Below are 142,068 nucleotides of genomic sequence, written 5' to 3'. Positions count from 1 at the left end.
GGAGATTACGATACCATTATTCTTCTTCTTCTTTTTCACTTTTAAAAATATATATATATATATCTCATCCACCCTGCTTTTTAGAGTTTCCTAACTGCTCCATTATTTTTAACATGTTAAAATTGTTATGATCATAGGTTTTTAAAATTTATGTACAGACTTATCAAAGTTAAATTTACGTATAATGATCTTTATTTAAAAATATGGAATAATATTCATCTGGATTTGAATTTGAGAATAAATTTTATATTTGACAAGCTAATGTAAAAAATATAGTTATGGAATAATCGTCGTGTTATAAGTATGCTAAAGTAAGTTATTTTACGTAAAAATTACAAGAAAAAAGGTGTTTATCATGAATAATAGTAATGTAATATAATTACTATAATTACTAACTTTCACGTAATTATTAGAGTATTAGTATTTTTAATTTAATTATAACTAACATATGATGAAGGGTAGAAAAAGGGGGATCAAATTGAGTGCATTTAATTAAATGCATGAGGGATCTCAAAGAAAAAAAGTTGTAATTACAGTACATGTTATCATTTTGATTAATACAAACAAAGTTCACTAATCTTCACCTATAATTATCAAAAACTATAAATGGCCGTCATAATAGATAAATATCCAAAAAGGACCCACAATAATGCTTTATAATATGGAAAATGAGCTAACTTTTACATCTTTATTTGACCAATCAAGTCATGTTTATGAGGAAATGATTATTGCTCATCTTGTGACTCATTATATTGCTGAAAAATCTCCTATTTGAAGAATAATAAATCCTTTATTGAGCAATTTTCTCTTTAATTGTCCTTATGCAACGCATTTCAAATTAGCCTATCCCCAATGCGATAAAAATCAAAAAAAGAAAAATAGAAAAAAAAACCATTCTTTAAAATCGCCACTATTGTATTTGGACGAGCGAATCAATGTTTTACTACGATAAATTTTATATTGAACATAAAATTTATATAGAAAATTTTGATCACATAGTCCTAATAATCTTTTTCAGGTAACAAAAATTCAATATCTTTTCACGAATTATTATGACAATAATTATAACTTAATAAAATATTTCTGATGGGTTTACAGTACCTTAGCTTTATGTTTTGATGATCCAACAAACTTACTGTCAAAGAACCAGATAAGGAACCTAATACACTTGGTACACAACTCAATCAACGGACTCAAGCTAATGTGAGTTGCTACGACTTCAGAAGATAAAGAATCAACACAGGGACCTGATTCCCGTGGGTTCTCCTGACAACAGTACGGAATCAACTCTCTACAGCTGGAAAGTGACTGCCTGCACTTTACCAGCAAACAGTTCAACACAGTACATCAGTCACTTCTCATTGACCAACCAAGTGATTACATCATTCAAGTGATGTCATTGTATTAACAATAAATATTACAACAAAACATCACTTGAACACTTAGAGAATTCATTCAAGCATTCAATTCTCAAGTGCACCAAGAACAAAGTACAACACTACTACAGACCACTTCCTACAACAAGTCTCTTGTATGTCCTTAGTTGAGTTATAACTTTATAATTATTCTTCATTGAAATTCCTACTTTGCTTATGTAGAAGCTTCATATAGGAACACTTTAAAAATCATAAACCTTTAGTGTTTGTGTCGTGACTAGAGTTAGTCGTGAGTTGAAGTCTTTGTAATAAGTGTATTGCAAAGTGGCTTGTAATAGGTGTATTATAAGTTAATGAGGGATTAATAGTTTAATTCCTAGATTGCATAGGTTGTAATCTAAAGATTGCTCATAGTGAAGTTGAAATCCTACCAGTATAGGTCGTGGTTTTTTATCCCCTTGAGCAAGAACTTTTCCACATAAAAGTTCCCTGTTCCATTTACTTGCTGTTGCATTAGCGTTATTTGTGGAAACCTATATAGGATAGGGTCTTTATATAGTTTGGTGGACTCATATATTCTATCAATTGGTATCAGAGCGGATTCTTTCTATCAGGTTAACACCTAGAAAGGATCCTCATGACTGCTCCACCAAACTTCGAAGATGGTCAGTCTACTTACAGACCACCCAGGTTCAATGGCCAATACTATAGGTGATGGAAGACAAGGATGCATGACATTATCATGGCTGAAGATTTCGAGCTGTGAGATGTTATATGTGATGGTCCTTATGTCCCTACAGAGAAGGTAGGAGATCCTGCTGTGACAATGCCTAAGACAAGGAAAGAATACAACGATGCTGACATGAAAGCTGCGGAGAAAAAGTTTTATGACAAGAAAATTTTGGTGTGTGGTATAGGTCCTGATGAATATAAAAGGATTTCAGCTTGCCAATCTGCCAAAGAGATATGGGAATCTCTACAAACAGCACATGAAGGAACTACTCAAGTAAAGCAATCTAAGATTTACATGCTCATCACTGAGTATGATCTCTTCAGAATGAAGGACGATGAATCCATTCAAGACATACACACTCGATTCACTTCCATTATAAATGAGCTACACTCGCGTGGAGAAATCATTCCTAGGAACAAGCTTGTGACGAAAATTCTCAGTGTTTTGCCCAGTTCCTGGGAGAGTAAAGTGAATGCCATTACTGAAGCAAAGGATTTGCAGGCGCTGACTATAAATGAGCTGGTTAGAAATCTGAAAACCTATGAGATGAAGAAGAAGAATGACAGTGAAAGAAGAGAACCAAAGAAGGAAAAGAACCTGGTACTCAAGGCAAAAATCAATGACTCAAGTGGCGAGGATAATGACATGGCTTACGTAACCAGAAGGTTTCAGAAAATGGTTCGACGGAATGGAGGTATACCAAAGAGAGGCAGTTCTAGCAAATCGAAGAATTATAACCTCTATCATAAGTGTGGAAAGCCAGGGCATTTCATCAAAGATTGTCCTCTCCTTAAACAAGAACACTTTAAACACAACTTCGACAAAGCAGCCAAAAGGAATCCGGTTCCTGATAAACGCTTCAAAAGAAAGAACGTCGCTGACAATGTTGTGACCAAGCTCTTGTAGCATGGGGAGATTCTTCCAGCGAATCTGAAGAAGAAGATGATGCAGGCGACAACTCAATGATGGCACTTGAAAGTGAAGAAAATGAGTATGACTCAATATTTGCTTTGATGGCTCAATCAGATGATGACAATGATAAGGTAAATTTTCGGGATGTTCAGAGAAATCTGAAGTCATACTCTCCTAAAAAACTCATGTCATTAGCTAATATGTTAATTGATACTTACTATAATCTTTTAAATGATAAGGATACCTTAACTATGAAGTTAGGAGATGCTGAGCAAACTAGAGATGACTTGGTAGTTTGTGTGGTTGATTTGAAGGAAACTATAGATAATCTGGAAAAAAAAGAAGAAAAGGAGGTTCTAACTGAGAAAATCACTAGTGAAGAACACGAAAGAGATGATCTGATGGTAGTAATAGTTGACCTAACAAAAACCATTGAGAATTTCAGTAAAGAAAAAAATGCCTTAGTGGAGAAAGTGGTTGTTATTGAGCAGGAAAGAGATGACCTTTTATATTGTAGACTTAAAGGAACCAATAGAGGAACTCAAAGCTGAATGTAGGCCTGGAAATTCTAAAAAAGGAAAAGAAGTGGCTAGTGAGGCACATATTAAACTTGAAAACGAGTTAAAAGCTGTAAAAACTAGTTTGTGTGCTGAACTTGAGAAAAATAGACAGCTTCAAGCAGAATTGGAATGAGTAAAAAGTGATCTTGAGAAGTCTCTTGACCTTGTCCTCGGATGCTATTACTGCCATATACGCTAACAATGGTGGAAACAGGTAGGGAATAGAGTTTCAAAGGGAGAAAACTCCTTATAACCCTCATAGCAAGTACGCCACTGTGCCTGATAATTGGCTGTGTACCTGCTGCGGGAACAATGGGCATTTCAAAGAAAATTGCCAAGCTAGGGTTCAGTCTCTTCAGAAAAACAAAGTTTTTGCTGAAAGAGAAACTGCTGGAAGAGGACCAGGTGCCACACATAAAAAGCGTATGTTACCTGCATGGACTAGAAGAGCACTTATTCATCCCTTTCCTTACTACAAGGGACCCAAACTTGTTTGGGTTCCTAAATCTAACTCTTGATTTCCTTGTGCAAGGAACAGTGAAAGGAAGCAGTCAACAATGGTTCATGGACAGTAGATGTTCAAAGCACATGACTGGGAATATCATGAACTTTTTTTCACTAAAAGCCCTGCAAGGAAAGAGTGTTTCCTTTGGAAATGAAAAAAAGGGGTACATTCTTGGAGTTGGAAAAATTGGGAAATCACTCACTCACTCAATTGAGAATGTGTACTATGTCAATGGTCTTAAGTACAGTCTCTTGAGTGTTTGTCAAATATGTGATAAAAGAAACAAGGTGGAGTTCTTGTCAAAGATTTGCACAATTACAAATCTAGTAAGTGGTGAAGTGGTACTTGTGGCCGAAAGATACAAGAACATCTACGTTGCTGATTTCGAGTCCTTACAAAGTGGTGATCTAAGCTCCTTGAAAGCAGTTGATGATGATGCTAAATTGTGGCATAGAAGGCTGGGGCATGCAAGCTTTTCTCTACTGAATAAGTTGGTTCAGAAGGACCTGGTTCGTGGTCTTCCCAAGTCAAATTTCAAGGAGCACAAAGTCTATGATACCTGCGATAGAGGAAAGCATGTGAAATCCTTATTCAAGCCAATGAAGAATGTCAGCACCTCAAAACCACTTGATCTTCTTCATATGGATCTATGTGGCCCTATAAGAGTGCCAAGTATGGGAGGAAAAAGATATATTTTTGTGATAGTGGATGACTATTCTAGATTCACTTGGACTCTGTTCCTTAGAACAAAAGATGAGACCTTTGAAGTTTTTGTAGCATTTGTGAAGAAAATTCAAGTGAAGATGGAATCAAAAGTAGCATGAATTAGATCAGATCATGGAACAGAATTTGACAATACTAAGTTTAATGAATTTTGCAACGAGAATGGCATCACCCACAACTTCTCAGCCCCACGAACTCCACAGCAAAATGAAGTTGTGGAAAGGAAGAACAGAATCCTTGAAGAAATGCCAAGGACAATGTTGATCGATAGTGGGGTTGCGAAGAACTTCTGGGCTGAAGCTATCAACACTACCTGCTATTTGGTGAACAGGTGCATGATCAGGTCTCTTAGCTGACTACACTTAAGAACATTTGGGTGTAAATGTTATGTTCTCAACAATGGAAATGATCAGCTTGGAAAATTTGATGCCAAAAGTGATAAAGGAATTTTTCTCGGGTACTCTTCTCAAAGTAAAGCCTACAAGGTATACAACAAGCGGACTTATTGTGTCGAGGAGAGTATACATGTAATATTTTACGAGTCTTATCTCTCTTGCGAGAAGAACAAGAAGGATGATCAAGATGGAGAGCCTTTGCCGGTTCCAGGAGAAGTCATTGATATGGCAAATGGAAAGACAAATATGATGAGTCAAGTAAAGGAGACAGGTGAAGATAATGCAATCTTTTCCTCATTAGCCCGAGAGGAACCAAGTACTACAATCACAACTACTGAAGCTGAAGAAAGAGTGGTTGATGCAGTTCAAAGCACTCCATAAGTAGTAGAAAAAAGGATACAAGAGAACCAGTCAGGCTTACCCAGCTCCTCTACAAATGAAATTCAAGTGCCCAACTAGAAACACAAAAGCTCTCATCCTCTCGACAACATAATCATTCCGCTTGATTCAGGAGTCCAAACCAGATCAAAAGCCAAAAATTCACTTGCCTTCTTAGCTTTTCTTTCCAAATAGAGCCCAAACAAAATTAAGGAAGCCTTAAATGATGCAGACTGGATCACATCTATACAAGATGAGTTGCATCAATTCGAAAGGAACAAAGTGTGGCACCTGGTACCTAGACTCTCAGATTGTACCATCATATGAACCATGTGGGTATTCAGGAACAAGCTTGATGAACATGGGAACACTACAAAGAACAAGGCAGGGTTAGTTGTCCAGGGTTACAATCAGGAGGAATAAATTGATTATGACGAGACTTTTGCTCCAGTTGCTCGTATGGAAGCTATCATAATCCTCATTGCCTTTGCATCACATATGGAATTCATTCTGTTCTAAATGGATGTCAAAAGTGCATTTCTGAATGGTTTTCTCAAGAAAGAAGTCTATGTAAAGCAACCTCCAAGCTTTGAATATCATGGACATCCTGAATATGTGTTCAAATTGGATAAGGAACTGTCTGGATTGAAGCAGGCTCCTCGAGCTTGGTATGAAAGGTTGTCAAAATTTTTCTTAGAAAATAGCTTTGCAAGAGGAAAAATTGACAACACTCTGTTTCTGAAGAAACGAGGAAGGAACCTGCTCATTGTTCAGATATATGTTGATGATATCATTTTTGGGGCAACAACTGACTCACTTTGTGAGGAATTTGCAAAACTCATGGGAAATGAGTTTGAGATAAGCATGATGAGGGAGTTGAATTTCTTCTTGAGTCTTCAAGTGAAGTAATCCACAAATGGAACATTCATCAGTCAGCAGAAATATATCAAGGAGCTTCTGAAGAGGTTTGACATGGAAGCACCAAAAGTGATTGACACTTCCATTGTCACTGCTACTCGACTGGACATGGATGAATCTGGATCTCCTGTGAATCAAACAATGTATAGAGGCATTATTGGGTCTCTCCTCTATCTCACTGCAAACATGCCAGATATTGTTTTCAGTGTGGGACTATGTGCAAGGTTTTAGTTAAATCCCAAGGAATCTCATTTGAAGGCTGCCAAAAGAATTCTGAGATATCTTAAGGGAACACAGGACCTGGTTCTGTACTACCCTTGACAATTTTAATATCATTGGGTATGTTGATGCTGATTATGCAGGTTATCTTGTGGACATGAAAATCACATTTGGAATGGATCACTTCCTAGGATCATGTCTTATTTCATGGGGCACAAGGAAGAAAAATGCAATAGCTCTTTCAACAGCTGGAGCAGAATATGTTGCTGCAACTTCCTGTTGTGCTCAACTCCTATGGATCAAATAGCAATTGGAAGATTTTGGTGTGTACACTAACTGTGTGCCTCTTCTATGTGACAACACCAATGCACTCAACATGGCCAAGAACTCGGTCCAGCATAAAAGAACCAAGCACATTGATGTGAGACATCATTTTCTCAGAGACAATGTAGAGAAGGGGCTTATCTGCATGAAGTTCTGCAGTATAGAAGACCAAATTGCAGATATCTTCATCAAAGCCCTGAGCAGAGAACATTTTGATAGAAATAGGATGGCACTGGGGCTAATGAAGCCTAACTGAGAACCTGATTTCTTCCATATGGCTATGAAAGTTACATTCAGGTGAAATTAGCTAAGGTGTTTTCTGGCCAAGTCTAACTCACTTCTATACCGTTGCAAGTAGACACGCACGATGATTATAGAAGCTGCAGAAACAATGCATGAGCAGTAAAAGAGGATTGAGAACCTTTTAAAGACCGGTCAAGAACCTGGTTCATGTACCACATGTTGGCAGTCTTGTGTTTTTCTCATACATATCTCAAAAGAAACAAAAATTGAGTGCCCTCATTAAAACCCTCTCATTTCCAAACCTTGAGCGATCACCTCTCTCTTTCTCAGCCTCTCCGGAACTTTCAAACTAATCATCTACCATGGCTGAAGATCAAACAATCCTTCCCACCATTGAAGAGAAAACCTTCGACTCCTCTGTTCCTAAAGAAACACCTCTCAACATTCCCCCTTCCACCACTGTTGAAACTGAAACATCTAAACCTGATTCTCTTTCACCCTCCATCTCCCTCACCACTCCCTCAGACCACACTCTTCCTCTAAGTGTTGAGAACTCAAAAATCCCTAAAATCAACAGTATCTCTTCTCTGTCGCCTAAGATTCTCAAAGAACAGAGAAAATATGAAGAAAAGAGTGAGACTCCACAAGAATAAAAGGTCTTGAGATGGTCGAATTTCCAAAGTGGGGATATCTGTTCAAAGTGGATGTGCCTAAGGTTAATGAGGATGAGGTCCAAAGTATCTATGGTGACCTCTTCACTGTTGAATTCGACCATATTTGTGCTCTAGTAAATGGCGTATCCATTGTTATGGACTCATATATTCTATCAGTATCAGTCAAATGTCCGCAGATGCTCAGATTGATCTCGTTCTCAACACTCTTGTTGCCGCTTCTAAGCCCTCTTCCTCTAGTGTCCCCTAGGCTAATCCTCCAGTGACCAGTTTCCAGTTTATCTCTTTTGTTTTGATGACTTTGTGGTAGTTTTTTTGTGTGGTATGGATGGAATTCACTTGTACTGCTCCCGCTTTTAACATTCCAAGTCTACTTTTGATGTAACGGCAAAGGCTTATGTTTTATAAAATTAATGGCGACTGTCCTCTTTTACTGTAAATGCTTATGTTTCTCTGCTTCTCTTTTCTATCATGTTGTGTGCACATAAGTGACATGAATTAACTAGGCTAGACTTCTTTATGCTATTTGTTTGTTTGTGTGTTTTTTATGATGCCAAAAGGGGGAAATATGGCTAAAATTGAAGGAGCTAAGAAGGGTTTGAGCAGGGGAAACTTGTGAAGTTCCTGTTACTTCATCTGGTTTTTGTTGCTCTAAACATGATTATCAATTTCTAAGTTTGTCATCATCAAAAAGGGGAAAATTAATGGGTTTACAGTATCTTAGCTTTATATTTTGATGATCTAACAAACTTACTGTCAAAGAACCAGATAAGGAACCTGATACACTTGGTACACAACTCAATCAACGGACTCAAGCTAATGTGAGTTGCTACGACTTCAGAAGATAAAGAATCAACACAGGGACCTGATCCCCTTGGGTTCCCCTGACAGCAGTACGAAGTCAACTGTCTACATCTGGAAAGTGACTGCTTGCACTGTACACACAAACAGTGCAGCACAGTACATCAGTCACTTCTCATTGACCAACCAAGTGATTACATCATTCAAATGGTGTCATCCATGTTGTATTAATAATAAACATTACAACAAAACATCACTTGAACACTTAGAGAATTTATTCAAGCATATGACAATCAAGCATTCAATTCTCAAGTGCACCAAGAACAAAGTACAACACTACTATGGACTAGTTCCTACAACAAGTCTCTTGTATGTTCTTAATTGAGTTGTAACTTTGTAATTGTTCTTCATTATATTTTCTACTTTGCTTATCTAGAAGCTTCATATAGGAACACATTGAAAATTATAAACCTTTAGTGTTTATGTCGTGACTAGAGTTAGTCATGAGTTGAAGTCTTTGTAATAGGTGTATTGCAAAGTGGCTTGTAGTAGGTGTATTACAAGTTAGTGAGGGATTAAGAGTTTAATTCCTAGATCGCATAGGTTGTAATCTAAAGATTGCTCATAGTGAAGTTGAAATCCTACCAGTGTAGGTCGTATTTTTTTTATCCCCTTGAGCAAGAATTTTTCCACGTAAAAGTTCCCTGTTCCATTTACTTGTTGTTGCATTAACGTTATCTGTGTAAACCTATATAGGACCGGGTCTCTTATAGTTTGGTGGACTCATGTATTCTATCAGTTTCGATCATAAGTTTTTCTTTATCATTTAACTTCCATTAAATGAGTCATCTACGATATTTGAAGTAATCCATATTCCATACCAAAAGATGATATGAATATACCACCAAAAGACATGGTGCAGTAGATGGGGCTGCTTCTCTCTTAACTAGAGGTCTTGAGTTCGAGCTCTGGGTATGGAAAAATCCTTGGTAGAGAGCGCTATCCTCCAAATAGGGCCCTACCCGACGCGAATCCAGATATAATCGGGCTCCAATACGGGCATCGAATACCGAATGGGAAACAAAAAAAAAGATGATATGAATATGGCCTAGATGGCCATGCTATGATGGCCAATAATTTAATACTCAATATAAGGTAGTTAATTATCAAACATTGAAGCAAATATCAGTTCAAAATTCTCACATTTAATTCACCATAAAAGAAACCTTCAAATTTCAAATCTTTTTGAAAGAATAGAGAAGAACAATAAATCCTCATTATGTTTAATATTCACTTCGTAACCACCCAAAATTCAGTTAATGGAAGATGGCCAATTATAAACCAGGGGAAGCTAGCCATTTTAATATTAGTTTAAGTTATATGTACTATCAGTATTAATTTTTTTTACAACTATCAAGTAATCGAAAGAATATTTATATATAAGCCTTCCTAAAATGTGATTCCTACTATTAAAAATAAAATAAATTATCTGCTACGACAGATAAAGATAATCTGCTAATGTAAAAATTTGTCAACTGATAATGTATATAACCTAAATTTTTTTTAATATTGCTTGTTGAAGGGACTTTGGTATTTTTGGTTGTGAAGAGACCTTTTCTTGGTGATTATAGGTAGAGGCATTAATTATAGATGAAGGCAAGTCTTTTCCAAATTATTGTTATTACATTTACTTGAACTCTTTATATAGTTAGCAACAACTAACGGTTTGCCAAACTAGATATCATTTAATAATAATAAAAAATCTACAACAACGAAAATAATTTTTACTTAAATTTAGCTTTCAATGTAGCGAGAGGGAAAATCGTTTAATTTGAAGTTCTAAAAGAATACCAAGGGCAAATCTATAAACAAAACAAAAAAAATATGGTAAAAATTACCAGAGCAAACATGTTATGGAAATAAAAACCACGCCATAATCTCAAATTAGATGAGAAAAAATAATCCAATCTCGTCTATTAATGAAAAATATTTGTTTGAGTCATGTTTAAAAAATATCAAATAATTTGAATTTAGCCGTTAAATATTAAAGTTTATATATTATTTAAACTTGAATAAGTAATAAATGTATGTATAAAAATCACATGTCTTTTAATATTTAATATTAATTTAGTATAAACTTCGAGCGCGAGTAAATTCTTAGCATAATCAAATTTATAGTTGATGTTTTTAGTTAATTTTTTGAGATTGAATTGATAAACTATAACCTCTACTACATTTTGAACCTCCAACGATCTAATTAGTAGTATTAAAATTTGAAAAGAACATTTATTTTAAAAAAATATTACTAACAAGCATGAAAACAAAGTCATCAGGCAGAAAACTTTAAACAAATGAAAATTCAGTAGACAAAAATTTCTTTCAACTAATTTTTTTTAATAAGAATTTCTATATCTTCTTTCAACCCAATTACTCAACATCAAAATTTCCAACTCTTTCTCCTTTTCTTTAAAATCTCATATAAATTCCACCTTCACGCAACAGTAAAAATTATCATTCTATGATTATGAGTTCAAGTTATGAAAGCAACATTTTATAGGAATATAAAGTACGATTGCATACGTCAAATTACACGTGGTCCGTCCTTTTTTAGACATTGCATGCAACGAGAGCTTAGTGCACGAGGTGATGCTCTGGTTTCCATCCAAATAAAATCTTATACGTACTAGTCTGGTGCTGACATTTTCTATATATATATTTTTAATATAACAAACCCCAACCCCAAACCAAAATCACCCCCTCCCTCCTCCTTTAACCAAAACCCCTTCTCTCTTTCACACACAAAGACAGAGAGAACAGTTTGGGTTTGACCCAATTAATTAATGCCAGCATTAAAAAAATCTGGTAAAGTTTCTTGTCCTGTGACTAAAAACAGAAAAAATTAAATTTCTCAGATTAGAGAAAAAAGATTAGTATTAATTATCAAATCTGCAAAAAAGATTTTCTTTAATTTTTTCAAGTAGGTGAAAGGCAATAGTCCTGGTCTATTTAGAGAAAGAAAAAAAGAGAGAGAATGCTTATCACAGTTTTGAAGTTGCTGTAGTTCTAACTTCCAAACACTGTCTTTTGTTTTTATTTTTTTGTTTCTTTTTATTGCATTTTAAAAAGGGGTATAAAGTGAAAAAAGGGTATTCCAAAGCTCTTCTTTGGGCTTTTAGCTCTCTTGATCTGATTCTTCTAAGGGGTGAATGAAATTTTGAATCTTTTTGTGCATGAAATTTTCATTACAGAAATGGACCAAACAATTGAAAGGTCTCCAAATGCACATAGGGGTTTTCGAGTTCAACCTCCACTGGTGAGTCTTCATAATCTTTTTGACTTTTTTTCTTTTTTCTTCTGTTAATTTGTTTGATTAATGCCTTTTCTTGAAATACCCTGATGATAATTCCTGGTAAAGGTGCTATCTTTACAAGAATTTTTGGTATTTAGCTTGTTTCTTGAGGTACCCTGATGATAATTCCTGGTAAAAGAGCTATCTTTGCAAGAATTTTTGGTATTTAGCTTGTTTTTTTAAGGTACCCTAATGAAAATTCCTGGTAAAGGAGCTACCTTGGCAAGAATTTTTGGTATTTAGCTTGTTTCTTGAGGTACCCTGATGATAATTCCAGGTAAAGGAGCTACCTTGAGAAGAATTTTTGGTATTTAGCTTGTTTCTTGAGGAACCCTGATGATAATTCTTGATAAAAGAGCTACCTTGGCAAGAATTTTTGGTATTTAGCTTGTTTCTTGAGGTACCCTGATGAAAATTCCTGGTAGAGGAGCTACCTTTGGAAGAAATTTTGGTATTTTAGCTTTTTTCTTGAGATACCCTGATGAAGATTTTTGTTGAAGTTTTAATTTTGTAGGATTTTTGGTACTTAGCTTGTGTTGTTTTTGGGTCTTGTCTTAATTTGGCCTTTTGAGCTTGGATTGGTATAAAATTGGGAGGTGCTCAAGTGAAAATCTTGCTAAATGTGCAGCTTTTTAAGGGTTCTTTGAGTTTTTGCCCATGTTATTGTTTTCAGCGCGCTTCTGGGGTTCACCTCTTCCTGAATTTGAAGCTTCATCTTTGCAGCATTATAGATTGAGAAACAACTATATGTCGTTGTGGTCATGTTTCTGAAGATGGCCCTCTTTGATCTCTTTGTTTTCCATTTGCTGCAGCTTTTATGAAATTCGTTAATTTGCAAAGGTGTTCTTTAACAATCATATTAGTTCACTCTTTAACAACTTTGTTAATTCAGTTTAGCAACTAGAAAAAGATGATTGAATGTTGAGTTGACTTGAGTCCTTGAGCTGTTTCGAGATTATAGTTGCCATTCTGGAATCTCCCATCACAGGCTCACGGTTAAGATTGACTGAAGTCAATTGTTTGTGATAAGTGAATAAAGTTATAATTACGTTGCATCTTATTCAACTGAATCTGTGTGTTGTATAAGAACTAGAAGTTTCTACTATGATGTGAGTCTCTATATTTCTTTTATCAGAGTAGATTGTGATTGCCAAGGAAGACTTAACTTTGGATCTGCATGTGGTTATCTTGATTTTTTATTCCATTCATTCGTTAGGAATAATGGGGACATTTATGATTGTCTATGAGATTGACATGGAGCTATAATATTAGTGTTGTCTTTCCATTTCCATTTTACAAGGGATTCTCTTCAATTGTTTGAAACATGAGTACCTGGATTTATGATGAACTTATAGGTGCTGTGCTGTTCTACTTTACTGCGATCAAGGTTGGAAAGAGTCCCTCTCTTACTGGGTGTAATCTAGTTTGTCTTTTGCGTGAACTAGATGTACCAATTCTGCACTCAATTTTCATTTGAATTCAACTCTGCAAGCAAGAGGTGGTCTGAAATTGTACTATTTTATACTTCCTTTTGTCATCGCTTGAATAGAAGTATGACGAGATGGAGCATTATACTGGACTAATATCGATGTTGAAAATATTAATGTAGACCTTTCAAAATTTTGATAAGGTTTGTACTAAATGAATAGGTTTGCACAATCTGAGCCGAGGGTCTCCCGGAAACAACCTCTCTACCCCTCCGGGGTAGGGGCAAGGTCTGCATACACTCTACCCTCCCCAGACCCCACTAGTGTGATTCTACAGGGTTGTTGTTGTTGTTGAATAGGTTTGTACAATCCACTGAAAAATAAGGTCCTGCTTTATGAGGACCAATCTCATAAACTTAGAACGTCAAAATTACGTTACATTGCTGTAAAGCACAATGGGGTAGGTGCCCGTCTTATGCTCTTTTGATAGATTTATGAGGACTAATGGCTGACGAGACTTAACTCAAAGAATTTATAGATATATGATCATTAAAGTGGTGATATATTTTCCAGTAGGCTAATATGTGGGCTCTTAGCTAGTAAATTCTGCTATTCAGTATGCACCACGTTATTTAGACCATGGTGTTTATACCTTGTCCAGGCATTTTCCTTTCTCAAATTCAGTCATGCATATCCTCATCTTTTCTTTTCTCAATTTTGGTGTAAATAGTGCACAATGATTTGTCTATATTTCAGTTTTCCTACTAGTTTAGAGAAGACATTCTCCTTTTGCTATATTTGTCTTCTGTAGAATACACCTGCATATTCTAATTGGTAAAGATTTGCAGGTTGACTCCGTGTCATGCTATTGCAAGGTTGACTCGGGATTAAAGACAGTTGTCGGGGCAAGAAAATTTGTCCCAGGATCGAAAATTTGTATCCAGCCAGACATTAACCCTCGCGCACACAAGACTAAAAACTCTCGCAGGGAGAGGTCAAGAGTGCAGCCACCCCTTCTACCTGGCCTACCAGATGATCTTGCAATTGCTTGTCTAATACGTGTTCCCCGTGTTGAACACAACAAGCTCCGTCTAGTCTGCAAAAGGTGGTATCGGCTTCTTGCTGGAAACTTCTTTTACTCTCTCAGGAAGAGTCTTGGAATGGCAGAGGAGTGGGTATATGTGATGAAGAGGGATCGTGATGGAAGGATTTCGTGGCATGCATTTGATTCAACCTATCAACTGTGGCAGCCACTTCCACCTGTTCCGGGGGAATACAGTGAAGCCCTTGGATTTGGTTGTGCTGTTCTTAGCGGTTGCCATCTGTACCTGTTTGGTGGAAAAGATCCAATTAAGGGGTCTATGCGACGGGTAATCTTTTATAGTGCTCGAACAAATAAATGGCACAGGGCACCAGACATGCTTCGTAGACGTCATTTCTTTGGTTCTTGTGTAATCAACAATTGTCTCTATGTCGCTGGCGGAGAATGTGAAGGAATCCAGAGGACTCTCCGTTCAGCTGAAGTTTATGACCCCAATAGGAACCGCTGGAGCTTTATTGCTGATATGAGCACAGCTATGGTGCCCTTTATTGGGGTTGTTTATGATGGGAAGTGGTTTTTAAAAGGATTGGGATCTCACAGAGAAGTTTTGAGTGAATCCTATAACCCAGAGATGAATGCATGGAGCCCTGTCAATAACGGGATGGTTGCTGGTTGGCGCAATCCAAGCATCTCCATGGATGGTCGCCTTTATGCTTTGGACTGTCGTGATGGGTGTAAACTTAGAGTATATGATGAAGCCACACATTCGTGGAATAGATTTATTGACAGCAAGCTCCATCTTGGTAGTTCTCGTGCTTTAGAGGCTGCAGCTCTGGTTCCCCTCAATGGTAAACTCTGTATAATCCGTAACAACATGAGCATTAGTATCGTTGATGTGTCAAATCCTGATAAACAAGTTGAAACTAACCCACATCTTTGGGAAAACATTGCCGGTAAAGGGCACTTCAGAACTCTGTTCACTAATTTATGGTCAAGCATTGCAGGACGAGGAGGGTTGAAGAGCCATATTGTGCATTGTCAAGTGCTACAAGCTTGAGCATTGTCCATAGTATATACTCGCCCTTGATGAGAACTAAGAATTGGTTAACTTCTTCAACCTCAAGAACAAAATCTTTTCTGTTAAAGCAGTTTTGACATCCTCAACATGGTCTAGTGCCAGTTTGTGAACCAAATAGTTGCATAATCCATTTTCACTTCTTGATGACCTTCTGCAACCTCTGCAGATAACGCTCACCTCGGTAAAATATTGTATATGTCATATGGAAGTGTTTGGATTGAACATAATTCGATATTGGCCTTGGTTTCAGCATCAACAGCTCAAGCATGGATTTCCTGGTATTTTCATACTTTGCCATTTATTCATCAGCAGATGTCTGTTCAAATACAGAGCTAGCTTGCTAATGAATTTCGAAGTAGAAAAAACGAGGCTATTTCGTCGCTTCATAAAAGATTAAAGAGATCAAATAGCTCTATATTTTGTGTATCCATTTAGTCCGTTGTTTTGCACCAATGGTAGAAAAACATAGGTTGGTTACTGAAGGACATATAGGTAGAATCTCTGCTTCTTACCTTCTTCCCTTGCTTTCTTTCAAGATCTGTACAATATGTGATTGGGATAGGAGCGGCATTGAACTGCAACCTTTGGCTGCTGAAGTGGCTTATTTAGAAGTTCCTTATATTCAGCATTATGATCTTGCTGCTCCTGCTCTTTGAATATGTTGCTTATGATCAGTTAGAACATAGTGGCGATGCCTATTTCCTAAAGCTTGTGCTTTTCGACGAAGGCTTCTATGAAACAGGTAATTAATCATAGGTTCAGTGATGTGACATTTCAAGATTTTGCATAACATGTTGAGTTTATATTCTTACTTACAAAGGTTATGTGAACTCTTGAAAAAGTTACATGATGCGTTATCGCCTTAGTATTCGTGGATTTCCTTTTGCTGTAATATAGATTGGCATTTGGTCGATATGTAATTCCAAAGTTTTTGTTATTGAAGATGTGATGCTAAATGTTTTGACATTTGCAAATTGAATTGCTACTAGCTTGAAACTTTGTCAAAAGATATGTGACCCTCAACAAATGTTCTCATCCTGCTTGTAAAGAATGATCCTTTGGTATAAAGATATTCTATCCTTAAGCAAAATTCATTGTTCTTTGAGCTAAGGGTCTATCGGAAATAGCCTTTCTACCTTTATAAGGTAGGGGTAAGGTCTGCGTACATACTACCCTCACCAGATTCCACTGGTTTTACTTTTTTTTTTTTTTTTTGTTGTTGTTGTTGTTGTCGTCTTCAAGCTAAAACCTCTTTACACAAATAAGAGTCTTCTCGTCTCGTCTTTGATTAGTAAAAAAAAGGTAGTCCAATACACAAAGCATCTCGTATTCATGCAGGGTCCGGGTAAAGCCCGCGCCTCTAGGGGTATGATGTAGACAGCCTGCGTAATGCAAGCATTAATAGTTGCTTCCATGGCACACAAGTTGACCACTATCTATATATTTAGCAACTTTATTTCCTCATCAGAAACATGACAGAACAGATATGCTATGTATTCACTTGAGAATATTACAATTCCAAGTACACAAGAAAGAACTAAACAAAAGAATTAACTTTAGGTCCCCCTGCTAAGCATTTCTTGAAAACGTTTAAATGATTCTTCTCTTTCAAACTTAAGTTGCTTCCTGAAATTCTTGATAAAATCATGAGCAGATTTGTTCACATCCTCCATCAAGAACCTTTTCGTCGACGCGATTCTCTCTCTTCTTTCACCATCTTTGTCCAACCCCTTCATATTTGAAGAACTCTTTTGGTGTTGATCCATTTTGAAGCTTAATCTATAAACTTCTTTTAGTGTTCTTCGCGCTTTTTCGAAGGTTGAAGAGTTAGTTAAATGATGATGGATTGTTAGCTTGTGAAGTTTGCTATTTATATAGTTGTAAATTGTGAGTTTAAGATGTTGTTCTTAGCTTCGAAGCATGAGTTTTTCATGGGAAAAAAGCAAAGGAAAGGAGAAGGAAAGAAAGAGTGAAGATCTATGTTTGTTCATGAGTGGAAGGCATTCTTATTGATTATTGAAGCCAAAAAGGAAAAGGCAAAGCACTTGTTTATTTTATTGTTAGTTTTTGTGTTTCTATATGGTTTAGCATTTCAATGGAAGTTGCAGGCTTAGATTTGTTTATTTGCAGTGCAAGAAACTGACGTAAATCTAAAAATATATTATTGCTCTCTTTTGTGGGGTTATCACTTGGTTTTTTGAGTCTTTTGACTCAACTTTTGTACTTATTTTGACTTCCAAGGGACGAAGGACAGCTCGGTGCACTAAGCTCTCTCTATGACCACAAAGGTCTATTGTACACGGTCTTATCCTGCATTTCTGCAAGAAGCTATTTCCACGGCTTGAACTCGTGACCTCCTGCTCCTGGTCACATGGTAACAGATTTACCAGTTACGCTAAAGCTCCCCTTCTTCCGAGAGACGAAGGGTTTGTCCAAAAAGTCCTACTAAGGGATATTCACTACTACTGTTAAATCGTTAAAGATAGGAAAGCAATAATTCTAAGTGATCCATTCTGGCTAAGAAATAATCAAACAGAGAATCATTAAGAAGTTTTGGTCAAGAAAAAAGAAAATTTTCTTTTAATTTAGAATTAATGATTTAAATTCAAATCCATCTATTAGTGTTGAGATAATAGTGAAACTTGTCGTTAAGTAATTGGTTATTAAGATTAGGTCTTCATATAATATCACCACACAAGAAACTTACACATGTAACTTATGAAAAAAAATGACATGTGTCTGTTAGATAAACTTTTAATATTACTTAGTCACGGTTAGTTATATATTCTCGCCTCAATTTAAAAAATTATGAAATACGTTCAATACATCTGATTTTCTTAAAAAATGTCATAGAGAATATTATTAGTAGTTGCACAATCTCAAAAACGTTATTTCAATTGTTTGAAAATAGAACTTTAGTCCCTATCATTCTGTTTTTCGTAGAACTTTAAGGCAACAAAAAAGCATTTTGTTTTTGCAATTATTTTCAATCAACTTTGTCTCATTTTTTGCCGAGGCTGGGTCTGGGCCGGCCCGTGTGCCAAAAATTAATTAAATTTAAATTTAAATATTTAAAAAAGTAAAAACTAAAAAAATATTAATTATAACCCCCATTTTCCAACCTTAGATTGCTCATTTACCCTTCCATATCAACTATAATTTATATTTTTGATATGCATGTAGTATGACAAGGTTAGTTTTTCTTTTGCGTAATTAACAACGAACTAGGAAAGTTATAAGTGGCCAATATTTTTTTTTCAAAAGAAAATATTACTTTAACTAGCCAATGATCAGTTTGGTTACTTTAATATATTATTAATTATTAAATTGCTCCTCAGCATAGAAAAAGGTCAAGTTTTAATGCCCCAAAAAAAATTGACAACACTAGTAAATTTCATGAATTTTAAAAATTTATTGACTATAATGATGAAATCAACAAATAATGTTAAATCTAAATTAAAAAACCTTAAGGTATAAATTTATTGAAGCAATTCCTGAATCAAAGGAAAGTGAAAGAAAAGTATTAAAAAAATATTTATGTAACATTAACAAAAGAAGAGCTAGAGATATAGAGAATTTACATTTCAATTACAAGATTTCTTGTCAAATATCAAGATTCTTGTACACTCTAAATAAACAGAAGTCATTCATATAATTAAGAGATTATGTCACGAAAAACTATCAAAAGATTTAGTGAAATATTTTTTTTCTAAAAATATTGAAGGGTCGACCCGCCATAGCCCGAGGCCCTCTTAGGCTAAGGCTGGGCTGGCCATTTTAAGGCCCATATAGATGGAGGGTTGGCCCGACCAGCCCACGAGGTTTGGGCTGGGTTGGACTGGGCTAGCTCGTTTTGACAACTCTAGATTTTAAGCTAAATTGTTTTCAAATTTAGAAGGGTCATTCTTTTTAGAACGGACAAAAAAGGAAATAGGTTCGAGACGTAGGTAGCAGTTCTTATTAGTCCTACCAAATCATGTTAGCAGAAGATGGCATTACAGACTTTTGAGTAAACCAAATAAACTACTAGCTCTTCATGGCAATTGGAACTCTGTATCATCCAAATTTCTTTGCAAAATGCAATTCATCTTCCACACTGAACTTTTGAAATTTTATATTCAAAATTCAATTTTGTCGAAAGTTGGGGTACTTTCCACACGTATATTACGTTTCGTGTTGAAAATATTGGGTTCAGTTAAACTCAGCGAAACATACTATATATCCGTATCCGCATCTGCTGGGAAAATATAGGGGGAGGGGGAGGGGGAGGGGGAGGGGGTGGAATAGAGGAATATACATCAACTAATATAATACATCTTGTTATAGAATGATACATCTGTGGAATCTTGATCATATGTTCTAGTACATATACCAGCCTTGATTTTCTTTCACTTCACAAGAAGTGAAGTAAATAATACATTTGCGACTGCTCCTTTCAGCATGAGGTGCATATTCTTTCCCATCTACTCAGTACTAAGCATTTGCATATCATTGACAGGAGCTGGAAGCTGCAAAGATAGATAATTGGTTGTTACAGCTTACAAACTATAAGGGGTCGTTTGGTTCGTGTGTATAAAAATAATGCTGAAAAAGGTGTATTAGTAATGCATGGGTAAGTAATGTAAGTATTAGTTATGCAGATATTATTTCTTCTCCACTGTTTGGTTTGGTGTATCAAAAATTTAAAAATATTGCATATTAGCCTTGGTATTGCTAACCATAAATTGCTATGTATTAGTTATACATAGAATAATACCAAATAGGTTGTATAACTAATACTTGCAGTAGTAATACATAGGCTGAAAAAGTGTACCTAACAAGGAATTAGTAATACCAAAAGCTAATGCATGCATTAGTTTCTCTAATGCATCCTATCAAACAACCCCTAAAACCTCATATATTTTCTGAGTCACTTCTCAATAAATAGATCAATCAGGTTTCAAGAATTACTGGTGTATTACCAAATATCCACTATGGTACAACTAGTAAGAGTGACTTAAAGAAAAGTGGTGAAGTTAAAAAGGTTCGGTGCACGAAATATTCTGCGTTTACGCAAGGTTCAGGGAAGGGCCGCACCTCAAAGGGTGTGACGTAGCAGCCTACCTTGATGCAAACATTAATGGCTGATCCCACGGCCCGAACCCGTGATACGTCACATGAGGACAACTTTACCGTTGCTCAAAGGCTCCCCGAAGGATATTGAAAAGACTTGCCCAAAATCATTATGTTACACGTGTTCAATTTATTCCAATAGAAACTCCACAATCCAAATATAAGCAGTTCTTTGAAGGAATTACCCTCAGTTGCTACTGTTAGATCCGTGGTTATCCTGTATTTGTAAATAATGATTCTGGAAATTAGAACGTTATCTTGTAAACGTAAATTTAAATGATACAGAAATTAATTCGAGCTCACTGAATTCACAGTGTTTCCTGAAGGAATTTAATCCCCTCCTAGTACCCAAGGTTATAGATTATTTCCTCCCAGGATAGAACGAATTACACACTGGTGTAGCGGTACTTCAAACCCCAGTGTTTCAGCGAACACAAAGTTCGGCAGCAAATCACACTTATGGATGCTTTGTTTGTAGTTAAAAACAATGCAGAATAAGGAGGACAACTCAGAAGTCAAATGGAAATTCTGAGAGGAAGGAATGCAAAGTATAGCCAATGTTGAATTCTTACTGAAGAGAATATCAGATTGCAATTCGTTTTTCCAGTGTATACGCAGTGTATACAGAGTATATATCCAGTATATACATAGTGTATATCTAGTGTATACAGAGTGTTTCGAGTGTTTTTTCCGATGTTTCTTCTTTCTCTCCAACTTATGCTCTATTTATAGCAGTTATTTGAGAGAAATCCGCCCCCTCCATGGTGCAACAAGCACTAGGCTATCATGGAGGAAACACTTACATGGTGGAATGTACACTTGCTTGGTGGGAGGAGGACTTGCACCATTGTGGGAGGTGCACTAGGCTACTTACTGCTTAGTGTTGCAACACAATACACGGATTGAAAAATATCCGTTACAAACACGGATTATATCACGTTAATATTCACTATTAACAAATAAATTTGGTCCAAAAAATTAATCAATCGATCGATCATTTGACCAAATCCGAATCCAAATCCCATTTCCCATTCACTCTAATTTTAAGACTATTTCATCTTAAACAAAAACTCAACAATCCCCCACATGAATGGGGAATGGCTATATCACGGAAGTATGCATGAAAAACTTGTGTGATTTGCAAACAAGGATTAATTGCATCTGGATAAGTAGGTTTCCCTTTGAACTTTCCGTAGTGAACTTATGTCGGATATACTCGGTCAATCGGTAGATTTGATATCTTTGAACCGTCGAACTTTAGTGTATACCTAGACAACCATAAGTCACACAATCAATCCCTTAACCGTCTTTGGTTCTCATTGTTGTGTTCGTTTCAGCCATGAACACTGCCTGGTTTCATAAGTGCGTAGAGAATTGGCCTTGCAAAATTCTCCTTGAAGCGGCTAACACTTCACACTTACATAGGTGATTCCTAAACGTGTCATCCCATAGATACACTATTTGATATACCCTGTATCAAATTTAGAAATCATTAAAAAGCCTTAATGCTTTATCCTTGGTACTGAACATTGTCTCATCACGAGAATGGACTAAAAAAAATTTTTGTTGACAATGTTGAACCGTCATTAATGACTTTGTTTGATCTCCTTGAACCTAGATCTTGGGATCTCCAGTCTTCTAGGTAGAGTTACCGCCACAATGACTTGTTCTCGGCCATAGTCCCATTCCCCTCGATGATTTCTCAACTACCTCTCTAGTTAGGCCTTTTGTAAGTGGATCTGACACATTATCACTTGACTTTACATAGTCAATCGTGATAATTCCTCTAGAGAGAAGTTGCCTAACGGTTTTATGTCTTCGTCGTATATGACGAGATTTACCGTTATACATAACGCTCCCAGCCCTTCCAATTGCCGCTTGGCTATCACAGTGTATGCATATTGGTGCCAACGGTTTGGGCCAAAATGGAATATCTTCCAAGAAATTCCGGAGCCATTCAGCTTCTTCACCGGCTTTATCTAAGGCTATGAACTCAGCCTCCATTGTAGAGCGGGCAATACATGTTTGTTTGGACGACTTCCAAGATACCGCTCCTCCACCAATAGTGAATACATATCCACTTGTGGACTTCGAATCAGTTGAACCGGTGATCCAATTTGCATCACAATATCCTTCAATCACCGCAGGATATTTACTGTAGTGCAAATCAAAGTTTTGGGTATGTTCTAAGTATCCCAAAACTCGTTTCATTGTCATCCAATGAGATTGACCTGGATTGCTCGTGTATCGACTTAGTTTACTTATAGCACAAGCTATATCTGGTCGTGTACAATTCATGATGTACATTAAGCATCCCTAAACACGAGCATAATCCAATTGTGATATGCTTTGGCCTTTATTCTTTGCTAGTGCAAGATTTACGTCAATTGGAGTCTTTGCAACTTTAAAGCCCAAGGCTTGAATTTTTCAAGTACTGTCTTAATATAATGAGATTGTGACAATGCCAGACCTTGAGGAGTCTTTTGGATCTTAATCCCCAGAATTAAATCCGCAATTCCCAAGTCCTTCATATCAAACTTGCTAGTTAGCATACGCTTAGTAGCATTTATGTTGGCAATGTTATTACTCATTATCAGCATATCATCCACATATAGGCAAACAATGACTATGTGATTTGGAACATTTTTAATGTACACACATTTATCACATTCATTTATCTTAAAACCATTTGACAATATTGTTTGGTCAAATTTCGCATGCCATTGTTTGGGTGCTTGTTTTAGTCCGTAAAGGGACTTAACAAGTCTACATACCTTATTTTCTTTACCTGGAACCACAAACCCTTCAGGTTATTCCATGTAAATTTCTTCCTCCAACTCTCCATTTAAGAAGGCCGTTTTAACATCCATTTGATGAATTTCAAGACCATACACTGCAGCTAATGCTACTAACATCCGTATGGACGTAATCCTTGTAACTGGGGAGTATGTATCAAAGTAGTCAAGACCTTCTCGTTGTCTATACCCTTTGACAACAAGTCTTGCCTTAAATTTATCAATAGTGCCATCATCTTTCATTTTTCTCTTAAAAATCCATTTAGAACCCAAAGGTTTATTTCCAGGAGGAAGATCAACCAATTCCCATGTATGGTTGTTCAATATGGATTCTATTTCACTATTGACTGCCTCTTTCCAGAACAATGATTCCGAAGAAGACATAGCTTCTTTAAATGTTCGAGGCTCATTTTCCAATAAGAAAGTCACAAAATCTGGTCCAAACGAAGTAGACGTTCTTTGACGTTTACTACGTCTTGGATCCCCTGATTAAATGTACTTTCTTTTGTTTCTTCCCGAGGTCGTTTAGATCCTTCACCAATCAACTCGCATTCCTTTTTATACGGATATATATTTTCAAAGAACTCAGCATTATCTGATTCTATAACCGTATTATTATGAATGTCGGGATTTTCTGATTTATGAACCAGAAATCGATATGCTTTACTATTAGTCGCATATCCTATGAAAATACAATCAACTGTTTTCGGTCCTATTTTTACCCTTTTGGGTTTAGGAACTTGCACCTTTGCCAAACACCCCCACACTTTAAAATAATTCAAGTTGTGCTTCCTTCCTTTCCATTTTTCATATGGAATGGATTGTGTTTTACTATGGGGTACTCGATTTAGTATTCGGTTGGCCGTAAAAACGGTTTCCCCCCACAAGTTCTGTGGCCAACCAGAACTTATCAACAATGCATTCATCATCTCCTTTAATGAACGATTCTTTCTTTCTGCAATCCCATTGGATTGGGGCGTGTAAGGGGCTGTTGTTTGATGAATAATTCCATATTCTAAACATATTTGTTCAAAAGGAGATTCATATTCACCACCCCTATCACTTCTTATCATTTTGATTTTCTTGTTAAGTTGCGTTTCAACTTCATTTTTGTATTGCTTGAATGCGTCTATTGCTTCATCTTTACTATTAAGTAAGTAAACATAGCAATATCGAGTACTATCGTCAATAAAAGTTATGAAATACTTCTTTCCACCGCGAGATGGTATTGACTTCATGTCACAAATATCTGTGTGAATTAAGTCTAAAGGATTTGAATTCCTTTCAACCGACTTATAAGGATGTTTAACATACTTAGATTCCACACATATTTGACATTTTGATTTTTCGCATTCAAACTTAGGCAATACTTCCAAGTTAATCATTTTTCGCAAGGTTTTATAATTGACATGACCCAAACGTACATGCCATAAATCATTTGACTCAAGTAAGTAAGAAGAAGCTGAAGTTTTATTATTAGTTTCAACAACTATTACATTCAGCTTGAAAAGGCCCTCAGTAAGGTAACATTTTCCTACAAATATTTCATTCTTACTAATCACTACATTGTCAGATACAAAAATGCACTTGAAGCCGTGATTTACAAGAAGTCCAGTAGAGACTAAGTTCTTCCTAATCTCGGGAACATGAAGGACGTTGTTCAAAGTCATAACCTTGCCAGAAGTCATCTTGAGAAATATCTTACCGTATTCTTCAATTTTTGTTGTAGCAGCATTTCCCATAGAGAGCGTCTCTTCGGGTCCAGCAGAAGCATATGTAGAAAATGCTTCCCTCACATCACAAACATGGCGAGTGGCTCCAGAATCAATCCATCACTCCTTTGGGTTTCCTACCAGGTTGCATTCAGAAAGCATGGCGCACAAGTCATCAACATCATCATGCTTTTCTACCATGTTTGCTTGACCCCTTTGCTTGTCTTTCTTCCAAGCACGACACTCCGTAGATTTGTGTCCGGTTTTCCCACAGTTGTAGCAGTTACCACTGAACCGCTTCTTGCTTGGGTTGTATTTCGGACCAGAATGCTTCCACGCCTCAATCACGAGAAAGCTATCATTCTCTGGAGTTTCATCTGGAAGATCAGGAACATCTTCCTTGATGAACTTCTGTAGACATAACGTAGTCAAGTAGAAGAACATCTTTTGCTGCCAGCGCTTGAAATCCATCCCGGAAAATTTTTCGGATTTCTCTGCCGGTGCCAATGCCAGAGTTCGACTTGTCGATGCGTTGGCAGTCATCATCGGAACAACTTGATTTTCGTCATTCGCCATTTTTACTGTAAAAATGACACAAACAAACGTTTAAAACTGGAGTGAAAAATCACGTAGATTTTAATCTCCAACAAAACGCCACGAAGGCTTTACTCTCCAAATGGGAGTACACAAAACCACAAAGGTTTTAAGTTTCCAGAATAATAAGAATAACACAAATACAGAAATTAAAATTATTAAATTCCTTAAGCTTGTTAGATCTGTGGTTATCCTGTATTTGTAAATAATGATTCTGGAAATTAGAACGTTATCTTATAAACGTAAATTTAAATGATACAGAAATTAATTCGAGCCCACTGAATTCACAGTGTTTCCTTAAGGAATTTAATCCCCTCCTAGTACCCAAGGTTATAGATTATTCCTCCCAGAATAGAACGAATTACACACTGTTGTAGCGGTACTTCAAACCCCATTGTTTCAGCGAACACAAAGTTCGGCAACAAATCACACTTATGGATGCTTTGTTTGTAGTTAAAAATAATGCAGAATAAGGAGGATAACTCAGAGTCAAATGGAAATTCTGAGAGGAAGGAATGCAAAGTATAGCCAATGTTGAATTCTTACTGAAGAGAATATCAGATTGCAATTCGTTTTTTCAGTGTATACGCAATGTATACAGAGTGTATATCCAGTATATACAGAGTGTATATCCAGTATATACAGAGTGTATATCCAGTATATACAGAGTGTATATTAAGTGTATACAGAGTGTTTCGAGTGTTTTTTCCGATGTTTCTTCTTTCTCTCCAACTTATGCTCTATTTATAGCAGTTATTTGAGAGAAATCCGCCCCTCCATGGTGCAACAAGCACTAGGCTATCATGGAGGAAGCACTTACATGGTGGAATGTACACTTGCTTGGTGGGAAGAGCACTTGCACCATTGTGGGAGGTGCACTAGGCTGCTTATTGCTTAGTGTTGCAACACAATATACGGATTGAAAAACATCCGTTATAAACACGTATTATATCACGTTAATATTCACTATTAACAAATAAATTTGGTCAAAAAAATTAATTAATCGATCGATCATTTGACCAAATCCGAATCCAAAACCCATTTCCCATTCACTCTAATTTTAAGACTATTTCATCTTAAACAAAAACTCAACAGCTACTCTGTAAAGGTAAGTTATAAATTTGGAGACACGAGAAAATAATGAGCAAAACATAGGGAGGAGAAGAATACAGAGAGAATTCTGCTTATCTTGGCACAAAAATAATACTATAAAACAAACTATACACACACTCTTAAAAGAGCAGACTATATAACACGAACTCTTGCCTAAAACCTAGCTTATTACGGTTTTCACATTAAAATAACAAATTGTTCAAATCCATTAGTCAACTATTTAGGGGTTGACTGGTAGCTTTTTCTTTTAATCAAGGAAAACCAGCCACCTCTATAGTCTCTGCCACAATCTTTGGCACAGTCTTTGCTCTTCGGATGAGCACTTTATGGTGAGTACTTTGTGTATACTGGGTAAATTCCCTAATGTGTAATAGCCTACAAATCACACAAAGGATGTAAACCGTACTAGGCAACCGCTGTGCGACAAGCTCTGCCTAGAAGACATTGAGAGGTGATCAATCTCAGATCATCTGTATGGATAACTGCTCTCCAAACCAACTGGCCATCACCGAAGGAATGACTTGTAACTTTTGCTCAAGTAATATTATTATTTTCTCAACCTAAGACTGCTCTACTTGTAGTGACTTTTTCTCATTTGTAAGTCATGTTAACATACCTAATTTGCAAAAGGCAAAGAAATTATTTTTAATGATTACAGTTACCAAAATATTATCCAAAAATCACAGAGAATCTTATTCAACAAAATCCTCACTATTTTCATCTACGTTATTCGAATTCACCGAAAATATCATTAGCTGTATGTTTTGGATCCTTCAAAAGTAGACCATTTTTGAAGAAGCCGACACGAGTACAACAACATTTTGAAGAGATCGCGCAACATAAATTTTCACCAACTAGCCAAAAAAGGTAATGCACACAACCATTTTTAATATTACTACATCTCTCAATTAAATGATCAGACCTTTCAAGTTTCAACCAATAAAGGCTAACAATTCCTCAAATGGAAGTTTTGGTAAACACATAGGATACTCCTAGACACCAATTTAGAAACTTCGTTATTCTCTCCGTTTTAAATTATCCGTCATTGAATAGTTGTCTCAAATATTTGTCATTATAGAAATTCAAGACTAAATTAATTTTTTTTTCTTCCTATTTTACCATTAATATTATATGTTCTTGAAAACTACAAGTACCTTAAGAATAAGCAAAATTTTAAATGTACAGAGATTATAAAGAAGAATAAAACGTCAAAAATTTAATATTTTCTTAAGAGACGTGCAAATGAATGAACAACAAAGTTAGTAATGTGAAGTTAACTATCTAACCTTTGGGGAGAAGTAAACTATTTTCTAGAAAAATAAGTTATTTTTGGTGTTTGATTGTCAAAAGAAAATTTCCACCAAAACTGAAAATTATTTTCCTTCACGATTATCTCAGCTCTTAACGTATAACTGCTTTAACTAACACTTCCAAATAATTATCAATCTTTACTACTCAACACTTCACCAAAACACTACCCAGTTCGCTAAACAGTAAATTCGATCGAATATCTATATAAAGATCTCAAAATTCAAAAAGATTTACCTGTAGAACTTGTCTCAAAGATCCACCACAAGAGCTCAACCAAATTCCATTATTCATACAAGAATGAATAGTCTCAAACTGATTCACATCAAGCTTCTTATTAACAAACCCAATCTGAAAGTAAACACTATCAGAAGGTGGCAAATCAACTCTAATTTCATTAACATTGAACCAAAAAAAGAATCTTTTCACTTCAATCCCTTTTAACTCAGTCATTGACCCAATACTTAGCTTTCCACTAATCTTTTCAGCATAATAAACCAAATATTCAAACTCTACATAACAAGGGGTCTTTAAAAAAACTTCAAAGTTTCCATCTTTATCAAGATTAAAGGATTCCACAGTGTCTGGAAAGATGCCACGTGGAAGCCCAAAATCTGGGAGAATATCATATATTGTCGGTTTTGGTTCTGGCTGTGGTGATGGGCTGAGTATGAAAGAGAGGGTAAAAGGGGTTAATATGAAGAGAAGAGAAATACCCAAATGGAATCTTGAATTGGAAGCCATGTTTGTTGAAGAAATTGAGCTTTGGAGTGAAGGTAGTGCTTTAGATGGTTGTACTTTCTGCTTAAAGAGTTGTACCTTAATTGGATGGGGGGAGAAAAAAAAAATAGTACAGTTTTATAGGTTAGAGAAAGAGAGAGTAGTTAGTTTTGGACTTTTGTGATGACATAGGAGAAAGAAGCCAAAAAAGTGCAATTTCTTGGAAGGTGGGAGTGTTTAAATTATTGAAATATTGTGGGCAATTTATCTCCAAAAGTTAGGGACATATTTAATTATTCAAAATTCATGTACTACCCTTATTCAAAATTAGGGACATTCTTAATAAAGGAATTCTTTAATAGTGTCTCGATTTCAAGAAAGTTTAGTTAATTATAAAAATCTTCACTATATACATCACTTTAGTTCGTGTGCCTAATTAAACACGTTCTTTTATATTCTGAGAGCTTATTATAAGTTGGCTAGTTTATAATAATCAATTTACTTTGACAACACCAAAGTATAAAGTATATTTTTTGAAAAACTTTCTCTCCCTACTCTCTCACTCATGCTCTCGGCGCATGTTAGCTAAACATACGCCGGTGTGTTCATGGAAGGAGAGCAAGGACGGGGATGAGAGAGAGGGCGAGGAAGACCAAAAAAAGTACCCATAGTTTCCTTTGGGAGCTCAGTTGGAGCTCGAATTCAAGGTGATGGAACTCCTAAGGCAGCAACAATGGCTTCCCCTGTGCAAATAGCTGAAGAGATTAGATCTGTGAAAACAGGATCTACATCAAACCTTAGTGGGATTTCAAAGAAGCTGACCATGAATGAACCTCTGAAGAATACTACAGAGGCAATAACTCAGAGAAATACAGAATCAAAGGCAGTGGAACTAATGAAACAGGGACTTCAGAGCATAAATCAACTAAACAAACAGCAGAGGCAGCAAAGCCGTTGAGTGCATGGACAAATCTGTTGAAAGGAAATAGGTATGCAACAAATGGTATGACACTATCCTACATCCCAATACAAAATTGTAAATGGCCAAACTATGGTGCAATTAGAAGCAGAAAAAGTAGAACCAGAGGAGGAAAAATGGAAGTGTGCTTTAATTGCCTACATCATAGGAGAGACACCAGGATATAATGCCATGAGCAGGTATGTTAGTCAAAATTGGTTGAATATAGAAGCATCAGATGTCTATTTGCATGAAGAGGGATATTATGTGATTCGATTCCACTCAATTACTGATATGCACACTGTTTTTTATGCTGGACCATACACCATTAGTAATCGACCTATAATTTTAGAACCTTGGACAACGGAGTTGGATTTCAATAACGAATTTCCCACTGAGATTCCCCTATGGGTCAAATTCCCCAACCTTCCAATGAGTTGTTGGAGTAGCAAATCCTTGAGTAGGATAGCAAGTGCTTTACGAACCCATTTGTTTGTAGATGAGGGTACCACAAAACAAATAAGGATATCCTTTGCAAGAATGTTGGTAGAAGTAAACATCAGTGATCCACTTCCTTCTGAAGTTACAGTGGTCGATCCAAAAGGCAGACACTTTCAACAAGTTGTGACCTATGATTGGAAGCCTGAGTTGTCACGACCCAAACCGATAGGCTGCGACGGGTAACTGAGTCCTACCTGTCAAACACCCCTAAGCATGCGTCTAAGATATGAACCTGAATAACACCTGTTGAATTACGAAAATAACATACATGAAGAAAACTTGTCAACAAGGCATATGTACGTATACATCCAGAATACAGTGGGCGAGCCAGCAAGACTGCTATAGACAACTATACATCCAAAATTGAAAGCCGACAAGGCCACATACAGCCCAACTAGACATACTGTCTACAGACCTCTAATAGAAGTACAAATGTACAAAGACGGAACTGAGCCATGTCATACCCATATATGCATATATATATATATATATATGTGTGTGTGTGTGTGTGTGTGTGTGTGTATGTGTGTGTGTATATATATATATATATATATATACATATGTGTGTGTGTGTATATATGTATATATATGCATATATGTATATATATAAGCATATCGTACCAGAATCGAAAGCAGCTCCGAATCAAGTGGAGCACGCCAACTCTCGCTGATCAAGGATCATAATAAGGGGGACCCTCAGCTTGCCTACCTGCACCTGCGGGCATGAAATGCAAGCCCTGTGAAATAGGGCGTCAGTACGAAAAAATGTACTGAGTATGTAAGGCATGAAAATTAGTACGTAAAAGATATAGATGAAACATGGAATAAAGAAACACATTTTAAATTTGAATAACTTTGTAAATTTTGAAACATTTATAATATCATGCACATGCGTATAAATGTCGTGACATGCATAGGTATGGGTGTGCATAATATCATCAAGCCACTGAGGGCATCCTATCATATCGTCTCGGCCACTGTGGGCAACATCATCAACATATACCATCTAATCAGGTGGTGGTGCATATATAATGCCGTAATCTTTTTCCATATCTCATATACATATATTTACATATATACGCGTATATAACGCCATATGGTCACGGGTCGATACACATGTATAAATGGGTGAAATACATGAAAAATACGTAAAAATTTCAATATTCCTTCCGGATAAACTTTTTTAACTGCGTATTATTCTGAGACCCATGAACAGAAGATGATAATAATTCACATGGGGAATCAAGAATATAGACACCCCTAGTATTTCTATAAATAAAGTAATTTGTGGAAACTGTGCATTTGCTCGTTTCTTTAGTATAGTTTAGACCATGCCAAAAGAAAGAAGGAATGGCCTTAACATACCTAGAGTAGAAAAAACTCCGTATAATATTCTTGGAGAAGATTGCACCGTACTCCTTTAAAACCGTAAAAGTTTTACGTTGTTAGGCTTCTAAAAAGCCTCATTGTTAATAAAGTGTTAGAAAATCATAAATTTGAAATTTTGATAAGATGGCAACGTTCTACTCTTGATAAACTTCCTAATGTAAGAATTGATAAGAAATGATGTATCTAATACAATTGTTAAAGTTCCTAATGTAAGAATTGATAGTAAATAAATTGATAAGAATTGTAAAAGTTCCTAACACAATTCTGAGAGAAAGAATTGCATGGAAATGATGTGTCCCTTTCTTTGCTAAATGAGTTGCCACCTATAAAAATTACTTAAGAGTCATCTTAAGTTATATGCGGGGGCTGTCATGTTTTGGGAGAGGGGGTGTTAGCCTTATCCCATAATTTAATAGTTAACAGGGGAATGTCTTGTTACCCGGTAATTAATCAATTACCCGTATAATTTAAAAATTATCTCAAATTACTTAAAATTCTACTTATTTTAATATACTTTATATATACTTTATACATTATACTATCGTGGTCATATAGTACCTTATATGGTACTAGTTCATAATCATCGGGTATTATTGCTTAACCTATATTTTATCCCAAATTGGCCACTTTCAACGAAACTCGTTTTCTTTAATTCGTGTACCCTTTATCCTTCATGACACTTCTTTATCGCTTGTTATAAATAGCGTAAATACGTTAACATCAAGATGGTCTCATCCCTCAGTCTACATCAATTAACTAAAGACGAAACTTTTAACGTACGAAAACGCGAGATGTAACATGAGTGCTGTGGAATATGTCAATTAATAGGTTATATCTGCCATGAAAAGGATAAACAGAAGTTGCAACAGATCCCTCAACCCAAAATAAAGAGGAATACTAAAGCTGTCACACAAGAATGGAGGTGCAAAGGACCTACGAAAGCACTTTCAACAGGTGGTGATCAAGCAGAATCCTCTGGTGAGGGCAAACAACAAGACCAGCAGTATAATGAACAGAAAAGTACTCCTCCTGCTAATAGAGTGGAAGAGAGACCGGAAAAGAGCAGAGCGAAAGCTTTGGAAGTAAGCCCGGAGTTCAATCTACAAAACTTCCCTATCCTATGCTCTGTTCCAACCAAGAATGGGTTTGAAGTGCTACATGAAGGAAGCAGTAAAGTCCAAGGCCTACCCCTGGATAGAGGAAGAGGTTCCAAAATTATCTAATGAATTGGATATTTTGGAATGTTAGAGGAATGAATAAGAGGTATAAACAGAAGGAATTGAGGAATTACTTTAAAAATAAAAAAATAAGACTGGCAGGGCTTATAGAAACAAGAATAAAGGAGCACGATTCCATGAAGATTAACAAAAAAATAAATCCTAACTGGGAGATGATTACTAACTACCAAACTGCAGCAAATGGAAGATTGTAGTTGGCCTGGGATCCACAGTGGTGTAAAGTTAATCTGTTGAAAGCTGAAGCCCAAATTATCCATTGTGAGGCCATAAGCAAAGTAGGGGATCTGAATTGTTGCCTCACCATAGTATATGGTTTCAATACTATTGAGCACAGGAAATCGCTATGGGATAACTTGCGAGGAGCAGCAGTAGGTATCAATAAGCCTTGGCTTGTGGTGGAAGACTTTAATGCAATTATGTTCCAGGATGATCGACTATTTGGTAATCCAATTACATATACTGAAATTAAAGACTATTCTGAATGCGCACATGAATGGCTCCTAACAAAAATACAATGGGGAGGAGACTACTACAACTGGTCCAATAAAGCTAGGATCAGACAGAATTTATAGTAGATTGGATAGCGCTTTTGGAAATCATGAATGGATGATGGCATGTGGGCACCTGATAATGAAATATGATGTACCTTTCATATCAGCTCATGCCCCTATGCTACTGACATTAGCTTCTTCTAGCAGTAATATCAGGGTACCTTTCAAATTTTTCAATGTATGGGCCAATCATGAGGAATTTCTGAAGATAGTAGAGGAGATCTGGCATCAGTCATATACCACAATCAAGATGAAGAACATTTGGGTGAAGATGAAGTGTCTCAGACCAGTACTAAAGAGGCTGAATAATGAAGAGTTTAAGTTCATTAATCAGAAAATAGAAAAGGCCAGGCAAGAGCTAGCGATCACTCAAGAGCAAATACACATGAAGAGTAATATTGAACTATTGGAAAAAAAAAAGAGTTAATACAAAACTTGGAGAAATGGTCCATGGCTGAAGAAAGTGCTTTGTAGCAGAAGTCCAAGGCTAACTGGATCAAGCTAGGGGACTCCAATACTAAATATTTTTCAGCCCTGATCAAGGAGAGGACTCAGAGAAAGCAGATAACAGAACTTACATCACTCAGCAACAAAAGGCTATCTGAGCCAAAGAAAATCAAAGAGAAAATAGTGAATTTTTACAAAGGCTTGATGAGATATGCAGCTCATACATTACCAACAGTCAACAAGATCACTATGAGGAAAGGACTAACCATCTCACATCAGCAAAGAATAAGACTATGTGCAGAGGTGACTGAACATGAGATTTATGAAGGCTTATCCTCAATAGGAAATGACAAATCACAAGGTGTGGATGGATATAATGCATACTTCTTCAAGAAAGTATGGTCAATAGTGAAATCAGAAGTAGTAGAAGCTATAGAGGATTTCTTCAAAACTGGAAAATTGTATAAGAAAATAAACTGTACAACCATCACTCTGATCCCAAAGACTAACAATCCAAATTCAGTGAAGGAGTATAGACTCATTGCATATTTTACTATCCTATACAAAATGATTGCTAAAATATTAGACTTCAGATTGCAAGGTGTGGTACCAGACATCATTTGTGAGACCCAGGGGTTTATCCCGGGAAGAAAAATAGCTGATAATATAATTCTTGCTCACGAGCTTATCAAATCCTATACAAGGAAGAATGTATCACCCAGATGCATGATAAAAATTGACATGCAAAAAGCGTATGAATCTGTAGAATAGCCATTTCTGAGGCAGATGCTTGCAGAGCTTGGATTCCTAGAACAGTTTATTACTTGGGTAATGGAGTATGTCCAAACAGTAAATTATACTATGATGATCAATGGTGAGCCAAGTGAACCTTTCAATGCAGCAAGAGGTCTTCGACAAGGAGACCCAATGTCTCCTTTTCTGTTTGCAATTGCTACGGAATATCTAAGCAGAAAGCTCAATGAATTGAAAGAAGATAGATCCTTTTAGTTTCACCCAAGATGTGCAAAACTAGGAATTACACACCTCAGTTTTGCAGATGATCTGTTCCTCTTTGTCAAAGGGAACTTAACTTTTATTACTGCTCTACACAAGTCTTTTAGCCAGCTTTTTGAAGCTTCAAGATTTCAGGCTAATCTTGGTAAGAGTTGTGTGTATTTTGGTGAAGTTAAATAGAGATTCAAGACAACATATTAAGCCACTTAGGTTGTGTGTATGGAACCTTACTTTTTAAATACTTGGGGGTGCCTTTATCAACAAAGAAGCTCACATTACTACAATTGCAACCACTAATACAAAAGATCACAACTAGAGTAACTTCTTGGACTGCCAGAAAGTTGTCCTATGCAGGCAGAACTTAGCTGGTCAAATCTGTGCTCTTTAGAATTCAGGCCTACTGGGCACAACTGTTTCTAATACATGCAAAGGTCCTGAAAACTATAGATGCTTATTATAGAAGCTATGTATGGTCAGGGAGTAACACAATCACTAGGAAAGCTTTGGTGGCATAGGATAGAGTGTGCGCTCCTAAATCATTAGCTTCTATGATTGTGTTTAGATAGCTAATTGTGTTTGATTAGCTATGATTTTGTACAGTTTCAAAGGTGATTAATACAAAAATTTAGTTACCAAAAAAACAAAAAGAAGTACAAAGTATTTTGTGTATTGATTTTAACATAATTTCTATTAACTGAACAAAGTACAAAGTAAAATCACATTAAGATATATTTAGCCATGATTTCAATTTTATAAGTTCTGAATTTTAGAACAACGATTATAACTACTAATTAATTATTGGATTCTAAATTTAATACATATACATATTTAATGATTTTTATAATAGAAATACACTTGTAGATATTGAAAATTTGTCAAATTAGTGCATACAAAATTTGGACTAGAACATATACTAGATGAGCCCATTAGGGTTGCTTAATGGCTACTCCATCCAACCCCTAATTCATGCTTATAAATATCCTTCAAAAACTATCTCAGCAGTTCTATAAACTCTCGGAATATACGTTATGAGATCAAATATACGATCTTCGAAATTTCATAAAATTCTTGGAATATTCTTTAAGAGATCAAAGACATTTCAAATCGGTCTTGCTCAAACTACTAGCAACATTCAAGACCCAAATGGAGTGCTGCTATATGCTTCTTGATCATCAAATACATCAAGGAGATGCATATCATCCTACGTTCGAGAAATACGCCACTAAGGCCCTCGAATTACGGATAACAAATCGGAGGAAAGCATTAAGGGATAAACAGAGTTGTAACCCGAAATTTTTATTAATCTTTATAGTTATTTGTGGTTACAGTTTTATTTTTTCTGCACAAATTTATTGCAAACAACACTATTGAACAAAAACTGTCGAGTTCGACCGAATTCGTATTTGGACTTCTACCTCCATCCATGTATTCACAATATTGTGCCAACCTCTAAATATACCTTGAAGAGAATGTGATGTATTAAAGTAGAGAGAGAAAGAAAATAGTGTAACTGAATAGCGTATTTAATGGCTTAGGGCTAGGAGGTAACCAAAATTAAATATTTTGCTATAAACCTTAAAAGGTATGTATAGAATATAATTTTTTTAAATAGTATTTATTTAAAATAAATAAAGTGTTAACCTTTGCTATATATGATGTGTATTAGTGTGACACGATTAAATTTACTCTTTTAAAATCAGATGCTTATTTCCTTGTTACGACGAAGAACTATGCTCACTATGAGTAATTTCCCTATAATAAACAAAACAAAAAATCGAGCTCCTATAACATTTAAGCCATTTTTTTATCTCAAATGAGGAAGCAAATAAATAAACAAAAACTTGTTCCGTTTTTGTTTAACGTGAATATTTTTTTTTATAATTATAATTAATCTATACAAAATGTGTTCTGGTCCTTGTCATTTTCCTCACCTACTCTTGCCATATCATGTGGTTAGGAAAATGGAGATGGACTAGCAAATGGGTACGGCAGAAGAGTTGTAATATATATATATATATATATATATATATATATATATATATATATATATTATTATTTTTGTAAGAGAGGAAACCCACAGTCGCTATAACCTCTATCCTCTGTCAATCTTGGAAATCTAAGGCTCGGATTACAAATATATGTCTAAAATTTGGTGAGGAAAATTATGCAGTAGCCAATAAATGTATCGTATAATTAGGTGGGATGCGCACAACTTGCTTGAGTATCACATGTAATTTTTGTCTATCAGGCAAGGTTAGTAGCTAATTGAGCAGGTTTAGTGTATATTCATAGGCAAAATTAATGTATGCATACATTACAATTTGAACTTATACCAGATAACCAATAAAGACCATTTTTTAAAAACACTATTAAACGGAGCCAAAAATTCAAATCAACCTTATAAAAATCATTCTTGTAAATCACCCTCTGGCATGGGCTGTTTGTTCGATAGAAGGAAGAATTGGCCCATTTTTGGTTGGGAAATTACCAACTATGTCCATTTATAAGTAGCTCATTACAAAAATTGGCCAATTGATAAAATATTACTAATATTAGCCAAATTAGCCAATTAGCTATTTGTAGTAAAAAAATATCAAATTTTTGCTGTGTTTTGAGTGGGTGCTATTGGAATAGATTGGGCACAACTTAAGGAGCTTGAATCTCAATTTTTGGGATGATTTGGTGAAGTTTTGAGGTGGTTTGAATTGAAAATTCGAAGTAAAAACTGAACATGAAAAAAATGATAGGTGTATCATACTGTGTATCATTTGTGTATCACATATGTATCATATTTGTATCAAATTATGTATCATATGTATATCCATGTATACCTGTGTGTGAGATACATGCGTGATACATGCGTCGCAGAAGACTTTTTTGAACTCGATTTAATTACGAATTTTGATAATTAACCAGTCCAAATCACCTCCAATCTTTCTCAAATTTTGTATATTGACTTATCTGTATATTTTCAATGAATTTCAACTATACCCATTGAAAAGGTTATTTTTTTTGTTTAGATTTTTGGAATATTGTATATATTTTTGTATTTCATCACCTTATTTGCTACCTCATCCGTGAAATTTTCTTTCCGTCTTGTATTTAGTGTTGCTAATCATGCTTAAAAATATGGAAGGTGATTTTTGCATGTGATTCTTTGAGAGAAAGAACCCTTTTATTTGGTTTTTCAATTTTTGTTGGCTAGTTTAGTAAGTCTATGACTAATGGCTAGAGGTTGGTAAGTTGAGGTTTATTTGGGACATTTGTGTAAGTTTCCCTTTTTGGTTTAGTCCATGTTGCGCTGATTTGTCGTTGCCATTTTTTTTTTTTTTTTACAATTCACAATTTTATTAGATAATTAGTCGGGGTATTATCACTTTTAATCCGCGCCAGAAATTATTTACATTTATTAGCCTAAAAATATATATAAAATATATATTATTTTTGTATATAACATACAAAATGTATATATATTGAAAAAATATAAAAAATTTATATATTTTTCGACTATTATTTTTACGGCGGCTATACAGTGTTATTTTTTCTAATTAGTCTTTGAAAAGTTTTCTTTTTCCATCATTATATTAGTCTATCCTTTATAAAAAAAATATTAGTCAATGCTTTTCTACACATTTTGAACTATCCTTTTCTTTTCTATTGTAGAGATACTTATTTGAAAAAACAATTCACGTTATAATATACTGGCATTCGTATTTGCTTTGTTTTCTCGGTTGGCTCTTTTAGACACACACATAAACAAAAATATTACTTTAAAAGTAGTGATTTAAATTTCCATGCTTAACCATAGATTAACTTATCTTTTCTAAGCCGATGGTCTTTCGAAAACGGCTTTTATATCTTCTTGAAGGGATGAGTAAGGTCTACGTACATATTATCCTCCCCAGATCTCACTTGTGAAATTAGACTGAGTTTTTTGTAGTTGTTTGTTTAACCCATAGATTAACTTAACATGAAGCTTAATAGATAGATTAATATTGATTCTTTGTTCATTCTTTATAGCTCAATGTTTCATAATTTTATAATTAACTTGCTAGTTCTCCGTGATTTAAATGGAATTCTTTTACCATTATTTAAGGTTCTTGCAAAAGAAATGGGCAAAAAAAAAAAGAGTAAAATGTATATAATTCATATACAAGATATCTAAATGTATAGATCGAGAAAGAGTTTGTCCTTTTCAAAGGACACTCAGTGAGTGCTTTATGTGATTCTAATTTTAATTTAATAAACCAAAAATAATAAATAGAAACAAGTGCTAGTAACATATTTCAAAGGACACTGTGATACTTTGGGCGAATCTTTCATCGATAAAATATGAGAGAGATGTTTGGCATATAAGTAAACAAGTCTTAGACTCTAGTAGTGCATTTTAAAGTTGTACGGACCTATACCCAAAACAGACAATATCACTAGTGGACTGAACTGTTACATATAGTATCAGAGTCACTCCGCGTGCAACATTGAATGATGGTTGGGCAAACTTCAGCGAGGACGCTGAGTCCCAAGGGGATGTATGTGTCACCTTAGGCGAATCCCACATCGACAAAATACGGGAAAGATACTGAATATATCAATAAACATATCTTAGACTAGTGACGTATTTTAAAGCTATGCAGACCTAGACCCAAAACGAATAATATCACTATTGGGCTGGGTTGTTACAAATACAAATAAGTAAATAAGAGGACCCAAAGTAATTTATCATCCATTTTTTAAAAGTGGGGTGGTGGTGTGAGAGATTCCAAAGACAAAAAACTTGTAAGTTTCATACATAGCAAATATTAATTCTGTTTTTGACAGCTCAAAGGAATAACAGAATCCAAAGAATTAAAGAGACAAATCAGGAGCTACAAAAGAAAACAAAGGCACACTAATGTAAGCCAACACCACAAAAAAGGAACATAAAAAGAAAACATAAAAAACAATAAGGTACAAAAATACAATAATAACTATGTATTCAATTATTAGGTGAGATATTAAAGCACCATAATAACTAAAAATCCCATAGTCATCTCAACAATTCCCATCCATTTTCTTCTATCTCCTCCATCATTTTTCTCATTAGCTGTAGTTGCTGCTTTTCCATTAGAGCTTCCACTAACTGTAAAAGGAAAGGTCATAAATGAAAAAATATTACTCAATTAGTTTCAATTTATATGATAGTAGCAGCGGCAAACCCAAGATTTTAAAGTAGTGGATGTTTGCCGAAAAGAGTTCCGAAAGAAGAGGAAAAATAAATTTAGTAGTAGGTGTTCGCTCAATATTTATCTAATTTTTTTATAATTGTCTGTGTAAATCTACTAAATTTGGTGAAAGCCGATGGGTGCTTGAGCACCCACAAGGCTCCGTGTAAGTTCGCCGTTGAGTTTAAGAAAGAAAGAAAGATTTTTAACACATACCAAAAGTATTGATAAAACTTATAGTCTTAACATGTCATAACATTTCTATAACTATGAAAACATGATATTAAGGATAAAATATGAAGTTTAAAATTAAGAATTTTTAAATATAAAAAAGTATCCTTTTTTTAAATAACTTTAAAAAGAAAAGAGTGACGTATAAAATAAAAAGACAAAAAGGCTAGCATTAGATTTAATCAAATCTATTAGATTAATGATTTTGTAACTTTTCATGTTTACCTGGTGCAGATGGAGCACTAGAACTTGCTTTTGCGCTCTTAGCAAAATCTTCAAAAACCTTAGCATCTGGTGAATTTGGTGGCAAGTGCAACAGCTCTGGCATAAATCACAACTCCAAATGTTATAATACATCTAAGTATACATTTTTATTTCAAATATATAACCTTGAATGACACCAAAAAGTAATTTAATTTATATATACCGACAACATAAAATTAACGATACAGTCAAACCTCTCTATAACAACCTCATTTGTTCCAGATTTTTTTAGTTGTTATAACGAAGTGCTGTTAGGAAGAATATATATTATAACATTGCATGAAAATTGGTTCCAAAAGAATCTTGGCTCTTATAATGAATACTCCCTCCGTTCCAATTTATGTAAACCTGTTAACTAAGTATGAAGTTTAAGAAAAATGAACACTTTTGGAATTTGTGGTCCTAAACAAGTCAAAAAGGGATCCAGAGTATTTGTGTGGTTATAAAAGTTTCTCATTAAAGGTAGAATAAGAAGTTTAAGCTAAATTGTGTCCAAATTTAAAAAGGGGTCATTCTTTTTGGAACGGATCAAAAAGGAAATAGGTTCACCTAAACTAGAAGAGAGGAAATAGTTATTATATAGCGATGCTAACTGTTATAGAGAGGTGTGACTATATACGTATGAGTATGAGTGTGATGTACTTACCCGGGCACATGGATACATTAGCTGCATTAACAGGAGCATGGCATAGAGTAGGGAGACTTAGTGCAAGAGTAGCATTGATCTTAAGACCAAGGCTAGGATCATCTCTATCTTTCACCAAAACACAAAGGCATTTCTTGCTCTTGTCCAAAACTTCTTTTAAACCGGTGCAACAATCCGGTGTGGGAGCTTTGGCGCCTCCGCTAACATAAGGAAGACACGTGGCGAGACCGACGAGTTGGTTAGCACATTCTTTTTTATCTTTGTCAATATCTGCTCTTGAAAACCCTAATAAGATCAAGAAGAAGAAGAAGAGGAGGAAAGGAAGTTCAAAAGTAACAAATTTTGAACCCATTGGAACAAATTTTGAAGGAATTTGGGAGTAGTAGGAAAAAAGATAGACAAATAAAGTGATGGGAAAGTTTGGTTTTTATGCTTTGTTTGTGACAATTGTCTTTATTGATGTTGTACGAAAGAATGGAGGAAATTGGGCGTAGTGGGAGATGAAATAAATAGGTTAGTTTATAGTTTGAAGTCTAAAAAGTTGTGGACACTCTAGATGCTTCACATGTGATCTTACTATATTTTCATTACTGTATTAATAATTAAACTAAAAGAACAATATTTCAACATATTCTTTAAAGAATATTATTTTTATAATGGGAGGGTATATAGTCTTGTCAAAATGATCACTACAAAAAACGGGAATTAGCTATGAACTTCGTCGCTAAATTGCTCGTAGCTAGCAGAATTTCTTGATAATCCGTTGTTAATCGTCGCTAAGTGAGATTAATGATGGATTTTTTTATTTAGCTACAAAATTTTGTCCATCTCTAAAATCTGATCTTTTAGTAGTGGGTAAAAATTATCGTCATGTGATTAGGAGATTTTAAACCACGAAAATAACATCTAGTAAAGATGTAAGGTACGACTGCTTACATATGACCCAATGTGCTGCCCTTCCTGAAGTCTCACGCATACATAACAAGAACTTAGTGCACCGAACTGACATTTATTCGTATAATAATGATCAGATCTCATATTTTCAGTTTATTTCAAAATCAAAATAAATTAGAAACAATAGAATTCATATGCTTTTAGTGACCTATTGCGGTTTGTAAATTAGCTAGTTAGTCGTGAAATGACTAGAGAGTGACTATAGAGAATTTATTCAAAAGAGCTTAAGTTTTATACATTATCCTATCATTTAAATTATAACAATTAATTATTCATAAAAACTCAGATTAGTAACCTGAAAATTAAAGCATGAAAGATATCTACTACATAATTGGAATACAATGATATTCTTAACATTCTTTTCATTATTAATATATACTAGTTTTAGGGTACGCGCTTTGCGCGTGTACCCCATATTAATGAGTTCATAAATTTTAAAAATTATATAAATAATGTGTGTGAGTTATAAAATAAAAAATAAGAAAAAAGTGTAAGTTCCCGAAAATGATGAATGTTGATCCTATTTAGCTAGTTCAATTAAAAAAGTCATCAATGGCTTATAGTGAACTTTGAGAACTTATGTAGGAATTTCGTACGAAAAATTTTAAAAAAAAAGAAGTAAAATTGTGTCTCTTCTAGAGATATGAAAACGAAAACATTGATCATGTAGCTCGTAAAAAAATATTGGCAAGTGATAATAATGAGTCTAAAAATAATGTAGAGAGTTGTCATTTATTGCTATAAATGCAAAAAAATAAAAAAATAAAAAAATAAAAAAATATTGTCTCCTCACTAACAGCTTGTTTGGATGGTTGTTACTTATTATATTGTATCGATTGTTACTTTAAATACGATGTTTGTTTTGATTGTTACTTAAATTAAATTTTATTGTATTGTATCGTTAAATTCGTTGTTACGTAACGACGAGATATCCACTTTATGTAATGACCAATTTGGTGTGGTCGCGTCGTTACCTTATCTCTTTCTCTCATCTCGCCCTTCATTATTATTAATAATTTTATTTTATCATTTACCCTACCTTTTTATATAATAATTTTACTCCGTATCATAATTTTTCTTTATAATATTGCAAGTTTATTCTTCATATTAATGGTGCGTGATATCATGAAATAACGGCAAACGATACAATTATCCAAACATTATATTCATCAAACGATACAGTACAATACAATACAATATGATACGATACATTACGAAACGATACGTAACAACCATCCAAACAAGCCGTAAGATACATTCTATCTTCTAGTATTTTATTACTTCAAATTTGTATATCTTACCAATTTTACTCTTAAAGTTATATTATAATCAATTTAACTCTATTTTTTTTGTTTCTTTCACGGTAATGCTTTTCTTACGGAAACAAATTATATATCCTAAGAGTTTTGTAAGCTTAAAAAATTATGAATTTTAGAAAAGATTGATTTGGATTTTTCTCTTATTAATTAATCAAAGAATAAAATGTTTAGTTTCAATACTTGAGGAAATATTTTATTTCCTTGTTGATTTAAATTCTAAATATTAGTTGATTGAAAGTTTTATATGTTTAACTGTAATATAATTTTATCAACTAAGAATTTTATTTATGAAAGGTAAAAATCTATTGATATTTCATTTTCGCATCTTGTATTTGCATAATTATCGGTGTTATAGATTCTCCAATCATTTCTCGATCTTTTTTAGGAAAGTAGTTCAAATATGAAATAAAAATGTATTTTAGTTTTTATATATAGTCTACAAGGATAACATATAAGCAATTTTAGTTATGACTAGTCGTAGAGTACGTGCATTGCACGTGTATACCGTGCCAATCAATTAAATTTGTGGACAAGAAAAAGAAATTATGTAAAACAGCAATGTACTTTAAGGAAGATACAATATTGATTTATTATATTAACGCAATAGACAACGTTGCAACTAATAGCAGTTGGTTTGGAAATACTTGATAGCCTATTATTTAGAATAAGAACTCTACTGATTTACAAATCCTATATTTTTTAATTAACAAATCCTAAGATGATTTGAGTTTTTAATGCTAAATACAACTTTAACCAGTATTAAATATACTTTTTAATCGAGTCGATTAACTTTTTAAATGCTCCAGCACATAATACAATAGATGTATAATAACAACGTTAAAAATAAAATATGCGTTGAATTTGACATCTTTGGTTCAATCAAATTTTTCTCCTATATTGTAGACTTTATCCTTTTGTAATTGTTGCAAATTTCTTATAAAATTGATTAACTATATATATATACGCGCACACACACACCATCAAATAATAAACATAATGACAACCAAAAAATCAAGCACAAAAAATGCCTATAACAAATAATATCAAAATACAACATGCTTTTACCCTGATTCAAATCTTGAAAACTATGTCAGGCGCCATAGGAAAAAAATTTAAAGTGATTTTTTATCAACTACTATTTTTATAAATTGTTCAAATACAAAACATGATATTTTAATTATTCTCAAACTTGTTGAGCCTCCTAAAACTAATTTTTTTTAAAAAAAAAAACAATTTATCAATTAAGACTAAAGCAAAAAATATTACCTGTTTAAGTTACAATAAAAAATTTCATACCGCGTTACGACATTAGGAATTACTCTTGGCTCCATGAATCTTCAAAATCGATATTTGATAAAGCTATAACATGCCCTAATGGTCTAATGCAAAGTGCTTCTCAAACTCCTTTAACTTGGTCTACGGTTAAATTTCTTTAAAAATAAAAGAATTAACTTCTAATTATTAAACAAATAATTCAAATCCAATAAAGGGTCTTGACAACCAATATGAAATAAGAACTCTATTTCTATTTAAATAATCGACAATATTCCAAATATTTATGAAATCAACATATGATTGCATTACAATTTGATCCAAAAATTCAAAAATAAATTTGCATGCATCTCTACTATGGAGTAAAAATAAAAGCATCATTAATTACTAACCATTTTTACTAAAACGAGAATCTAATTCTCTTCTACAAAGTAAAACTCAATGTCACCATTAATTATTTATGGATTTTGAATTATATTCCAACAACTGAAATCAAAAACTATATAATGGGACCAACACTAAAAGTTTATCTCTCATAAAAAGGCTATTAGAAAGAAAAGGATACATAATACATAAAAGGAGCAAAGAGAGATCGGAGAAGAGAGAAAAAATATATGTGTTTATTAGAAGTACTTCTACTTATTAGAGGTAAAAGAGTTCTAGACTGATTTGGATGCCATATTAGAATTATTAACGATATAAAATTCTCGGTTAGGTCAATTAAATTCCTAAATATTAGTAGGAGTTTTACATAGATCAAGGGTGTGTTTAGTATAAAGGAAAATATTTTTCAACTTTCTCGTTTGGTTGGCTTAAATGTTTTGGAAAATATTTTCCTTATCAATTCATTTTCTATTTTTTAAAGCTGCTTTTCAACCTTCCCCACCCTCACCAACCCACCCCACCCCCTTTCCAAAAAAAGGTTTTTTTTTTCAAATTTCAGTTTTTCCGTTACCACCCACCCAACTACCCCTCCATCCCCACCCCCCACACAAAAAAATATTTTTTTTTTACCTTAATTTTTTTTTGCAATTTCAAATTTTTGTTTTTTCATTTTTCTGCAACCCCCCGAGTGCACAAAATTTTTTTTTACCCCGCACAAAAAAAAATTACTTTTTTTTGTAATTTAAATTTCTATTTTTTTCGTTTTAGTGCCCCCCCACCCCAAAAAAAATTTAAATATATTTTTCAGTTTTAATTTTCTTATTTATAGGTTTAAAGGCTCAAAATTTTACAAGTTCCAAAATTATGAGTTCGGAGATTTATGTGTTTGGAAGTTTACGGGTTTAGAAATTATAAAGTTTACCGGTTCGAAATTTCGCGATTTTGAAAATTTAGCGGTTCAAAAGTTTATGATTGGTTTGAAAGTTTATGGCTTCATGTTTATTATATCTAAATTATTTATGCATACTCTTGAGAAGTCATTTTCCTTAATTTGTGTACCAAACACCGAAAAATGAATAAGATTACTACTTGTTTTCCAAGAAAATACTTTCTTGGAAAACATTTTCCATTATACCAAACACACCCCAAACATTTTCCATTATTCCAAAAGTATATGCATATATAAAACTCTTAATCTTGATTTTCTTTCCTTTAACTTTCCACTTAGATTAAGTTCTTTTAAAAAAACTAATTTTAGTGTACGTGTGTTGCACGTGTGCATCACGTTAATCAATATAAAACATATACAAATTATTAAAAAATAGCAATGGAGGTAAAACTAAACGCAATATATGTTTAAATAACGAAAAAAATATTACTACATTGATATAATATATAGCTGAATTCAACATTTTCCGAGTGAAGTTAGAGTAATTAATTCTATAGTATTTATAGCTATAAATATTTTATTATATTAGATAAAAATATGCTAGGTTATTATATCTCATCCAACATCTCTTTGTAAACTTTACGTTCATAGTGTCATTATACAAAAAAATAGTTCTTCATTCAAAGTTAATCAAAATTATAGCCAAATGAACCTCTTCTTGTGTAAAAAAAAAGTTGCCTGAATTCTTATTGATTTAAGTCTAAATTTACTTCTTTGCATGTTCATCCAATACCAAATAATAGTCAATACCATCCTAAACTCACTCCGGATGCACTCTGCTAATAACAATTTTAAAATTTCAAGAGTTCACAATGTTGAGGTCAATTTTTCAAAATTATCAGAGGCTGAGGGGGTGGGGGATGACAAATTTATAGTTATTTTAAGAGTTCCAAATACATTAGTTTAACTTATGTTTAAAATATTAACTATAGTTGCACATTCATATAGTATGGTGGTAACTTAATTTATTTCTAAATTAACACCATATTAGTTCAGACTTCCAGAAATTTAAAGTTAAGATTAAATCAAAACTCTTAAGAATTTAATAGGAAAAAGCGAACATACATTGCTGATGGATGTTCCATATTTTAGGCAATCAATTATTGGCAATTTGGAGAAAAACAAATACTATTATATACCTTAGAGGCTAAGAATTTAAAAAAACTTTAATGGTTACGTACTAAACTCCAAAAGGATATTTATAAAAACTGGTCAAATAAGGAAAAAAATAATAAAGTAAATTTTAATTGAATTTGAAGACCTAAATATTAGGATTTTCTTAAATAAAATTTTAGTTGATTTTGAAGTCCTAAATATTCGAAAAATAATTAAATGACTATTTTGTCTGGTGTGAAATTAATTTTTAAAGGATAAAAAAGGCGAACGATATTTCGACAGGGACTTTATAGTATAGATATAGATGAATTTAGGCTTGTATAATTTTTTATTCTTAAATATGATATTTAATAATTATTTTGGGTGCTTAATTGAACATGAATTAATTACTTTATATGATTAAATAAGAATACTTAAAATACATAATTAATTATTCTACATTGAAATAATTTTACTTAGAAGTTACTGTATTAAATAATTTTAATTCAATGTATGTGATTTTATGTCTCCATTTTTTAATTTTTAATTAGTAATTAATTGAAGTTGCCATCGTTCTCATCTTGATTTTATACGTATTGCACAAAGGATGTATTGTCTATTAGTATAATTTACATAAGGTAAAATATTTATTGATTTTAAATTCCTAAATATTAGTACTTCCTACCTATTTTAATAGGGAAAGATTTAATATCAAAATTTTTAGTTGATTTCAAAATCCAAAACATTAGGAAACTAACCAAAGTTGCAAATTTGTCCAGTGTAAAAGTTATTTTTTAAGGGTAAAAGATGAACGACATTTACTATTTTCTGGCCGTGCAATATAATAGAAATAAATTATATATATTTTATCTAAGAGAAATAATTTGGTACATGGTTTTTTTCTTTTTCCAATTCACACCCTCGTCCTCCCTTTCTTTTAGCCAAACGTATATTAAAAAAAACTCCTAAGTAAAAGGATTGAAAGTAGTGGATTACAATCAAACCTCTCTATAACAGCCTCATTTGTTCCGAAATTTTTTGGCTGCTATAGTGAAGTACCGTTATAGAGGACATATATTATAACATAATATAATATTCGGTTCCGAGAATAACTCAGCTTTTATAATGAATGACTATTATATAAGGATGATGTTAAAGAGATGTCTGATTGTATAACCTAAAATATATATGAATACTTAACGAAACTTTTGCTTAAAATATTTATAGAAAATTTAATTGGTTAATGTTTAAAAAAAGACTCCTATTGCTAAAAGGATTCCAAAGTGCTCATACTTTTCCTAATATAACTTTAGGAATTGGAAGTGTTCCATCAAAGGTTTTTACATGCAGACGAAGCGTAAAAAATATTGTGTTTTTCCGAAGCTATTTTTTTTTTTTTTACATATATGTTATATTATATAGCTCAAATAAGGAAGGATTTGGTACACAATCTTTAATTGATTTTGGAGTCCTAAATATTAGGGAATGAATTAAAACTATTCCTAAATATTAAAAAAAATAATTAAATTACTATTTTGTCTAGTGTAAAATTAAATTTTTAAGGGTACAAAAGGCGAACGACATTTCGCTAAGGGCTTTCGTGCTTTTAATATAATATAGATGACAAAATGAATAAATAAATAAATAATAATAATAATAATAATAATAATAATAATAATAATAATAATAATAATAATAATAATAATAATAATAATAATAATAATAATAATAAAGAGAAGCAAACAAAAGTTGAAAATAAATATAAAAAAAATGCAACCTCAATTCTCGAAGGAGTCCAAAACAGGTAAACCTTTTTATTTTTGTACTTCTTTCCTTTTTAATTTCCTTTTATTTATTTTTCTATTCTGAAAATTAATATTGAAAAAATTACATGGAAGGTTATAATTACGTTAATTTGTCCAAAGAAGGGAAGAGTTTATATCGAGTAAATTTTTATTCTGGACTTTCTACATATTAGGAAAAGATTTAATATTTAAATTTTAGTTGATTAAGAGCTCCTAAAAATTAGGAAAAAACTTAAATTACACTTTCGTTTAATGTGAAATCTATTTTTAGAGGTCAAAAAAGGCGAACGACATTTCGCTAAAGGCCTTCGTGCTTTTAATAGAATATAGATATAAGGTAAATAATATTTAAACCCCTATTTCCCCCCCCCCCTAATATTGTCGATTGAAAGTAAATAATTAGTAGTCTAAAACATAATTTGCTATGCTCTGATTAAATACTCCGTAATTATTCTGGCATTGCCATTTACTAACAAAGTCACCGACTATATTTAGTGGCTGAGCTAGAAGTTTCACCAAGGATGTCAAAATGTTAATAATAGATGCACTGAATTTTTTTTAGAGGAATCCACGTATAGTAAATATACATAAAACAAAAAAAACTATCTAATAATATAATGTAATTTCGCTTCGCCACTGACTTCATTAAAATCAATGGTCCCTTCTTGAAGAAAAAACTAACACATAAGAAATGTACTGTTTCTGTCATCTTCCAAAATTTTCCATTTTCATCAAACTTTTGCTTTCTTTACTCCTTGAGTAGTTCCGTTTTAGCTTGCCTAAGGATGGGTGAATAACACTGGCAGTCACCGCAAATATCAGAAAAAAAGGACATCCCGGTACACTAAGCTCCCGCTATGCGCCGGGTCCGAGAAGTGCTGGACCACAGGAAATCTATCTTTAGTGGCGACCTAAAACCCTTAATACACCATCTAATAATTTAGCGATGGCAGATGTCACTTTTTGTGGCAAGTAAAGCCGCCGCTAAAACGTGTTTTGATTAAAATTAAGTAAATATTACTACCAATTGCTCAAATAAATGACACTAATCCATTAAAAATCCAATGGGAGTACCAAACACATTTTTCAACAAAATTAGTACAATTTTTATAGCCATAATGTAAATTAAGCAATTCAAAAGAACATTTCAAGGTATCTACACATGAAAAAAAATTATTGAAATATTTTTAAACTCTTGATTGCCAACAATTCTAATACAAGAATACTAAAATCTTGAAAAAAGAGAGCAAATTCACTCCAATAATTTGACAATAAGGAGGAAAAGAATTAAGATAATCTGACTAATAATTCTATTCTTTCAACGAGTTAATCTTTCAGTAGAATCTTCTCCATATATACAATAACCAATTTTAAAATGTTCTTATTATTTATATTTATCATACATGTTGCATTAATTTGAACAACAACTATAAATTTTACCGTCTAGCAAAACTTCACTCCGATTATTCGGACATTGCCATTTACACCCTCAGTCTCATATTATCCGTTATGATTCTCTTGTACATGCTCCTTAAGAAAAATTAATTAGGATGAAATTTTGAGTACTTTACCCTTACTCATGTATTAACATTTAATCTTTCTTTATTAGTACTTAAATAAAATTATCTATAATTGAGGTATTTGTAGTCTTCAAGGATAATTATTACTAAGGGTAAAAAAAAGAAATTAATTTTATCTTGAACTTCTAAAATAACAAATAATTTGAGATAACTATTTTTAATAACCATGACTGATTATATGAGACGGAGGGAGTACTAACAAAGTCGCCGACTGCATTAAAATCAATGGTCCCCTTCTTGAAGAAAAAAAACTAACACATGAGAAATGTACTGCTTCTGTCATCTTCCAAAAATTTCCATTTTCATAATACTTTTGCTTTTTTTACTCCTTGAGTAGTTCCATTTTAGTTTGTCTAAAGATGGGTGAATACACTGACAGTTGATATCGAACTGAATCACCTTCAAGATAAGATATGGACATGAGTTGCTAGTTTGATTACATAATATATTTTGTCGTTTTAAAGTGATTTAATAGGAAATGAAGCTCTTTTCTTCCTTTAATAAAATAATTAGTCAATACATTTGTAATCGAATATTATTTGTGACGATTCGGGATAGTCACTATCAAAATGAACATTTGGCTGCGATTATAGTTGCCGTAAATAGCAAAAAAAGAAAAGAAACTATATAAGCTTTTCGTGGCGACTTGCTAAACCACTTAGTTTGGTCGCCAGTGTATTAGGCGATCTAGTACCTACTGTTAGGTTTTTATCTAATTAGATAGGAGGGACGAATGAAAAATGGAGGGAAAAGATTTGGAGGGAAACAAAAAGTTTGAAGTGTTTCATTTATTAATGTACTTTGTCCTTTATCGAAAAATAAGAAGAAAATATTTGTGCTTATATATATAGAGAAACACATCTTCTAACTCTTAAAAAGTTGAGAGAAAGTGGTACCTCACATCGTTGTCGTCATCACTCGGCCTCGGTCTCGGCCAATTGATATGGTTTCGGATTCGGTTAATTGATATGATTGATTGATAATTTTTTGGACCAAATTCATTTCCCATTTTTCGTTATTTAATTTCTTTTCTGATATTTTCACGACTAACAGAATTTTACTTCTATCGAATAGACACCATTTCAAATGAACAGGTATCTTGGAACATGTTGAAACCCAAATCGTTGGCTACAAATATAGAGGAGTAGCCTCATTTTTCAATACCGAAAATCTGCATTCTTTCCCCTCTCTCTTCTGTATTTCTGTACTGTTTTCCAAAGCAAAACGCAAGAATAAATGTGGTTTACTACTGTTTGTTGAGTTCGACGAAGTTCTGTAATTTTCATTCCCGATATTACAGAATAGTTGTTTTGTTCTATTTTAGGAGGGATTAATCCTATAACCTTGGGCGACAGTGAGGGAATTAAATTAAATTCTTTAAGAAAACACATTTTTCTGTTGGGATCGGAACTTTTATTTATCCTGTTTCTATTTTGTTTCTGCTTCTATTTTTATTTTATTTTTTGCAGAAATTATTTTCGAACACAGGAAGATAACTAGCGGCGACGGAATTTACTGCTAAAGCTCATTTTGATTAAACCCAAGTAATAGCATGTTTGACCAAGCTTTTTTTTGGGGGGCCAAAAGTGTTTTTGGCCAAAAATTGAGGTGTTTGGCCAAGCTTTTGGAATGAAAAAAAGTATTTTTGAGGAGAAACATAAGCAGTTTTGGAGAAGCAGAAAAAAATAGCTTCTCTCCAAAAGCACTTTTTTGAGAAGCGCTTTTGAGAAAAATACACTTAGAAGCAGTTTTCAAAAGCTTGGTCAAACACTAATTACTGCTCAAAAGTGCTTTTCAAATTAATTAGCCAAACACAAACTACTTCTCACAAAAAACACTTTTTTAAAAAGTACTTTTGAGAAAAAAAACACTTCTCAAAATAAGCTGATTTTAGAAGCTTGGCCAAACAGGCTATAAATCTTACTAGTAATTTCTCAAATAATTATATAAATGACACTAATCAATTAAAAATATAATGAGAGTACCAACTACATTTCTAAAAAAAATCGTAAATTTTTTAATTAAGCAATTCAAAAGAACATTTCAAGGTATTTATCTATGAAAAATAATAATAATCATCAAAATATTTTTAAGCTCTTGCTTGCCGACAATTCCTAAAAAAGGCATTTCAAGTTATTTATCAAAATAATAATCATTATATATATATATAGGCATAAAAAAAATAACAACTGCTAAACTAAAAAGTTTGTAACGATGTTGGTCATTATTATCTGACGATATACATTTATGAAACGAAGAAAATACATAATACCTTGCGAGGGTAAAGAATGGAGATGCTAGAGAACAAAAATAGTAGTAAAAACCCATGCTAGAGATGCTAGGATAAAGTAGTAATTGGAATTTATTTAACCACCACTTGTCATTTTTTATTTGAAGACTTTATCTTGTATTTACAAATTGTAAAAGCAACTACTAATATAGACAGGCTTTTCTCTTCTAATTTTATTTTCTGAAATAAATAAATTTTGTTTCTGATCTTTATTTTGATTTTGCTATTATTCGACCAAATAAAGCCAAAGATGTAAAACAAAATTCAGTTAAATATCAAATGATAACACGTGAAGGATCGAGATTTGAAAGAACTAATCTTCTTTACTTTTTAACCCGTGACTATATTCTGTTTGGTCTATCCGTGAATGGATTAGCTAATTCAATATTAAAGTCATAATTAGACCAAAGAAAAGAATATTTGTCATTTTATGAATATTATTATTATTATTATTATTATTATTATTAGAATGAATCCTTTTGTGATCTTTTTGTCCTTTCCAAGGGAAACAATATGTAATTTCAAGCTTTGGCGTGAAGAAGAACCCCCCCCCCTCTCCCCTTTTTTTTTAACTCAATAATATATCTATAGAATGGACACAAAATAGGGAAACAGTCTATGCATACACTATCTTCCCCAGACCCCACGTATAAGATTGCACTAAGAAAAGCCGATAGTGTATGGGTCGAAATCTGACCAAACAAGAATCTGCGTAAAGAGGGACGATAAAGTCACTTGGGCCAGGGTCGTATTCGTACAATGCTATAGCGACAAGCACCTTGGCCATGGCCGAGGTCGTGTACTCAGAATGCTTGTACGGTGAATTGGATGTTACAGCATCTCAAAGGGTCAGTTTGTAATTCAGTTATATGACTTAGCTACTCTGGCTAATGACCATTGTGTAAATGAAATTACTTAGTATATATTCTAGGTGAGAGAACGAAAAAAAGGGGATTCACACAAATCACACACTTCTTTACTAACAGGGGATGGAAATAGGAGAATCCATCTAGAAGATGAGAGAAGATTCAGAACTTTGTTATTCTTCTTCTGTAGCCATCATTATGGAATAAATAATGATATTCCATGTGGTCATTAATGGTGAAATCTTTCCTTTTTCTTTGTTTTACATTGTGGATTAATGATGTCGAGAATGAATGTAAGCTCATCATATACATTAGATTCTTTTTCATTATCTTAATGAGTTCATGAGCTTAACCTTACTCAACTCTTCTTACTTATTATTCATTAATCTATAGTTAATTATCTTTGGCTAGGATTTACCCATTATCCATTCATTAAATTGGTTTAACTGGCTTAACACTTTTTAGTTAAACAATTTGGCACTCTCTGTGGGGATTTTCTAGCCAAAGCCTTAGTTTCCTCTAGATCCAAACATGGTTTTAGCTCTATCTCCCATTCGGTGAAGTTTAACCTTTTCATTACGAATGTCGACTTGCGAAACCGGTAGGTAAACCCCCGAAACCGCCAAACAAACCAAGGATAAATCCTTACGCAAAATCGGAGTTATACCTGTTTACACACGAAAACTGCGTTGCGCCGCAGCAGCAGTCCTGATGCATTGTGAACATGAGCCATCATAGTGGGACGACTACGCATACCAAACGCGTCCGTAATCCCATTTCTAGGTTAGTACCCTACGCCTCCTACATCCTGCGCACATCGCCTTCCCTCCTACTATATGAGACGATGCTTGTGTAATTTACTCACTAAAATACTCCTCGTCTATATGTTTGTGGTATGACATACATTTCTATCATATTTGCGCGCCCGAGACTGATGAACTGGGACTCGAACTCGAGACCCTAATGGGGGGGAGTGGATCGTCCAACTACGAGATGCCAAAGCTCAACCAGTGACAAGTCTGAGCATAAAGCCGAAGCTGGCATCAGGCCAGAAACTAGTATCAGAATATAGAACAAGATGAGCCGCCCTGCGGCGCGATCCCTAGTTCATTTTCGAACGAGGGAACTCCCCAGATCCAAAGAGCGCAGCCGTCAAGAGAAGCATTGCCAATCCCCTCATTCATCAGCTAACCAGCCGACCAAGGTAACAGATTATTCTATGTGCTTCTAACTCGCTATACCTTTTTTTTATAAAAGAGAGAGAAGTGAAACAGAGAACAGGGACGTCCTCCGAAATACGCGAACGAAGGTTGGCCGACATACAGGCTTTACGTTCCTCCCTTACAGCCCCCGTCCATTGCCAAAATATTCGACTTTCATTCAAGCTAATAAAGTTCAACCTCGCTCGAACTAAGTAAGGTTTGACCTTGCTCGAACTAACAAAGTAAGGTTTGACCTCGCTCGAACTAGCAAAGTAAGGTTCGACCCCATTCGTACTAACGAGATGAGATCCGACCTCGCTCGAATCAGCGAGCTAGATTCGACCTCATTCGAATTCCCAACTAAAAATGAGGGACTCATCACAAGAAAATTCGAAGATCTTTTTCAAAAAAAAATGAATGAGAAAGAAAGTCTGAGATATGCAACCAAAGACAAACCAACTATCTTATTTAGAAGATATACATACGCACCAATGTCTTACAAAAGGCCAAAAGTGGGCCCCCCATAAAAAGAAAAAACAACAAATAAAAAAAGAACAAAAAAAAGAGCTAAGTGCAAAAAGCTACAAAAACTTCACTCGGTCTCATCTCCACCACCGTCCTCGCCAGCATTGTCATTATCAGAAGAAATTCAATCTCAGCACCCCCACCGGCCTCCAGTGTCGCAGGGTCATAACCGTAGGCAAGACGAGCCTCGCGTGCCTTAATCCGAGCATCTTCAAAAATGGCCTCAGGAATGCTCCGTGACGCCCACAAACCCTTGTGTATATCTCGTTGGGCCTCAGCATGGACCCATAGCTTGTACAAATGGCGAGGGATATCAATAAAGGCATATTCTTGAGGGGGGGCTGAGCCATCAGTTGCGCCTTCTCGGCCTCGAGAGCCACAACTTGGCCTCCCAGGTTCGAGGCATCCCGCTCGAGCTCATTGATCCGCTCCTCGGGCCTTGCCTCCTTTAGTGTGGTTGTCGCTCTCTCGGCTTCCCGCTCAGACCTAAGGACGCGAATAGTGTCTTCCAGCGCTACTGCCCTCGCCAAAGCCGCCATCTGGGCTCCCTCAGCCCTCTCCAAATTGGCCACCTTCCTTTCTAGCTCAGCCACCTTCTCCGTGCATTCTACACTTAGATTGACGACTCTAGTGGCATTCTGCTCAAGCTCGGCTCGCAAGGATAACACCTTCGCCTGAAGATCCTCGCATTCCGCCACAACCCCTTTTCCCACCTCGAGCTCCTCGTCTTTGGCCCTAAGCTGCCCCTCGAGCTCACTACATCTGCGGATAGACCGCACCAGATCCTTGTCCTTTATCTCCAACTCATCCTTGAGGGACTGAGTATTATTGACTGCCCTAAGCTGCGTGTGCATCTCACGACACCTGTTGCGATACTGGCGATACTTTGTGGCCATTTTCAGAAAGATATCGGCCCGCATCTCAGCCCGACGAGCACTCTCGATCTCCAACATGTAAGTCTGGGGAAGAAAAAAGGAAGAATTAGCGAAAGCAGATGGCACAAAACAAAGAAAATAGCAAAAGGAAACTGACCCTCAAGGCCATCCCAGCTACACCGCGTGACAACCCGAAATCACTCATCTCCCGAAGAGACCTGCTTTCGGCGACGGAGCACAGAAGGTCAAATTGGGGCACCAAGTCCACCGTGTCCTCTAACAGGTTAAAGTCTATCGGAATTTCGAGCACACGGGAAGGGCCTTCTGCCCTCACATCGACCCTGGTAAAACCTTCCTCTAGCATCCTCATGTCCTCAGGATCGATATCAAAATCAGACTCATAATCATCTACTACTATGCCATTTAATCTATCATTAGCTGAAGAAGGGGTACGGGTTTGCCGAGACGTCGATGGACCGCTCAGAACAATTGCGGCGGTCTCCGAACTCTGTCCCCCTACCACGACAGCCTCTTCTACACCCGAAACGGGCATTGCCTTCATACCTAGGCCGGCATCACTGTCGGCTTCAGACACCTCCAAAACAGGGTCGCCCCTCGAGGGAGTTTGAATCAAAGACGCCCCCTCCGGCATTAACCTCTGCCTCTTTGACGGGGCCTCTTCGCCACCACCATGAGAAGGTTCGTCTGCTAGACGGAATGTGGGAATCGGAGTGTCCGACCAAAGAGAAGCCTCCGAACGAACAGGTTCAGACGCGGACGCGGTCCGCAGAATAGCCAGACTTTGGACGCCCTCATCCACAGCTACCATTGGTACGGACCAGGCAGAAGAAGCCGGCTGACAGAAAGCAAGGATAGGAGCCCTCGCCTTTCTCGCTCTTATCCGGCCTGCCAATGAGAAATTTGACCAAACGAAGATATAAGGTAAAGAAAAAAATGGAGAAAAGAATAAAGCAACTAAGGCCGAAACAAGCCGACTCACTAGCGGAAGGTTTGCGCCTAAACTTCTCATGGAAAGGCGCCCATTCACGAATCCCCATCGTGTAGGGAAGAATCGAGCTCACCCACTTGCGAATATTAGCAACTTGCGGAGGAGGTACTCTCTCGTCTGCGAAAACAAAAAAACACTCGACGAGATCACTAAAGGGAGACGACCAACAACTATTTTCAATATATATATATATAATAAAAGGAAAGGAAGACCTACGGGCGAAATTCCATGCCTTAGGAAACCCCGCGGGGTTTGATACCCACGTGCTCTGTTCGAATGTAGAAAAAGTTTTCCCAAAAGCGGCGATTGGACTTGTCATCCATCTTCACCACCAAACCTTTGGTTCCTCAATGACGAAGGTGAATCATCGTGCCCCTACAAAAATGTGGGGCAAAGAGGTGAAGCATATGTTGTAGAGAAATTCCCTGATCGGCCAGCTCCGCGTACTTGATAAGCATAAGGAAAAGTTTGTATACGTACGGAGAGAGTTTAACCGGACACACCTCGTAGAACGATAGAAGTCCACCACCAAGGAAGGAAGGGGAAGTGTGTATTTGATGATACATGGATATGCGTAAAACACGTAATAGCCCGGGCAGTGTATATGTATTATGTCACGACCCGTTGGAACCAGTTCAATATGATCAGGGATCCTTCATTTGATTTTGAACTCTGTGGGCGCTGCGGTATCCATCGTAGAAATAAAAGGTTCAAACTCATCCTTGGCAGGGCTCTGGAAGTCATTCTTTGCCTTCCCTGGGCGAGGAACCACCTCATCCACGGTTGGAAACTTCTCATCTTCCGCCGTAACTACACCCTCTTTATGTGGAGGCATATCAATTTCCGGTGCAAGGGCACCAGTAACTCTCTCAGGGTCAGAGGATGCACTAGCCATCTCTTTTTTGATTGCAAAAAGCGGGAACGATAAAGGAAAAAGGTAGCGGCAATAATAACTTTTAACAGAGGGAAATGTGAGAAATTGAGGGAGAAGAAGAAAAGCTGCAAAAGTCTCGCTTGAGCGATCGGGAAACACAACATTCAAATGTAAGAGGTTTCCCCATTTATAGGGATATAAATACCCTGAGCGGGAAAATCAAGCACCACCATTTTAAAAATGGAAAGGGCACGGGAAACGATGCAACGCATAGAGAACGTGTGTCATAATGACACATGACGAATTAATGTCATTTCGAACTGACGCAATGGTTTGGTGCAACTTTCGAAATGTCACACCGTTATCTCTCCATAGGGTATTCCCCTATCAACCAAAACGCTCAGATTTCTCAAACTTTCGAATTGGCAAGGTCCGCCTACCGAGCTCGCCGAAATCTGACCAAACAAGAATATGCGTAAAGAGGGATGGAAAAGTCACTTGGGTCTAGGTCGTATTCATACAATGCTATAGCGACAAGCACCTCGGCCTCGACCGAGGTCGTGTACTCGGAATGCTTGTACGGTGAATTGGATGTCACAGCATTTCAGAGGGTCAGTCAGTAATTCAGTTAATGACTTAGGTACTCTGGCTAATGATCGTTGTGTAAATGAGAATACTTAGTATATATACTAGGTGAGAGAACGAAGAAAAGGGGATTCACACAAATCACACACTTCTTCACTAACAGGGGACGAAAATAGGAGAATCCATCTCGAAGATGAAAGAAGGTTCACAACTTTGTTATTCTTCTTCTGTAGCCATCGTTATGGAATAAATAAAGATATACCCCGTGGTCATTAATGGTGAAATCTTTCTTTCTTCTTTGTTTTACATTGTGGATTAACGATGTCGAGAATGAATGTAAGCTCATCATATACATTAGATTCTTTTCTATTATCTTAATGAGTTCATGAGCTTAACCTTACTCAACTCTTCTTACTTATCATTCATTAATCTAGAGTTAATTATCTTTGGCTAGGATTTACCCCTTATTCATTCATTAAGTTGGTTTAACTTAAAAGGGCTTAACACTTTTTAGTCAATCGAATAGTCTATCGGAAACAGCCTTTCTATCCTCACAAAATAGAGAAAAAGTATACATATACACTACTTTTCTCAGACCCAACGTATATGACCGCACTATTATTGTTGTTGTTGATAGAATCGATTATGATATTATATGCCCTTTTGATCTTGTGATCTTAAAATTCCTAAACTGAACATGATCATACAAATATTCTAGATAATGTACTTTTGTTAGAGGTGTCGCCACGATTATGAGTTTATGGGTTTCAAGTTTCAGAAAAAGCAAATTTTAAAATTTTGCATAAATTGTGTATATATATTAAATAATTTTTTTACAAATATATAATATGAGCCAAAATTATTTGGTTTACGGAACTCGTAAGTCGGACTATAGGCAGTGGCTCAGAGCCATATGCATCTAAGGGGTATTAACCGATATTCCTTCGTCGAAAAATTTACACTGTATAAATACGTAAAAAAAAATTATGTATATATATTATGTGTTGAACCTCCTTAATTTTGTATATTTACTTTTTTATATTCTGACGCTCTTTAATCCTAGTTCCGCCGCTGACTATAGGTCCATCCCTATCTGAAATTTATTATATATGTGCACATTCGATGAACCAGCACAACACTAACATTGAAATTCCCAAGTGACAGTTCGATGATTGGTCTTTCAATTCTTTCTGTATTTTTTTTTTTACACTTTTTTTTTTGTTTAAAGGATAGATATATATAAATATCAAACATTGCGTACAGAGAATGGTTGCATATCTTGCAGCTCGTTACATGATATTGCACCAACTGTTGGTGCTAAAAGATTATAAAAGCTAATACTAGTACTACTATCCGTCAAGTTACTATTACAATACCTATTTACAATATTAAGGTTTTCAGAGTGAGGCTTATAGTGTTTCAAAACAAGTTCTTGCTCCGCACTCTCATCTTGTTCCAGAACTGTACTCGTATCATGTTCAAAAACTGTGCAGGCAAAGTCTGGGCTAACATTCAAAACATGCACTGTTGAGTAGTTTACAAAATTGCAGCTCGCCTTTGCTAATTTATCTGCAACCCTATTCTATTCTCTGTACACATGCAGCACTATAGGTTTACCTAACCTATCCAGAAAGTACCTGCAATCAGTAGCCAAATTATTATGTGAGACATTGTTTGAGTAAAGAGTTGTTATAAGATCTTGAGAGTCCACTTCCATCTCCAGTGGAACAAAGTTATTTGAATAAGTTAACTGCAGTCCCTGCAACAGTGCACGTAATTCAGAAGAAATTATTGAATCTCTTGGGACTGCCCCTGAAAATTCCAATATCCATTCAGTCTTAGAATTTCGTATAAGGCCTCCTATCCCAGCTTTATTTATTGCATGTGCTCCATCAGTGTTAAGTTTAAAGTAAAACTGTTTTGGAGGTTTCCATTTTAAATTTTATTGCCTCTTTTTAATATAAGAATGCTTCTTGGTTACAAGATAAGTGTATTCCGCTGCTTGTTGTGTAGTTAATTTCGTCGAAGCAGTTTTTTACACTTTTTAGGTAAGTGTTTCGTAGGAACAAATGGAAGTTGAGTTTTAGTTTCATTGCATTTAATAAGTCAAAATATTTGAAGTTTCTAATCAAATGACAACCAGTATTTTTTCGTGAGTCATAAATGTTATAAGTTGTCATCAACGTATATAGAAATTCAGCCACAATTTGTTTTAGTATGAAATATGAGTTAGATTAAATGTACTTTTATAGCTATATGGCCCATATTTCTGTTTTATCCTATTTGATCCTATTTTATAAATAAAAAATCCAAAAAAAATGTATCAATGGAGAAAGTGACCCATTTATTGCAACTAAAAACGAACATGTGCTGAAAGAGAACAATAAAATTTTATCCATGTTGTTCATTTAATTAAAGTGGTTGTGAATTTTCATTTGACACCTATTTATTTATAATTAACTAACTAAGTTTTAATTAACTCAACCTATAGAAATCTTATAATTTCCCCTTATTTTCTCTCATCAAAATTTGACGATACATATAGCTTAACATTTTAATTAAACTCTAGGGAGTAGAGTCATGGAACGGGTCAGTAAATGGTTTTAATAGATACTTTTAATTTTTTAAATGAATGAGTTGAAAATAAATATATATGGCATATTAGCAAAAATAATAATTAATATTCCTTGAAAGTATAGAGTGATTTTTGAGTTATAATGGATAAAATATAGTGATTAGTGTTGGAATTTGGATTCATTTCAACAAAATAATGGCATTAATAAAATTTCCTATGATTCACATGTTGTTGCTGATACCTTTTTAAGTGATGGTCTATATCGCTTGAATGTATTGAATGAAACTTTTTCTGCAATGCATGTTGAAAATATTGTCCACAAAAAATCTGTTATGAGTAAAACATCTTACGTATTATGGTATAGGCGTCTTTGTCATATTTCTAAAGTCATATTTCTAAAGAAAGAATTGAACGCCTGGTAAAGGAAAGAAATTGCCTTATTAAGGTTCATCCATCGTAATCCTTACAATGCATGTTGAAAATATTGTCCACAAAAGATTTGTTATGAGTAAAACATCTTACGTATTATGGTATAGGTGTCTTTGTCATATTTTTAAAGAAAGAATTGAACGACTGATAAAGGAAAGAAATTGCCTTATTAAGGTCCCATCCGTCGTAACCCTTACATTGCCTTATATTTTACCTGTTCTTGATCCTAGATTATGAAACTTGTATGGATTGTATTTAGGGTAAAATGACCAAGGTTAAGAGAAAGGATTCCACTAAGAGCTCTGAACTCTTAGAAATTATTCATACTGATATTAGTGGGCCTTATGTACCTACTTTGACCAATCATAAGTATTTTATTACTTTTATTGATAACTTTTCAAGATATTGTTATATATATATATCTTTTAAAAGAAAAATCTGAAGCACTTGATAAATTTAAAATTTACAACACTGAAGTTGAAAAATAGCTTGGGAAGTCCATTAAGATAGTGTGGTATGACTGTGGTGGTGAGTGCTATGGAAAATATGATGAGTCTGATCAATGTATGAGGCATTTTGCTTTATTTCTGCAAAGAAAGTGATGAGATATCTACAATGCACCAAAGACTACATGTTTGTGTACAAAAAAGTTGATAACCTGGACCTGTCAGTATATTTAGATTCTGATTTTGCAGGTGGTCAAGACACTATGAAATTAACTTTTGGATATATTTTTGTGTTGGCTGGAGGTGTTATTTCTTAGAAAAGTGAGAAACAAAGCATCACTGCTACATCTACAATGGAAGCTAAGTTTATTGCTTGTTTTGAGACTGCTTCACATGCTGTCTAGATGAAGAATTTTCTTACTAAATTGCAAATTGTGAATTTTATATCTAATCTGGTGACTATTTTCTGTGACAACAGTGCAGCTATGTTCTTCTCTAAGAATAACAAAAGAACAAAAGGCTCTAAGCATGTTAGCCTTAAGTTTCTTAAGGTTAGAGACATGGTAAAAGAAGGTGATATATGTATTGAGCATATTAGCACAGAATCTATGTTGGTTGACCCTTTGACTAAAGGTCTTAGGCCTATAGTGTTTAATGAACATGCTAAAAATATGGGTATTTTAGAGTCTTTTGATGTGCTTTAGTCAGTGTGAGTTATTTTGTAGCTGTTGACTGAGATATTGCTTTTTAAATTTTAATTTTATGCAAGCTTGTGTTATTTTATATTTGTTATGCTTATTGACTAAGATAATTTTTTTATTTTCTAATTGGATATTGCATAAACTCATGATATCTTTGAGTTTTGGTGCTTGTTGCCTTGATTATCCCGGGTAAGTCATAAGGGAAACCTCCTAAGGTGATATGATTTTAATGTCATTTAATTTGGAGGCTCCTGATATGATATGGTTATTATATCACTTGGAAGATTATTTCTTTCTAAGAGGTGTGAATCTATTCATCTTGATTAGAAAGATAATATGCTTAGCACACATGTTTGATCCATGTTGATGGAAATTCTAGCATATGTGGTCGTAGATAGAATTCATACCTTAAAATAGTGTGATGCCTGCTACGATTCATTGTTAGTCTTCTCTATTGAGACTGAATGGATTGTTATATGGGTCATTCTATCCTTGGCTATGTGAGTAACGTGGCTACTGTAGAGTCTAAAATCTTTTTCAAATGATTTTCTTAAAACTCAAAAGTTTTAAAATTATTTTCTTGTCCTCAATTAACGTTGGCATCCAAGTGGGACAATGTTGGAATTTGGACTTACGTTAATTGGTTATAGCCTGAAAGGATAGTGACGTGGTCCAAGTGGTGAATAAATAAAAGGTCTAATATTAAATATTGTGTGTGTGGATAAGTGAGGCCCAATAACTATTGGTCTGTGATGGGTAAGCGTTGTTTATAAATAGAGGTCAACCCCCCGTTTTCCTAGCTATTAGAAAACCCTAACGCATTGTGCCTCTTGAATACGTGATAAAGATAGCGTAGCTAGCGGATTGTGGAAGTTGGTCTCAGGCTTAATTAATCGCAGGTTGTTGCTGCTGAATCGATGGAGCTAAATGGGACGTTTTCTTAAACTTTGATTCTAGATTGATTGTATAATTGTGTCTTAATTTCTGTTATGATTGCGCTTTAATTATCTTACAGTTAGTTACAAAACAAAGTAAAATGACTTTTATAGATAAAATCCATTAGTTCAGTAACTTTTTGAGAAATCAACTCCTTTTTCATATACTAGATGTTATAGACAAATCTATAAACTATTGTATATCCGTGTATGCACCTTCACTTAATTTCATATTTAATCCAATATTTTCTAGTTCCAATTGCAACAGTTTTATAACACAAAAGATTCAACGTGTTACAATAAGTCAAGGAGAAGACATGCCAAAATTAAATCACAGTTTGAGAATCGAAGCATATATAGTAATAACATTACACTTATATATATATGTGATAGTTAAATTCTAAAAACATATCAAATCATTGCAATAAGTACAGTTAGACTTTTCTATAATAACATCCATATATAACAATTATTCACTATAAAAGTTAAGTTTTTTCGGAATTGATTTTAACATTATGTTATAATATATGTTCTCTATAATAGCATTGCACTATAGCAGCCAAAAAATATCGAAACAAGTGAGATTGTTATAGAGTGATTTGACTATATATGATACGTTACATGATTAACACGATACAAAAGAAAATTACTAATGAATACAAAATGAGAAAAAGCTATATATATATCCAGTCCTTTTATCCTATCATACACGTCTACGTTATACCTAGGGCAAAAGTCGGCATCAATAGTTAAGATATATATCAACTTTCCAACTGTCCAAAATGCATTGAAGTTTCATAATTAATGAGTTCAAACTACTAAATTAAATCTAGAGTATGACTCGAATTGATATTAAATTAATTAAGTTTTGTACGATGCTGTCTACTTTTTATAACAGGAGGATATCATTCAAACACATCAAGGCAAATGTAGACATTTCTAGGGATCAATAATTTGCATTATCTTGTTGAATTTGCCACATTCACACTTTTAAAGGGACCAAATATATCCTTGTACAATGAGAAAATATATATATATCATTCGTTATACTTTGGGTCCAAATTCTTGCCGTAATAGTATAGGTTCAAATATACTCTTTTTTGGTAAGTTTGTCCAAGGTGGACATCCAATCTTACGTGACACTAATATTTGATGAGGTTAATGCCACATAGCATACCACCTCAGTGCCCCTAATCCATATATAAAAGACTAAAATTTGAAATACAATATTTTTATGGTAGCGGTAATGGTGGCAATAGTGGTGGAGGGGAAGGAAATTTTAGTGGTAGAAAAAAAAATAGAAGGGAGGGGTAAAATAGATTAGGGGCGCAAAGGTGGCAAATCATGTGGCATCCACCTCATCAAATATTAGTGTCACATAGGATTGTATGTCTACTTTTGACAAACTTAATGGAAAAGGGATATATTTGAACCAATAGTATAACGCCAGGGATATATATGGACTCAAAGTATAACGAGGAGTACATTTAAACCTTTTCTGATAGTACATAAATATATTTGGCCCTTTTTCATTTACATAATCATCTAAGAATACAATTATCATCCAAGAATGTGATTATATGAATGAAATCCTCTACCATTAACCAGGGGCGAAGACACACTTAACTTAGGGTGGTCAATTGACCACCCTTTGTCGGAAAATTACACTGTGTATATAAGTAAAATATTCAGTTTTAGAGGTTCATAACATATATTGAACACCCTTCGTTGTTGTTTTTTTTTTTTTTTTTACTTATTTCCAATTTGAACATCCTTCCGAAAATTTCTGATTTCGCCACTGCCATTATCAGAGATTTCAAATTGGATTCGAGCACTAAAAATAAAAAAATTCTTCGTAAAAAGTGCTTTTCTCTTTAATAGGTTCTATGTGACGCGAATTCGGATTAGGAACTAGTGTATACTAGATACCAGAACAGGGGGATATTATTATGAAACAATGAACAAGTTCCAACTGTCCAAAATGTATTAAAAGCCCAAGCTGTCGAATCCAACTAACTCAAACCCATTCTTTAAATTTTCATTAAACATAACTATTATACTTCCAAGGGCCCAGTCTCCTTTGTGGTCAGTCTAGTCAGTGATCACACCAAACTCAAAGCTCTATATTTGGATCCAGGTTGTATTCACTTCTCAAATAAACACGTTGCATTGGGATCAAGAAGAAGCGGATCCGGGATTTTAACATGACGGGTGCACTATTATTTTGCGCAATCATATCAGTGCCCCTAAAAACATTTAGTGTTCAGGGTGCCAACTCCCAAGTTATATATATAATCATTCCTAAGGTATATACAGATATATATACACACAAGATTTCTATCGAAGTTTACGGGATCCGATGACCCCTCAACACTACACATAGATCCGCCTCTAGGGGCAAGCGCATAAATAGTCATTCTCAAGAATGTCATTTAGAGATTAGCCATTACTTATTTTGTCATGAATTTTAAAATAAAAATCCTAACTTCAGGATAATTCGAGACATTTTTATCCCGAAAAAATTAAACAAAAAAATTAAAATTTAGAACGCACTAACTAATTCCTAAATAACAGTCCTTTAAAGCGGCCACATGGTGTCATTTCTAAGTTACATTGTAAGCTGCTATAAAATTTTAGCTACTTCCCCTAGCAAGAAAGGTACGAAAAATAAAGAGATGAAATAATTACTCTATTATCATTTGGCACATCTACCCAACTCTAATAGCAATAGTTATCACTATCAATCCTACACATTTGTGATCACCTATTACCTAAATCATTTATTGGCATTATCGCATACCAAGTAGAGGTATCCACATTTTGTTTTCCTTCCCAAAACCACATATGTAATTAAGGGTAGAATCTTATTTATCTCATCACAATCTCGAATGATCGAACATTTAGACTTACTTGACGGTAGAGGTGTCAAATGAACGGGTTAAGTTGATTTTGAACAGGTCAAAATGAACTGAGTCAATAAATGAATGGGCGGTTCAATAACCCACCGAAAAATAACATGAGTTGAGATGGGCTGGGTCAAGTTGGGCTAAAATTTGGGTCATAGCCCAACCCACCCAACTCTTACCAAACTTTAATTAATAAATATTATTTTGTTATGAATTGTTTAATCAGAGAATGATCAAATATATTCTTGTACTATTGAAAAATATTTAAAGATACCCTCCGTTATACTATTTGGTCATATTAACCCCTACCGTTATACTACCATTCAAATATACCCCTCAATTGGACGGACTTCCATGTGACATATCAGGATTAAAGAGACCCATCCCCCTTTTTGCCAAACACACACACAAAGAGGCAAGTTTATGGTTAAAGCTGCTTGATATCGGATCGAAAACATATGAAGATTAATGCTTATTCAAAGTATTTCATGAAAAAGGGTTGTTGGTTTGACTGCTACAGAAAATCATTATAATGGAATGAAGGGGTTTAATTGGATAGGGGTATTTTTTAAGTGGTCGGATACAGATCTAATTAGGGGCAGGTTAGTATTGAATCGGGTATTTTACTTTCGGGTGGGTCTATTTAATTCTGAGGTGTCACGTGACAGTCCGTCCAATTGAGGGGTATATTTAAATAATAGTATAACGGTAGGGGCTGAGATGACCAAATAGTATAACCGAGGGTATCTTTAAACATTTTTCGATAGTACAGGGAATATTTGACCCTTCTCCATTGTTTAATTATCAAATAAGATTTTTTTCTTTTGTTATGGTCATATATAGCATATCAAACAAAAAATATATATTAATTTTTGAGATATTTTAGCAAAGTTACTCATGGATTAATTTGGGCTAAAAATTATCCCAACTTTTAATGAGTTAAAATGGGTCGAGTTCAACAAATAAGTGAGTCAATGACTAGCCTAATCTTAAACGGATTGGGCGGATCAAATAGATTTGGGCTCAAATTCCCACCCCTACTTGAAGGACAATATTGGTTAGCCTACAAAATATTGGGCGAACATAAAGTATCAAAATGCTTAAATTTGAGCAGTGACAACAATACTTTGTATTCGAATAAGTTGTTTTGGGTTGAATGATGAGCGGTGAAAATAGCATGGGCTAGCCAATTTTCAGATTGGTCATACAAAAATAGTCAGTTTTGCAAAGTCATTGAAAAATAATCACTATTTTGCTGCAATACAAAAAGTTTCAGCATAATATACTGGAGATCGGTGCACCTGTGTATACACTTCCAGCATATTATGCTGGAACTCAACATGCGGAAAGTTCTAGTATAATATGCTGGAAGTTCATACATAGATGCACCAATCTCCGGTATATTATGCTGGAACTTTCCGTGTTGCAGCAAAATAGTTGCTATTTTTCAATGATTTTGCAAACGTTGGCTATTTCTCACTTACTAGTCCGAAAATTGGCTAGCCCGTATTATTTATTCGAATAGATGTTACACATTATTTAAGTTTTCATTAAGCATTACTATTACATAGGGGTGTACAAAGAAAACCAACAAACCGCACCGACCCAATAATCCGAGTCAAACCGAGAAAAAAAATCCGACTATGATTTGGTTTGGTGTTGGAAAAAAAACTCGACCATAATTGGTTTGGTTTGGTTTTAACTAAAGAAAGTCAAACAGAAACCAAACCAACTCGACATTACATACATAGAAATTTTAGATATATTTAATGTATAAATATACTTATTGTGATGTAATTTATAAATATTTCTTAAATTTTTTCATAATTTTATCTTTTATGGTATTATTATTTCAAGGTTGTACTTAGAACTTTTGAATGTTCCAGTAAGTTTTATAGTCATTAATATTAGTAACTTAAATAATGCTAACAAAAGCCCAAACCAAAATCAAATCAATATTAATGCTAACAAAAGACATTCAATTCAATACTAGGAACGATAATGTATTGAATATCTATTTTTTATTTTGCAATGATTCAGATAAAAATTACATAACCTATTTTTATTTTTTCTTTAGCGTTTAATCATGTAATTAATACTCCCTTATTAGTCTACTTATTTTAGCATGACTTAGTACTTTTAGATTATGTTTATTTTTATTATTGTTTTTTAATTAGCAATATTTATATTACATAATTTTATTGTCTTTATTGTTGAATATTTTAGGATAACGCCATGACACATCTCATATTTTGTATTATTTTCTTGAAAAATACCTTATATAGTTATATATTACTAGGTTAGAGAAATATTTTGAGGACAAATTATATGTTTTGTGCGACGAAGATTTTATCGGAAAAACCCCTCGAAAAAATTCGAATAACCCGAAAATCGAGATTGAAAAACCCGAGTTTTATTGGTTTGGTTTGGTCTTTAGATTTAATAACCCGACACAATTGGTTTGGTTTAGTAATTGTAAAATCCGAACCAACCTGACCTATGTACACCCCTACTATTAGACTTTCAAGGGCCTAGTCCCCGTTGTGGCTAGTCTAGTGTCACGACCCCAAATACCCCTGGTCGCGATGACGCCTATCACAGTACTAGGCAAGCCAATCCAACATTTAACCACAATGAATTCTTTTATAAAACCATTTTCTAAAACCGATTTAGTCTCAATTTCTCATATGAAATATTTAAATCAACGGAAAATGCGAAAATTAGTACAAAATATACCAACACAGTCCAACAATCCGGTGTCACAAGTCAAGAGCCTCTAAATATAACCCAAACTGACTGAGTAATACATCATAGGTTTGAAATAACAGAAAACTAAGATAGGAAGGAGGAAAGCAGAGTTGGAAACGCTGTGCAGCTACCTTGCAGTCTCCGATAAAGCTCTGAGAGTGCTGGAAACTCTCACTCTGATGTCCGGGCACCTGGATCTGCACACAAGGTGCAGGGAGTAACGTGAGTACGCCAACTCAGTAAGTAACTAAAGTAAATAAGGTCTAAGTGCAGTGACGAGCAGTTAAAAAGTCATATAATAGTGTTCAACAGAATATCAAGTCAAACTCAACAGTTTAATAGCCAGTTACTTCGTAAAAACTTCAGTTTCAATTGAAATACTTTGAAATCATTTACTCAACATCTTTCAATAGAGTCTCAGTATAAAAGAAGAGTGAAAACATCAAAATATCATAAACGGGGCCCTCAGGCAAGGTATCACAGTATAACCTCTCTGGCAAGCCTCTCAGTCACTCGTGACTTAGCTCTCGTCAACAGTACTCACACTCAACACTCCAACTCAATAATATCTCATAATAGTAATAATCATAATAACCGCTGCGGCGTGCAGCCCGATCCATAGTTTATAGTCGACTACGCTCACTGGGGGTGTACAGACTCTTGAGGGGCTCCTACAACCCAAGCGTCAGATCGCTGCGGTGCGCAGCCCGATCCAATATATATATATATCGCTGCGGCGTGCAGCCGATCCATAATATATATATAATATTGTTGTGGCGTGCAGCCTGATCCATAATATATATATATATATATATATATATATATATATATATATATATATTAGGTCCTCAACCTCTCTCAGTCATTAACCTTACAGTCACTCGGGATATATATATATATATATATATATATATTAGGTCCTCAACCTCTCTCAGTCATTAACCTTACAGTCACTCGGGCATATCAGTGAAAATCAGGGAACTTAGCCTAAATAGTTTTCATATATTAAGAAGTAGAGTGATAAAAGCGGATTTAAACAATAAACAGGTAAAACATGACCGAGGATATGCTTTCAAAACGGATAGAGTGAGGAAAGTAATAAAAATTACACATATGGTCTAAACAGGTCAGCACAAGGCCCCAAACATGGCGTACAACCCAAAATATAGTATCAATCTAAAAAATACGGAATATCATAAGATTTCAAATTAAATACGCAGCTTAATAGTTGCTACGGGACGGACCAAGTCATAATCCCTACCGGTGCACGTCCACACGCTCGTCACCTAGCATTTGCTTCACCTCATTTATCAAAACAATACGAAATACCGGGGTTTCATACCCTCAGGTTCAGATTTACAATGGTTACTTATCTCAAACTGGAAAAAATACTACTCCGCGACACCCTTGCCTCTCGACTCGGCCTCAACTCACGTCGAATCTTCCCAAAATCAGAATCATAACATTAGAATATGCTACGGGAACGAAGCCCTTGCGAAAATAATCAAATTATACCAAAAATCCCGAAATTGGTCCAACCCGACCACCGGGCCTAAGTTGCGAAATTCAATAAAGTCACATCAATGGAATCCTTATCCTTCCACGAGTTCATACATACCAAGAATACTAAAATTCGACCATAAATGACCCCTCAAATCCCTAGATTAAGGTCCCCAATTTTCAAGCCCTAACTCCCCAATTTTAGGCTTCAAATCCCCCAAAATTCATGTTTAATTAGGTAGAAATCACAATATGATCGAGTATTAAGTCCATAAATCTTACCTCCAAGATGTTCTCATGAATTCCCTCTTCAATCTCCCTCAAAAAGCTCCAAAACCGACTCAAAAATGGTGAACTATGACCAAAAATCCAGAAATGGCCTTTTAAACATTATGCCTAGCGATTTAAATTCCTTCTTCGCAAACGCGGTCAAAGCCTCGCGTTCGCGAAGCACAAAATTTCCTTTGACCAAAATCCTCTTACGCGAACGCGGAACACCCCTCGCGAACGCGATGCCTGAGCCGACCAAACCTTCGCGAACGTGGCTATTCCTACGCGAACGCGAAGCACAAAGCTCATGTGATCCTAGTTACCCCAAATACTATACGCGAACGCGGAATACTCATCGCGTTCGCGATGAACACATCACCTAACTCTTTGCGAACGCGGGACACCCATTCTGAACGCGAAGGCCAAACTTCCTGCCTCACAACCTACCCCTTTACGAACGTGAGAGCCCTCTTGCGAACGCGAAGGCCAAATGTCTACAACACCAACAACAGATTTTCTGCAATTTTTGCAACATGAATTTGATCCGTTCAACCACCCGAAACTCACTCGAGGCTCTCGGGACCTCAACCAAACATGCCAACATATCCCATAACCTCATTCAAACTTGTTCCAACCTTCAGAACGCTCAAAACAACATCAAAACACTAAATTGACTAATTCTAAAAACTTTCAAATTCTGCTTTCGATCAAAAAGTGTATCAAACCTCGTCCGAATGACTTAAACTTTTGCACACACGTCACAAATAAAACAAGAGACCTACTCCAACTTCCGAAATTTCATTCCGACTCCTATATCAAAATCTCACCTATCAATCGGAAAACGCCAAAATTCCAATTTCGCCAATTCAAGCCTAAATCTACTTCGGACCTCCAAAACATATTTCGATCACGCTCCTAAGTCCCAAATCACCTTCCGAAGCGATCCGAACTATCGGAATTCAAATATGAGCCCTCTTTCACATAAGTCAACATCCAGTTGACTTTTCCAACCTAAGCTTACTCAAAAGAGACTAAGTGTCTCATTCCTTTTCAAAACCACTCCGAACACGAACCAACCAACTCGATATCACATAATACAGCTGAACAAGACAATAAGAAGCAAAAATGAGAGAAACGGAGCGATAACTCATGAAACGACCGGCCGGATCGTTACCTCTAGCAAGTAACCACAACAAACTCAAAGTTGTATCTTTGGATCCAGGTTGTATTCACTTCTCAAATAAACACGTTGCATTGTAACATGCTATAATATTTTAGTTACTTCCCCTAGCAGGAAAGGTACGAAAAAGAAAGAGATGACACAAATTGGTAAACATAATTATCGCTACCCAACTCAATAGCAATTGTTATCAATACCAATCGTACACATAGGCATTCCGCGATCATTTATGGTTCGGAGAAAGGCTCATCCCAAAAGATGTGATATAGACAATCTATTATGATACAAATATTAATGACTGATTTTACAGTTCGAACCCGTAACCTATAGATCACATGGAAATAACTTTACGAAAGATGGTTAGATTACAAGGGCGAACATGGAGTTTCAAAATCCTTAAGTTTGAGCAGTGATAACATTGCATTCTAATAAGCTGTTTTTAGGTTGATAATGAATGCCACAGCACATTATCGCTGCAAATTCGAATGTTTTGAATCATCCTTTTTGCCATAACTTGAAAAATTATAAAAATCGAGTATCTGATTGTGCTGGCGTAGTATTCTATACGACGCCGCTTCCATGAAAAATATTTTTCAGAAAAAAATAATTTCCCCACTTGTGAGCAGAAGTTTATTTTACTATTTTATTTGCTGTTATAAAAAGAATTGTATTTAAAGTGAATATCTATATTTAGAAAGATTTTAGGGCTTGTTACTTGGTGGCTAAATCACTATTCCCTTATATATAAATAGAGGAATCCTATTCCATTGTAATTCATCCCAAAATCAATAAGAATTCTCTCTCTCTATTTTTCTCTACAATACTCTTTTTCTTCTTTTAATGTTTCATAACACGTTCTCAGCACGAGACTCTAACCAATTGAGTAGAAGCTTTGGGATTGAGCATAATGATTGTCAATTGTTCCATGAACTTTCTTCATGATTAAATTTTGTATTTAAGGTAAGTATTTTACTTTATTTTTCTTTTTTTAAATTCTTGAAATTCTATAATTTGATTTTAAAAACAAGCAAAGACAAAAAAAAATTGATTATAACTTTAATGGAGCTTGTAAGAAATTATAACCACCTGAAGTGGTAAAATTTATATGCCTTGCCATGATCAAATTTATGTATGATTGTGAGCAAAGAAGTGAAAAACCGTCCCATTGAATTTGCTTCATTCTCATTCCCTTAAGAGAATGTGGTAACAATATATAATAAGACTAAAAAAGACAAAATTATTATCGTGAACGTATCAATAGATGTGGACATGACAATAGATGAAATTATAATCGTCATCATTATTATGATAATGAGAAAAATAAGGATTCTCAAAATAATCTTTCGCTCTTTGAAAGTAATATTTATCATCGATTTGACATGAAATTTCGTAAAGCACACATAGATGTTTATGATCCATTCATGATGTGAATGTGACAAGATCTGATTTACAAATACATATTCATTCCTCGAAGAATATGAACGTGCTAGTGGTAGTGGATATACAACACTCACCTCTAGAAGGAGGTTTGAGATGATATAAGAAAATAATGTCATTATTATGGCATGAAAGGTCATTGGTCACGTACCTATTGTACGCCAAAATATTTTGGGATATGATTAATAAAGGATAACAGTAATGCAAGAAACATATCTTGCATATAATTTTGACAATGACCATAATGATATCTATTGATACAACACTCACCTCTTGAAATTCTATAATTTGATTTTAAAAACAAGCAAAGACAAAAAAAATTGATTATAACTTTAATGGAGCTTGTAAGAAATTATAACCACCTGAAGTGGTAAAATTTATATGCCTTGCCATGATCAAATTTATGTATGATTGTGAGCAAAAAAGTGAAAAACCGTCCCATTGAATTTGCTTCATTCTCATTCCCTTAAGAGAATGTGGTAGCAATAATAATAAGACTAAAAAAGACAAAATTATTATCGTGAAGGTATCAATAGATGTGGACATGACAATAGATGAAATTATAATCGTCATCATTATTATGATAATGAGAAAAATAAGGATTCTCAAAATAATCTTTCGCTCTTTGAAAGTAATATTTATCATCGATTTGACATGAAATTTCGTAAAGCACACATAGATGTTTATGATCCATTCATGATGTGAATGTGACAAGATCTGATTTACAAATACATATTCATTCCTCGAAGAATTCATTCCTCGAAGAATATGAACGTGCTAGTGGTAGTGGATATACAACACTCACCTCTAGAAGGAGGTTTGAGATGATATAAGAAAATAATGTCATTATTATGGCATGAAAGGTCATTGGTCACGTACCTATTGTACGCTAAAATATTTTGGGATATGATTAATAAAGGATAACAGTAATGCAAGAAACATATCTTGCATATAATTTTGACAATGACCATAATTTATAATTTTCTCTTTGAAAGAGATATTCACCATATGGTTGTTGATGAATATGTGGTAGTACCAAATTAATTGAGAGCTCTAGAATAGCCAATTATTACTATTTTGGAGGAATACAATTGATTATCATGTCAATTTATTGTGTTTTAGTAAGTCTCAAAGAAACTTATTGAGTCTTTAAAGTATTCGCGAAAGCGGTTTGTTATATTGAGACTATGAATAAAGGAAAGATTTAATATCTTCTATTACTATAACTTGTAGCGGGGTAATATATATGTAAAAAGTTACCCGCTTTATTCTCTAGTTTGTACTACATAAATAAAAGAATACCACAATAAAGTGAATGTTTATTGATATAAAAATTCATATCATAATAAACTTGGAGTTTATTTATAATTGCACACATCATGGTGTAAATCTGAACTTTATCAATATTGATAATTTATTTAGTTGACATAATTGGTTTAGCCATGTTAATTTAAGTATGATGTGCAAAAATAAAAGAGAATTCACATGGGTAAATATTAAAGAACTAGAAAGTTCTTTACGAATTCTCTTACATTGTTTGTTCTTATTAATTTATAGACCAACTAAAATTGAGATTGAATCCCATGAATACTGAAAATATCAAAAGTGAATATTGTCCCATTCACCTGCCATGTATACCACATAAGATGCATCTATGAGATGGTTACATGTGCGATTATTATTAACCCGCGACCTGGCCGGTGTTTGCGAGGTAACTTGCTCAGTAATTTAATTTCGAGCATAATTTCCATATTTTCTATTCAAGACAGTTTATCTTGATAAGTTGGTTTACATCATAGTTGGTTCAGCAAGATGATTTATTGAGTGCCTCCACTTAATAGCTAAACTATTTCTTATGAGAACAAAGTTATATATATCAGTTTGATATACGTTATATGCAAAAGTATATTATTTTCTCCTCTCACAAGTGGTTCAGGGTAAGGAACGAAATAATTCCATCTTATTATTGATGTGCGGAGTATATTTTGATTAACACCATAACGCACAAAGATGGGTTCTCAAAGTTGAGGAAACAAGTTGATTTTTTCTAACATGAGGGGGAGACATGATAAACAATTGAGAAATAATTACTTGAAAGATTTATCATTTGTACATCTAGATCCTCAAATAAGATAATATGAACTTGAAGTTCATAAAAAGATAATTCATCTGCAATATATTGCAAAGCATGCCAAATGCATTTGCTGACCCAAAGAAAGTAACTATATTCTCACTTAAAATGCTCCTATAAGAATAGGTTCTAGAAGGACAAAGTCTATGGTACGCTTAAAGCGTATAGACAAATCGGTTTCTAATAAAATTCTTGATAAAGAAGAGGAGAAAATGATCAAAATGATCACAATAAGGAGGCAAGTGATCTAGAAGATCACATGACATAACGCTTCATAAAATCTCAGGAAACGTCCAAGTACCTGAAATGAATGAAGAGATCTCTATATTATGTCTTTATGAAAAAATATTGAAACTTATATAAAATGTTGTCGACGACATATATGATAGCGCTAAGTATAGATAGGGATCTTAAGTCTGTCGAATACAGACACAAAAATATTGTCCAAATGAAAGAGACACAATTCGAGTAGAATTAGTTTCATATGAAAGACATCTAGTTTTCGACATGAAATATAAACACTCTAAAGACAATGCTGTGTTTGCAATCACTTTCATGTATCTTATATGTCTGAAATGATATAAAAACTTGATATGTATCTAAAGTATATCTAAATGGATTATTTGACTATACTTATATGGTAATCCCTGGAGGATTTAAATTGCTTAAAATATATACAATTTTTGGTCCTGAAGTACCATATCCTAAATGCAATTTGTGCACATATGTATTTTGCTATAACTATAAGCATGATAATGTGATAGCTACCTCTATGGAGATATTGAAAAGACTATTCCCCGACATTATATGAAGACATTACATATCTATCAAGAATGATGATTTCAAGGTTCAACATATTTATTCAAGTTAATATGGTTGATTTGTTTATCAAATCTCTACCAATGATCTTTTGAAGATGGTGCACAAGATTGGAATGCGAAGGCTCAAGGATGTGAATTTATGCTCTCATCAGGGGAAGTTAATACGTGTTGCACTCTTTTTTCCTTACAAGGTTTTGTCCCGCTGTGTTTTCCTTGCAAGGTTTTTAACGAGGCAACCAGAAGACGTATTATTAAACATGTGTACTCTTTTTCCTTCTCTAGAATTTTTTTCCCACTGGATTTTATTTTAGTTAAGGGTTTAACGAGGTACATTATCTATTGAATAGACATTCAAGGGAGAGTGTTATAAATAGAATTGCATTTAAGGTGAATGCCTATATTTCGAGAGATTTTAGGGCTTGTTACTTGGTGGCTAAGTCACTTTTTCCCTATATATAAATAGAGGGGTTATATTCCATTGTAACTCATCCCAAAATCAATAAGAATTCTTTATCCCTACTAGGGGTGTACAAAGGAAACCGATAAACCGCACCAACCCGATAATCCGAGTCAAACCGAGAAAAAAAACCCGACTATGAGTTGGTTTGATTTGGTTTTAACTAAAGAAAGTCAAACCGAAACCAAACAAACCAGATATTACATATATAGAAATTTTAGATATATTTAATATATAAATATACTTATTGTGATGTAATTTATAAATATTTCTTAAAAGATTTCATAATTTTATTTTTTGAGGTATTATTTCAAGGTTGGATTTAGAAATTTTGAATGTTCCAATAAGCTTTATAGCCATTAACATTAGTAAATTAAATAGTTCTAACAAAATCCCAAACCAAAATCAAATCAATACTAATGCTAACAAAAGATATTTAATTCAATACTACGAATGGGAATGTATTGAATATCTATTTTTGTTTTGCAATAATTCAGATAAAATTGCATAACCTATTTTTATTTTTTCTTTAGCGTTTAGTCATGTATTTAATACTCCCTTATTAGTCTACTTATTTTAGCATGACTTAGTACTCTTAGATTATGTTTATTTTTATTTTGACTTTTTAATTAGCAATATTTATATTACGTAATTTTATTGTCTTTATTGTTGAATATTTTAGGATAATGCCATGACATATCTCATATTTTGTATTATTTTCTTGGAAAATACTTTATATAGTTGTATCTTACTAGGAGTAAAGAAATATTTTGAGCATAATTTATATATTTTGTTCCACAAAGATTTTACCGGAACTTCCCCCCTCCCCCCCCCCCCGAAAAAACTCGAATAATCTGAAAACCTGAGAAAATCCGAGAAAAAACGAGAGTGAAAAACCCGAGTTTTATTGGTTTGGTTTGGTCTTTAAATTTTAATAATCCGATACAATTGGTTTGGTTTGATAATTAAAAAATCCGAACCAACCCGACCTATGTACACCCCTACTCCCTACTTTTCTCTGCAATACTCTTTTTCTTCTTTTATTGTTTCATAACACTTCAACAAATATTTAGACATTATTATTAGACTCTAGTACCCTAAACATCGTATGAAAATACTCTCTGATTTGCTCATATTTTATAAAATTATTTTTCGAAAAACCTTGGTGTGCTATCACAAATACCAGACGCCCCAGCGCATTTCCTATCATTACTAATATATATGAAGAAGGAGGGATTCCCTCTATGAACACTATGAATATGAATTTGAATTAGTCAGCCATTATCATGGGTGGCTCAATGATAAGGCTAGTAAAGTCTTTATTTTGAGCCTCTAAAATTTTGAGGCCTCGAAATGGTGGAATACATAATAATATTTTCGCTTAGACAATATTAAAGTTTGTTAAAAAAAGTACAAATCTGTGTAAAAAAGAAAGAAACAAAAAATGTCTACCTTTTAATATTAGAAATATTTTAGAACTTTGAATTTTCTTTTTTGGTCCAAATTTTGTTTGTATTAATGACCTGTAAAAATATGTACAGTCTATATTGAAACTCAATGAAACATCAAGCTTGGACATGCTGCCCCAAGACATGGTGAGCCACATATCTACCTGAATCTAAAAGTCAAAAAGAGCCAGTACACCCTACTAGCTGCTTTGTCTATTTTCCAAGGTCTATGGGTAGTAATTCAACTCTTCCAATCTCTTATGCATTCTAGGCTTCATAGATTCCCTACAACAAACTTCCTGAATAAGGACACGCACAAGTTGATCAGCTTGCCTCTGTATTCCTTGAAATATACGCATGTTCCTCTCTTACCATATGAAGTATGCGCAACCTGCAACAACTATCTTGTAGATTGTACCATTTGCATTCCTTCATTTTGCATGTGCGACTGCCCAGTCTTGTTCATTGCTTCAAGTCATTGGCTATCTGTAAATACCCTGCCATTTAAGTATTTTGCCCCGTACCTCTGTAGAGAATTTTTATCCAAAGAACATGTGATCAATACATTCTTCCTCCTCAATACACAGTGGACATAACAGCTCATTTGTCACACACTACTTGGGAATCTATCCCTTGTGCTTAATCTGCCATGTAATGTCAGAAACAGGATAAAGGGCCATTTTGGAGCTCCTATATTATTACATGTATGGAGAATGTTTTCGGTTGCATCACATCATTTATGTTCAGCCTTGCATCTTCAAATATCCTCTTTGCCTTCCATATTTTCCTTATAATCCAGAAAGCTTGTGTTGGTTCAGCATCCCATACTTGTTTTCCCTTTTATATAATATGTGTGTACCCATTTTACCTATAATTTATCCTTCTTGAGTCATAAAAACCACATCAATTTGCATATTGCTGCTACATTCCATATAGCAATGTCCATGATATTCCATCCTCCTGCCAGCTTTGGGCTGCATAGTCTTTCCCAAGCTAGTAATGCTCTTTTTGATATCTCTGCCCCTCCACTCCATAGGAAACTTCTACATGTAGCTTCAATTATTTTTAGCACCCTTATTTGGTAGTATAAAAATCTGATGAGTTAGAGTCTCCCAGCATAGGAGAGGAACTTTGAAGTCCAGGAAGTGATTCTCCTTAACATCTTATCTATCAGAGGTTGGTATTGAGTTGTAGACACCCTTTTTGTACTCAGTGGTATTCCCAAATATTTGATTGGGAGGTCCCCTTTCGCGAAGCCAAGATAGGCAAGGACTTCCTGTTGTAGTGCCTGGCCATCCCTCCAAAATAAATGGAGCTTTTGTCTCTATTTGCTTTGAGTCATGAAGCTCTGGAGAAACTACTGAAGTAGTCATAAAACAACTATATTGAGGTAATGTCTCCTCTACAGAAGAGGAGTAAATCATCTGCAAACCCTAGTTACGCTATCCTCAGCCTTTCACATTATGGATGATAATTAAAGTTCGGATTGTGTTGGAGGGTCTTCATCAGCCTGCTCAAGTAGTCCATTGCAAGAACAAACAAAAAGGGGGATAGAGGCCCCCCCTATATTAGGCCTTTTTTAGTAGGGAAAGGCTTAGTAGGACTCTCATTTATCAGTATAGAGTAGGATACAGTACTTATGCAAACCATAATCTAGTTGACAAATTTGGTGGGGATGTTCATGCTGATCATTATTTGTTCCAAGAAGCTCCACTCCAGGGAATCACTGAATATCCAACTTAATCATACACTTAGGAGATTTTCCTTTTCTCTCATACCCTTTTATCAGCTCATGACTAAGAATGATGTTGTCTATTATTAGTCTATCTGGTATAAAAGCCGACAGGTTTCCATCAACTAGATAATCCATAACACCTTGCAGCCTGTTGTTGAGTAACTTTGATATGATTTTGTATACCACAGTATAACAAGATATTGGTCTATATTCTCTGATAGATGTAGGATGCTTCACTTTTGGTATAAGAGTGACAGAGGTACAATTGATAGGTTGGTACAGCTCAATTGTTTCAAAAAACTTCATTACTGCTTCAGTGACTTCCTATCCTACCACCGACCAGGACTTTTTGAAAAAGTACGAATTAAATCCATCACAACCTAGTGCTTTCAAATCATCTATGCCACAAAGAACTTGGTAAACTTCTTCTGAAGTAATTGGTTTAATTAACATCAACTGTTGGTCTCTGTGTAGTATAGGCCCATCTTTCATCACAGTTGGGTTTATGGCAGGTAACTGTGATGCTGATGATCCGAGTAAGCTTTTATAGAAACATGTAATTTCTTTTTCTATCTGGTCCTCTGTATGCAACAAATCTCCAAATTGGTTCACCAATCTAGTGATCTTATTTTGTGCACACCTATTCTTGAAGCTAGCATGAAAGAAGGCTGTATTGGAGTCCCCTAATTTTAACCATCGATTTCTGGATTGTTGTTTGTATATGCTTGATAACTAGGAATTCTAGTTTATTTTATGCTCCTTTTTGCTTGAGTTTTGGATTAAAAGTATGTACAAGTATTCCTAAAAGCTAACTTATTATGCTTGCTTGCAGCGTTTGGTCAAAAAGAGATAAGAAAGTCAAAACCAGCTTAAAAAGGAGTGAAACCTGCACAAGTTAAAGCTGAGTCAATTGAGCGCTGACAACAAACAATCAACCGCGGACGCGGAGGGTCCACCGCTGAGGCAGTCTTGATCTCGCGGTCCGCGGTGGCAAGGTTCAGAGAGCTGCATTTTTGGTATTACAAGTTACCGCTGCCCGCTGTGCTTTTGTGCGGCAACGGTCCTTTTATCGCGGTCAGCGGAGGAGAGAATCAGAGAACTTATTCTGGAGATCAAAGTGAAGACCGCGGTACGCGCTCATATTTTGCGGCCGCGGTTGGATAAGTGTTGCAGCGGTCGTCTTTCTGCTCCAAGCGGTCCTAAGCTCAGAACCAGCTAAAAATTGAAAACCGCGGTCTGCGCTTGATTTTCCACGGCCGCGGTAGACCAAGCGCTGCAGCAGTCCATTTTCCGCTGTCAGCGGTCCCTCTATAGGGGTATTTTTGTCCGAAAATTTTTGTTGTGTATAAATACTTCTTTTTCAGTTTTTTAGGTCATCTTTTGTGTAGCTGCACACGTGACTCGCCTTCTTTTTCCTTTTTGAGTAATTTTAGAGTTTGTTTAACAATTAATCTTAGACTTTTATCTTGTAATTAATTTTTATGGCTCTATTTCATCCCAATCTAGATTTCTTCTTTGATAATGAGTAGCTAAATTCATTAGCTAGGGTTGTGGCTCAACCCTAGTATGGGTATTTAATGGATCTCTTATTTTAGGGCTTAAATATTTATGAGTGATTGATATTTGGTCTGATTTATGCTTTAAATGTTAAATTAGTGGTTGCAAATACTGATTTGTGCCTTTTTGACTTAGGCTCTTCTTGAGAAAGAGAGACTAAGTCTAGAAATTTTAGGCCAACAAGGAATCAGGGTGCATTCAAGAGATTGATAGCCCCAATTAAAGGGTTAAACCTAGAGATAGTAATACCTGACTTTAGCCAACTTTGCTTGCATGGTTTGAACACCCAATTGGGCTTGAGAAAGGCAATTAGGGTAAAGTCACTCAAACTATCGATAGGTATAGAGTGAGTAGCTACGTGCATTGGCTATACCATGATCCCAACTATAACAATATTGCCCTAAGTTTTAGATCCCGTTAGATACTCACTTAGGATTAAGTCACTTCCCTAGTGCCTTTTTACCAATTTAGATAACCCTACAAAAATATCTACTTAGCTTAATTTCGTGCATCATTAGTATTAAATTAGAAATAGAAAACAAACAAAAGAACGATTGGAAGTGCAAATAATAACATCGCACATTGCTAGATTAGATAGGAACCCAACTCCAAACATATCTTGGTCCCTTGTGGATTCGATCCCGGCCTTTTCAGGTAAAAGCTGCATCGACCGCTCTTGCCACTCTATAGTGGTGTAGGATTGGAGCCAATCACTTTTTGGCGTCGTTGCCAGAGAGCTAAACGGTTTTGGCTATCTATCTAACTAGTTTTGTGTCTTGTTTTTCTTTCATTCTGTGTTACTAACTTGTTTTTCTTCAATTCAGGTACAAAATGGCAAACAATAATTCTCTTGGAAACGTTATCCCGGGGGAGGAAGTAGCTAATAATGGTGAAGACGAGGTGCCTCTAGTACCTTAAGGACAAAGAAGAGGCCACCAGGACAATGAAAATATTCCAGAACCTCCCCCGCCTCCTCCAAGAGTGGCTCCTAGAGTGCTTCCAAATTAAGGATACGCAAGTGCAATTATCCCACCCTGGATCTGGGCGGGCAATTTCCAAATTACAAATGTGATGTTGACTTTATTGGAGCAGCGAGGATATTTCACAAGTGCTTCCCATCAAAATGCATATAAACATCTTAAAGGCTTTGTGGATACCTGTTGGGGAAGCAAGCGAACAAATGTGTCAGAGGATGCATTGCGGTTGAGATTTTTCCCTTTCTTACTTAGAGAAAAAGCTTTGGACTGGCTTGAAAGTCTTACCAACCATTCCATCACTACGTGGGATGAGTTGGCGGACAAGTTTATAGCTAAGTTTTTCTCGCTAGGGCATATGAAGACTTTGAGAGATGAGATTTTGGCCTTCAAACAGGAACCTAATGAACCACTTCATGAGATCTAGGAGAGATATCGGATAATGGTGAAAGAATGTCCGAACAATGACATGACCGAAGCAATGATCTATCAGACATTCTACCGTGGCATTAACACGACCAATCAGTGTGTAGTGAACCAGGTAGTAGGGGAAATTTTATGAACACACTTTATGCTGAGGCGTGTGAGATATTGGATGAGATGGCAGATACTTCCTCAGCTTGGCAAAGTAGATCTAATGTGCCACAGGGTGATCCGACTGTCATTCACTTGCACAAAGAGCTCCACGACCATGGCCAGGCAATAGCAGAGTTAACTATAATGAACCAGTTGGCAAAAGCTCAATTGCAACAAGTTCAAGCGCCGGGACAAGTAATGCTACGGAAGGTGTCAACATGTTGGTCAACAAGAGGCGACAAAGAGGTCAACAAGGTCAAGGCAATCCGGATCAATATGAGCAGAGTAGTGGTGGTTTCAACCAAGATGATGGGTATGATGAGCAAAGCGAAGAAGTGCAGTACGTGAATAATTATCAAGGACAAAGGAGCAATGCTCCTAACCAACAACAACAGTGGAGATCCCAAGGAAATTGGGGGAATCAAAACCAACAAGAAAATAGCAATTGGGGAACAACAATCAGAATTGGGGCAACCAGAACAACCAGGGCAACTGGATTGACAAAAACAACAATTGGGGAGGAAATAACAATCAAGGGGGTTGGAATAATGGCAATCAAGGGAATCGAGGCAAGGCTTTCAAAGACCTCCAATGTTTCAACAACCAAACAACCCACCTCCATTTCCTTCTCAAGGTCCTAGATCGTCAAACAATGAGATGGGAAGGATCAAGATGATGTTTGAATAAATGATGAAAAAGAACGTCGGCTCTGACGCCTAGTTGGCATTCCATAATACTTCAATCCAAAATTTGGAGGATCAACTTCGCTAGATTTCGCAATCTTTGAATACTTGCCCTAAAGGGGCTCTACCTAGTGATACGATAGTAAACCCGAAGGGTGGGAACAACATCGGGCATGCAATGGCGGTGATTACTAGAAGTGGTAGAGGTGGTGATGTGAATACCTCCAAGCAAAAGAAAATTGTGAGTGATGAGGTTGAAGTGCAAGATGATGATGTTTCTATAGTTGATGAGCAAGTGAGTGAAGAGAATGTGAATGCGGAAGTGAGGATTGGTGTTCATGATAATGGTATGGAGACTCAAGATGATGTGAACCCTTCTAGGGAACACGTAATAGACATACCGGATATGGTAGTGCCCAAGAATAAGGCTCCCTTGCCAAGGCCTCCTCCATCTTACCCTCAAAGGCTTGAAAATCAAACGAATGAGAACCAATTTAAGAAATTTATTGACATGATGAAGAGCTTGTCAATCAATGTTCCTTTGGTGGAAGCTATTGAGAAAATACCGAGTTACGCCAAGTTCATGAAAAACTTGGTGACTAAAATGAGATCCATGGATTGTGAGACCATCAAAATGACTCATAAAGTAAGTGCAATTGTGCACTCGATGGCTCCAAATCTTGAAGATCCCGGCATTTTCACCATTCCATGTACCATTGGGATTGCGAATTTTGCAAAAGCATTTGTGATTTGGGAGAAAGTATCAATTTGATGTCTTACTCCATGTTCAGAACTTTGGGTATCGGCCAATCGAGAGCTACTTCAATGAGATTGCAAATGGTGGATAGAACAATGAAGAGGCCACTTGGTATTATTGATGATGTTTTTGTTCGGGTGGACAAATTTATCTTGCCGGCGGATTTTGTGATTCTCGACTGCGAGGTCGACTATGAGGTGCCTATAATTTTGCGAGGACCTTTCTTTACAACTGGGAAGGCATTGGTTGATGTAGAAGCAGGGGAGATCACTTTTCGGGTGGGTGATGAAAAAGTAGTCTTTCATGTGTGCAAATCAATGAGGCAGCCAAATAGTACTGAAGTATGCTCTTTTGTGGATCTTGTCACGGAAGTGATAGTTGATGATACTAGTGCCATGGTCAACGTGGAGGATCCTTTAGAAGTGGTATTGTTGAACCTTGATGTGAATGAGGATGAAGGTCGGGTGGAGTGTTGTCACGCCCCAACCTCGGGAGGCGCAACCGGCGCTCAATCGAGTGAACCCAACTGAGCAAGCCTTTTTGACACCTTCTACCCAACTCACTACGATCAAGAAACCATGCTTTCATTTAAGTTAGACAGTAAGAAAGATCATTCATACAACATCGCTAGTTCATTTTCTATTATAGCCCTTAAACCATAGTTATATTCCCAAAACATTATGCAGTTACAGTTTAGAGGAGACAAGAGTCTAAAATTACAACATAGTCCAGTGACCCATCCAATACCCAGACAAAACCCACACAAACGTTTATGGAGCCTCTAAGAATACAAAAGACAGTTATGAGAATGCCGGCAACAAGGCCCCGGCTATACCTCAAAAGTGGAAATTTTATAATAAAAGGTGTACAACATAACCCCTGAAGGAAAGGGGCTCACCAAGACTTCTGAGAGGAGAATACTCCGCTACCTGTGATCGTCACTGTCCGCTATAGAACCACCTACATCCATTCAAAAATGTAGCACCCCCGACAAAAGGGACGTTAGTACCATGGAATAGTACTAGTATGTATAACTAAACACCATTTTATTAGAAAGAACTATCATACAAGAACAAGGAAATCACAAGGGACAATCAAAAGCTTTAACCGAACACCACATCATCAAATAAAAGAATCATATAACTTTCACATAATTTCCATAGCTTTAGTTTGGGGCATTTAATATTGGTTCTAGCTCATTTGAATATATTATCAAGCACTAAGTGTGCATTGTGATTTTAGGACCCTTTTGTGAGAGATTTTATCATCTTACACCCCAATTTTTATCTTTTTAACTCACAGTCTCCCCATACCCTATTGTCATTTGTGCATGCAAGATAATCAGTCCCTATACCCATGAACCCACTTGTTAATCACTTATTTTAATAGAAATTTCAAAATCATAGATTAGGGCACATGTTCTTACCTCTTAGGATGGAGGTCTAGCAAATTTTACTTGAAAGTCTTTAAAGATTTGGGCAAGGATTGTAGTGACTTGGTGAGTGTTACTTTCTCCCTCTAGAACTCACTCTCTCACTCTATTTGCAGTAAAATAGCATAAAAGGGGTCTAACGGGGTATTTTTAATGGGATGGGGTCGGGTTTTAAAAGTTAGAAAATAGGAGTCCCGACACAATCTGCGATCGCATCATGGACATGCGGCCCGCAAAAGGGACCACAAAAATGGCCCCCAAAACCTGAACAAACTGCTCGGGTATGCGACAAGAATGCGGTCCATATACCTGTTCTGGGGTCGCATAATGCACGCAGAACTGCCCCTCGCAAAATTTCAAGGAGATTATGCGATGACTATGCGGCCCGCATATTGATTATGTGATCGCTTAATTGGCTGCATAGTTGACCTCAAAATTAACCATCAAACTACCTCACTCTGCAGTGACTATGCGGTCCGCATAGCTATTATGCGACTGCATAATGGACCGTAGAAATGCGCTTTTCTGAAAAACATTATTTCTTAACTTTCTAATGCATAGATCAATCCAAAGGGTTCGAACCGTTACGAATTTCTAACACATATTCCTAACTTGGCACTACGAGATCTCGGGTTTTTGAGCAAAAATTTTCACGGGGCCTTACATCCTCCCTTACTTAAGATCATTCATCCTCGAATGAGAATCAAGGTTCACTCATTAGCAATCCTTATGTAACATCAACTTTTTCACATCATAAAATGTATTAACTCCCTAAATTTCCAAAAATTTTGCCAGAGTTTCTTTTGTATCTAGGCCTATCCACCTATCAGAGAGCCCCAGAAACATATCCTAACAGCATATACACAATCCATAGACATGACATAACTTCTAACGACACCAACCATGGCCACATAGGCAACATATAACAAAAATAGAATAGTTTTACATAGACCCAATCAAAGGATACAGAGTATATAGGGACCAAATTCATAAAAGCTATTACATGGCTATACAAACAAATGTGGGTACTTCTTTTTCATTTCTTCCTCGGCTTCCCAAGTGGCTTCTTCAACCTACTGGTTTCGCCATAACACTTTTATGGAGGCAATTTCTTTGTTTCTCAACTTCCGGACCTGCCTGTCAAGAATGACAACTAAAATTTCTTCATACGACAATTCTTCATTAACCTCAATGGTCTCAACTGGCACAATAGTGGATGGATCTCCCACTACCTTCTTCAACATAGACACATGGAAGACTAGGTGTACCAATGACATCTCGGGTGGCAACTCGAGCTTGTATGCCACCTGACCAATCCTCTGAATGATTATGTACGGTCCGACATACCTAGGACTCAATTTTCCTTTCTTTCCAAACTGCATGATACCCTTCATGGGGGAAACCTTCAAAAATACCCAATCATCTTCTTTGAACTCTAAATAATCTGTGATAAATGTCCGAATAAGACTTTTGGCGACTCTAAGCTGTTTTCAATCTTTCCTTAATATTTTTGACTTTCTCTATTGCCTGATGCACAAGGTCCGACCCTATCAATTCCGCTTCTCCAACCTTGAAACACCCAATGGGAGACCTACATCTTCTACCATACAATGCCTCGAGTGGTGCCATCTGGATACTAGCATGGAAGCTGTTGTTATAAGCAAACTCTATGAGTGGCAAATGATCATCCTATCTACCTTTGAAATCATGAACACAAGCACGCAACATGTCCTCAAGCGTATGAATAGTCCGCTCTGCTTGCCCGTCGGTTTGAGGATGAAAAGTTGTAGTAAGATTTACCTGCGTACCCAAACCTTGCTGAAATTTCTTCCAAAAGTTGGTCGTGAACTGAACCCCTCGATCTGAAATGATTGAGACGGGAGTTTCATGCAACCTGACTATTTCTTTGATATACAACTGAGCATAATGTCCCGCTGTCTCGGTAGATTTAATTGGCAAGAAGTGCGCTGATTTTGTGATTCGATCCATGATTACCCAAATTGAGTCGAACTTGCGCGGAGTGTGCGGTAATCCCACCACAAAATCCATGTTGATCATTTCCCATTTCCACATCAGAATTTCTATGTTTTGACTCAATCCACCGGGTCTTTGATGTTCGACTTTCACTTGTTGACAGTTCGGACATCTAGCCACAAAGTCTGCCACATCCCTTTTCATATTGTTCCACCAATAAACTTCCTTAAGATCATGATATATTTTTGTAGAACCTGGGTGCACAGAATACCTGGAAGTGTGAGCTTCTGCCATGATCCTTTCCCAAAGACCATTAATATCCGGAACGTATAGGCGACCTTGGTATCATCTTCCGTGCCAAAGGAAAAAGTTATGGTCTTGTGTTTATGAATCCCCTCTTTCAGTTGTGCTAATAATGGATCGTTGAATTGCTTCTCTTTCACTTCCGCCACAAGTGACGATTCAACCCCATTCTGCACGATCACTCCCTTTTCGCTAGAGTCCGCAAGACGAACTCCTAAACTAGCCAACTAGAGAACCTCCCTGGCCAACGACCTCTGATACGCCTTCAAATGAGTCAAACTTCCCATAGATTTTCGACTAAGAGCATCCACCACAACATTGGCCTTTCCCGAGTGATAGAGAATATCAATGTCATAGTCCTTGAGTAACTCTAGCCATCTTCTCTGTCTCAGATTCAACTCCTTTTATTTGAAAATATATTGAAGGCTCTTGTGGTCCGTAAATATATCCACATGGACCCCATACAAATAATGTCGCCAAATCTTTAGTGCAAACACCACTGCCGCAAGCTCTAAGTCATGGGTTGGATAGTTCTTTTCATGGTTCTTGAGTTGCCTAGAAGCGTAGGCTATAACCTTGTCGTGTCGCATTATCACACACCCAAGATCGATAATTGAAGCATCTCAATACACCACAAACCCCTCTGTACCCTCTGGCAGGGTTAATACCGGTGTTGTAGTCAATCTTGCTTTCAACTCCTGGAAACTCCTTCCACAAGCATCGGACCACTGGAACTTAACTGTTTTCTGCGTCAATTTAGTCAATGGAAAGGCAAGAGTAGAAAACCCCTCCACAAATCTTCTGTAGTACCCAGCTAAACCCAAGAAACTACGAATCTCTATTGGAGTGGTAGGTCTAGGACAATTCTTTAGTGCTGCAATCTTTTGAGGATCAACCATAATTCCTTCCCTGGAGACGACATGACCCAAGAACGCGACAGATTCAAGCCAAAATTCACATTTTAAAAATTTTGCATACAATTGGTGTTGTTGAAGAGTCTGCAGAACTGCCCTGAGGTGATCAGCATGGTCTTCCCGACTTCAAGAATACACAAGAATGTCGTCAATGAACACTATCACAAAGGAGTCTAGAAAAGGCTTAAAGACTCGATTCATAAGGTCCATGAAAGCTGCCGGGCATTTGTTAGCCCAAAAGACATCACCAGAAATTCAAAGTGCTCATACCGAGTCCTGAAAGCTTTTTTTGGAATATCCTACTCCCTTATCTTCAATTGATGATACCCGGATCACAAGTCAATTTTTGAGAAACACGTAGCACCTTGCAATTGATCAAACAAGTCGTCTATCCTTGGTGAAGGGTATTTATTTTTGATTGTGACTTTGTTAAGTTGCCGGTAGTCAATACATATCTGTAGCGACCCATCTTTCTTCCTTACAAACAAAACCGGTGTGTCCCATGGTGACACACTTGGCCAGATTAAACCCTTCTCTAGCAAATCCTTCAATTGTTCCTTTAGCTTTTTCAATTTGTCTGACGCCATTCTATAAGGTGGAATTGATATAGGCTGTGTGTCTGGCATCACGTCGATCCCAAAATCAATTTCCCTGTCTGGTGGGATCCCAGGGAGCTCAACTAGAAAGACATTCGGAAATTCATTCATAACTGGTACGGACTCAAGGCTAGGTGCCTCGGCATCGGTGTCCGTAACCCAAACTAAATGATAGATACACCCCTTCTTGATCATCTTTGCAGCCCTAAGGTAAGAAATAAACTGACCTTTAGGCACTACATTATCTCCCTTCCATTCAACAATGGGCTCATTAGGAAACTCAAGCCTCATAGTTCTAGTCCGACAATCAAGTTTGGCAAAACATGAATAAAGCCAATTCATTCCCATTATTACATCAAAATCGACCATCCCCAATTCAATAAGATCGGCCACGGTATCCCTACCACGCACCGTAACAACATAACCTCTATAAACTCGAGCAGCCGTAATAGACTCACCAACCAGAGTAGACACCGAAAATGGCTCATGAAGCTGATCCGGTTCTATCCCAAATTCCATAGCAACAAAAGGGGTAACATAGGACAAGGTGGAACTGGGGTCAATAAGTGCATACACATCATAAGATTGGACAGTCAGAATACCTGTAACAACATCTGGAGAAGCCTCTACGGTCTGGCGACCACTCATAACATAGAACCGGCTGGGTCCTCCCAAACTCTGCGCACCACCCCTAGCTGCACCATGCCCTGTGGGTGCTGGGGTACCTCGAGCTGGAAAGGGAGCTGAAGATGTAACAACTGCTGGGCTGGATGTGCTGTGCCCCTACCCGCTCCCTAGCGGGATACACGATAATGCCGCTGAATATGACCCCCATCCCACATCCATAGCATACGGGTAACTCCAAGAAGCAAATCCTTGAGTGCATCTTCCTGCACCTGGGGCACAGGGACCTCTGCTGCTGGGATCTCTCTCCTGACCGACCCCTGCTGGTGGGATCCCTTATTGCCCTGACCGGGCCTGTAACGACTTCACTGCTGCTGTTGGCTGGGTCCAGATGGCGGTGCACTAGCTGAAGACTGTGTAATAGACTGGGACGGCCCTGATGATCCTCCCCTAAAAGCTGATCTTCCCCTACCTAGTGATTCTCCCATGTTGCCTGTAGATCGAGCCTTGATGTTACCCTCTCTCTCCATTCTGTTCTTCAGTTTACGGTTCTCTATGGCCTGAGAAAATGCCATCATCGTCCCACAATTCATGTCAGAATTCAAGGTAGCTGTAAAGCCTCATTAATAGTCAAAGGATTGAGGCCCTAAACAAACAGGTGTACCCTGGCCTCCATTGTGGGCAACATGTGAATATCATATTTGGACAGGCAGGCGAACTCCATGTGGTACTCCCACACACTTTTGCTACCTTGCTTCAGATTCTCAAATTCTGCCGCACGGGATGCCCTTGTCTCAGCAGGCAGGAAATGATCTATAAAGGCATTGGCAAACTCGCTCCACCTCGCCGGAGGGCTCCCCTCCTCACGGGAATCTTCCCACAACTCAAACCATGAATAGGTCACCCCTTTCAGACGGTAGGCAACCAACTCTACTCCTTCTGTTTCAGTTGCACACATAACCCTAAGGGTCTTGGGCATCTCATCAATAAAATCCTAGGGGTCCTCTTCTGGATTTGCACTCGTAAACACTGAAGGGTCTAGCTGAAGAATCTGTTCACCTTGAAACTGGTGGAATCCCCTTGCTGGCCAGACAAACAGGGTGTAACATTTGACCTCTAGGCCTGAGAGGCCACTAGCTGAGTCAACATCTAAATAGCTCCCCTAAGATCCCTATCAGAATTATCAGAACCGGAAGCTGGGGCTGGAGGCGGAACAGGAGTATCAATGGGAAATATAGTGGTACCATCTGTAGGTGTAGGGACTAGGGTAGTCTGCTCCGAAATAGAAGAATCAGGCAGGGTGATAGCAGGGCGACTACCCTCACCAGCAATATCAAGTAGGGAATCATCAGCCACTCCTGAGGTGGCATTGGCTTCTTGGCCAATTCTATCTTTCTTCTTTGGTGCCATGTACTGAAAGTTGAAAGAATGCACTAGTTAGAGGGGAAATAGTTTCATAACAAGTTTTGCCGCACGATCCAGAATATCAAAGAAGGGTGTTATTCCTAAATGCCCAAGTAGCCTCCAACTTATAGATGTGGTCGACTACACACTGATAAGAAGGACTCTACTAGACACGGCTCCAAGATATCCTAGGACACTTTAAAACCTTAGGCTCTGATACCAAGTTTTTCACGCCCCAAAACGCTCAATCGAGTGAACTCAACTGAGCAAGCCTTTTTGATACCTTCTACCCAACTCACTACGATCAAGAAACCATGCTTCCATTTAAGTTAGACAGTAAGAAATATCATTCATACAACATCGCTAGTTCATTTTCTATTATAGCCCTTAAAACATAGTTATATTCCCAAAATATTATGCAGTTACAGTTTAGAGGAGACAAGAGTCTAGAATTACAACATAGTCCAGTGACCCATCCAATACCCGAACATAACCCACACAAATGTCTACGGATCTTCTAAGAATACAAAAGACAGTTATGATAACGCTAGCAACAAGGCCCCAGCTATACCTCAAAAGTGAAAATTTTATAACAAAAGGTGTATAGCATAACCCCTAAAGGAAAGGGGCTTATCAAGACTTCTGAGAGGAGAATACTTTGCTACCTGCGATCAGCACTGTCCTCTATAGAACCACCTACATTCATTCAAAAATATAGCACCCCTGGCAAAAGGGACGTTAGTACCATGGAATAGTACTAGTATGTATAACTAAAGACCATCTTATTAGAAAGAACTATCGTACAAGAACAAGAAAATCACAAGGGACAATCAAAAGCTTTAACCGAACACCACATCATCAAATAAAAGAATCATATAACTTTCACATAATTTCCATAGCTTTAGTTTGGGGCATTTAATACTGCTCATCATCATTCACAATACCACCGCTTTCTTGAGCGGAGTCCGATCACGACCCGATCGGCTAGGTTGCCTTATTTGAGACATGTACCTCAACCACAATCTCATTCTCACTTTCCGAAATTCAATATTAGCACAATACCACCATGTGTGTGGCATGACATCCGATCACGGCCCGATTGGCTAGGCCGCCTTACCAAGACATTGTTCCTTTCTCATTAATCATGTCATTTCAATCTTTATTTCACATATATCAATTTATAGGCATTAGGGCCACAATTATCACATCATTTCCACTTTCAATGTTAACCTTGCAATTTAGGATCATAGGCACATACAAAAGCAATTCAAGTTATAAGCATAAGTAAGATTTCACATAGTTGGCATGACAATCTCAGTTTTAATCTTGACGTGAAGTCTAGGCATTTCAACACATACTTCATATTCTTCGCACATCTTTATATATCTAGAATAGTACATTTCACACATTGAGGCACACTTTTCATGTATATATATATATATATATATATAATTTCAAAACCAATTCATGTGAAATAACAATCAATACATCAATCAAATTCTAGTCTTACCACATTTGCATAGACACCAACAGAGCTCAATTTCTAAGAAGAGGGGGTTTTAGCCATACATACCTCGATAGAGCTTTCCTTAAATTTTTACACAACTCCGGAACTCTTATCAACTTTGATCTATTTTATGAGAATTACAAGATGAACCAAGTATTAGAGACATGATTAAGGTTCTAGCTCATTTGAGTATATTATCAAGCACTAAGTGTGCATTGTGATTTTAGGACCCTTTTGTGAGAGATTTTTATCATCTTACACCCCGATTTCTATCTTTTTAACTCACAATCTCCCCATACCCTATTTTCATTTATGCATGCAATATACCCATGAACCTTTCTCTTGTAGCAACCGTCCGATCTGCTAATATCTGGCCCCCAAAACTTGTTCGGCTGTATGATTTTGCTCTTGAAGCTGCTGCAAGTCTTTCTCTAGCTACGACATCAGGGAATAGCAGTGTTCTCTTTCTGCTTTGAAATCTCTTGTCTGCTTTGTCATTTCGTTCTCAAGGGCATTGACCCTTTTCTTCAGACCCATGATTCCTTTATCGTACTTTTCCTTCAGATGTCGAACGTAATTTGCCCGTCCCTCTGCATTCTTAGCTAACTTTGCTCGAGCCTATACTAGTTAGGCTTCAGCCTTTTCCAAGTCAAATCCGTAGTCACCTACCTTTTGCCTAAGGTTGTGTATAAGTTTCTTATCCTTTTCACTCCTGGCGAGCTTCTCATTGGCTATTTTCATCTCTTGGATTTGGGCTTGGAAGACATCATTTTCTTTGGCTAGCCTTTTCTTTTCACCCTCATCCGCAGCGGCTTGTAAACCATTCTCAAATTGAAGATCTCTGACTTGTTTTTCCATCCTGCATATAGTGGCCCTATACTCATTTTCTTTGGCCAACCAATCCCTTTGTACCTGTGACGCTTCGACAAATTCTTGAAGATGGGGTCTTTTGGCTGGTCTTCCAAACTCAACACTTCTTTTATACCAAGCGAGGTAACCGAATAAGACTTCACCCTTGGATAGATCATGCACTCGGGTGTTTGCTGTCAAGTACTGGCATTCACTCCAGATCTGGCAAACCGCCGCTTCATGAAATTGGCCATCAGAGTGGATCTCGACTGCATGAGTGCTAAGGTCTTCATCCTTTGGAACTATTTGGCATCTTCCCAACTGTCTCAAATTCTGGTACGGGGCATAAGGCTGGATACTTTTGAGACCCATCAAGAGGAAGTGAGGACCGGTGGCAGACATGTATATAATTTCATCAACAGGAAGCCAACCCAACGTCCACTTTATTTTATCAGCAGTTATGGAACGGAGGTACGATATCCAATCAGCGACCCCTTTCGGCATCTTAAACCTGTCGGCCCTTGTATGAAACTCCTCTATGCAACTTTTTCCTGTCGACCCATAGTTCATGTATCGAGGGCGATGACATAAATGCTCAATCATCCATATTTGTAGCAACAGATTGCACCCTTCGAAATAATCTGCTTCGTCTTTGCAAGCTGTGAGAGCTCGGAATATTTCAGATACTATCATAGGTGCGAGGGTGCTTTTAGCATTAGTAATCAAAGTGTTGACGACTCCGGCTACCCACAGATCAATATTCTCGTCCTTCTTGGGAAACACTAGAAGACCCTAAAATGCTACCATGAAGGCGAAACATCTATGCTCTTCCCATTTTGGTCGATTCCCTTTACTGCAGATAATGCTTTCCAGATTTTCAAACCCTCCTACATGTCTGTACCGCTGGTATATGAAGCGTAGAGTGGAAAACCCCGCCGCCAAATCTGCATACTGGACCCCCTGCTTATTTCAACAAATCTAGAAACTTGTGAGGGGTAACGACCCTTGGAGCGACCAGGTATTTGTGTCTTTGACCATCGGTACTCCCATCATATCCCGCTATCTCCTCCAAAGTGGGTGTAAGTTCAAAGTCCAAAAAATACAAAACATTGTGAGTAGGATCCCAAAATGTTACTAGTGCTTTAATTATATATCCCCTGGGCCTGATCTTTAGTAAACCGGTGGGGTCCCCCAAGTAACGATTGACCGTATCTCGTCCTTGCCCACCTAAATCTTCCCACCACATGTGTAGTTCCAACGGAATCTTGATCATGACCTTTATTGGCAAATTTTGACTCGTGCTCATTCTGCACATCTAGATTAAGGTGATTAGTTTAAAGACAAAGTGAATCTTATTTGAAAAACTGACAAAAGAGGTTTTTTTTTTTGCAAAAATCAAGAAATCAGGGCTACTTTTGCGAATACAGCCCTTCAGCACTTTGAAATAGAAGTTTTTAGGGTTGTGTTCGCTAAATGGCCAAAATTGACAAAACACAGTGGGCGACTATTCTTGCAAAAACAGCCTTCCGGCGTCCCGTTGGGACATTCGGCTATTTAGACAAGAACTACATCACCCACTTTATTTACGACAAAATGACGATGCTTCATATATTTTTTCCAAAATTTTCAAAATGCGGGGCTGGACCCGATGAGGGTTGCCTACGTATCCCACATCCAGTGAGAACCAAACCCGCGTAGTTCGACCAGTTTTGACGCGACTGAAAAATAGAAACACTTTGAAATAATTTTTCTACTCTTTTTCTCTCTCTTTTTAAAAAATTTTCAGCAGAGTTTCGGGATGTTTTGGGTACCGGATTTTGGGCAACGGATGAAATTCTCTCTCATACCCCTCACTTGGTTTTTCTTTTTGCTTTTCCTCACTTAATCTAGAAGCCAGTCAACATGCAGTCCGAAACAAATTAAATGCACAGGTAGCACATAAAAATGCATCATGTTGGTCTTTTATTTTTGGGTGCGCATGTCCTAGACGGACCCAACCCCTGTGTTGAGTCCCCAAAGTCAAATGCACATGATGCAAATAAGCGTTCCTACTAGGGATCCGGCATGAGGTTGAATTATTCTAGGTTCAAAACCTGGGTATGTTGTTCTAGACTTGTGTACCCGAGTGGACAACTCGAGCCGATGGGGGGCTACGTACCGGGAACCAAAAGGCCATCCGGCTTTGTAACTTGTCCGAGCCTCTTTCTAATTTAAGGGAAGACACTAACAGAAAAGAAGTCACGCCAGCATGCACTTCCTCGAAGATGAGAAAAGAAGGGTTTCGTAGCAGTTTATATACAGTTCAAATAGTATCAAAGCGGTAAAAAGCAGCATTTAGCATATTAGGCCCAAACATGTAATAAAACCAGATAATAAATAAAAGCCAAATATAACAATTGTTCTAAGCTTGAATTTTTGAACCCTGAACGAGAAGTTCTGGGTTCTTCTCCCCAACAGAGTCGTCAGAGCTGTCACACCTCCTTTTTCCTACCCCCGAGAGGGGTATAAAGGGAGTTTTTCCAATTTAAGTGACAATCGAAATAGGATTATTTATTTATTTTTTTCAGAGTCGCCACTTAGGATAATTTATTGGTGTCCCAAGTCACCGGTTTAAAATCCCGAATTGAGGAAGGTTTGACTCTGTTTTTTCAGTCCGCAAAACACAGAAATTCGGATAAGGAATTTTGTTAACCTGGAAGAAAGTGTTAGGCATTTCCAGGTTCCGTGGTTTTACCACGGTCGCTCAACTATTATTATTGGCCTATTTATCTGATTTTAAAAATATTCTTGAAACCTATGTGCATTTTTATCCTTTTTAAACCCGCTTTTAATAATCCCATTGTCATACAACTAATTATTCGATTACATATTGCGAATCATGTCACGAGAACCATACATACGATCTACAATATATTTACTTTATTGACAAGATTAAATTATAGCCGGGTCACATAAATGTACCCCCATTTTTTTAGAAATTAAGCATCGCAACTACGTTACGGGAACCGTACCCGTAGCTATAATAATTTATTTAACTAACGCGCCTAAAGTAAACTACGAGGGTTCAAGGCATTTTTCTATACTAGTCAAGATATTGATGTGAGGGCCATAGACTAGGTGATTGTATGGCACACCTCAATTTTATTAAAGGAAAGCCTTCAACTAAGTGAACTACAGATATTTAAGACTAATTTGAAATTAGGTATCATAACCACGCCATGGGAACCATAGTTGTGATGATTTAAATACGTGCCTAAAGCAAACTACGAGATTCATGCATTCTCAAGGTTAATTCAAAGTTTGATGACAAGCTAGATTACAACTAAAGTATTTAAAATCGGCGCAAGCTTTTAAACTTCTGAACCGTTGGGCCCAAATAGGAAACTTGTCGCATCATTTAAAATCACAATTGCTGAACGCTGTTGGGCTTGACATCAAACTCAAAATGAAAGCAACAAAGACTGGGCGCTTTCAAGCCTGGCTTGGACCAGGCTACTCCATTCGAATTGGGTTGGGCCCAGCTAGCTCCCTGCTGGCCCACAACAAAGGAAATCTTTATTGTCCTATAGCTTATTTAGTTTTATAAAGCCTTGTTCTGTTCTTTAGGTCCAATGGCAACAAAATGACACTTTTAACTAGATAATAAATGAACAGCAAATTTATAGCAACAGACCTAAGAGGCAACGAGTCAATGAAAAGGTTTCACTCAGATTGAAGCATGGCAATATTACAAGTGAATCGTTTGACGAACTTTATAACATCTTCCTTTCCTAAAGCAATACTCATGCATTAATCACATAGTGAGAAAATAGACTTGAACTATTACATGAACCCATGAATTCCTATTCAAACAAATTCAAACTTGATTGGCATCCATTTAAACATTTTGGTATCATACTACTTAAGTCCTAGCAATTTGACACCATCATAGCTAAAGTAAAAGAAGCAAAACATGATACTCATGACTGACAGGACATTAATTTAAAAAGGAGCTTTACATCAAATCCCTGAGAAAATGAAACCCATATACTCATGTAATTCCCCAAAAAACATCAACGTGCAGTTCATATTTGGCCATCACCCTTTAACAATCATGTAATCAAGCTAAACTTCAAAAATCCTTACAACATTCAATCCTACATAAAATGGGATAATTACCACATACATTCAAACCTAGATTCTATCTAGCTAAAAGGAAATATAGAAACACAAAGTAAGGAAAACAAGAACAAAATCAAAATATTGAAGTCAATCCACATAGTCAATATGACATTTTAGAATGAAGAGGCAAATGATCCAAGGCTTCTTGTTCAGGATTCGATAGCCAAGAGATGTTCAACATACATATCTGGATACAGCAAACAAAATAAGGAAATAAATCTCTGAACTCAACAAGAGACAACAGGAAGCAATAGAACCAGCAACAAAGATGCAGCAGTAATAATCAACACTAGCTTCAGATCAGGTCATATCTTGACTCAAAAAACCAGAAATTGAAAGGAGAATTCCTCCAAAACTTTTTGAAAAAAAGAAGCAAAAAGTAGAAAGGTTGAAAACAAGCAGAATATTTTCAGAAGAAATTTCCAGTTGTTTCCCTATTTTTTATCTTCTCCTTCTCTGCCCTAAACAATCATTAAAAGAGCCTCTTATAGGAGGGTTTTAGGGCAGCAGACTTGTTTTTATTTCTTTACTATTACCCCTTCCCCAATTTTCTCTTTTTCCATTCAAACCCAACATTTAAACCTATTTAATAAAGCAACCTATTCTTCCACTTTTCTAGAACCTTCCTAAGTGGTTATGAAAGATTCTTTCAATTCAAAATCCCTTAAATACTCTTTAACCTCTTGTTATTAGTTTTTTTCCAGAAAATACCACAATTGGGCTATGCAGCCAGCATGCTTAAACCCTCTCCCTTTTTTGTTTTTGGGCTTCTGCACTACAAGGCCCAAATTGAAATCCCACCCAGTAATAGGACATGAATTCAACGAGGACTTAAGCAAACACACTCTGAATCAAACGACCAAAAAAAAGTTTTGAAAAAGAGACACTCAAAAGACAACAAATCATTAACACATGCAATTAAACCAATTATTAATCTATCGTTAAGCTATTATGAACTAAAAATAGTTTTAGGCATAACTTAATATCAGGCGAGGTCATGGAAAAAGAAAGAGAAGTGTACCAGCCAGTTTGTCAAGAAAAAACGTTGACCCGAAGAAAGTTAGAAGCAAGTCGATTACTTGCTCGCCCAAAATCCGGCCATTCTGAACCCAATTAGGACCATATTTAATCACCTCCTCACAATAAGGGTAGTAGATTCATGAATTTTCCAACGTCGAAGGGAGGTCGGATGAGGAAGGAATCAGAAAGGAAAAAGAAAACAAAAATGTTGGATGTTCTTCAAACTCGGATTTGAAATTCGGAGAGGTTGGATGATTTTTGGAGGAAGATAATAGTAGATTTGGAATGGGGGACAAAAGAGGTTGCGTGGTCAAGTTTTCGATGGACTTTGGGACCAACCGCCACCGCTGGCGATTTCCGGTGGGTGGCCTGCGGCGGTGAAGTGTAAGGCTTGAAGGAGATGATGGCAGGCATCTTAGGTTATTCTGAGGGTGTTTGGACATTTTTAAGTAAATGGGATGAAGCCTTCATGGCCATTGGATGAGGGAAAATTGAAGGGCCGGGATTACTTTTAACTACTTGAACTCAAAACGACATAGTATTGCTCTCATACTACGTCATTTCAAGGTCTTAGAGGCTGAAGGATGTTGAACCGTGTGAGTGGGCTGGACCGGGTAGACTACACATTTGGGCTTGGGTTTTGGGGGAAATCCGGGTGTAACTGGCCCAAACTCAACACATTAAATTAAGTCCTCTTTTATTTCCTTCTTTTTTTTCCCTTTTCTCTTGCTTTTCTTTTCTTTTCTTTTTTCTTAATTAATAAAGATCCCAAATTAAACCCTAAATTAATCTAAGTTGTAAAATTAAATTAATTATCAAATTATAAAATACATAACAACTAATTGATCCTAAATTAAAGAGAAAATTAATAATCCAAAATTAAAAGCTAAGAATGCAAAAATGAACTATTTTTGTGAATTCATTTTTTAATAAAGCAACTAACTAATTAATTAATCCTAAAAATATGGAAATAGAATCTAAACGCAACGCACGATATTTTTGTATTTTTAATGATTTTAATAAAAGTAAGCATGTACAAAGAATGCAAATAATTAACACAAATTCCTACAAAAATCTATAAAATTGCAAATAATTGGGAAAACTTTATTTCTTTAATTTGTAGGAGTATTTCATATAGCGCAAAAAATTACGTGCGCACAACCCCTATACCCATGAACCCAGTTGTTAATCATTTATTTTAATAAAAATTTCGAAATCATATATTAGGGCACAAGTTCTTACCTCTTAGGATGGAGGTCTAGCAAATTTTACGTGAAAATCTTCAAAGATTTGGGCAAGGATTGTAGTGACTTGGTAAGTGTTACTTTCTCCCTCTAGAACTCCCTCTCTCACTCTATTTGCAGTAAAATAACATAAAGGGGTCTAATGGGGTATTTTTAATGGGATGGGGTCGGGTTTTAAAAGTTAGAAAATAGGAGTCCCGACACAATCTACGATCGCATATGTGATCGCATAATGGACATGCGGCCCGCAAAAGGGACCGCAAAAATGGCCCCCAAAACCTGAACAAACTGCCCGGGTATGTGACAAGAATGCGGTCCTCATACATGTTCTGTGGTCGCATAATGCACCACAAAACTGCCTCTCGCAAAATTCTAAGGAGATTATACGATGACTATGTGGCTCGCATATTGATTATGCGATCGCATAATTGGTCGCATAGTTGACCTCAAAATTAACCATCAAACTACCTTACTCTGCGGCAATTATGCGGTCTGCATAGCTATTATGCGACCGCATAATGGACCGCAGAAACGTGCTTTTTTGAAAAACATAATTCCTTAACTTCTTAATGCACAGATCAATCCAAAGGGTCCGAACCGTTACGATGTTTTAACACACATTCCTAACTTGGCACTACGAGATTTTGGATTTTTCAGCAAAAAATTTCACGCGGCCTTACAAGTTTGTCAATGCTTTTCATGGAATGGGCTCTTACTCTTATGAGCCTCAAAAGCTCTTTTTGGATCTTGAGAATAGAAAAACTCCACCAACAAAGCCCTCAATTGAAGAACCTCCCATTTTGGAGTTGACGCCTTTTCCCTCACATCTCAGGTACGAATTCTTAGGCCCTAGTTCAACTTCACCAGTTATTCTTTCGTCTTGTCTTACTAATGTGCAAGTAGATGCAACACTGCAGGTGCTCCAAATAAGGAAAAAGACAATTGGATGGACTCTAGCTGATATTCGGGACTACTCCCCGCCTTTTGCATGCACAAGATTATACTTGAAGATGATGCCAAACCCTCCGTGGAACATCAAATGAGGTTGAACGAGGCTATGCAAAGGTTGTCAAAAAGGAGGTGATCAAATGGTTAGATACAGGGGTTGTGTACCCCATCTCGGATAGTTCTTGGACTTCACCGGTGCAATATGTGCTGAAGAAGGGTGGTATGATTGTGGTTACCAATGAGAAAAATGAGTTGATTCCCACCAGGACTGTCACCGGATGGAGGGTGTGCATGGACTACCGCAAGCTGAATAAAATGACCCGCAAGGATCACTTTCCATTTCCCTTTCTTGACTAGATGCTAGATAGACTTTCTAGGCGTACCTTCTACTGTTTCTTAGATGAGTACTCCGGTTACAATAGATTTTGATTGCTCCGGAAGATCAGGAGAAAACCACCTTCACGTGTCCGTATGGGGGAGGACTTCTTGGAAGTGTTCATGGATGATTTCAGTGTCGTGGGTGGCTACTTTGATGAGTGTTTGAAGAATCTTGACAAGGTGTTGGCCCGGTGTGAAGAGATAAATCTTGTGCTTAACTGGAAAAAATGTCACTTTATGATCGAAGAGGGCATTATCCTCGGCCATAGGATCTTCAAGCACGGTATAAAGGTGGACAAGGCTAAAATTGAAGTGATCTCAAAGCTACCTCCTCCTACTTCAGTCAAGGGGGTTAGGAATTTTCTTGGGTATGCGGGGTTTTACCGAAGATTTATCAAAGATTTTTCTAAGGTAGTGAATCCTTTGTACCAATTATTGGAAAAGGATGCCAAGTTTGTATTTAATGAGGAATATATGAAAGCTTTTGAACTTATCAAGTACAAATTGACAACCACTCCCATTATTACTGCACCCAATTAGAGCTTACCTTTTGAGCTCATGGGTGACACAAGCGATGTTGCGGTAAGAGCGGTCTTGGGTCAAAGAGTAAACAAGATATTTCACCTGGTGTATTATGCAAGCAAAAGAATGAATGATGCTCAAGTGAATTACATGGTGATAGAAAAAGAGTTGCTAGCAATCGTGTTTGCAATGGAGAAGTTTAGGCCTTATCTCATGGGTGCCAAGGTGATAGTTCATACTAACCGTGCAGCACTCCGCTACTTGATAACAAAGAAGGATTCGAAGGCTCGGTTGATGAGATTGGTTCTATTGCTTCAAGAATTTGACCTTGATATTGTTGATAGAAAAGGGTGTGAAAACCAAGTGACAGACCACTTGTCCCACTTGGAGGAGGAGGGGAGGACCCCTGATGGCCTCGAAATTAATGTCTTTTCCTGATGAGCAACTCCTCTCTGTATCTGTGAATAGCATGCCTTGGTTTGCGGATGTTGCCAACTTTCTTGTGACCAGTATTGTTTCGTGTGAGCTCTCTTCTAACCAAAGGAAGAAGCTTAAGTGGGATAGCTTGGGCTTCTACTAGGATGAGCCTTACTTGTTCAAAATCTGTAATGATGGTGTGATCCGAAGATGTGTTTCGGAAGAGGAGCAAATGAGTATTCTGGATGCTTGTCATTCCTCTCCCTACGGTGGTCATCATGGTGGGCGAGGATAGCTTCAAAGGTGTTTAGTTGTGGTTTTTATTGTCCTACATTATACAAGGATGCGAGTGAACTTGTGAAGTGATGTCATGAGTGTCAGAGAGTAGGTGGAATTTCAAAGAAGGATGAGATGCCTCTCACCACTATTCTTGAGGTTGACATATTTGATGTGTGGGCATTGACTTCATGGGTCCATTTGTAAGTTCTTGTGGTAACACGTACATTCTGGTGGCCGTTGATTATATTTCCAAGTGGGTTGAGTCCATGTTTTACCCAACAACGAGGCCCAGAGTGTTGTGGCTTTTCTCAAGAAGAGTATCTTTTCTCGGTTTGGCACTCCTAGAGCAATCATCAGTGATGAGGGGTCTCATTTCTGCAATAAGGCATTTGACACTTTGCTTGCAACGTATGGTGTCAATTCTACCCCCTAACATCCTCAAGCTAGTGGGCAAGTTGAGGTCTCCAACAGGGAGATCAAGAGCATATTGTCAAAGACGGTTAATGCAAATAGGACTGACTGATCAAAGAAACTGGATGATGTTTTATGGGCGTACATGACTGCTTACAAGACTTCGATTGGTATGTCTCCGTACCAGTTGGTGTTTGGGAAAGTTTTCCATCTCCTAGTTGAGTTAGAGCACAAGGACATGTGGGCCTTGAGAAAGTTGAATCTTGAATGGGATGTTGCAGAAAATCTCCGAGTGGAGCAACTCACTGAGCTTGATGAGTTCCGGTTTCATGCCTATTCCAAATCATCCTTGTATAAGGACAAGATAAAGTACCTACATGACAAGTATACCCGTAGCAATGAATTCAAAGTGGTTGATTTGGTTCTTTTATTCAACTCCCGGTTACGACTGTTTTCGGGAAAGCTTAAGTCAAAATGGAGTGGACCTTTTGAGGTGGTGCTTGTGACTTCGTTTGGTGCTCTTGATTTGAAAAACAAAAATGGTGAGATCTTCAAAGTTAATGTGCATAGAGTGAAGCACTATCTTGGTAAATTTGATGATATCCACGTGGTGGCAATGATCCATCTCAAGTGATTGATAGTAACCTGCATCGTGTCGCGACGTTAAATCAGGCGCTTCTTGGGAGGCAACCCATGTGTTTTTCTTCTTTTTTGATTTTCTTCTTAGTATAGGATTTGTTTTTGAACTAACTGGTTATGATATGTGTGTAGGAATATTTGATGCAGTGCAGGGTTAATGTCACGACCCAAACTGAAGGGCCATGACTAGCACCCGACCACACTTGCCGAGCACCAACGCACATTTCATCTAACCTTCATTATTATCTTTTAGGGCTGACGAGATCAATATAAATGGTAGACCTAGATCATGGTCAACCATCAATAAAATATGACGGCATGAATATACATAGCAGGGGATGATCAGACAATCAAGAAACTACATATAAGGTATGAGCTACCACGCTACTATGAAAGACTATACAACACAAACTAGCCGACAAGGCATACCAAACTATACATGAGCCGACACCTGTCTATGAGCCTCTAAAAGAACATAAGTGTTGCAACATAGCCGGAACAGGGCCCCGACATACCCATAATATCTATAACAAAAATTGCATACCAAGACCAAGGCAAGTCCGGAGAAGGGATCTCGCCAATCACCGCTGAACTGGACAGTCTACTGTGGTGGGGAGCTGCACCTGTCTGTCTATCAGGACCTGCAGCACGACATGCAGCGTCCACAAATAAAAGGACGTCAGTACGAATAAAGTACTGAGTATGTAAGGCAATGAACCATAAATACGATCAGTAATGTAAGCAAGGATAGAGAATATACAACCTGTAACATCTTAGTACCTCTGAGGGCTACTTACATGAAATGCATGATACATATGTATAAATACATAAACCTTTAAAGCATTCGCCTCTGTGGGCATCATTATCATCATATCGTACCCGGCCATAATAGGCTCGGTAGAATCGTACCCGGCCACGTGGAGCTCGGTAAAACCCAACTGATCAGTGGTTGCACAATAGGTGCCGTACCCGGCCAACTATAGCGTGGCTCGGTAGAGTAAAATAGATACATATATATAATGCATGCTCGACTCATGGAATCACATTCTAAACCTTTCGGAGTGACGTAAGGTCGGTATCCTCTGTACACGTTATTAGGACTAACTCTTCACTATGAACCTTATAAGAATCAGGAAGTACCAATAACATTGATAACATAAGAATAAGAGAAGCAACATTAACATCAATCGTTCTATAAGAGGGAAAACAATGTAAGTACTGCTAGCTTCTAAGAGTAGAGTATCTTTGGAAGCTCGTTCATTACATTATGTACAATCGGAGTCGTGCAAAAGAAGGAAAGGGATAGCCTCACATACCTTGTATATACTTCCCCAATCTCAAGCTATGCAATTGTCAAAACTCCTTAGTCTACAATAAGAGAAACGATACTATCGTTATCATTTAAGCGTCATAACTATTATGTATCGACCACAACCTATTTTACGATGAAACGGGCAGCACCTCCCCTATATATATGACCTCACACCATTCAAAATAGTCACCAAACAGCCCAAACAACATCAATAATAAACATATTGAGCCTCCCAATATAGTCCACACACAGCCTAATCACTCCATACATACGACGACCACCATAGTCGTGTCAAACAATCTGGAAATGTTACGAATAACTATCAGCCCATAACCCTACATATATATGGTGTTTCCCCACACCCTTCCTCCTCCAAAACTCCACAAGATAGTAGTAAAATACGCAGCCCAACAACAACGCAAAACAGTCCACAAAACAATAACATTACTACCAAACCTTTCGATATATATCTCACAAGTTCTAGCTTCAATGGCTTAGCCGCAACTTGGATAATCTTAAATACATATAGAGTAAGAGGTTCCTTACCTTTATACAGAAAGAACAACTCCAATTTGACCTTAAATTTCCATGAAATATCCCTCCAATGCTGCCACACAACAAAAAAAATGAAACTAGCGATCAATTAGTGTTTTTCGGCACTAGAATCACTTTAGAAGGCTTGAAATCACCTAGGATTGATATTAAGAACATGAGGGAGTATTTACAGAACATAAACCCTTTAAAACAACCTCCCACACGGGCTGGAACGACACAAAAATGAGCAACAACAAGAAGAACAAGAGACTTACTAGCGCCACGGAATTCCCGACACTTGATTTGTGTTGTTTGCCCTTTGTTTGGGTCTTGAATCTTGAGAGAACCTTGAGAGGATGTTCCTAGGGTTCTAAGGTCTGAAAATAGTGAAAAGAAATGACTTAAAACGGGTTGTAGTCATCCTATATAGGTCCAAATATCTTAAACCGACTTAGTGGGCCCCATAGAGAGGTGCTTGGCGCAGTCTCGCGAAAACGCGAATATCTCTCTACTCCGAGATCGTATCGATGAACGGTTTAATGCGTTGGAAACTAGACTCATAGATATTTAATTTGGTGGGTAGATCACCCCGTAATTCCTTGTAAATTATGAGAAAAGATTAGAAACATTTGACCTAATGTTTAAGTAAAATTATGAACCTAAGTTGCGACAACTTTTGTCGACTTTTGTTTCATAACTCGTTTGACTTCAAGACTTATGATACGGATATTATATGATTAAAATACCTTAATAAATGACCTCTTGAGTGTATTAAGCACCACTAGATTACCTGAAAATACGAGTTACAACATCCTTGATTCGTTTAACTTCTAATACTGGTTAATCACCCTTATACACTCTTGTATCACTTAAGACCAATAGGATTGACTTCTTATCATCTCAAAGATAATTCTTTCTTGGATTTATGTTAACTAATATATGGCATGAACTAACACATGTGGATATGGGTTGTAACACCCTCCCCCCCTTAGGAACATTCGTCCTCGAATGTAAGGGTTTATGGGGAGTTTAAATCATCGTGGATTCCAATGGAAATTTCCGATCAATTTTCCCCTATAAAATGGTCACTAGCAAAACTTGCAAGTAATTAAGCCCAACATATGGTTTCACAAGTCTACACAAAGCATTATGCGTATTTACATTATCTACATATCACCATTTTGTATTAAGGAGGAGTATTCTCAAATTATTGCTTACCTCATAGAGCCGTTTCTTCTTCCAATGTATCCTGTCTTCCACCAGCATCCTTGTTATCTTCATTCTGGAATAAGTAAGGGTATTTTGACTTCATCTCCTTTTCTGCTTCCCATGTCATTTCTTCCATATTTTTGTTCCTCCACAATACTTTGACGGAAGCTACATCTTTTGTTCTCAGCTTGCGGACTTGCCGATCTAATATCGCCACTGGCACTTCTTCATATGATAGGTCCTCTGTAACTTGTACATCTTTGATAGGGACGACTCGAGAAGGGTCTCCAATACATTTTCTCAACATAGATACATGGAATACCGGGTGGACAAATTCCAATTCGGATGGCAATTCTAACTCATAAGCAACCTGTCCAATCCGTCGAAGAATTTTATACGGCCCGATATACCTTGGACTCAGCTTACCTTTCTTCCCAAAACGCATAATACCCTTCATTGGTGAGATCCTCAGGAAAACCCAATCACCAACCTCAAACTCTAGATCACGACGTCGGACATCAGAATAAGATTTTTGCCTGCTTTGTGCCGTCCTCAATCGCTCCTGTATCACTTTCACCTTCTCAATAGCTTGGTGAATCAAATCTGGCCCATATAATTCTGTTTCACCGACTTCGAACCATCCAACTGGTGATCTACATCTCCTCCCGTATAGTGCCTCATATGGGGCCATTTTAATACTGGAATGGTAGCTATTGTTATAGGCGAATTCTATGAGTGGAAGATGATCATCCCAATTCCCCTTAAAATCTAGAACACATGCTCGTAGCATATCTTCCAGTGTCTGAATGGTACGTTCAGCCTGTCCGTCAGTCTGCGGATGAAATGCAGTGCTGAGATTTACTTGTGTGCCTAAACCCTTCTGGAAAGACCTCCAAAAGTTAGCCGTAAATTGAGCTCCTCGGTCTGATATAATAGATATGGGCACACCATGAAGCCTAACAATCTCCTTGATATACAACTTTGCATAATCTTCAGCCGCGTAAGTTGTCTTCACTGGCAGAAAATGGGCACATTTTGTAAGTCGATCAATTATCACCCAGATGGAGTCAAACTTATGATAAGAGCGAGGTAATCCAATAATGAAGTCCATATTAATCACCTCCCACTTCCAGGTCGGAATCTCTATATTTTGAAGCAATCCACCGGGTTTCTGATGTTCTATCTTTACTTGTTGACAATTGGGACACTGGGCTACAAATTCAGCAATAGACTTCTTCATATTATCCCACCAATACTGCTCCTTGACATCATGATACATCTTTGTCGAGCCGGGATGGATGGAATATCGGGATTGATGAATCTCATTCATAATCTTCTCTCGCAACCCTGCCACATTAGGCACACACAATCGGCTCTGGTATCTCAGTGCCCCGTCTTTTCCGATCCCAAAAGCCATACTTTTACACTGTTGAATGCTTTCTCTTAATCGTACTAAGATAGGATCTTCATATTGTCGTGCTTTTACCTCGGCTACCAAAGATGATTCTGATGTATTCTGTACAGTAACACCTCCGTCATCAGAGTCTAACAATCTGATTCTCATATTGGCTAGCTGATGAAGCTCTTTAATCAACCCCCATCTACCTGCCTCAATATGTACTAAGCTTCCCATTGATTTACGGCTGAGAGCGTCTGCCACAACATTGGCTTTACCGGGATGATACAATATCTCGACGTCGTAGTCTTTCAATAATTCAAGCCACCTACGCTGCCTCAAATTCAACTCTTTCTGCTTGAAGATGTATTGTAAACTCTTGTGATCTGTGTAGATGTCAACATGGACGCCGTATAAGTAGTGCCGCCATATCTTCAAAGCATATATTACTGCAGCCAATTCCAAATCATGGGTTGGATAATTCTTTTCATGCTTCTTCAATTGTCTTGATGCATAAGCAATCACATTCCCATGCTGCATCAATACGCACCCCAAACCTATACCTGAGGCATCACAATATACCACATAACCTTCTGTTCCTTCAGGAAGAGTGAGCACTGGTGCAGATGTCAATCGATTCTTCAACTCCTGAAAACTACGTTCACAAGTGTCAGACCACTGGAATTTGGTAGCTTTTTGTGTTAACTTAGTCAATGGTGATGATATAGAGGAAAATCCTTCTACAAACCGCCTATAATATCCTGCTAGCCCTAGGAAGCTGCGGACTTCTGATGGTGTTGTAGGTCTCGGCCAATTCTTTACTGCATCGATCTTCTGAGTGTCGACACTAATACCCTCATCAGATATCACATGGCCAAGGAATGCTACTGAGTTCAGCCAGAATTCACATTTGGAGAGCTTAGCATATAACTTACGATCCTGAAGCGTCTGTAATACTATCCGCAAGTGGCCCGCATGTTCCACCTCCGAACGAGAATACACTAGAATGTCATCAATGAATACAATCACGAACACATCAAGATAGGGCCTGAATATAGTATTCATGAGATCCATAAAAGCTGCTGGGGCATTTGTTAGCCCGAACGACATCACCAAGAACTCAAAGTGCCCATATCTTGTCCGGAAGGCCGTCTTTGGAATATCCTTCTCCCTAACCCTCACCTGATGATACCCTGAACGTAAATCAATCTTAGAGAAATACTTGGCACCCTGGAGTTGGTCAAACAGGTCATCAATTCTTGGAAGTGGATACTTGTTCTTTATAGTAGACTTATTCAACTGTCGATAGTCGATACACATCCGTAACGACCCGTCTTTCTTCCGCACGAATAGGACTGGTGCACCCCAAGGTGAAGTGCTAGGCCTAATAAAGCCCTTATCCAGCAAGTCCTTCAACTGCACCTTCAACTCTCGCAACTCTGCCGGGGCCATTCTGTATGGAGGAATAGAGATCGGTTGAGTGTCAGGCAACACATCAATGCTAAACTCAATCTCCCTTTCAGGAGGAAGGCCCGGGAGTTCATCTGGGAAAACATCTGGGAATTCGTTAACCACAGGGATTGATTGTAAAGTAGGCGGTTTCGCCTCCGCATCCCTAACGCGAACGAGATGATAAATGTAACCTTTTGAGATCATTTTCCTTGCCTTAAGATAGGAAATAAACCTACCTTTCGGTGTAGCAATGTTCCCTTTCCATTCAATGACGGGTTCACCCGGAAATTGGAACCTAACCATCTTCGTACGACAGTCAACATTTGCATAGCATGAGGCCAACCAGTCCATTCCCATTATCACATCAAAATCAACCATTTCTAACTCAAATAAATTTGCCGAGGTTTGACGACTACAAATCATCACAGTGCAACCTCTATATACCCTTCTAGCAATCACAGAATCTCCTATCGGAGTAGATACCGCGAGGGGTTTACTTATCAATTCAGGTTCAATGCCAAACTTATTAGCCACAAAGGGTGTAACATATGATAATGTAGATCCCGGATCAATCAGCGCATATACATCATAAGAAAATACAGATATAATACCTGTAACAACATCTGGAGACGACTCGAGATCCTGTCGACCTACTAGAGCATAGGTTCGATTTTGAGCACCACTCGAACTCGGCACTGCACCTCTACCCCTACCACGACCTGTCGACTGCTGAAAACCCCGTGCTGGAGGTCGAACTGATGAGGAAGAACCAGACACAGATCCAGTCGGCTGAGCCATACCATCACCTCCTCTATTAGGACAATCCCGCATCATATGGCCAGGCTGCCCGCACGAATAGCATGCATCAGAACCTCGACGACACAGTCCAAAGTGGGCCTTGCCGCACTGATCACAATGTGGTGTTGGGGGTCTCATCTGACTAGTATCCCTGTGATGTTGCGAGCCAGATGCCCGCGAACTCTGACCTGGACCAGAATAGGATCGATCATATCGAGGCCTCTGAAACTGTGGAGGAGCACTAGCTACAGGTGGCGCCGAACTCCTCGAAAACTGTGGCCTGATGCGGCCTCTGAAGTCATCAGAATACCCTGCAAATCTCGCCCTCTTATGCTGGCCTCTATCCTGCTCCCTAACTGCCCTCTGCTGGCGCTTACGATCCTCTAGGGTCTGGGCATAAGCTTGAATACGAGAAATATCCATGCCCTCCACCAAGGAGGCTGTCGTACACTCATTTATTAGATGTGGTCCCAACCCATTCACGAACATATGCACCCTATCACTCATCTCGGCCACCATATGGGGAGCATACCTTGCCAAAGAATCAAACTGCATACTGTACTCTCGCACACTCATATTACCTTGTCTAAGGTTCAAGAACTTATCAGCTCTAGCTCGTCGTATCTCAACTGGCAAGTAGTGACGAAGAAAGGCCTCAGAAAATTCCTTCCACACAGCTGGAGGAGGGTTCGGACCCCTGGATCTCTCCCAACTATCATACCAGAGAACTGCTAAATCCCGTAGCCGATAAGAAGCCAACTCTACTGCCTCTGTATCACTAACATGCATAACCCGAAGTGTACGATGAACCTGGTCAATAAAAGTCTGTGGGTCCTCCTTGGGGTCTGATCCGGTAAACACTGGAGGGTCTAAATTAATAAAATCACGAACTCTTGTACTAACTGGTTTCTCAGCAGCACCTGTATTCTGCCTCTGAGCCTGAGCAGCTACCAAGCTAGTCAATAACTGCAAAGCACTCTGCATATCCTGGTCTGGAGTGCCAGACGGAGGAACTGGAGGCGCTGGGTGCCTTCTAATATCCTCTGGAGGAGATGGAGTAGATGAGGTATGAGAGGGCATCTCACTTTGAGCCTCACTTTGTCCTGCTCTGACTTGGGGCACCTGACTGGTACCCTCTCCCGCTGCTGTATCAAGCCGTCTACTAATCGTTTGCTTCCTAGTCGAAGGCATCACTGAAAAAAAACAAGGTGAATATTAGAGACAAACACTTACGACTCAACTCTACGCACGATCTAGATTCAGGAAGAAGGTAACAACCCTAGATGTCATGTAGCCTCCTGATTATAAATGTGGCGCGCTACATATCCATAATCAAGACTCTACTAGACACGGCTCATAGACAACCCCTAGGACAGACTTGCTCTGATACCAAGTTTGTCACGACCCAAACTGAAGGGCCATGACTAGCACCCGACCACACTTGTCGAGCACCAACGTACATTTCATCTAACCTTCATTATTATCTTTTAGGGCTGACGAGATCAATATAAATGGTAGACCTAGATCATGGTCAACCAGCAATAAAATATGACGGCATGAATATACATAGCAGGGGATGACCAGACAATCAAGAAACTACATATAAGGTATGAGCTACCACGCTACTATGAAAGACTATACAACAAAAACTAGCCGACAAGGCATACCAAACTATACATGAGCCGACACCTGTCTATGAGCCTCTAAAAGAACATAAGTGTTGCAACATAGCCGGAACAGGGCCCCGACATACCCATAATGTCTATAACAAAAATTGCATACCAAGACCAAGGCAAGTCCGGAGAAGGGATCTCGCCAATCACCGCTGAACTGGACAGTCTACTGTGGTGGGGGAGCTGCACCTGCCTGTCTATCAGGACCTGCAGCACGACATGCAGCGTCCACAAATAAAAGGACGTCAGTACGAATAAAGTACTGAGTATGTAAGGCAATGAACCATAAATACGATCAGTAATGTAAGCAAGGATAGAGAATATACAACCTGTAACATCTTAGTACCTCTGAGGGCTACTTACATGAAATGCATGATACATATGTATAAATACATAAACCTTTAAAGCATTCGCCTCTGTGGGCATCATTATCATCATATCGTACCCGGCCATAATAGGCTCGGTAGAATCGTACCCGGCCACGTGGAGCTCGGTAAAACCCAACTGATCAGTGGTTGCACAATAGGTGCCGTACCCGGCCAACTATAGCGTGGCTCGGTAGAGTAAAATAGATACATATATATAATGCATGCTCGACTCATGGAATCACATTCTAAACCTTTCGGAGTGACGTAAGGTCGGTATCCTCTGTACACGTTATTAGGACTAACTCTTCACTATGAACCTTATAAGAATCAGGAAGTACCAATAACATTGATAACATAAGAATAAGAGAAGCAACATTAACATCAATCGTTCTATAAGAGGGAAAACAATGTAAGTACTGCTAGCTTCTAAGAGTAGAGTATCTTTGGAAGCTCGTTCATTACATTATGTACAATCGGAGTCGTGCAAAAGAAGGAAAGGGATAGCCTCACATACCTTGTATATACTTCCCCAATCTCAAGCTATGCAATTGTCAAAACTCCTTAGTCTACAATAAGAGAAACGATACTATCGTTATCATTTAAGCGTCATAACTATTATGTATCGACCACAACCTATTTTACGATGAAACGGGCAGCACCTCCCCTATATATATGACCTCACACCATTCAAAATAGTCACCAAACAGCCCAAACAACATCAATAATAAACATATTGAGCCTCCCAATATAGTCCACACACAGCCTAATCACTCCATACATACGACGACCACCATAGTCGTGTCAAACAATCTGGAAATGTTACGAATAACTATCAGCCCATAACCCTACATATATATGGTGTTTCCCCACACCCTTCCTCCTCCAAAACTCCACAAGATAGTAGTAAAATACGCAGCCCAACAACAACGCAAAACAGTCCACAAAACAATAACATTACTACCAAACCTTTCGATATATATCTCACAAGTTCTAGCTTCAATGGCTTAGCCGCAACTTGGATAATCTTAAATACATATAGAGTAAGAGGTTCCTTACCTTTATACAGAAAGAACAACTCCAATTTGACCTTAAATTTCCATGAAATATCCCTCCAATGCTGCCACACAACAAAAAAACGAAACTAGCGATCAATTAGTGTTTTTCGGCACTAGAATCACTTTAGAAGGCTTGAAATCACCTAGGATTGATATTAAGAACATGAGGGAGTATTTACAGAACATAAACCCTTTAAAACAACCTCCCACATGGGCTGGAACGACACAAAAATGAGCAACAACAAGAAGAACAAGAGACTTACTAGCGCCACGGAATTCCCGACACTTGATTTGTGTTGTTTGCCCTTTGTTTGGGTCTTGAATCTTGAGAGAACCTTGAGAGGATGTTCCTAGGGTTCTAAGGTCTGAAAATAGTGAAAAGAAATGACTTAAAACGGGTTGTAGTCATCCTATATAGGTCCAAATATCTTAAACCGACTTAGTGGGCCCCATAGAGAGGTGCTTGGCGCAGTCTCGCGAAAACGCGAATATCTCTATACTCCGAGATCGTATCGATGAACGGTTTAATGCGTTGGAAACTAGACTCATAGATCTTTAATTTTGTGGGTAGATCACCCCGTAATTCCTTGTAAATTATGAGAAAAGATTAGAAACATTTGACCTAATGTTTAAGTAAAATTATGAACCTAAGTTGCGACAACTTTTGTCGACTTTTGTTTCATAACTCGTTTGACTTCAAGACTTATGATACGGATATTATATGATTAAAATACCTTAATAAATGACCTCTTGAGTGTATTAAGCACCACTAGATTACCTGAAAATACGAGTTACAACATCCTTGATTCGTTTAACTTCTAATACTGGTTAATCACCCTTATACACTCTTGTATCACTTAAGACCAATAGGATTGACTTCTTATCATCTCAAAGATAATTCCTTCTTGGATTTATGTTAACTAATATATGGCATGAACTAACACATGTGGATATGAGTTGTAACAGTTAAGCTGGAAAAATGTGGCACTCTCTGAAGTTTTTGCCGCGTCCGCGGTTCATTCTTCGCGGTCCATGGTGATCAACCGCAATCGTGGAGAATTTTCTACTCTCAGCGACGGTCTCAGAATAGCAGCTCTTCAACTCTACACTAGCGCGGACCGTGGTGATTTACCGCGGCCGCGCTAGGTAAGTTTAGTGGGCCCTTGGGTATTTTCAATAAATAGGCGGTCATAAGGCCTTTTACCCTTTTCTCTCATTTCACTCTCAAACTAAAATTTATTGTTAAATCCACGCACTAAGATGCACTAACACAAGACTTAGAGTCCATTTCCCTTGCACATTTCACATCTGGTAATTTTATTTCCCTCATTATTCTTCAATTTTGTACTTGTTTTATTTTAACTGTTAGTAGTTTTTACTTCTTCTTCCCCTTCTCTTTTAATTTTGACCTAGGTCTGTTTAAATGTTAATTAGGTTAGGCCTAAAATAGTTAAGAGTTGTTATGAATACCTAGTGGGCTTTAAAAATGTAGAGAAGATTGCTACATGCATGAATATCTGAAACCCTAGGTTTGCTGGGCCCGATTTTGCCTTCCGCGGTTACGATCGATTTTCCGCTGACAGTGGTGTAATCACTACGAACGCACTCAACTTACCGCGCTTAGTAGTGTAGTATAATCATAGGGTGGGTAGTTTGTTCCCCGCACCTCCGTGGCGGCGATGCATTTTCTGCGTTCCGCGGTGAAGCCTCCGCGGCCGCGCTCCTTTTTCCGCTGTCCGTGGTCTGAAATTTTTTCCATGCACTGTAAATTGTTCTGCTATTTTTCTTCACTGCTTCTTCTAGCAACTAACAATGTGCCACTGATTATGTTTGCAGACAATGGTTAAATCTAGAGGCGATGGTGAGAAACAAAAGGGTAGAGCAGAGTCCTCTCGGGGTAAAGGACGAGGACAAATAAAGTTGACCCCAGCAATTCGGAAATCAATTGGGGAAATGAGGAAGACCATCAGAGCTGCAAACAGAGCTTCTTCCCACTCCGAGGGGAGTGAGTATGTGCCCTCCCAGGAGGCCTTAGAGACTGACTCAGTGCCTGCACATGTTCCAGACTTCCCGGGAAGATTCAGTTTGAGAGATGAACCTACACCTCCAGCTTCTCCCACTTCTCCGGCTTCTTTTGAGTCATCTGATGGCTTAGTAGAGAGTGGCGAGTCCTCAGCTTCAGCCTCACCTATAGCTTCATCATCGGCACATGACCAATAGATATAAATGTCGAGGTACCGAATGACGAGAGTGGGGGTGCCACCCAGACCGGAGGTGTAGAGAGAACAAGAAACCCAGAGGTTTGGCAATTGAGATTTGTCACAACCCTAATGTCAAACAGCACTTCAATGAACGAGTGGGATGGGAGTACTTCAGTAGCAAGGTGCCAGAGGCTAATGAGCACCTAGTCAAGGAATTCTACACCAATGCCTCCCACATCAAGAAGGATACAAAAGTGACTAAGGTGCGAAACCTGAAAGTCAAGTTTGATGGGAAAACAATTAATGATTACCTGGGCTTTAATGATGAAAATGAGACATTGTACTTAGAGAAGGTGGCGATGGATGAGGCAGCTCGCCCATGGTTGGTATCACTTCTGGCTCTCCCGGATACTACTCCAGCATGGTTGACAGCAGGGGTTCCTATCTTGAGGAACACCCTGAACTTTAAGGCAAAGGGTTGGGAGACGTTTGTGTGCAGCAGGCTAGACCCCACTACTCACGACAATACCTTGCTGGTCTCCTGGGCGATCATAGTGGCAACTATCATGGCGGGGTTCCCGATCAATGTCAGGAATATCATGTCTAAGGTGATCACCAGAGTGGTCAACGAGGGTGATAGATCTTACCCCTTCCCGAACTTCCTCACCATGTACTTGGAGGATCAGGAGGCAGAGAAAAGAAATTTCGATGTCAAGGTAAATCGCAAGATGCCTTTTTTATGGTACAGCCTTAAGGGTCCAGGCAACCCCAAATCCAAGGGATCCAAGGGAAAAGCTTCTAATTCTACTGGCCAGTAGTGGTAGTCACTACTTCACAACCTTCCACTGCTATACCGGATCTTGCCTCAGTACCATCTACTTCTATATTGTCCTCAATTCCATCCTCCTCAGCATACCCATTGACTGCTCATAGGTTGAGCCAAACACTCTCCAATATCAACAACTAGATGTAGGCAGCAACTTTTAAGCTGTCTGTGCTATCCAGTTCAGTGGCAGCCCAGTCAGTTCCCACATAGCCACATGTCCCAGCTTCAGTGGAAGAGTCCCTCAAAGAGCTTCTGGACAACTAGAAGAAGCTCCTGAAGAACCAAAAGATTATCATGAATGCTCTTGTAGATCAAGAAAAAACACTAAAGGAGTGGAGCAAGTAGACAAAGAAACTGAAAAAGACTCGGGCCTCGAAGGAATCTGTGAAGAAATTGGAGGGGGAGGTGGAGAAGATGAAGGCAATAGACCACTTACCATTGGAGCTAATATTACATGACCCGCCTCCATCAGCTCAGACAAAGCAGGTTCAGGAGGATTGAGAGAGAGCACAAGAGGAGGAAAGTGATGCTACGGGTTGATGATGTAGAGATTGAGCTGGAGGAGATTGAGGGAGTTGCCTCTGGCCAGCCACATGCCCCCGAGACAGGTGATCCAGACACCCAGTCACAGGACCCCATGCATCCACAGGACCCCATGCAGACAAAGGACCCATATGGAGTTTCCTTTACTCTCTACCCTTCTTTTTGAGCTTATTTTTGGTTAGTTAGCATGGATGACAATGCTAGCTTTCATTTGGGGGGTGGCCCTACTTTGATGATTTGGTAGTTGGTCTGTAATGATGATACTATTTTCTTTCTTTATGCTTATTTTTCACTTTTGGTATGTATATGACTTCACCATTTTTTTCCCTTTTTGTTATTTTTTTATGTTGGTCTGTATATAAAGTTACTCTCTCATGTATATATTCATTCCCTCTTATATATATTCATCTAAACCCCCTATTGTACATATTTAGTTTACTTTTCGCATTTTACTTCATAGTTTTTTTTGCAATTTCCCTTAATAGTACAGCTTCTTATTTCATTTAATAGCTTTTTTTTCGGTTCGTAGCTTCTTATTTTACAAGTTTCAATGATCAATAAGCCTTTGATTTTCTTAATGCCACGGTTCTTTCCAAAGGTGGAGTTTGTGTGAACCAGGTGGCTCTTCCCAATGATGGATGACATGACAACCTTCTTAAGGGTTTGAGTCTGTTTTTGTTTTTGTTTTTGTGTAAATAGTAGTTAGTGAGCAGTGGTGCCTCAGGCAAGCTTCACTTGGGCCTAACACATTTACCTTTGACCTTATGGTTAAAAACAAATTGGTGTGTATATGATGGTGATAGTTGTGACCTTGAGACTCTTGTGTTGACTAAACAATCATCGAGTGGTTTGTTGGAACCATTTGTGTTGATCAAATCTTAGCTAAGGTTGTTGTGGGCCCCTGAATCTATTTCTTTAGCAATCCTATAGCTTGTGTAGTGAGGTATTGATTTGCAAGTCCAAGTCCCGTGCCAATGAGTCTAAAACTTGCCCTGAATATTTGTCTAGGTAAAATCCTAAGTGTAGCTCGACTTGAGAAGTGATTATAGGATCTCCTTAATCCTAATTGAGACTTGAAAAAATCCATAGCCCACCAGTGTTGATATCCATAGTCAATCCCGTTGAGCCATAGCCCTTATTCTTTCAAAAACCATGATACAAGCATTTATCTGTTCTAAAATGATCCTCTCTTGGCACCCCATCTTTCCTTAGCACAAGGCAAAAGCATACGTTTGGGAGGAGATACAAGGAATGCAAAAGTGATAAAAGGTACAAAATGAAGAAAAGGAAAGGCAAAAAGAAAAAGAAAGAAAAGCCAACAATGCAGAAGAAAGGAAGGGAGTCAATAAAAGCAAAAGATGAAAGGCGTGAAAATATTAGAAAGGAGAAAAATGATTGAAATAAACAAGAAAGAGTGACAGTGTGTCTCTCTAGCCCCTAAGGAAGAAGTAAACGACTCGAAGAGTCAAGAAAATGTGTGCTAAAATGAAGCAAATGAAGTGCTTGAGGAAAGATGAAACCTTCTTAAACCAATATATCCTACCCTGAACCAAAAGCCTTCATTACATGTCCACAAAAGTCCTATATGATCTTGAATTGAGTGAGCTTACATTAGTGGTGACTCACATAAGGGACAAACTTATGGTACTTAGAGACGGACTTGTGACCTTCCTTTGAGAGAGATGAATTTATTTTACACAATCCTCGTTCTAAGTGCCACAATCTAAAAGTGAGGTTTGCTTATGGAGAGTCGAGGAGTATGAGTTTGGGTTCCACAACGACCAACATAACAAAAAGAGTTTCCTTGATGAGTTTGGTCAACTCTTGATGCTTTTGTGTCGTACTATAGCCATGGTGCTAATAAGGTTGTGTATTATTAATAATGCATTTGAGTTGAGGGTAATTGTTAGTCCCAATTGATTCTTGATGAGGTTACTGTAGAACAGCTAAATTTTCCTTTCTTTTATCTTAAGGAGGTGGGAATTACTTTGTTTTCTTGAGGATAAGCAAAAACTTAAGTTTGGGGAAGTTGATAACTAGGGATTCTAGTTTATTTTATGCTCCTTTTTTGCTTGAGTTTTGGAATAAAAATGAGTACAAGTATTCCCAAAAGCTAACTTATTGTGCTTGCTTGTAGTGTTTGGTCAAAAAGAGACAAGAAAATCAAAAACAGCTCAAAAGGGAGTGAAACCTGCACAAGTCAAAGCTGAGTCAACTGAGCACTGACAGCGGAAAATCAATTGCGGATGCGGAGGGTCCACCACTGAGGTGGTATTGATATTACGGTCCGCGGTGGCAAGGTTCAGAGAGCTGCATTTTTGGGATTGCAAGTTACCGTTGCCCGTGGTGCTTTTGTGCAGCAGCGGAGTCTCTACCGCGGCAGCGGTCCTTTTATCGCGGTCAACGAAGGAGAGAATCAGAGAACTCATTCTGGAGCTCAAAGTGAAGACCGCGGTCCGCGCTCATATTTTGCGGTCGCGGTTGGATAAGCGCTGCAGCGGTCGTCTTTATGCTTCAAGCGGTCCTAAGCTCAAAACCAGCTAAAAATTGAAGACCGCGGTCCGCGCTTGATTTTACACGACCGCGATAGATCAAGCACTGCAGCGGTCCATTTTCTGCTGTCAGCGGTCCCTCCGTAGGGGCATTTTTGTCCGAAAAATTTAGCAGTGTATAAATACTTTTTTTTAGAAATTTAGGTCATCTTTTGTGTAGCTGAGCACGTGAACCGCCTCCTTTTGCCTTTTTGAGTAATTTTAGAGCTTGTTTAACAATTAATCTTAGACTTTTATCTTGTAATTAATTTTTGTGGCTTCTATTTCATCTCAATCTATGATTGTTTCTTTGATAATGAGTAGCTAAACCTATTAGCTAGGGTTGTGGCTCAATCCTAGTGTGGGTATTTAATGAGTCTCTTATTTTAGGGCTTAAATATTTATGGATGATTGATATTTGGTCTGATTTATACTTTAAATGTTAAATTGGTGGTTGCAAACACTGATTTGTGCCTTTTTGACTTACGCTTTTCTTGAGAAATAGAGACTAAGTCTAGGAATTTCATGCCAACAAGGAATTGGGGTGCATTCAAGAGATTGATAGCCCCAATTAAAGGGTTAAACCTAGAGATAGTAATATCCGACTTGAGCCAACTTTGCTTGCATGGTTTGAACACCCAATTGGGCTTGAGAAAGGAAATTAGGGCAAAGTCACTCAAACTACCGAGAGGTATAGAGTGAGTAGTTATGTGCATTGGCTATACCATGATCCCAACTATAACAATATTGCCCTAAGTTTTAGATCCTATTAAATACTCACCTAGGAGTAAGTCACTTTTCTAGTGCCTTTTTACCAATTTAAATAACCCTACAAAAATATCTACTTAGCTTAATTTTGTGCATCATTAGTATTAAATTATAAATAGCAAAGAAATAAAAGAACGATTGGAAGTGCAAACAATAACATCATACATTGCTAGATTAGATAGGAACCCAACTCCAAACATATCTTAGCTCCCTGTGGATTCGATCCCCACCTTTCGGGTAAAAGCTGCATCGACCGCTCTTACCACTCTATGGTGGTGTAGGGTTGGAGTCGATCAATGCTTTCTTCCAGGTTCCCCCATTTTTCTACCTGCTTCTTCAGTTCTTTTTCTCTATCAAATAGATTAGGAGCATGGTCAATGTTTCTCATGTTAGCCTGTATTTCTTTAAGTTGTTCCCTGGTATCTTTGAGCTTAGCTTGCATCCCCCTGAAGGTAGTATTACTTATTTATTTCAGTTCCTGCTTTGTTTTCTGTAGTTTTGCCCAAACCTTTTCCATCCCATCACTACTTACTGGAGTGTACCAGCATTTTTCCATCATATTTTGAAAGTCAGGATCCTCTGCCGTGTAATTATAGATTCTAAAAGGCTTTGGTCTTCTTGTTGGTTTCCTCATAATCTGGATAGATAGAGGGGTATGATATGAGAAGTAGGGATCATTATCAGTACCTCCTGAGCAGGCATTCCTAGCACCCACTTAGCATTTATCACTACCCTGTCAATCCTACTATAAACATTATTGTTCGTCCATGTGAATTCCCTACCAACATATTTCAGCTTAGTCATGCCAGTATTCTGAAGGAAGTTTCTAAAACCCCCCATTTCCATATCCTGGATTGGATTGCCATATGCTCTATCTTCACTATGCATGACTGCATTATAGTCACCATAGCTATCCATGCTCCTATAATCCATTATGTATATTTGATAGTTCATTCCATAGTGTTTTTCTTGTTTCAACAGTGTATAGCCCATATACTGTTGTAAAAAGAAGCTTATTATTTAAAGCAATGAGTTTGATCCTCCCATGAATGTATTGTACATGTATGTCTATTACTGTAAACTTAATGGCATTTGGATCACAAAGAAACCAAATTATATTCTTGTTCCCTGTTGTATAGTTAGTGTACCATTTCTACCTAGGTGCCACTTTTTTTATTACGCTTTCTGCATTTTCTTCTTTGACTCTTTGCTCAATAATAGCTATGCAACTAACCTTATTTTCTTTAATAAACAAATTCAACTCCCTTTGCTTGTAAAACTTATTCAGTCCCCTAACATTCCATGTTATTAGATTCATACTTGTGGGGGAGAGTGACGATTGTTATCAGAAATACTTCCATTGCTATTTTGACCTTCTCCTGTTTGTCCATTTTGGTTATCTCCTTCACGTATACTGAATCAATTAGTTATATGCATCCCCATGTGTCCTCCATTTGGTTGAGATGGCTTTGTTGCAGATTTACCTCTTAACTCTTTCCAGCCTTCCTCTTGTGTTTTATCATCTGTTGGGGTCTCCAACCTGGTAATTAAGCTAGTAACTGTCTTGCTTACTTGTTGGGTCTATGCAGGATTCATATCTTTTGCCTCTCTCTTTATTCTTATTTTTGACCTCTGACCCTTTGTATTGCCATTTCTGTTGTTGTGGAGGTCTACTTGTGTAGACATGCTTGATAGCCTTTATTTTTTGTTTTTCTGGTCTTTTTTCCTGGAATTCATGTCCCACATGCGAGCAAACTCCACAAAATTCAGGCTTCCAATCATACAATACAATTTGTTCAAATTGTATCCCATTTGAATCCTCTACTTGAATCACTTCAGGGAGAGATACTATTACATCCATTTCCACCAATAAGTGAGCATATGATATCCTATCAATGTTAGTAGTACAATTATCTGTATACAATGGGACTCCTAAATCACTTGCAACTTTGCTTAATATCTCACTACTCCAGCAATTGAGGGGAAGGTTTGGCAATTTTATCCACAGTGGCATAGTTTTCAAAATTTCAGCATGCAAGTTGAAATAAGGTGTCCAGATCTAGTAACAATAGGTTTGTTGTTAATAGTGTGTGGGCTAGAGTATAGAATAACATCTCTATCTTTAATGCAATTGAAACACACCAGGAAGAATCCATCATTGTGATAATACACATTTCGCTTGGCGTAAAAATTCCATTGGAAGGCAATGAACCGTTCTAGGGCAGCAATGGTTGGCGACTCACCTACCACATACAGGGTGATAACATTCCTCCATTTTTCAGTTCCTAGTTCTACATCAGCTTTCGTTAATTGTACCACCTTCTTACCATCTTTTATGATTGAAGCCACATACTTCAATGGCATGCCTCTGCCCGTAAATTTGTTCCCTCCCACAATATTAACCCATCATTTAGGTCCATTTTGGGTACCCAATTGATTTTCAGTAGTGTTCTGTCCATCAATTGGTTTCCCCAAATCCTTTGCCCTTGTTTCGACATTACTTTTTCCAGATGCTTGGTCAGATTGAGAACTCACCTTGGTTCCAACAATTCCCGCTGGGGGGGGGGGTCAGCTATTGCGATGAGGATTGTCCAACATCCCTAGTTGGAAGCTTTGGCCAGTTCTTTGTTCCTCCATTGTTGTCCATCAACTTTGTTTTTACCTCAATAGCTCCCAATTTCCTTGCAATGGCCTCAGTCGCTATTGCTTGGTTGACATTAATGGTCTTCCTTGGCCTTCCTCTGGCCATTTTCGATGACCGTGTATGTTAGAAAAGACACCTATCATGCGCCGAGAGAAAAAAGATGAGAGGAGAGAAAGTATCCCTTTCGAAAACTACTCAAATCTTCATATTAGTAAATAAAGCTCTTTCCAACAAGATCCAAAGTAATGTCTTGCAAACATATTGCTAACATCTTATTAACCTGAATTAACCCTTACTAATATAAATAATAATATTTCTAAGTAAAGTTAAAAGTATTATATCTTGTAAGAATACTACACCATAAATAAATAGCAAAAAAAGGAAAGATAATATTAAACTTTTTGCATAAAGATATATTTGTATAGGTCTATAAAATTTAGATTCATATTAAAATTTGGCTTTACACCACTAAATTTTTTGAGTCGTCGTTGCTCCTAAACTATCTTATTCACCTTTCATACTTAAACTATGTGGATATTGTTATTATCCCACCAACTATATTGTTTCCTGTTTAAAACCCTATGGATTGCCAAGTTCCAAGAAAAGTGGTTTCATTCTTTTTTCTTATTATAAATTTTTCCTACTACAGATGGTTAGACAAGGCTGCCACGTTGGAGGTTTCATCGCCTTATCTCGAGTTGATGGAACAAGAAATATAAAGACTTTTTAAGGCAGCAAAAGTGAGGGAAGTGAACCACCTGGTAAAGATGCTCCCATTGTGGTCAATGTTTCTTGTATACAGTCTTGTAGGAGATATAGCAAGCACCTTCTTTTTTTTAACAAGCTAACTACATGGATGGTCATGACAATAGTTGTATTTGTTATTGTCATGACATTCACAAGTTCAATTGTACCCAGGATAATACCTTTGCTCGATAACAGACAAAATGCACGACGCCCTTTGTTGAACAGAATTAGTCTTGAAATGTTATGTTCTGTAATATGTTGTGTTACCACTTGGAGGATTGAAGTTTAAAGGCTTCGTCATATGCAGATAAAAATGGTCGAGGTCAAAATAAAAATTTACGTTGACCCTATTACTGTTTTTGGTTAACACCACAATTTTTCTTGGTTAGCCTTATGAATGGATTTGCTCACAGTGGACTCCAAGATTTCTTTGAATCTCAAGTTTTTGAGTCGTTGAATGAGTATGGTCCAGAATCTTTGGCATTGCTAATTCTTGACTATCATATGCATCCTTATATTCAGACCCCGATTTAAGGAAGAAATAAACACAAGTCGTTTGGACAAGTATTATGAAATGTTAATAGTTCCTACCTTCCTTAACTTTTGCATCTGCTATTTGTTGATCATGAATTGGAACGGGAATCGTCAGCCTCATGATGATACCGAAGAGTTGGACAATATTGCTCAAGAATTAGAAGGTCGTATAGAAGAAGTGATAACATATGTAAAAGCTGGCTTAACACCGTGATAAGTTATACTATAACACAAGCTATATTTTTGCTATTGACTATCTTTGAAATAGTTTACGAATTACAATGTCACTTGGAATTGATTGTGTTGTTTGATTTTTTTCGTTAGGATGCATGAAATCCTTTACACAACTGCACTTTATGGTTCACAATCCATACATGTTTTTTGTTTCTGTTTCTGCAAGGATCTTCAATTACAGAGAGATGACGAAAAAAATTGAGATCTATCCAAGATGAACTAGATAAATAAACTAAGTTAATTTCAAATACATGAATTTTCTTAGTTCATGAATCAATCTTGGTTTTCAGAAATTGCTTCCCAAAACTGTAACAATTAACATATTATCAACTCAAACTATGACTGGTTTCATGAGTTCAAAGCCGTTGCTATCAGGTAGACTTTCCTGGCTCCCTATAAACTACTACACAAAAAAGTAAAAAAGAAAGTTTTCCATATAAGGTGTGTTTGGTATGAAGGAAAATATTTTCTGGAAAATGTTTTCCAATTTTCCCATGTTTGGTTGGCTTAAATGTTTTGGAAAACATTTTCCTTATCAATTCATTTTCCTCCAATTGGAGGAAAATATTTTCCTTATCAAGATAAGGAAAAACATTTTCCAAAGCTCCTTCTAAACCTTCCCCACCTTCACCAACCCACCCCACCCCCTCTCCAAAAAAGTTTTTTTTTTCAAATTTCAGTTTTTCCGTTACCACCCACCCTACTACCCCTCCATCCCCTCTCCCCCCGGCAAAAAAAAATTATTTTTTTTATAATTTAAATTTCTGTTTTTTTTGTTTTACCCCCCCCCCCCCCCGAGAAAAATTTTAAATATATTTTTTAGTTTTAATTTTATTATTTATCGGTTTAAAGGCTAGTTCAGAGGCTTTTGTGTTAGGAAGTTTACGGGTTCAGAAATTATAAAGTTTATGGGTTCGAAATTCCGCAGTTTTGAAAGTTTAGCGATTCGAAAGTTTATGAAATTTGTGGGTCCGGAAGGTTGTTGGTTTGAAAGTTTATGTCTTCGTATTTATTATATCTAACTTATTTATGAATACTCTTGAGAAGTCATTTTTCTTAATTTGCGTACCAACCACTGAAAAATAAATAAGATTACTACTTGTTTTTCAAGAAAATATTTTATTGAAAAATATTATCCATGGAAAACATTTTCATTTTCCGTTATAACAAGCACACCCCTAATCTAGTTCTATTTAAAAAAGAAGTTATTACTGAATATCCGATGTGGGAAACGTAACTGGTGGGCCCTCAGATAAATATGCTAAATATGAAAAATATTACTACTAATTACTTTCATCTTTTTCCTTTCTAAGTGTTACAAAATTTGGCGTCCTAAATTCCGACGAACAACGCCGGGAAAATGACCGGAAAATCTTCCGGCGATCTCAACCACCGCCACACTCACCTCGTTCTCAAATACGCCGTCGTTTCGAGACTCATTTTAATCTCCTTAATACTTCTCTGGCGATCACTGCTCAGCCCTTACGACACCTCCGCTTCGATAAATCCTAGCTGCCTCTCCGGTTCGGATTCCGGTTCGGCGTCGGTTTACTTCCCGCGATTAGCATCGGCGATCGAGGATAGCATTGCTTGGGATAGCGTGTACTTCGTTCGAATCGCGCAGTGTGGATATGAATATGAACAGACATATGCTTTTTTGCCTTTGCTTCCGATTTGCATTTCTTTGCTTTCGGGAACAGGTTATCTTCTTTTTTATTTATTTGAATTTTATGACGCTATTTTGTGGATTAATATTTACATATTCTATGCATGTACGCATTTTCACCGTACAGAAAATGGAGTATTAAATTGTTTTGTGTTAAATAGAAGTTGCTAATAACAAAATTAGGAGCTTTTGGACTTAAATTTTTGGGGTTTTTCCAAAAGGCAATTTGCATTTGCTTTCAAATTGAAGCATAAAAAATGTGTACTTATGGTTATTTTGGGAAAGCAAAAACTTTAAATGCTTCATAAGCTAATTGCACCAAATACTTATTGAAGTGCTTAATAGAACTATTAAAAATTACATTTTTTGAAGCACTTAAAAAAGTACTTCCTGAAAAGCAGCTGCACTCCCAAACTGGCTCTAAGAGTGACTATAGGAAATACAGGGTTGGCATTTTGTAGTATAGATAGGGGCGGATGTTGTATAGGAATACCGGCTTCATCTGAACCCAGTACTTTCCACGTGAAGCATAAACTTATGTATGAACCCATTTATAAATATATGATGGGTTCAATGCTAAGAACCTTAAAGGTTGAATCTTTCTTTAAAAAAAAAAACCTTAAAAGGTTGAACCCATAGAGTTAAAATCTTGGATCCGTCTCTGAGTATAGATATAGATAAACGCGAAATAACTGTTCTGTTGCATGTCGACAGTATATATGAGACTGTGGAAGCCAAAGGATTTGTCATTTTATAGAATAGATGTAGATAAACGTGAAATCGCTGATCTGTTACATGTCATACTTCAAAAAATGTATCTTGCTCTATAAGAATGATGCTCATCATGCAGGTACTTTTCATTTTCTCGTTTTTGGGAAAAGTGACTTTTCATTTTCTCGTTTTTGGGAAAATAAGAATGATGCTCTCGTTTTCTTCTTAATTGGTATATTTTAGATTGAAGAAGTTATGCAATGTTTGTGTTTGCAGTATTTGCCCCATTGATACCTTTTATCGGACAAAGAGCTGTTCTCGGGCTGTCTGGCTATGTGCTTAATAACTTCGCTTTTGTTTTGGCTGCTTTTTATCTTTACAGGTAATGTCCTATGCTGGATAGTTTCTTGTTTATCTGTTCAATTAATAGATGCTAAGTAAACACATATACATCTTAATAAGGTTTGCTCTTTTTATAAGCTTTATAATCCTTTATGGTTTTAAGGGATTTAAACATGTCTAAGAAACTTGCAGCTTTGCTCATTTATTTTGAGTAAGTACTACTTCTCTTTGAAAATATTCTCCTTTTTTGACTTTTTCTGATCTGTAGAGGCATTCAATGCCACTACATCTCAACTAATTTAGGAATGGGAACAGATGATTGACGCGATTGAGAGTAATCATGAGGTGTAATACTACAAAACTACACATAAATGATCTATGTTGAGTTGAGTTAGTTTTTGAACTTAAGTTACTTCTAAATTGTAAAGCAAAAGCATTTGGAAATGTAAGTGTTAAATACTTAGTATGTTACTTACCTTTCAAGTAAAAAAAGGTCCTGAATCCTTATTGTCTCTTTTCGGGGGATTACAAGACCCGATTCCCATTTCTTCGGGCGGATTAGTATTTTCTGGTAACAACCATCTGGTCACACATTTAGACTGGTTATCGTAATCAAAAGGTAAATGCGGGATCCATTTTCTACAAAAGGTAAATGTGGGATCCATTTTCTAGAATTTGCATAAAAATAGGGCAATCTCATGCTTCTATTGTGGTTTTATACATTGTCATATCTGTGGTTGAATCAGTTTTGTGGGTTTTCTTCGTAATGGCTGTCTTTAGCTCAACTTTAGTAGCACTTCTGTTGAAAATTCAACACAGTGCTCCCCGGATACTGGTTCTTGACAACAGCTTATCCTGGTGTGAGAAGATTTAGCTTATGATACCAAGAGTCATCTTTTGGAGATTCATTCTTCACTCAGTTCACACATACTACAGAAGTGATACTTACATATTCATTATGATATGTCGTATACATGCTCACATAATTCTTTGGATTCGCATTGTCTTTGGACATTTGTGAAGGAACTTATTTCCTTTATCCTAATCTGCTTATTGTATATATGTTATTGGTTCACAGGCTCTCAGTTATCATCTTGAAGGACTCGGAGGTGGCATTGAGAGCTTCTATATTGTTTTGCCTTAATCCCGCTTCCATATTTTACTCATCAATGTAATTTTTTCTTCCTTACCTTGCCTTGCCTTGCGTTGACCTCATATTACAAGGACTTGCATATGAGTATGTTCTGTGCTTCGTGTTAACAGATATACTGAGAGTATGTATGCCCTGTGTTCCATTGGAGGATTGTATTTCCTCATGAGGGGTTCAAATAACTTTGCAACCATTTGGCTTGCTCTCTCTGGATTTGCAAGGTCGAATGGAGTGCTTAATGCTGGCTATATTTGTTTCCAGACAATGCATAGGTCCTATGAAGCAGCTTTTGTTAAGAAGCATGCTTGTGTAAGTTTTGTCGTGTTTCTGTTCTTCCTTTCACCGAGAATATGTTATGATTGTTCTTAAATTGAATCTCGCTATATTAAGAAGTGCGAGAGGCTTATACTAAACTGAGCTGCATGGCTTTACTGTGAGTTCGCGGAACCATAGTTGGCACACTGCTTTCCAAGGACCTGCAGGGAGTGCTATTAAACCTAGTGTGCCATGGGTGGTAATGAAATATACTCATGGCTGATGGCTTAAGTGGGGTTGGTTTGCTTAATGGTTTATCCTTGAAAGAAAACAAGACGAGCCTATCAGGCTTTCCGGGCCATGTTTCTTAAGTAGTTACTATTATTAGTCTAACCTCAAGACGGTCAAACTCTGACACCTGGAGGCTTTTAATCTGAGATAAAAACATTGTAGAGAGGTAGAGAGTAAGGCATATCAAATTTTCACTTTTTATTGGCTAGAGGACAAAAAAGAAAGAAATTAATATTGAGATCTACACCTTATTATCTACATGCTTTTGCATTACAATAAAATAATTACTGTAGAAAAGGTCCACATTCCAAAAAGTTAATGGCACAGAAAAGTTTTTGCCCACTTTAAATCTCCCTTTATCTCCCTCAAATTGGTCTAAATTCAAAAGCCTTGCATGTCCTATTCCTCTCCTTCTCATAAATTAGTTTTCTTCTTTTGCTCTGAATTGTCTTATCACCAATATGCTTGTTATATCTATTTTTATGTAAACTTTTATGGTGGTTGAGCAAATTTGTTATGGAGTCTCATGCTCCTTATAGAACTACCTCCTTGCCATACTTTGCGGGACTATTTAACTGGAGATGGGTGTTTTAGTTGTTAGTCTGACTTTTATATTATATGGGTCTTCTTTAATGAAAGAAAACAGTTAGTTTGATAGAAACCCGGTTTAAATTTGATTAGTTAAAAAGAACATAAATTCTTCAAATTTGCGAGAGTTGTATAAATTAATTTATCAAATTAGAATCTTTTAACGTTTCCGGACTTCCCAATATAGATAAAGACACATTGGGACTAAGGGAGTATGTTAACTTTCAGTGGCTTGTGTTATAATTTCTTCTTAGTTTACATGTTTATGAACTATTAAACTGTTTGAGCGTCCATGATTCTCAGAATTTTACAAATATTGTGTTTAGCTGAAGAGAATATTTAGTCTTTTTAGATTACTCAGATTAAATCCTCCACTTGTTGCCAGGCAGCCTTGCTGGTTCTTATTTCTGGGGCTTTGCGTAGCTTGTTTATTGTTTTCCCCTTTATTGCTTTTCAAGCCTATGGGTACTTCAACATGTGTGTGGGAGGGACTTCAGATGAAATGAGGCCTTGGTGCAAGGCAAGACTTCCTTTACTCTACAACTATATTCAAAGTCATTATTGGTATGTTGATATCTTTTCTACCTTTTGAAACTCTCACTTGCCCCTTCAGCATCAAATTTGACTTGGTATATATTAGATTGTAGTTTTATCTTATGTGCTGAAACGCTGGGTGTGTGATTGTTTTCTTTTAAGACTAATACCAGAAGAATTTTCAATTATACTTCTAGACAGTCCTAATACCCTAGAATAATAATTTTGTCCTCTCCTCTCCTCAAGGTGTATACTCATCTTTGTCCCTATATTTTCTACTAATAACTTGAAAGATCCTTAAGACAGACTAACTTTAAAAACTACCTTAATCTTTCCATCACAGTCAAATCTCCCGCTTTTACCAATTTATATCAAATTCTTTTGTAATCTATCCCTTTTTTGTTAATTTTTTGTGCAGAAATTGTTAATGTATTATTTCAATTTGAACTTTTTGCGATCTATTTGAAGTGGGATGCCAATTGGGTTGGGGATCTGGTGGGCCCTACGACCAGATCAATGAACATCTCTCTAGAAAGGGATATTTCTCATGGGTGATCAATTGCAACGTGATCACCCCCCTATGTTCAGCTTTACCAAAATTTTCCACATTGTGTTGCCAGATCTTAGTCACAAAGGTTCATGTAAAGGCACATTGGTGCTTTAGTAAGGCTTCATTGTTGATTGCAGTCTCAGGCAGTTTTTTTGAGATTTTGACACAAAAAAATAAAAAGAAAAATATAGAGACTAGCTTTCGAGAGAACGCCAGTATCCTCATCTAAACCCATTACTGATTGCTGCCAAGAAGGGAGGCTGACTTTGATGTTTCTTCTGTCTCAGGGGAGTGGGTTTCTTGAGGTATTTTCAAGTAAAACAAATTCCAAACTTTGTTCTTGCGTCCCCAATATTATCTCTTGCATTTTGCACAATCATACATTATGTGAAGTTGTGGCCTGAGGTTTTTGTCTCACTTGGGTTTCGGGCATCCTCTCCAAATAAAGAACTTGCTGCTTCATCCATTCCTCTAGAGAGAAGTGCAGGACCCAAGAGTGTTGGCTTTTCAGTGGAAAACAGATCTGATGCTGGGCAAGGTATAGCTTGATACATGAATTGACATTTTGAATCATTTTCCAAAAGATGTATGCTTTTATCATGTCACAAGGTAGGGGTAAGGTCTGCGTACACACTACCCTCCCGAGACCCCATGATGTGGGATAATACTGGGTATGTTGTTGTTGTATGCTTTTATCATGTATGAAAGACAGGTTTTGGTGTTTCTGGTTACAACTCAAGATTTGTCATCATTTTCGCAGTCTACTACATGGCCACTGCTTAATTTGCTAGTTCGTAAGAGGAAAATGGTACATTGCTTATGATTGAATTTTTTTGAATGCCGTGCATTTATGGATAGAGTTCAGGTTTACTTGCCCACACTTGTAGTTCTTCTTGTAGCCATGCCTTCTTTCAAATGTTTGCTTCCCAGTTGAATTTCTAAGCTTTGATCCGTTATCTGTGGATCTCCTTGTTCATCTTGATGCACTTTGTGATGGCATGTCCATTGTTATCTGTGAATTAATGACTGCATCTCTTCCTCATATAAAAGTGATTGGCAGTATGTTTCATCATATTCCTATGGGACTTGATTTCAGAATTTTGTATTGAAACGTGAAGATAATGCTCATTTTTTACTTGTGATAGGCAACTCTCTTAGAAGGCGGAAACCAGCTGTGGGAGAAGAGAACTATGTGATACAGCCATCAGAAGATGAAGCAACAGAGAATCGAGGATTTAAACCAGTTACTATTGTTCCCTTCATTCTACACCTTGTGTTCATGGCTGCAACAGCTTTTTTTGTCATGCACGTACAGGTCAGCTGACCTCTTTCCCTCTTCTGAAGTGACGGTCATTTCTAGGAGTATATTTATCTAGCTTTCGGTATTAAATGGATGGATAACTAATATTGAACTGAATCTGACTCTCTTCTAACCATTTCGACAGGTTTCAACTCGATTCTTGTCTGCCAGCCCTCCTCTCTACTGGTTTGGCTCATATGTCATGGCATCTCATTGTCTTAGCAAGAGATGGGGATACATTATTTGGACATATTGTGCAGCTTACATATTGCTCGGCAGTTTGCTTTTCTCTAATTTCTATCCGTTCACCTGAGATGTCTGGTAACATTTCATTAACTTAAAGCTGAACTTTCTTGTTGTCTGATTCACCATAATCTGCCTCATATGTGAAGTATCACATCCGATGGCTACCATGCAGCAGCATCTTGCATTCCAGTTTTGAAGGATAAAAGTTGTAGCCTATGATGAGTAGATATATGGATACTGGTTTTGATGAAAGATGAATTGTCGAGCAGTTTGCTTTTTTCACATTTAACCCTTGAAAAGCTCCACTAACTTTTACAGTCTTTTGATATTGCTGTAACTAGAATTACTAGATTGATGGTACCTACGATGTTGCTGTCAATTTTGTTTGGCAGAATAGTTTGAGATTAAGGAGCAGTTAGACTGAGTTATTATTTACCTTGTAATAGTTGATATTGGAGCTGATTACTTATTCAAATAAAGAAGAAAGTTGATATCGGGGCTGATTGTATTACCAACCTTGTGACTTGTTGCATTCCCAGAATTTGCTTGCTTGGTTAGTCATGTATTATAGCATTGTTACTCTTTAAATTCATATCTGGCAGACCACTAAGATGATGATTATTATTATTATTATAATAATAATTATTATTATTACTATTATTATTAATATTACTATTGTTGTTGTTGTTATTTGTGTTAATGTTTACCTCGAAAAATGTGAGTAACAATTAAATGTGATTTGTGGTTTTAAAGATATGTGATTTATTTCAATACTAGTGAATATACAAGTGATATTAAGTTTAAGTAAGAAGAATTGATGAACCAAACCAGTGTTGCTAGAGCAATAAGGACCTCGAGCTCGATTTTCTTAAGGGCCTTGAGGTGAGCTAAGAGCAATAAAGTATGAACAATAAAGCTGAAGAACAATTGTTGAGCATGGTAAACAAGAAAAGCAGAGTAGAATATTCTATTGCAGTGAATAATGTATTTTTTACAAATGATTGGGGTCTCCTTTATATAGGAGGAGAAAACCTCAATACAGTACATTCCTAATTGTGGTAAAGAATTCTATTGGTACAGGTGTATAATAACCTAGTACGGACCTGTACCATTTCGTACAAATCTTATCCTTTAATTTATGTCCTGATCCACGTGTCCTTGAGAAATTCCCGCTCTTTCTTGAGTGTCTTCGAGATTGTACTACACTCGATGTAGGTCATGTCAGGCCTTCGATCTGCCTCCTCGAGGTGTGTCCCCTTCAGCCGGGTCCGACCGCTACTTCGAGTCGCCCGAACTCGGACTCATAGCCCAATTTAAGACTTCGAAATCGGGCTCCTTGATTTTGACCGTATACAGATAATCCCTACGTTTCTTAAAATGGAATGATATGAAACGATTTGGATTCCCGAAGTCCTTAGTGATGATGTCATCCCCGTGATGCAAGCGTTCGAAGTGACCGAAACGTCCCGTCGGTCCATTTCTCCAAAAACATTGAATGCATGCCAGCATTGGTCGGCCACTAGTGCCGTCGAACCGTCATTGCCCTCCTATAAATATGAGGCGATTCCTCCAAGTAACGAACTTTACTCTTTCTTCTCTCCTTTGCCATGTTCATCTCTTTCTCCAATCATCCATTTCCTCCGCCTCTTCAAGCGCCGGAAAACGCTAAGCTCTTGCCTGAAACACCACAACCCTGTGCAACCCGTATTATTTAGCTTACAATCATGGCCAAAACTTCCAAAACGGTCCCTAAAAAGGATAAAGCATCGTCTTCTTCTGCCTCCCGGCCGGCCAAATCGGTGGTGCCGCCAACACTTGAGGAAATCACCCATGGTAATTGCATTATTAAGAAAGACTTCAGTATCGAGAATCCTTCCGATGTCCCAGGCCGATGCGAACACGCATCTCGATACATTAGATTGATAATGAAGAAGCTTATCAAGGATGTCAAGAGGGATTGTCGCTGGGGAGATGAGGTTGAGGTTCAGATCCCGAGCCCTGATGAAAGCATTACTACCCACAAGGAGGGGTTTTTGAGTGTTTACACTTAGCCCTTCATGATGGGTCCCCTCGATCCGGTGTTGATCGACTTCTGCAAAATGTACGAAGTCACCCTCGGTCAGATTCACTCTTTCTTTTGGCGTATCGTGATCATGTTGCGGTATTTCTCTGAAAAGTCCAAGGGTTTGGAATTCACCCTCAACCACCTGATTCGGTTGTATCGGCCTCAGTTATTTCGAGGGCTCATCAAGCTGCAGCGCCGAACAACAAAATTCTTCTTTGCCAGTACTGATGAAACAATGATCGGGGTTGGATGAGCCGGTTCGTCAGAGTAAAGACTTCGGACGTCATCCCCGAGGATAAAATGTCATTCCTGGAGAGGTGGAACTTTAACCGTAAGTGGAGTTCGTATTCCCAGTACTTATTCATATTCTGCTTCCATATTTCATAATGTTGTTATCCTCCTTTTGGCAACCAATGCTTGGGCGCCCCCAACGGTGCCCGACCTCGAGGATTGGGTCCGAAAGTTAGTTGCCACTTCCTCCTACGATGAGCGCAAGTGGTGTGAATTATCGAAGGTCAGTGGGAGACCAAGAACCACGGTAAGTGTCTTTCAACAGTTTCAACCGCCTTTCATACATTGGCATCATTTTATTCACGTTCACCTGTGCAGGCCTCGGCTATGCATCTGAAATGAGGCCGGCTCCAATCGGGGAAAAAGCCAAGCCTTCAAATCCAAAGTCCGTGAAGGACAACAAAAGAAAAAGGGTTTCGAAGCCCGAAGATCCTCAAAACAAGAAAACCCCCACTCGAAGGCTGCGGAAAAGATTTGCTCAAACGGGCGCAGATTCGGCCCATGACTCCCCGGATGATGAAGAGTCGGCGTTGGTGACTCGAACCAAGAAGCCAGTCAAGGCTGCCAAGCCTTCCGAACCGGAAACCTCATCCTATGGTGAGGATGCCCCGAAGGAAGAAACAGGCCAGGCCCCTGTGTCCCCAGAGGTTGAGATTGTCCCTCCGTCTTCAACAACTATACCAGAGGGGGTAAATGCTGAGACCCCTAACGGTAATGAGAATGCCCCGAGTGAAGAGCTCGGGGCCGCGACAACGGGTCACTCCCTTTCATTGCCAACCTTTTTCGAGGGGGCAATCGATGAAGCCAATGCTCTGCGCATGCCCGATTCGAATTAGGTCGTCGAGGACAATCTTTTCCAAGGTTTCTACGCTGGGATTGAGGATGTCGATGACCTGAATAATGCGTCCACTATCTTTGAGGAGGCTCAACATCTCCTTTCCCAAGTAAGTACTTACCTTTAGTATTGCAAATTTTTTCATTCTTTTCTTTTGATTGATATGTCTCCATTTCATGTATAGGCCGCCGCAAAGTTTAGAGCTGAGCTGAGCCAATGTGAGGCCGAGCTCAAGAAAGTTTCGGGCGAAGAGAAATCCCTGAGGCTCCTCTATAGCCAGAAGGAAGAGGAGCTTAAGGATCTCCGAACCGCATTGGCCAAAGCTCAAAAAAGCGAGTCCGAGCTAAATTAGCAGGTAACTTCGATTTTAACAGAGTACGGCCTTCTTGGCCCTGCTTCGGAGGCTAATACTTCGATATCTCAGCTGCAGCAAAAGCTAGATATGATTGGGCAGCTCCAGGGTAAGGTAGATCAAGTTCGGGCTGATTGTCATCAGTGGAAGAAGAACATGGATCAACTTGTTGCCGATAAGGAAGATATTGCGGCCTAACTGGCCTCGGCTGAAGCTCAGCTCCGAGGTGTTGAAGCGAAGGGTTTGGCTCAAGCCAAGAAAATCGAGGGGTTGGAGGCCGAGCTGGCTAAAGCCCGGGCCGAAGCTGCACATGTTAAGGCTGAAGTTGTACAGGCTAAGGCCGAAGCCGAGAAAACGAAGGTTGCGGCTGACAAATCCATTGCTATATACACGAGGGAAGCAGATGATAGGCTATAATTATGTATTTTAGTCGCTTATTACACTCTAATTTACTGCACTTTAATTGAGTTTGAGCTTTAATCGCTAGTGTTTTGCACTAATGGTGTGTTTTATGCCTTATAGGAGTGATTCCGAGCTATGTAGATATTATGGAATGAATTCAAGTGATTTGGAGCTTTGAAGTCTGAGTAAAAGCCCAAGGAATTAAGCCAGGATCGTGTTCGGGGATCAACGGATGATAGTTAGAACGAACGAAAAATCGAGTAGGCATATTGTGCACTGTCTAGTAAAATACACATAACGTTTTTCTCAGAACTCCATTTGGGCTATATAATATATGGTTTGAAAGATAACTCAAAGGGCTACAATTTTCATGCTTTACGTTTTTCCAAATTCCAAACGGAACAGGGTTAAAAATGCGGTCGAAACCACGACTGCGGACCTGGATGCGGACTGAGGCAGTGCACTGGGAAAATACCGCGCCTGGACAGCGACCGCGAGCGACCAGACCTGAAAATTGTCCTTTTTCGCATAGAAGAAGGTATAATTGTTTGGGCCCGACCCTACTTGGTATATATACATGGAAAAATGGTATTTTGAGGAGGTTGGATAGATTTTTGACACATATTCGACCTAAGGAGGCAGAGACACAATAGGAGCAAGACGAGAAATTCTTCTACGAGTTTTTCCTTTCTCTTCCTATTTTTTTCATTGTTGGTTATGACTTTTAGTATTGTAGTTTTACATACTATTATGAATAGCTAATTTGTTATCTAGGGTTTTGATGGAACTTTTTGTAGGATAAATTCTTATTATGTTTTTATATAATTGAGCCGTTAGATTTCTCTACTTGCTCAACTACGTGTTTATTGTTGTTGATTGAATGGTCATTGATTGACTGTGCCTATTTATTATGTGTTGCTTGAGAAAGGATGCATATTTAGGTGGTTGTTGAATAACGTCACTCATAACGTATGTGAGAAATCAATACAGCGGGTTTAAAGGCAGGTTTAGAAATAACAAAGCATTCACGTGGTCATAGTGAGCGGTTAGATAAAGCCAACTAGCGTAGTTCAAGAGAATATGTCTAGTAAATTATTGTAGTTGTTCGAGAGAGAATTACGGCACCTGAAGTGCTCACGATTAGTAGAGAATAGATTGGTAAAATTGTAGGGAACATATCTAGAAGGATTCCGACAATTAGGGAAATCATAACTCTAGACCTCCTTAATTTAGTCTCCAGCCCTTTGTCTCGTTAATTGATAATTTTACTACTTCCTAGTATTTGCTAGTTAATTAGTTAGAAATATAATTTTCAATCTTTATAATTTAGAAAATTATTCAACCTTGTCTTTCTAGTGATATTAAACAGATATAGTTAAGCCTTAGTTCTCTGTGGGATTCGACTCCGTACTTTTAGATCGCATTATATTTGCAGCGATCGCTAATCCTTTTTAGGACTAGAGTTGGGCGTGACCATATTTTGGCGCCGTTGCCGGAGAACGAACGGTGTAGTTGTAGCTGTATATATCGCTAGGGTTCAAGTTTGAACTTTTATTTTGTTTTGTTTTGTTTTTTTTATAACTGTTGATTTGAGAAACATGACATCTTGGAATTATGAGAATTTAGGTGTAGATAATTCTACTATTGATCTCCATACATATTGTGAAGGAAACCACCCGTGGCAAAATTTTCAAAACGTTCCTGAGAGCGAGTTATGTGCACCAACTCAATCTTATTTGTGGAATGTGTGTGATGTGTGTGGTGGTAAAAATGGTCACTTTTATGGTTGCGCTTATATTTCTTATCTTCCCCCAACCCCTTACTATGATGGTTCTACCTTTTCTTGTGAAGTTAACAGGAATAAAGAACCTGGTGATGCAGACCTGAAGGAGATCAATAATATGTTAAAGTGTCTTCTGAAACAAAATAATGAAAAACAATTGCAGATAGAAAGGCACGAGGCAACTATTCGCAAGTTGGAGGCTCAATTGAGTCGAGTGGTTGGAGCTTTTAATGCTCAACAAGCCAATATTGAGGATAGTAGCCAAGAAGAGCATGATTTTGAGGTGTTAATTGGGGAGGTCAGAGTAGAACATCAACAACCTAGCCAACTAAAATTTGAGGATGACAATGTTGAAGAAGTGAGACTAGAGTCAGCTGAGGACTTTGAGGATATAAGTTTTGTTGACTCTAGCATCATTGATGTTGAGGATGTTGAAAGTCCTGAAGTTCATGTGTTTGACCGCATTGGTCCACACTCCAAGCGTTTTTTCACATTATGTTTGGATGATGATATGGAAATAGAGTCATTCGAACCAATTGAAGAGTCAAGGAATGAGGAACAAGGTGCATATATTCTAGAATTCTTCTTGCCAGAAAGTCAGGATTACATACCTCATACAAAAGCCAAGGAGTGCAGAATATTACATTATTTCCTTGGGCCAGTTAGATTCGTTCCGCCGCCCCATGACCATAATCATAAGCTTGAATCAAAACTTGGCGTTCAATTCATAATCTCGAGGTAGAGACAAAAAGTGATTCATGTCGTGCCGCGACGTTAAATCAAGCGCTTGTTGGGAGGCAACCCAACTTTACTGCTTTTTTATTTTATTTTATTGTATTATTTTTGTAGTGTCAATTTTTTATCTTCTAGGAACATGGAAAGCAAAGATATTGAAAGGATGCAATAGCAAACCAAATGGTTGGAACTAAGTGTGAGGTACCCGCACGAAAGACCAAGCTTGGGAGAAGTCTGAGTACCCCATGAGCTGTTAGTGCTTCGGCCTTTGACCTACTAAGGAGTCTCTTTTACCCTTTTATTAGTTATGGTGTGCATTGGGGACAATGCACAATTTTAAGTGTGGGATGAGAAGATTGTCTGGGTGACTTTCTATGCTATTTTAGTTGTGTTAGTTTAATTGATTTTTTTTTTTAGAAAAACGAAAAAAAATAAAGATTGGACTTTTCCCGAAGATGGATCTATTAGACAATTTTCTTGTGGGATTTAAGTCTAAAGAAAAAGACAAAAAGATATTCTTTTTAGGTAGTGTAATAATTCCCCTTTGATTTTTTTTGTGTCGCGGTTCTTTTTCAAGGGTTTTATTTGAACCGGGTGTAGTTAGTCTTATTTTTTTAGGAATAGGAGTCATTGTGTTGTGTTTTGAATTAAAGCAATATCTCTTGACTTTGTTATGCCTTGAGAATATTGAGTACTTTGGTTGTGACGCTTAGGCTCAGTTTTTGACTCTTATAGAAGTACCTTAAATTGTATGATTTTAAATTTGCTTAACTGCTTTAACTAGAGTGTCTTGATGAATCCAATTTTGAGTAAGTCATGTGCCATGTGTGTGTGAGGTTTGGGTGATACTCTGTGCATTGCATTTGATGCCTAGCACTTGCCTCGTGTGTTTGCAAAGCAAAATAGTAGTTTTGTTCAGTCTTGGAGGTAATGTAGGCGTTTCTTTGTTGAGCTAGATATGTATATTTTACCCGCCTAATTGTTATGTATCGTAGTTAACCCATTCTAGCCTTTAATCATGTTTCTCTAGCAACCACATTACAAGTCTTACCCATTTGTTTGAATTAACCATCTATTTGAACCAGTGTAACCTCTGATGAGCATTTGAATTATTTATGAACTGTGTAAAAGTTAAAGTGTGGGGTGACTGATTTGGCTTTTGAGTGGAACTAATGAAATAAGGAGAAAGGTGCACTGTTTTGAACAAGTAAGAGCCACTTGAATTGAAGAAAAAAATAGTTGTATTGCTGTAAAAAAAAAAGGTATTCCTTGATAAGTGGTGACTCTTGATGTAATTGTGCTTAAAGAAGTATGGGGTAATATACATTGATGTGAAGGTGAAGTTTGGTTTGACATAAGCATGGGGTTTGAATATTAAAGTATATGTATTAAAATGCTTAGGGAGGTGTAGTCACTCTTATATCTAAATATATCCTACTGGTCCCGCAGCCTACATTAAAACCAAATAAAGCCCTACTTGATCCTAGACTGAATGAGCTCGATTAGTAGAGTAGTACACTACGGGCAAGCCTATGGTGCATTTTTTGTGGCATATGAATGTTATTTCTGAGAGTGAGTGAATTCTTTCTATCTTGAGTTCCTAAGTGCTCTTAAATTTTATTGTGTGGAACTACTCTCTTTTGTTGTGTGAGGGCACTTGATTCATGAAGGAAAGGTAATATCAGTGATCTCTATGTTAGATTAAGTGGGTGAGTTGTGAATAATGCATGGTACTTGTGAGTCAAATCTTGAGGTGAAAATATTATGCTTTTGTGCTTAGTCTATTTTAAATATTCTTGGTGTGATGAGTTAGGAGAATTGTTTAAAAAAGGTCGTGTCTATATAAAGTATAGTTTGATTGCTCGAGGATGAGAAATAGTTTAAGTATGGGGTGTTGATGATAGGCTATAATTACGTATTTTAGTCGTTTATTACACTCTAATTTACTGCACTTTAATTGAGTTTGAGCTTTAATTGCTAGTGTTTTGCACTAATGATGTATTTTATGCCTTGTAAGAGTGATTTCGAGCTATGTAGATGTTATGGAATAAATTCAAGTGATTTGGATCTTTGAAGTCTGAGTAAAAGCCCAAGGAATTAAGCCGGGATTGTGTTCTGGTATCAACGGATGATAGTTAGAACGAACGAAGAATCGAGTAGGCATATTGTGCACTGTCTAGTAAAATACACATAACATTTTACTCCGAACTTCATTTGGGATCTACAA

At 37.0% G+C, this 142,068-nt stretch overlaps 9 protein-coding genes across 11 annotated transcripts; 5 read left to right on the top strand and 4 right to left on the bottom strand.

The window, feature by feature from the left end:
- The first annotated feature begins 11,506 nt into the window (after window positions 1–11,506).
- On the top strand, window positions 11,507–16,764 carry LOC104233539 (F-box/kelch-repeat protein At1g55270-like). The gene is made up of 3 exons (XM_009786949.2): window positions 11,507–11,620; window positions 12,007–12,071; window positions 14,383–16,764. The coding sequence occupies exons 1-3, from the start codon at window positions 11,599–11,601 to the stop codon at window positions 15,631–15,633; spliced, it is 1,338 nt and encodes a 445-aa protein (XP_009785251.1). The 5' UTR covers window positions 11,507–11,598; the 3' UTR covers window positions 15,634–16,764.
- Window positions 16,765–19,948: 3,184 nt separating this feature from the next.
- LOC104218102 (uncharacterized) lies at window positions 19,949–29,243 on the bottom strand. Of its 2 annotated transcripts, none has more exons than XM_070162720.1 (2): window positions 28,526–29,243; window positions 19,949–20,162 (listed from the first exon to the last, which is right to left on the bottom strand). In XM_070162720.1, exons 1-2 carry the CDS (start codon window positions 29,030–29,032, stop codon window positions 20,118–20,120), a joined length of 552 nt encoding a protein of 183 aa, XP_070018821.1. In that variant the 5' UTR covers window positions 29,033–29,243; the 3' UTR covers window positions 19,949–20,117. The 2 variants fall into 2 exon arrangements, with proteins under 2 accessions (XP_070018821.1, XP_009766806.1); XM_009768504.2 differs by lacking the exon at window positions 19,949–20,162 and adding an exon at window positions 25,014–25,854 and having other exon boundaries at window positions 28,526–29,222.
- A 10,627-nt stretch (window positions 29,244–39,870) lies between these two features.
- LOC104218103 (non-specific lipid transfer protein GPI-anchored 14-like) lies at window positions 39,871–41,955 on the bottom strand. The gene is made up of 3 exons (XM_009768505.2): window positions 41,449–41,955; window positions 40,764–40,859; window positions 39,871–40,225 (listed from the first exon to the last, which is right to left on the bottom strand). The coding sequence occupies exons 1-3, from the start codon at window positions 41,798–41,800 to the stop codon at window positions 40,101–40,103; spliced, it is 573 nt and encodes a 190-aa protein (XP_009766807.1). The 5' UTR covers window positions 41,801–41,955; the 3' UTR covers window positions 39,871–40,100.
- Window positions 41,956–84,719: 42,764 nt separating this feature from the next.
- Window positions 84,720–85,313, top strand: LOC138881930 (uncharacterized). The gene has a single exon (XM_070162235.1). It carries the CDS (start codon window positions 84,720–84,722, stop codon window positions 85,311–85,313), a length of 594 nt encoding a protein of 197 aa, XP_070018336.1.
- A 65-nt stretch (window positions 85,314–85,378) lies between these two features.
- LOC138881929 (uncharacterized) lies at window positions 85,379–85,828 on the top strand. Its single transcript, XM_070162234.1, has one exon. It carries the CDS (start codon window positions 85,379–85,381, stop codon window positions 85,826–85,828), a length of 450 nt encoding a protein of 149 aa, XP_070018335.1.
- Window positions 85,829–89,630: 3,802 nt separating this feature from the next.
- On the bottom strand, window positions 89,631–91,165 carry LOC138881928 (uncharacterized). The gene is made up of 2 exons (XM_070162233.1): window positions 90,408–91,165; window positions 89,631–90,045 (listed from the first exon to the last, which is right to left on the bottom strand). The coding sequence occupies exons 1-2, from the start codon at window positions 91,163–91,165 to the stop codon at window positions 89,631–89,633; spliced, it is 1,173 nt and encodes a 390-aa protein (XP_070018334.1).
- Window positions 91,166–104,426: 13,261 nt separating this feature from the next.
- On the top strand, window positions 104,427–104,915 carry LOC138881927 (uncharacterized). Its single transcript, XM_070162232.1, has one exon. It carries the CDS (start codon window positions 104,427–104,429, stop codon window positions 104,913–104,915), a length of 489 nt encoding a protein of 162 aa, XP_070018333.1.
- A 16,930-nt stretch (window positions 104,916–121,845) lies between these two features.
- Window positions 121,846–123,950, bottom strand: LOC138881926 (uncharacterized). The gene is made up of 7 exons (XM_070162231.1): window positions 123,729–123,950; window positions 123,224–123,645; window positions 123,071–123,126; window positions 122,907–122,989; window positions 122,274–122,582; window positions 122,129–122,223; window positions 121,846–122,032 (listed from the first exon to the last, which is right to left on the bottom strand). Exons 1-7 carry the CDS (start codon window positions 123,948–123,950, stop codon window positions 121,846–121,848), a joined length of 1,374 nt encoding a protein of 457 aa, XP_070018332.1.
- Window positions 123,951–126,983: 3,033 nt separating this feature from the next.
- Window positions 126,984–133,893, top strand: LOC104214412 (uncharacterized). 2 transcript variants are annotated; one of them, XM_009764073.2, is made up of 9 exons: window positions 126,984–127,445; window positions 128,399–128,504; window positions 129,543–129,635; window positions 129,728–129,923; window positions 131,134–131,312; window positions 132,120–132,370; window positions 132,978–133,147; window positions 133,278–133,453; window positions 133,551–133,893. In XM_009764073.2, exons 1-8 carry the CDS (start codon window positions 127,106–127,108, stop codon window positions 133,443–133,445), a joined length of 1,503 nt encoding a protein of 500 aa, XP_009762375.1. In that variant the 5' UTR covers window positions 126,984–127,105; the 3' UTR covers window positions 133,446–133,453; window positions 133,551–133,893. The 2 variants fall into 2 exon arrangements, with proteins under 2 accessions (XP_009762375.1, XP_009762374.1); XM_009764072.2 differs by having other exon boundaries at window positions 133,278–133,893.
- Window positions 133,894–142,068: the final 8,175 nt, after the last annotated feature.

The sequence above is a fragment of the Nicotiana sylvestris genome, chromosome 11 (assembly GCF_000393655.2).
Source record: "Nicotiana sylvestris chromosome 11, ASM39365v2, whole genome shotgun sequence".
Lineage (NCBI taxonomy): Eukaryota > Viridiplantae > Streptophyta > Magnoliopsida > Solanales > Solanaceae > Nicotiana > Nicotiana sylvestris.
The sequence above is the reverse complement of the archived record's forward strand: the minus strand, read 5'-3'. Positions and strand labels throughout refer to the sequence as shown.

What these genes read in the sequence shown, in the direction of transcription:
- LOC104218102 (XM_070162720.1), bottom strand. Translation starts at nt 29,032, where the DNA reads ATGGCTTCCAATTCAAGATTCCATTTGGGTATTTCTCTTCTCTTCATA. An exon ending in CTTTGAGACAAGTTCTACAG is followed by an intron (nt 20,163 to 28,525) that starts GTAAATCTTTTT and finishes CTATCTTTGCAG; the next exon opens with CTTCCAGCTCCTGTCAATGA.
- LOC138881928 (XM_070162233.1), bottom strand. Translation starts at nt 91,165, where the DNA reads ATGAGTGGTCGCCAGACCGTAGAGGCTTCTCCAGATGTTGTTACAGGT. An exon ending in CCATGGGACACACCGGTTTT is followed by an intron (nt 90,046 to 90,407) that starts GTTTGTAAGGAA and finishes GTATTCTTGAAG; the next exon opens with TCGGGAAGACCATGCTGATC.
- LOC104218103 (XM_009768505.2), bottom strand. Translation starts at nt 41,800, where the DNA reads ATGGGTTCAAAATTTGTTACTTTTGAACTTCCTTTCCTCCTCTTCTTC. An exon ending in TAATGTATCCATGTGCCCGG is followed by an intron (nt 40,860 to 41,448) that starts GTAAGTACATCA and finishes GATTTATGCCAG; the next exon opens with AGCTGTTGCACTTGCCACCA. An exon ending in TAGTGCTCCATCTGCACCAG is followed by an intron (nt 40,226 to 40,763) that starts GTAAACATGAAA and finishes TTCCTTTTACAG; the next exon opens with TTAGTGGAAGCTCTAATGGA.
- LOC104214412 (XM_009764073.2), top strand. Translation starts at nt 127,106, where the DNA reads ATGACCGGAAAATCTTCCGGCGATCTCAACCACCGCCACACTCACCTC. An exon ending in GCTGCTTTTTATCTTTACAG is followed by an intron (nt 128,505 to 129,542) that starts GTAATGTCCTAT and finishes ATTGGTTCACAG; the next exon opens with GCTCTCAGTTATCATCTTGA. An exon ending in TATATTCAAAGTCATTATTG is followed by an intron (nt 131,313 to 132,119) that starts GTATGTTGATAT and finishes CTTCTGTCTCAG; the next exon opens with GGGAGTGGGTTTCTTGAGGT.
- LOC138881926 (XM_070162231.1), bottom strand. Translation starts at nt 123,950, where the DNA reads ATGCCATTGAAGTATGTGGCTTCAATCATAAAAGATGGTAAGAAGGTG. An exon ending in CAGAAATGGCAATACAAAGG is followed by an intron (nt 123,127 to 123,223) that starts GTCAGAGGTCAA and finishes CTTAATTACCAG; the next exon opens with GTTGGAGACCCCAACAGATG. An exon ending in TAGGAATGCCTGCTCAGGAG is followed by an intron (nt 122,224 to 122,273) that starts GTACTGATAATG and finishes CTATCTATCCAG; the next exon opens with ATTATGAGGAAACCAACAAG.
- LOC138881930 (XM_070162235.1), top strand. Translation starts at nt 84,720, where the DNA reads ATGGCGGTGATTACTAGAAGTGGTAGAGGTGGTGATGTGAATACCTCC.
- LOC138881927 (XM_070162232.1), top strand. Translation starts at nt 104,427, where the DNA reads ATGACTGCTTACAAGACTTCGATTGGTATGTCTCCGTACCAGTTGGTG.
- LOC104233539 (XM_009786949.2), top strand. Translation starts at nt 11,599, where the DNA reads ATGCCAGCATTAAAAAAATCTG. An exon ending in GCCAGCATTAAAAAAATCTG is followed by an intron (nt 11,621 to 12,006) that starts GTAAAGTTTCTT and finishes TTTTCATTACAG; the next exon opens with AAATGGACCAAACAATTGAA. An exon ending in TTCGAGTTCAACCTCCACTG is followed by an intron (nt 12,072 to 14,382) that starts GTGAGTCTTCAT and finishes AAAGATTTGCAG; the next exon opens with GTTGACTCCGTGTCATGCTA.
- LOC138881929 (XM_070162234.1), top strand. Translation starts at nt 85,379, where the DNA reads ATGGTGGATAGAACAATGAAGAGGCCACTTGGTATTATTGATGATGTT.